Source organism: Solea senegalensis, linkage group LG16, assembly GCF_019176455.1.
Source record: "Solea senegalensis isolate Sse05_10M linkage group LG16, IFAPA_SoseM_1, whole genome shotgun sequence".
NCBI lineage: Eukaryota > Metazoa > Chordata > Actinopteri > Pleuronectiformes > Soleidae > Solea > Solea senegalensis.
The window spans coordinates 14,852,211-14,995,947 of NC_058036.1; the positions used below are offsets into that span (position 1 = coordinate 14,852,211).

The window sequence follows — 143,737 nt, forward strand, 5'->3', positions numbered from 1 at the left end:
AAGAACCTCTTTGTTTTTTTCTCCTTTGTTTTACATTTAATGAAGGATATTTTTACAAAACATGAAATTTCTTGAGAAATATAAGTGCAATTTCAACAATATCATGCCTAAATGTACTATTTACACAGCACACTGGATCTATAAAGGCACAAACATTTAGTCACGGGTATCTGGAGCATTTGTTTAGATTAGTGTGAAATTTTAACAAATTCATCCTGTGGGCCGGATTGGACCCTCTGGCGGGCCGGTTCTGGCCCCCGGGCCGTATGTTTGACACCCCTGCTATAGACTATAGTTATGAAAATGCTCTTAGGAGGAGGAGGAGGCTCATTTCTAAAACAGTGATTTCACTGGAGCTGATTCATTTTAACATCTGTTTTTTCTTTGTGTGACGTCGCTCTCAAAAAAGAAGTTCTTAATCTCAACAGGCCTTTTGTTGTTGAAATAAAGTTGGTTAAACACTACTAAAAAAAACAAAACAAAGCATGCTTAATACAGTTTAATTTCCCTTTTATGTCCACAGCATCCCATTCTTCAGCGCCACAGTCTCACATGGAGCGCCGAACAGCACTAATGGCACCAGCTGCCCTCCCTATGATGGCTGGGAGTGGCTCAGCTCCAATCAACCAGTGTATATCCTGCTCATCATGGCGCTGGGGATCGTGCTAAACGTCTTTGTCCTGATGGTTTTCCTTTTCCACAAGAAGCCGTGCACAGTGGCTGAGATCTACTTGAGCAACCTGGCCGTCTCTGACCTTGTCTTGATGTGCTGTTTGCCTTTCTGGGCTGTCAATATATACAATGATTTCGATTGGCCCTTTGGACGGTTTCTGTGCAAAGCTGTCAACCTGGGCATTAAGCTGAACGTCAACGGCAGCGTCTACTTCATCGTCCTGATCAGCATTGACCGCTACATGGCACTTGTGCATCCAATGTCTCAGGGCAGAATGCGGAGGCCAAAGTACGCCAAACTGGCCTGTGTGCTCATGTGGGGCTTCGGCTTCATCCTCAGTCTCCCCACAGTCATCTTCAGGGAGGTCAAATATCTGCCCGAATATAGCGTGACCGCGTGCTTTCTGGACTACCAGAACGACGCACTGCAGCTGATTCTCGACGGGATGTTGATCATCTCTGGCTTCGTCATCCCCATTTCTATTATCCTATTCTGCACTGTCAAAATTACCCAGTCTTTGAAAATCCAGGCGGTGGAGCGGTTCAGTGCTGAGAAAACGGAGCAGAGGGCCACCACTCTGATACTGGTCGTCCTCCTGGCCTTCCTCATCTGCTGGGTGCCATTCCACGTGGTCACCACATTGGAGGTTCTTCTAAAGGCTGAACTCCTGAAAGGATGTCGACTATGGGACATAGTTGATATCTGCAACCAGCTTTTCACCTACCTTGGCTTTTCCAACAGTGTCCTTAACCCTTTGCTGTACGTCATTGTGGGAAAGAACTTCCGGAAAAAGGCTCGGGAATTCTTCAAGCAGTGGAGCATTAGGAGAACGGGCACCTTGGAGTCCTCAAGCTCACAACTGTCTTCTCTGAAAACTCTGAAATAAATGATTGTTGTCAAACTGCATGAGTTTGCCATATTACATATGCCTGATTACTGTTGTGTTTATAATCATCTCTGTATTATTTCTTGAGAAATTAAGGAAAATATAAAAGATATCTGTAGATAACTAGAACATGTAAAAAAGATCATGTTTTCTGTCTTAGCTCAGGATCACTGTTCTCCAAATACTCCCTCAAATTCCAAGAAAAGCAATGTGTTTTTCCATATTCCTGTTGACGGATATACAGACAAACATATTCTTTGTGTCAGACGTAAAAACCTCACAGATAATGATTCAAATGATGAGCTAGATTTGTGATTATATTTGCACTGGATGTAATTGTACACTCATGGGACCAAGTCACCCTCCCTCAAGTCTCCAGGAGAGGAATCTATATCTTATCTTATCTAGAGGGACTTACATATGTATATACATATATATATATATATATATATGTACACAACATATATACAACATTACAACATCCAACATCACTATCTTGAATGTACCTGAAGTATTATTATCCTTTAAAATTATTTATATTTTGCATTTTTCATGTGTTTCTTATAAGTGATTGTACATAATTGCCTATATTTGTATTTCTCAAAACATAATCATCCAATAAAATGTGCAGATGACTTTTTTTTTGATCTCTCGTTGAATCTTTATAATACCTTTTACATTTTAAAGCTCTAGTATGTTGTAATTACCAAAGCTGATCTAGTTTTGCACCCCCAGAAAAAAACAGCGGCATTGTCTTCTGCTTCAACTGTACCTCAGTAAGTTATGTGTCGCACATCCATCGTTTAACGCGGCGGCGCAGACTGAACCAGGAAACTGGTAGCTGGAGCTGCGCGGTGAAGGAAACAGCAGCAGCTGAAGTTGGCACATAGACAGGCAGCTGTTCAGGGAGCACATGTGCAGTGAGGGAATGTTGCCAAAGACACAACAACAACAGTAACCATAAAGATAACTGATATACTGAGAAACACAGAGATTTGTGTGAAGCTAATGGGAGTTCAGTTTATTTAATGTGCAGTTGAATGTATTGTAATATAATTAACTCATTCGACAGGGTTGAACGTAACACACATTCATTTAAATTTAAAAGCTACAAACTACAGCTTTTAAGCAAAGCAAAACAATTTGAATAGAACCGAGGCCCCTCAAGTGTTTTCTTATGTGTCTGAGTCATTGTCTCCGCAGTTAAAATCAGGGTTCTGTCAAAGATTTTCCAGTGGTGACACACAAACATGTTGGCTGTTTGCTCTCATTTTACATTTCTCCCCACACCACCTTTTAATGGCCCAGTGTTGACTCAGTGTGGGCTGTGGGTGAGCTTGGGTACAACCCTAGTTGTCTCTGAAATGAATGCATGCAATGCCAAACAGGAAATCTTGGTTAAGAGTCAGGCTCTACCATTATTGTACGGGGTCGAAATTGTTGTGGAACAAGAAGAAGAAGAAAAAAAAAAAACGTGCAGGCAGATAATTTTAACTCAAATAGAGAAAACACTGAGGATGCAGTCTGTATTTTTGTCTTTTCCCTTTCATGATTTTTGAAACCATGTTTTTATGCTACCTTCTGAGTGAAAAGTATTTCTGTCCCTGGCTTCCATTCCGTTACACTGCTGTTTTTCATACATTTCATACTGTGCTTATGTGAGCTGCACTGCAAGCTGCTTCAACTCACGACACAGTTTAGATCAACAGACGGCCGGTTACTGCGAGCACAGTATCCTGGTTTTCACACACACAGACTCACTGCCAGCTTTAGTTTAAAATGCTCTCGGTTAATTAAGCCTGTCCCCCATGGCCTTTGGTCCTGGGAACAATTTCTTGGACAAAATTCAAAAACTTTGTCCTAACAAAAAAGCAGAGTACATTTTTGTTTTTATCTTGAAATTTACACGTGTAAAGACAGACATATCACCTATAGGGCATGGCGTGTTAAAAATAACATAACACAAGAAGCCAAAATCATGATACAATTTGAAGTTAATGTTTGTTTTTAGCCCTAAAATCCACTCTAAATTGAACGAAACACTGCTTGGTCTGGTTTCCAGCCGACGGTGCTGCTGCATGACACTGTTGTGCTTTACTTGCTCCGTGTGCTTCTTCCGCCTCGCCTGCTTTGTCGTGGAGCTGATGGAAAGTGTGCTCCAACTGATTAACCACCATTACTTCACACCTCAAACTAAAATCATGACGTAAAAGTAGCATCATAGATTACTCTCTCCTTTCTGGTCTCCCTCACAAATCCCTCCATTAACGTCATGGTCCAGAATTCATCACCAGAACCCCCTCCCTCAGATCCTCCTCCTCCTCCATCTACCTCACTGTGCCCTCCGCCTGCCTCAGCACCACGAAGAGCAGCCGCTCTGCTCCTCATCTCTATAATTCCCTCCCACCAGACATCCGCAACGCTGACTCTCTTCCCCTCTTCAAATCCAGACTCAGAAACCCACCTGTTCAAAACGGCCTACTCTCTGTAATTACACTCCATTATGTGTTTACTGTGTCGTCCCGCTGTCTGTTTTTATTGTCGCTTGTTTTTGTAAGGTGTAAGACGGAAAAATGCCACTGTGCACCAGTCAATCTTGAGGAGTCTTGAACGTCATCTCAGTATTTTCATATCGTACATATGGAAACGTTTGTTTCTTGAAGAAGTTCATCTCCTAGTCTTTCTCCGGTGTCCTTCTGTTTCAGAGCACGTTTCTCCAGAGCTCCTCCGCCAGTACCACGCCGTCCACAAATACAATAAAACTTGCTTTAACCAGTTTAACCAGTCTACTACACCTCTGAAAAATACCACAGATACTGTTTTTGATAGGGAAGCTCGGGAATTGTGTATTAATTTTCTTCTGCTCGATATTTTGCCGAAACCTTGACCAACAGATTACACAAAGAGATCCCCGCCCTGTGCGTCGTGTTCACTGTAAATTGAGTTTGAAGTCGGCGTTATCAGTGTGAAGAGTGGAGTAAACATCTTGATGTCAGGGCGACAAACTGTCTGCTGTGGTTTACAAGAAAATCAACATTAAATACATTTTTTTAAGAAAGAATTGCTGACGCATCGGATGACGACAAGCCAGCAACCCTCTCAAAATGTCTCCACAGTCAACGTTATTCAAATAAGTTGACCATAAAAGGGCTGTGACTCTTCAGCACTGGTCATACATAACACTTGGTTTATGTTTTTCTTTCTATCCGGTTGTTGTTATTAGCGTTTCAGAGATGTCCGTTGTTGTTGTTGTTGAGGCAACCATAAATCATGAACATTAGAATACTAGTTTTCAAAAAGTATTTCAATGATTTATCATTTTTACATCGTGCAGTAAAAGTGAAACTTTCCCGAGGCCTAGAGGTCAGAGGTCAGCGTCAGCTTGTGTGGAAAAATGAAACGTGTTATAGCATATGAATCGCAGTAAGCTTATCTTTGCTAATGATGTCTCTGCAGCAGCGTTGATGAGGTCAAACACTCCTCATGCACTTCTCCGCATATCTCTAATACATACAGCGACCAAAAACGGTGACGCTTTCGTAAACAAGTTGATTTATTGAACACCCTGGCCAAGGTTGAGGAAGAATGCAACTGTGTAAACAGAAATTCCAAAGCACGTCTCCCCCCCGCCTCTTACTTGCTGCGTACTTTCACCGCGGGTGCAGTCGACACTGGAGAGCCGTGTTGAAGACATGTCTTTCAGGGTACTTTTCGACCGCAGGAGCATTTTCATGCAGCATGTGGTAAAGAAATCTCTCATGTTTCATCAAATTATGTTAAAAATCCCAACAGGGGCGACAGAGTTTTCAGAATAATAGCGCTTAAATGATTTTACTCATGAGAATTTTGCTTCTTAGCCCGTGGAGCGAGTGGTGTTTTCTTCTATGGGAACACTATGGTCTGTAAACAGCAATACGTCGCTGCCAGTGGGTCCATCAGAGACTCCACCTGCTGCAGAATGGAATCCGGTCCACGCTGTTGTCCCTCCGTACATCTTCATCGTAAGCCTGACGGGCCTTCTCTTGAACAGTTTTGTCCTCGGGGTGTTTGTGGCTCACAAGGATCGGCTGACCGTGGCAGAGCTGTATCTCGGTAACCTGGCACTGGCTGACTTTTTCCTCCTGTGTGGCCTCCCTTTCTGGGCCATGTACGTCCTCAATGACTACAACTGGCCGTACGGGGACGCCTCGTGCAAACTGGTCAACTCCGTCATCATCGTCAACTTCTACACCAGCATCTACACCCTGGTGATGATCAGCTTCGATCGCTACCTTGCACTGGTGAAGACCATGAAGGCCAGGTGGCTGAGACGGACCCTTTACGCCAAGATTGCCTGTTTGATCCTATGGATATTAGGACTTCTACTGAGTCTGCCAACTATGCTCCACAGGAAGGTGAAGTTCATGGAGGACTACCAGACGCTGTCCTGTGTACTGGACTACGGCGATGACATGCATTGGAAGTTGGCCCACCAGATTCTGATGAATGTGGTGGGCTTTGTGATGCCTCTCCTGGTCATTGTGTTCAGCAGCGGAAGCATAATCAAAGTCTTAGCTCAGCGGAAGGACACTGTGGGATTTCACGACGCCAACGACAGGAAGGCGACAGCGCTGGTGTACGCCGTGACGCTGCTGTTCTTACTTTGCTGGGGTCCCTTTCAGATATTCACCTTCCTCGACATACTCTGTGACGTCCACGTGCTGGATGAGACGTCGTGGTTCCACGCGCTCAACGTAGGCGGTCAGGTGTCCGTGTATCTGGGCTTTCTCAACAGTGCCCTCAACCCCCTGCTGTACGTCTTCTCCGGACAGTACTTCAGGAGGAAAGTTACTGCCATCTACAGGAGGTCCAGACATCCTCACAGAGGGTCAGACATGACCACATACCAACGCTCTGTTGTGTCCACTTACCTCAACAAAACGGAGCAAATTAAGCCTGTGGTTATTTTTTAATGATTGTACTCCTGACATGCCATTGCTCCACTTCTGCTGCTGCTTGTTGCTCAAATTCGATGGAGCCTAATAATCTGGTTAAATACTTACAGAGAGTTTCATGATGTTTAATTGTTGTGGACGTAATCTGTTTGAAACATTACCCTTTTTTTTATTCATATTACACAAATCAAATGTAACATTTTGCAGAGACTTTATTATCTTATTTTCATTTTGTGTACTTGGTGTAAATTGGCATTTATAGTCCCTGTCCATCCTCATACAATACGGCTTTACCTTGGCGTTTAACAGAGACATTTATCCTGTACGTTTTTATTAAAGCAGTTTCATTACGGTGTCATGAGATAAATGTGCTAAATACAAATTGCATTACAAAATACTACATTTGGATCAGTTATGAATATATTCCACATTGGACGCAACCATATCAGCTAATAAGCTACGAAATATTGCTACATTATGTTAAAAAATGATGATGATGATGTGATTCCAGGCCTCTTTATAAACAAATTCAGAGTTGTTTTACAGCTGTCGCTTTGTATCAATATACCGGCCTGACATTTAGTCGTTAATAAAGACTCTACAGCATGTGTAACTCTGTATTGTTAGTGTTATGTTGAATGCTCCAGCCATCTGTGGTATAAATCCACTGTGTGAACTTGTCTCATCTTGGTTTTAACGTTGTTTATATCCACGTGCTCTTGAACACACCGCTTACAGCTTTACGGCACATTTCATTCCTCGGGAAATGCATAAATTAGACTCAAAGTGTATTGTATATTGTAGAGATATTGTTTACATTGGTTCCATATGCTGCTTCCACCTATTAATTGCTTTTTTACAAGCATATGGGCCTGTGCTCTCAGAAAAAGCACTATTCTAGACCGGAAACAAGCTACATTTTTCAGTTAAATAACATGTGGTCACATGTTTGTGTAAAACACAGCTGATGGAGCCATTTTTGGTCACTGGTTTCAGAACTACAGAACAAATATAAATAATTGAATAAATAAGACCAGGTGCAGATGTTTATGATACAGGACGTGACTCGTGCAGGACCCGGTTAACAATGTAGGTTTTAATAAATAATCCTCGCTGGGATGTTCGTGAACCTGTTCACCTGACTTTCAGTCAACAGATCATTTCAAGTCATATAGATTAGCTAGAAATTTAAAGTTAAAAAACATATTTAATGTACATTAATATATCTGGTGCACAATGGCATCATATAAAAATGGTGCAATCCATGTCTTATAACATTTTAAGACATAGACAGCACCGTTGTATATGTGGGTGTCTTAATCCATTTCTAACATGTTTTCCAGGCTGTTTATATTTGTAAAAATAAAAGATTTTTTTTTTAATGTCAAATGAAGTCTCTGGAACATATAAAACAGATAAATAATTGTTATCATCATTATCATATCATATCGCACAGCTTTTCCGTAACACTTTCCAGTGGCTATGGACCTGATGTTAAATCACACTCTAACTGTTATTAAAAGGGTCTTTAAAAGTCAGCAATTTAATGAGGTGAACCGTGCTGAGCCCCTGTCTCATCACTCTGGTGTGTAATAAAAGTGGAACGCCTGTCGCCACCAAACCCTCACTTATTAAAGCCTGGTACTGCTAATGTGAGCCGTTGCTCAGACAACAACGTCACCGACTTACAGCAATAACTCTCGAGTTCAAATGAATCTTTGGAGGAGTTTATAGACAATGTGGTGTAAGAAACTCTGCGTAAGACACAGAGGATGAAGCTAAAATTAGAAGCACATAGAGTAGATGGGGGGGGGGCAAATGATTTGATGTCAATTTTTCACAACTGTGTTTAGTCGGGTACAACTTTGTTTACCCATATTTAAACTAAACATTTATTTTTAAAATAGAAAAGCACCCACATGCTTCAGTCTCTGAGAGCAGATGTGTGTTGCACAACAAGACTTCATTTGGTTAGTGGAGATCCTTCAATATGAGAATGGAGCAGACAAATTAATTAATACCACACCATTATTGCTAATGAATGAATTTTAATTTTAACAAAAATATCAAAACAAGATCTATATCACTTTTAGTTCTAGTTTGGAGGCCGTGTGGTGTTCCAGAGTGTATGGTGAATATGTGATGCCTAACAACTAATTATCCCTAGTTTAAGGAACTGTTTCATTAGAATCATGCAATAAAATACAACTTTATTTTACAACACTGACAGACGAATACTGATCAAACAACATCAACTGTTGTAGTTTCTCTATTTACACACGTTACAAACAAATAAATAATATAGCGTAATAACCTATAAACAACAAGGACTGCAGATGTTTCCCATTTTGTTTTAAAACAAGTGTAATTTCAACAATATTATGCATAAGTTTACCATTTACATGTGTGTGCAGGTATCAGGAGCTGAAAAATATATGATTTCACATTGTGTTTCATCCTGTGGGCCGGATAGGACCCTCTGGTGGGCCGGTTCTGGCACCACGGGCCGTATGTTTGACACCCCTGAGTTAGATACATTAAGTGGGTGGTAATTAAGTTGTGATGTATTTACAGCACAAACCTTATGGCCTTTCACGGTGGCTTGTCATCAAGTCTCTGAACTCTCTGACGGCTCCCTGGTTTGTCATTACCGTACTTGACCACAAGGGGGAGCTGCAGGCTTTCTTCTTATAGTTTCATGACAGAAGAGTTGGCCTGCAATTGTTCCTGTCCCCATGTCTTCATCTTGGCTTCTTGCTCATGCTTTTTTAATTCATCTTTATCCATGTAAGCATCTTTATCCATGTATGGTCACAACTATAAACAATACACTGGATCTTATTATAGTTTAAGCAGTTAGTTGTTAAAGAGAGATTAGAAAAGCTATGAAAGACTGGAGGAATTATCCATAGGACCAGAGTCTTTTAATGAATTTTAATGCATGAACATGCATCTTTGAGGCTGAGACAGGAAAAATCGACAGCATATTTAATAATTCTGCAGATTTTAGGATAAATAATAGAATAAAGGATATAGAAATATAATAGAAATAGAAAAAAGAAAGTTTTTTGTAATAGGTTATTAAGAGGATTAACATTGATGTGGTCTCATATTGACTGTGTATGGATTTAATAATTCAGTTTACACAACGACAGGTCTGTGAATCAGTGCTTTAGTTACAATTGCTCTACCAAAGGAATACGTGTGTGCGTGTGTGTGCAGAGCTGAGCCATAACAAACTTCACCACCCGTAACAACCTTTAATAAGACAATAAGCAATAAGCATCCCCTTTGTCGCTATATAAAGTATTGATACAACATGCATGCATGCAGACAAGCGGCCTAATATAGATTCAGTACCCAAATTAAATCTACCATGTGCTCCTTTATCTGTTTGTTCAGTTACGGCCTGTCACCCAGTAAATGACACGCAGTAGTCAGGGACGACAAGGAGGCAGCCGAAACTCTTCCTGTTTCTTTAAAGTGGCTGATGAGGCAGAAGGAGTCAGGACAAGTGAATGTTTTTGTGAAATCTGACAAAAGTAAGTAGAATTTCTTGATTTCTATATACATATTTATTTGCATGATTATGTAGTTGCGTTATATGTGTTATATGTGGATACGTGAGCCAGCTGATTTCAGTAATGTCCTGAAATATTTACAGCTCAGTATTGCCTAGATAGAAATGCAACACAAACTAATCAGGATGTTCAAGAATATGTCTTTTCAGGGTTGCGTTGCCAGATTTCAGACGCACATTGTTAAACTGTTTTCAACGGGCTGACGAGAAAAAGCTCAACTCATTAATTGGCTGTGTAAACATGTCTCCCAATAATAGTTTATTGCTCTTATTCTGGCACAGTTGTCAGTGTCAGGTGATAAGAGCTGCCAAACTCTGTCTGAGATCATTGGGAAACAGCATCACAACATAGAATTTAACACTGAATTGTGAGATATGTATTTTTATAGCAAGTGTTTGACTTTTATGTTGAGAAAATAAATGTTTTTTACAGATTACATCAGTGTTTTTGCACACGTTTATATTCAAGTACATCACAGTGACACTTTATGTGTTTATTTGTTCGTCTACAAGGTGAGAGTGTGTGAGCTTTACATCTGCCATGGAAAACTTAACCCTGGCCGTCAACTACACAAGCTGTTACTTTTTTGACAGCGTAGCCAGGAGGAGGTCGTTTCTATTCTTCTACCTGGCGATCATAATCGTTTCCATCCCAGCCAACGGCTTCTCACTCTATGTGTCCTGGCAGCACATCAGACAGAAGAACGAGCTTGGTGTGTATCTGGTCAACTTGGCCCTGAGTGACCTGACCTTTACTGTGGGTCTGTCTCTGTGGCTGGACTTCCTGTGGCGAGGGGTTTGGACGCACGGTGGCTACGTGTGCGTGCTCTCTGTCTACTTCCTCTTCACTAACTTCTACACCAGCGAAGCTCTCCTCTGCTGCATTGCCGTTGACCGTTACCTGGCAGTGGTTCACCCACTGAAGTTCACCTCCCTGAGGAAAGTGAACACTGCAGTGGCGGTGACTGTTGCCATATGGCTGCTGGTGCTCCTTTTCAACGCCGGCACCATCAGATGGGAGGACTCGTACCAGGAATACAACGGGTTTCCTGTGTGCTTTGACACCTTTATCCCTCTGTCAGAGAGTCTGGCTCGTGCTAACATCATACGCTTCTTCCTGGGGTTCATTGTTCCCTTTCTCCTGGTGGTGGTTTCCACCTGGAGGATCTGTGTCGCGGTGAAGTCCAACCAGGCCACAGAGGAGAAGGAACGTAAACGGATTTCCAAGATGCTGACCGTTGTTCTGCTCTGCGTTGTGCTCTGCTTTGGACCTGTCCACGTCATGATGCTTCTGCGCATACAGGTGGATCACTGTAAGGATGTCACATGGTTCCTTTATCCCTACAAAATCGCCACCGCCATCTCGAGCTTCAACTGCCTCGCAGACCCGCTCCTTTACTGCTTCATCACTAGAACAGGACAGGCAAACGTCAATAAGGTTGTTCTCTTTTTCCAGGGGAAGAAAGGACGCACAAGCAATGCTATGGTGTAGACAATCTTGTATAAAGTACCTTAAAGGGAGTAAAAGTACAAGTATCTTACCAGAAAATGACTTTGGTGGAAGTTTTAGTCCCTTTTTTATAATATTACTTAGTTAAAATACTTTAAAAAAGTAAAATAAAGTATTAAAACTGTGATGAGATAGGATTGAGCCATTGTGGATCAGTGGTATAGGGCGAGTTTTCTTTCAACTGGAAGGTTGTGGGTTTAATTGCTGACCCTGCTAGTCTAGATGTGACCTTGAGCAAGGCACTTATCCACCATGTTGCAGCGTGTGAATGGGTAAAAACGGTAGTGTAAAGCTCTATAAATAAATACAGACCATAATACCAACTCTTCTTTTTGATTATTTGGTAGTCACGATTAACAAAGATAGTTAGAGGAAATTTAGTGGAGTAAAGGTAAAAGTTGCTAGAAATATCAATAAAGTAAAGTACAGATATGTGACTTTTGTACTTAATAAGTGCAGTTAAGTATTTGTACTTTGTCACATTAGTAGATTTAATACAGAGTTTACACCATGGTCGTTTCTATACCACCTTCATATTTAAACTGACCATTTACGTACATCTCTATCAAGGTGCTTTAATAACACTGACACGTGATGGAAACGTCATTAATAATGAAAGGGAGTTAATAGATTGAATCCTTTGAATAAAAACAGTGTATATATGTTTCTAGATGTCTTTGTCTTGTCATGTACTCCACAAAGACAAACACTGAGTGCTTCGTTAATGGCAAACCTAACTTCAAAATAACTCTGGTGGAAGTGGAACACGGCGTACAATAATTTAAGGTACAAATGTACGTAATAGTTTTTTAACAGTGATGTACTGTATGCAGTAAATACATGTGTGCAATAGACACGCCTCTCTCTTCTGTTGACAATGACATGCACACTTTAAAATGCAGGGAAATTTAACCTTGGGCGGATCGGCCTCATGTCACCACGTGATCGGAGGTGATTGTCCGCATTGCCATGAAAGGTGTAGTCTTCACCATCGATGACAACTTTCCGGCTCTTAAATTGCGTGACACGGTTCATTTTGCGATCATGACAAAGGACATGTGCTCCTCCATGTGACTCTACCTCTTCCATCCATGCATCCGTCCATCCATGTCAGATAATATGCATCACCTGACAGTGAATAACCTGCGTCAGCAGAATCACGGGGCTGTAAAAACACTCATCTATATACCCATTCAGTCACCTTCCACTGTCCTTGAGTGTGTTCACAGACAGACGTCTTTATTCATATGTATAAGCAGATGTGGCTAAGTGAGGATCAATAGATTTGGTCAGAGAGTCACGGAGTCTGTCTTTATGTTGGCAGAGTTTCAGCAGTGGCACGTGTTAGGGACCATATACAGTATCTGCACCGGTGATCTCACTGTTTAAGCACAATCTTGTAAAGGAGGACCACGATGGTCAAATACACACACGTGTGTGTAAAAAAGGAAACAGATGGTCAAATGTAGCAGCAACAACATGACATAAGGCAGTTGTCATTTAAACCAATAAGAGACCAGAATTATAGTGTTATTGTACTGTATTTATGTAGTCAATCTACTTTTATATAGCGTATAAACTGGATTTGAATTAACAAAATAACAAAAACATAAAGTGATGTTTCTTTTTCTTGCTTGCACTCCTTTTCACGCCACTTTGTTTAAGATATTCATTGTTCTTATATAAGAAACCCTCAATAAGTCTGTGCCCGCTATCTGTGATCACATCTTTAGTAACTGAGGAGGAGCAGAGCAGCGGTCGAACTGTTATTATTGTGGCTCAACGTTCATTCTCACTCTCTGTTGTCTGATTTTTGTCAAGTGTCACGCTGCCATGAATATTTATACTGTATATTTCAATCCGTGTGACGTCATGAAGTGTTCTTTCTTCAGCATATAACAAATGTATCATGAACTCTGAATTTAGATGACATGTCAAATATTGAGGCAAAGGTTTGTTGGCACATTGCAACTATTTAAGTCCAAAATCTTGTTTACAGTTTAGTTTACCCATATTAAATATTATTAAGTTTCCATATTAAATATCAAACCTCTCTTTACTTCAGTATCTAAGCTACTGACACGTTGTCAAGCAAATTTAACACCTCACTCCTGTTGTGTCTGATGTCAAGCCCGCTGAGCTCCTCCAGGCAACTGTCTGACACTCCCCGCTTTCTTCCTTTCCTCTTCTTCTTCTTCTTCTTCTTCATCATCATCTTCAGCATCGCTCCTGTCACTGTCAGCACTCTCACACTTCCCTCATTCCTCTCAGCAGCTTCTCGTTCTGGCGACAACACGCAGAGAGTCGGGGAAAACAACTGCTTGTGCTGAAGTTCATCAGTGTTCGATGCATTTTTGGTTTGAGTTTCATTTTTGCTCAAACTATTGTCAAAAACTGAACACTGAGCAACACATTTGAATTGAATTCAACGCACAATTCAAGTTAGTTTGATGGTGGATGAGATTTTATTTATTTAAACTGCAGTGGGAAAAACAAATTCACACTTGCATTGAGCAGATTCCCTTTGCTCTGCTGACTGTTGACGCACGACACAACATTGAAAACCCACGCAACTATAAAAAGCAAAGGGAGGAAGCAGGAAGAGGAACATGTCGTGCAGATTGTCAAGCAAGGCCAGGAGAAGCAGATGTGGCAGCGGCCTGCAAAGTGTACGCGCGCACATCGATTTCATTAGTGAGCGATGTGAAACCTCCAAGAAGAGAGTTCATTTACTGCCGCTGACTGTCACTGTGTTCTGTGTCTGTGTTCATCTACACACTGGATGTCATTGGGATCATTTTTATTTTTCGAAAACTGGTAGACTGTGAGGTTTGCACCTATAAATAACATATATATATATATATATATATATATATATATATATATATATATATATATATATATATAATATACTATAAGTAATTGTAATTATATTTCACCTTTGGTCCCTGAGCTGTTCAGAACGACCTCCTCCACAACTGCTGCGTTCATATAAATCCATCTGCCGTGCATGTGCAGACAAATGTGCAACACACTCACACGTATAGAATTCAAAAAGGTGATTTTAAAAAAACCAGAGAGAAGCGGTGATTCATGAAATGTGAGCGAGGCAGTGAGAGGCGAGAAAGGGAAAGAAAAAAGGAGGAGAGCTGAACAACGTTGAGGTCACTTCCACCTTGAAAGAAAGGCTCCACAAACACACTTTCAATTATGGACAATTTATAGCTCGCCCATTTACTGGCCTGTCTCCGTGATGAACTTCTGCTGTGGTGCTGTTGTCAGCCGGCTTGTTTTTGTGGCTGCAGCCACATAAAAACACACCTGACTGCTGCACTCTCACAGATGGAGACCCGAGGCTCTGTCTTCTTACAGCACGCGATGAGTTACTTACATAATAATGTATTGTGTCACTTAATTAGCCAAAAGCGGAGTCCGGGCAAAGTCAATGTGATAATGCAAAGAAAAAAAGAGACTTGCAGAGGTACATGTGTTCAGGAAATTGAGACTGTGTCACTCTATTTTGCACACATTTCTGAATAATATACTTAAAAGGTTTCTTTAATACGCCGCTCAGCTCGACTCGCTGTTAGCGACCGCATTCAATTTCATACATAATGTTTTCAGTGCTTTTCCACTCGAAGCAGAAATTGATTTCACTGAACTGGAGGTCATATTTTTTACAGGAGCCATCATTTCTCTTCGTCTCTTTACCAGAAGTAAGGCCGTCCATGTCAGTGTTCCACTTTAAACAATGGAACACTGAGTCTGGGCTGAATCCAGCACAAATGATTCATTCTGTCTGTCTCATGTGCTGTCAGAGTTTGCACACGACTCTCTTTAATTCTGTTATGTTTTCTTCTTTGTTAAACTACACAACAACATAGCAAAGAAAACTATTTAAATGATCATAAAAGCTGAATTTCTGCTTCAGTTTTAGGATCCTCATAGGCACAATTAGTGTTATCATCATCATCATCAGTAATTCCCCTTGAAATGGCATTAGTATAGTAATAAACACATTTTTACGCTTTCATTTTGTTTGATTTTTTTTTATTATCTGGAAAAAGGCACTCACTACATTATATGTGATCTGGTCATAAAATACACAGGACACAACAAATGATCGCTAAGCTTGTCACAGGTCATGGTCATGGAAAAGGTTAATGATCAATCAGGTGTGTGTGTGTGTGTGTGTGCGTGTGTGTGCGTAATTGTGTAGTGTCAGTACCTGTTTGTGAAATACAAAAAAGGGTCATATCTTGCCAGTCAGTGATTGGATTACTACAGGATGTGCTTCAGAATATAAAAAAGGAAAAAGATTAGATTGAATTCATACTTTGCGCTGATCGATGGAAAACACAAGTAAGGAAACGTTCTGGCTGAAAACAAATATGTAAATGTCGTGCAAATGATTGAAAAAGGAAACATAACGTCGCTGACAATCTTGTGGCCAAAAGTGATTTTTCTTATTACAACATTATTACAGTTGTCGATTAAATGCCATGCACTATCGAGACAAAGTCGTTTTTTTTTTTTTTTTATGAGTTCTCGTGTGTCGTCGTTTTGCAAAGGCTACTTTTTCAAAGTCACATACTGTATAGGAATGACAGCATGTCAGCTATAGCTAAATGCTCATATTGTCTATTGATTGAGCAGCAAAAACACAACCTCCCACTCTCGAGTCCCTTTTAAAAGCCCACTGCCCGGGCTATAAATAGCTCCCACGGTATGAGATGAAAAAGCGGAGATCGATAATGTTCCTGAAGATGTTTGACATGACCATAGCTCTCTGCGTGTCCTGCCCACACTCTTTAAAAAAAACAACAAGATTCAACAAGGTCCAGGAGCAGCCATTGCCTGAGTGTCTCGTAACTGCGACAGCTGAGAGACAAGTGAGCTGATCCTGTAGAAATATTCAAGGTCTTCATCAGCCTGTTGTACAGCAAATATGCAATGAGGTATATTAACTGCGGCCTCGGCTGTCGCTCAGCTTGATTCGTTTTTTGGCAACACGTTTTTCTTCACATGGCTATGGCACACTGGCTGAATTTCCTGGGAGCCGTTCCAATCGAAGCACGGGGAAACAGAAAAGGCACATTTCCTGACATCCTGAAATGACAGTGCATTCTTAGCCTGATTCTGAGTTTCAGTCTCTTTCTCTGTCTCTCATGCGACCCTGACTATGGCTGATGTTGTTTTCCGTTCAACACCAAATCGTTCTCTCCATCCTGGTCCTGGTCTGGGATGAATCCGTTGAGCTTGGAGCGCTCCGTGACGTACTGTGACAGGTTTGTCAGGCTGACGTTTCCCTCTTTCCTTTCCCCGTTCGCCTCGTGTGGCTCCTCATCGTCTTCCTCCTCCTCTGTTCTCTCCTCCCCCAGCATGGTGCTGCCAATGTTTATGCCTACACTCGCCCGTCGGACATCTTCGGGGATGTTCCTCCGAACCTCGCGGTTCTTGTTGCGTCTGCCCAGTTTGGTGAGTGAGCCGAAGCGAAGGTTGAAGAGGTTCTCCTCTGAGGAAGACGCTGTCTGTTGGGTTTGATCGCTCCTCTGGTGGTCGTAGTGCTCGCAGGCGCCCTTCAGCCTCAGGTTGTTCAGCTTGGTGTCAATGCTCTCCTGGGATGAAGTCTTAAAGCGGCCGGCGTCCAGGCTGGCGAACATGGCCCGCTTCTCTGGAGACAGCATGTCGAGGGAGTGAGCTCGCTGCTCCAGGCCGAGCTGACGGCGCTCCATGCTGCGGATGGTGGCGGCCCGCTGGAGCTTGTCGTGGATCTCGACGCTCACGCGCCGCCGCGTTTCGCGGAACTCTGCTCGCACGTTTGCCTTCCATTCAGCTGCATGAGCTTTAAACTCCCCGACCTGTGAGAACAATGACACGAGGAAAGGATGAGGACAGGATTAGTAAGGGATAATGGCGGAGACAGATTGGCGGATGTGGCAGATTTGGGATTTAAAAGAATCTATGGGGAGCATATTTTGGTACTTCCACAATAGTTGAAATAAAGAAAAGAGTACAGTATATAACCAGCATTAGGGTCATCCTTACATCCTTCTCTACACTAAAGGATCAATAGGTCACCGTCTGACCTCTGTGGACAAAGTAAAACTGCAACGACTTCAGCCCCTCGAAACAATGGCTGTCCATTAATTGCAGCAATTAATGTGGAAAACATGAGAGCGAACACAGGCAGCATTATGGAGGCAGTAGCGGAGTGACCTTTTATGTTCTGCCTCTCTAATGTAATCGCGGGGAAGTGTAATTGAATGAGGCCCACCTCCTCTTTGGTCTTTTTAGACAGCACTCGGAGCCAGTCTCCGATCATGCTGAGGACGGCCGCGAAGTATGCCAGACCCACCAAGATCCAGAACCACACCAGCGGCTTGTACCACTGCATGTAGTCAATCCTACGGTCCCCACCTGGAGATGAAATAATGAGTCATAAATGTCACGTTTTTTTTATTATAAGAGTTAATATTATGTATATTATGTATATGTGAGACGACCGCTACCTGCGACATAGTCTCCTATTCCCACTGTGGTGAGAGTGATCACTACAAAGTAGATGGCCTCCAGCGTGGTCCAGCCCTCGATATGTTTGAAGATGACAGCTGGGATGGTGACGAAGACAATGCAGCCGGCCAGGATGAACAGGATGGTGGACGTCACCCTGATCTTAGTCTGACTAATCTGCTTGTGCTTTTGCTGAAAAACAAAAAACAGGAACACGCTAGATCGTTCTATTTTCATATAGCAATGACTTAAACCTTTGGAATGAAAGCTCAAATACTTCAATAATCAAGTAGAAAGAAATGACTCGAAACTCACCCTGAATATCTTCTCCACTTTCAAGATACTTTTCACAAAGATGGTCCCGAGCTGGTCTCCGATCCCCGCTAACAAGAACCCAAAGAGAGGAATGCCAAATATGGCATAAAGAATGCAGAAGATCTTCCCGCCTTGCGTGCTTGGAGCTATGTTTCCATAACCTGTTGAATTAATGAAAGCAGAGGGAGAGAGAAAGAAGTAAAGACGTAAAGAGAGAAAGAAAGAAAGGAGTAAAGAGAGAAATTAATGGAGAAATTGTGGCATTGAGGAAATACAACCCACAAAAAAACCTAACTGAGTGGACACAAAAAAGTTCGTTTAGAGTAAAAAGAGAAGCAGAAGAAGACGCGTCACAATTGACTGAGGCACTTATGTAATGTAAGTTCTTGGAGAATGACACTGAGGTAAATAAGCTCCCAGAGAGGCAATAATTAGGTTCCCCATATAATTGCGTTAATTATGGCCTTACAGTGACAGAGATACAATGAAGACGCCCAGGAGACAGGAAGCAACGCATATACTGTTTTACCCAATCCCACCCATTTCAACAGGACAACAACGACTATTACCTACCTAGGTTAGCTTAGGTTAGGTTTTTCATAGTGTCTTTCATATTTTAGGTTATATTTGACCACTTTTGTCATCAACAAAAGAAACTGAGGGTAGTGAGGCTAAAGTGTGAAGATACAACGGCAGATTTAAAGGTACAGTGCGTCAAAAAATTTAATTTAGCTGATGTTAATGGAAGGCTATCTCCAACACAGGCGCGGTGGAGGGATTTAAATGTCACACAGTGACAAGTGGTAACTGCTGTTGCATTATTTTTCACTTACCTATGGTTGTGATGACAGTTCCAGCGAAGAAGAAGGCGCTGCCCATATCCCAGTAACTGGAGTTGTAGGACGTGTCTCCAATAGGACTCACTCCGGCGCTCACCGCATCTATGGCGTGCTGGAAAAAGACAGCGGCAATTGCATTATTATGAGGCTGATAGACATCTGATATTTGAGCCTATATGAAAACGATTTATGGCGAATGTGAAGAGAGTGAGCACATGAATCCTCCTCCTGTCATTTTTGCCAGGACAAGGTCACACGACCTGACGTAAGAAAAAATGAGAAGCTCCTAAAACGCGCCATGGGGGAAGGGGAATGAAAGACGGACCGCAAACTGAATAATCCCCATACCCATGTCATAACACTGATAACACAGGAAATAGAACAAAGTGGATGGAGTTACAATTAAATCAATCGATCCAATACTATTGTACCACAGAGTGGAAACTCATTATAATATCACATGTCCAGATTCATTATCAAAGAGCCTGTAAATTGATTTGGACATAATGTGCACTGCTTTGTACAGGAATGTTAATATCATCTTATTGAAATACAGCATTTAATGCATTTATGATGATACACAAACACTGTCGTTTCATATTGATGTTACCTAACTCTATAGCCACATAGCAGTGATCCCAAACCTTATATAATTCAATTTAATAACGTACATCATGTAATAGTTTGTGATCATTTTAACAAAGGGAATATTGAGTGCTTCATACGAGTCCTAAAAATGGAAACCTACCCGGAAAATGAAAATATTATATTAAGAATAAGAGGAAAGGAAAAATGGGTGTAGCAATTGTATAATTTATTTCTTTGCAACCTCTCTTGGTATGTATATTCAAAATGTATGAAGACACTCCATCATGCTGTCCCTGTGGAAATATACTGTACATTAAATATGTGCACAAACATCTGCTCAAAATATTCTGTTTCCAGCTCTTCACGTGAAGCTGTTTCCTCGCCGAAACAATTTCCATGCGTGTCTGGCTTTTTCTTGAGTCCCTCAGCTCTTCTTTATCCTGAACTTGTCTCATATTGGGAAAAACAACGTCACAATTATTCTAATTCATCTCACTCTGTACTGCTGTTGGAAATGCTAATCTTCTATCAGGCTTCCTGTTGTGCAGTCACTTTATGAGGAAAGCATTTTGCTCTTATGTCTCCGAGTTTGAATTTGGCTCCTGGCCTCATATCATAAAAATCATTCCTTTTTCCATGGGTTTTCCTTTTGGGACAGCATCTTCAGCCACCCCCAGACCTTCCATGGATGTTCTTAGCAAGATGCACGCCCATGAAATAAAATATGTATAAGCTCTCCTGACATACATTTCAAAGCAGACAGTGTATTGGACCACTTTCACACACACACACATTTCATGTTGTGATTACCACAGCTGCATGGACACATTACTCCTACTAAGACTGACTACCGTACCTAAAGTGCAGGGTTATTATAAAGTAAAAATTAAAAACTAGAGTTTAAAAAGAACCCACAACTCACTGAAACTGAATTGTGTGTTTATAAGACTAAAAAAACACACATGTTGCACTTCAGCTAACTTTCTTGTAGACTGTTTGATTTGATTCAGGGATGGTTGTTCATCTGTGACCTAATAAACTTTTAAAATGTCAGTTTTGTGACACAGTACTTCTACAAAACACTCAAACCAATTAAAAATAACATATCATTTAAAAAAAGTTAAATAAAAGCCAATTGTACTCATGCAATTTCAAAGGTTTAAGCTACTCATTTATTGTACAATAAACCACAAATAACCTAATTCTGGTGCTATAAATAGCCTCACAATGTATCTGAATACTTTATGGGGAGGTCTATTTTTGTCTCGTGGTTTTCACAGCCAAGTTCACGCTGAATTAGAGATGAGGGAAAATCTTGGCACGTGCACTTCTGCGACGGATAGAGGATATTGACAAATGGTGTGAGGGTTGTGTGTGTGTGTGTGTGTGTGCATTATGCTCTCTTGTACTTGAGTTGTGCTGAAAAATCACCCCACACACATACACTCATGATGGACTCTTAGCTAATGTGTTTTCATATTCTCCACTGCAGGATCATTAGGGAGCAAGTATGAGCCCAACTGCAGCTCTTTATCCTCTCAGCGTGTCTTTCTACACCACAGCAGGTTGACGGCGGTGATCCAGTCCGAGTGGTGCCTCAGTCTTTCCTTCACTCCGGCTGCGTTACAGTGCCGCACGCTCCCCGCTACAGCAGCACTTCACCACTAACTTACGTTTGTTTTTCTTTTTAATTTGTTTCCATGTCTTCCATGTCTTCCATGTCTTGTCACTAATTCTCCTGTCATTTCACATTCCGCCTTTCCTCCATGCCATGCAATCAACTCATTACCCTCACCTGGTTTTCCCCGCCCATCTCCACACCTGCAGTCCATTTGCTCATTAGTCCCTCAGTGTATATATACCAGCCTATTTTCATTCGGTCGCTGCCAGATTGTCTGCCCCTTGTTGGCCTTTTTTTATTACTGAGCTCCTGGTTTTGAATCTGCCTGTTGAACTTCGTAATCTTTTTCCTCTACAAACTTGCCTCTCTCCTTGTTGTGATTTTGGGATCTCCCTTGCCAAGTACCAGCGAACGTGACAACACTCTCTGAACAATCAGTGGCAGATTATAATCTTCTCTCATTGGCCTATTACCATTGTTTTTTTTTAGATTTCATGGTGCTTTTATTTTTGTTTTTTATTCTTTGTGTTTTACAGTAGAAATGTCACCGGTCATGACGTCACCCATAAGAATCTGAATTCCCGTTGTGAAGCCTCCAGAGTCACAGTTGGCTGGCGTTGTTGAGGTTGATAGTTGAGGTTTTTCAACTGGAAATACACACACACACACATTGGGTGATACTGGCTGTCAGTCGTCTATTTCCTTAATTGACAACATGTGTGACTAGAGAGGACCTGACCGTTACTTCCTTAGGAAAATGTTTACTAATAATGTTGTAAATCAAATAGGGAGTGGACCAGTTTTCCCATAGACTTCCACTCAAACAAAGTTATTTTTGCAACCAGAAAAGCTGCCATCGAGGAGAACTGGAAGGTGACGTTCACATTTTTATATATGGTCTATGGGATAAGTATAGAATATCCTAATGTATAAATCAAGCATTAAGTGCAAAAGAAATTCAGCCATAGCAAATTGCTTGCAGTGAGCAGGACATTTTCGTAGGTGCATTATACACCTGGGAATTATAATAAAGCAGCGCAACCATAAACACATCTTTAAAAAGACATGATGTAACGTGTGCTAAAAGAGTCCTATTGACGTTGGTTGCGTGTTGCCTGATGTGGTTTTACTGCAGGTAGCTCAGTGTGAAGACAACTTTATTCCCAGATAAATGACTCATGAATAAATGAGGCTTGACTGGTGTCAATAATAGAGAGGCTTCACATTGTGTCACAGCGTGAGTCATCCCCGACACACCAATTAGCTCCGCTGTGTTCGTGGGTGCACTGTGGGTGGACAGCGCAGACACAGAGGCAAACACGGGGAGGTCGACAGAAACGTGCACAGACATCCGCGCGCACACATCAAGTCGACGCACGCTGTGGAGGAAGTCTGTGTTTTCTGTCGTCACCGCCTTTCATCGCTCTCTCTCTCTCTCGCACACGCACACACACATGTTTTTCAAGGTTACCATTTATTTTGGTTTTTTTCAAACACTTTGAAAGGGGTGAGTCACCGCTTCCGTGTCCCCACAGAGGACGGTCATCTGAGTGACAGGCAGAGTCGGCCCAGAGCATAAGCAAACTAAGCAGCTGCTTGGACATTTGCACACAAAAAAATCATTAAACAGGTTTACTTGTTTAATTACAGTGCAGTATCACCACACTTTTCCACTACATAGTCCCGCCTCGCCTCAGCTCGACTCGACGCAGTTGAGCTCGTTTTCCAATACTTTAGCACCTCCTCAACGTGGGCGGAGTCATGACTGCACGGCTGCATGAAACTGCCGTGACTTTGTTTTACACGCGACGCACACAAACTACTGGCTGGTAAAGCAGTTGTTTTCAGTGTAACTGAATCATTAGAATCAGTTTGTTAAAAAGATACAGTCACTTAACTGAAATACAGCGGCACGGGACCGCTGTCACTAAATACACCAGACTCCCTCTGTAAAATATTGAGATTTTTTAGACATTTAAGGGGTAAATGTCAGAGATTGACGCAAGTTTTCAGCACCTGATGCTGAAACATGTTTTCTTTGTCAAATGTCATAAAAAAAAAAAATTATGTAATGTATGACGATAATGGGGGCGGGACTAGATAAGCCTTTTGCTTCTCCCGTTTTTCTCGGTTATGTGTATTGTGTGAACTGCACTGTTGTGTGATGAGTGATCTAAATGTCATGACCGAAATAAACATAAAAATAAATAAATAAATAAATTGTTAAGTCTTTTTTTAACTGATCTACAGTTTGGCATTGTTTGGTTTGATCCTTGTGTCTGACGTCGTGCTCATGCCTCTTCCGGTGACGGCGCTCTCTGACCAATCAGTGGCCGGCAGTCTGACGACATAGTATAAAAAGTACCAGGTACTATCACTAATGGAAAAAGTGGCATTAGTGCTTCATTGTAATGTTAAAAAAACACTTGTGACACTTAATTAATAAATAATCGATTTATAGTGTTATACTTGTATCAATAATAGCCACCTCAGAGGAGCCGGTGCCCCATAAAGGTTTGGGCAGGCCGTGGTGACAGACATGACACAGCACGACAGACCGATAACTGACCTTGTTAGAGGAGCAGACAGACTCTGATGAAGCACTGTCCCAAAGGCCTTTCTTTGGCGCCAGCAGAAGAAATTGTCAGTGTGAGCTTCACACATGACTTGTCATAAACTCTCTGTTAATATCACTTCTGATGAAGAAAACTTGTTTGAGAATATTTTGTGGATAAACTAACTCACCCTATTGTTAGCGGTGAGGTGAGGAGCTTTCTTGGATAGTCAATAAGAATCTGGAAGCAGAAAGATAGAGCCAGCTGTAAATGATTTACTGGCCATGGCTTTAGTTTGAATTTACTGCATTTGTGGAGGATTCGGTTAAGAATTGAATGGATGTAAGTGCACTTTACCAGCATATAAAAGTCAGTCAGTGTGTGTCTGTGAGTTGATGATGGATGTGCATCTCTGAGCACGGTGCAAGGCCACACCATAGAAACACATCTATCCTTTCACAGATGAAAACCAAACATATTAAGAATTATTTCTGATACATTTTTTTTACTTCTTGCTGTCAGATATGATGTCATGTAGCTGAATCTAAGTATTTGTCCAATCAACAGTGTTGTCTGTGATTCCACTTGTGTTTCTATGGTGCTGCTGCTGCTGCTGCTGCTGCTTTGGGCAGGAGGAGTCCTGCCACTGTTGGTCTGTGCAATGAATAATTAATCCCCTCAGGACCCACAATTCTAAAGGTTTTTATTTCCACACATCTCCTTAGGAATTGCTGTCATTGATTTTCTCCTCTTTTCTTTTTTTTCTTTTACAAACTCATGATAGTGCTTTTGTGCCTCGGAGGTTTTGCATCGGAAGAGAGCAACAGAAGAGAAAAAAAAACAAAAAGATTCTTCTTGAGATCAGAATAAATGAACAGAGGTGGGTGTGGAGGAGTGAGCACAGACAGAAGGGCAGCCCTGTATTCACCGGAGGAGTGTTTAAGTGGTTAACATCAACCGGAGCCATTCTTGCGGAAAATGGAGCAAACCAACTCACAACATGTCGTTGGTTCTCTGTTTGAGTAAAAAAACTTACTTTTATTCTCAGGCATATCCTGTAAAATATAAGAAACTGTTTGCAGTGTTAAATGCTCTGTTAAAATTGATCTTAGGTTTGTTTATTTGGATCTTTATTTGGATCACATTTTTGGGGCCATAGCAATATCCAAATCAGTCTATGCACTTTGTTGGGGTCAAGCGCAATCGCCACTTCCAGTATTCCTATACTGTTTGTCAAAGGAGATCTTGGTTCCATGTTTTTCTATCCACCTCACCCCTTCACAAATCCACCTCACCACTCTGAAACACTTCAAAGCATTTTCCCAATCTCACTCCCACTTGCTCATGTGAGCTGAACGCAGTGACCTTAAACCCTGATCCATAATTCAGGGCGAGATACCAGAGATACAGCAGTGCGGAGCGTCATCATGCAGTCGACACCATAAAAACAGAAAAGACACTGTAAAATGCACAGTTGAGTCGCAATGTGATTCCATTTTTCATTTATCTCAAACTTAAACTCTTATGTCATACTTCATCCTGGCATTAATGTATATGATATATGAGATTGAGGAGCTGGAAGTCACAGTTCAGTTTCAACTATATGAGAAATCTGTTTCCAGGAGTAAAAATAACTGTGCTGTTGCAGCCGCGAGCCAGATTCCTCATCCGACGTGTGTGGGTGTCGCTAAAGCCTCACTCTGGTATTTTATACACTTAATGTTGAACATGCAGGGCAATATTCCATTTTTAACAAAAAAAAAAAAGGGTCTTGTTTACAACTATTTGCCCACATTGAAGTTACAAACAAAAAAAAGAATTCACAGATTTCCATTCAACGACTTTTTTCTGTCATTATTTTCCTGTGCTGTTGATATAAACCTGCACACACCGGCATTTCTACCATTATGTCCCTGAGAATTATGAGCATCTCTGCGGTAACCCCCGTAGATTTAGCTGCACTTCCTGCTGAAAGATGGAGCTGCCCTCTGTTTTCTGCTTATGACATTTATTCATCATCTGTCAGCCAACCAGGGGGCAGAGAGCAGGGGGTGGAACCTCTGTCGGTGCTTTAGAGCATAATGTGATCCATTTGTTGGCTCGACAATGCGTGAAGAAACCTCTTAAAAAAAAAAGTGTTATTGAAAATGCATATAAATGAGAATTATAAGGGGACATTTTTAACAATTGCTGCTTCTTCTTTGAACCAAGTAGTCATTTTATGGACATTTACTCCCCAAACCTGGCTGTCTCCATGACAACAACAGTGTTTAGTTTAGGTTAACTGTCAATCCTAGCAACAGAATCTATTTGAGTCAGTTCATATTTTTTTCAGAATAAAAGCTCTGAACTCTGAGCTCTGAATTTTTTTTTTTTTTGTGAAGATAAGCAAATAATTTAAGATTCGATTTGTTAAATCATCTGCCGGACTAGATACTGATGCTGGCGGGCCAGTTTTGGCTCACGGGCCACCAATTGCTGACCACTGCCCTAGGATAAGTTCAGTGAGGAGGATCATCCCTTTAACAAATGTCAAGGTGGTTGAAACTTGAAAATAAGTTAGCGCAACTTGAAGATGGATAGTTTCAGCACAGAAGTTTAAGTTGTTTAACTTGTGATAATATGTTCTATATGTGTTCTAATGTTCTATATCTATATCATCTATATCATCAAGCACTAGTTACATCATTTTAAGTCAAGTTGACTTGTAAAATTCTGGTTTTATATTAGATTCCACTTAAATAACTGTTCCTGTCTGCAGTAACTGCACGTTTGCCAGTTGCCTAACATCACATTGAATCAACATAAAACTTATTTGTTCAAAAATATGAAAATAAATTTGAATAAAAACAATGTTGCTCTTCAGGTTCTCTGTTCCTCAGTCCTTTGTGGATTAACTAGTAAAGTTCCGCGTGAAAATACCAACTTTACTGATGGTTATCCACTGTTTTGGCTTCAAAATGAGTTAAATTAATGTTGACCGCACATTTTATTTAGCCGAGAAATTGGAAATTTCATTTTATTCTCTCTTATCTCTTAAGCATGTTCACCCTGAGTTCCTCACTGTCATTTTCGGGGGTTTGCTCGGCTTTTCATCAGATGGTTTGTCGTATCTGTCCCGACAACTTGCCGTCTTTTTACATACAATCTAACATTCTTCATCCTTTATCGGTCTCACCAGGTCACCAAACCCCAGTGTCTGGACTTCAGGATATGTCCTTGATCTCAATATCTCCTATATCCCATGTGCATGTGCCTCTGCAGCATCTGCTTCAGCGAAAGCATTCACACAACCTGTAACTATGGTGCCTGAAGACAATTAACACAAATGTGTGAGGAGGAAGTTACTGATCTGTTATTTTCACGGGCATTTTCTGAGTTTCTCACTTGCACCTGATTCTCCACTTTAACAAATGGAGACGACTGGGGGCTGTTGAAGGTCAAAACTCTCTCGTTACATGAGAAAACAGCTGCACAGGAAAATGTGCACCTCAGCATCAATATAGACTGCTTTTCACTCGTGGAAAAACCCACGTGTGATGTTAGAGCAAAACGTTCAATATGAATCATAATATGTTGTGGGGGGGAAAAAAAACAGCAGTGAATTTAAAGGATGAGATAAAAAAGCTCCATTTACTGAAGGGCAGTCTGACAGCCTCGTCCAATCGTTTCAAGATCATTAGTTAACAAAACCAGAATTAATTACCCTGACATCCCTAAATTACCCTTGACAGCAATCGACAGTGAAGCTGTTCTTTTTCTTATCTGCAGATCGAATGAAACGACACAAAGTATTTATCTGACAGGTTTCATTTATCTCCATGTCGCTTCGCTGTTCATTGGTGATGAACAGATGCAACGTTATGCAACGGACTATTCTAAGGCTGTCTGGGCAGACAGGTGGTGAAAACAAGAATACAAAAAAAACCAAACCTTCAAATTCATCACCACGTACAGTTGTGTTACTACGGTAACGCGTGCTAAAATTGGAACGATACAGAGGCGATCAGCGTGTGCAAGGATGACACGCTAATTTGAGGTTGTTGGGTCGCTCAGTGGTGGAGTTAGTCTAGATGTTGATGTGTCCTTGGACACTTAACCCACGTTGCTCCTGACATGGCATGGAAATGAGTATGAACGTGTGAGTGAATGGGGGAACGGCAAAACCTTACCTTGATGATCGCCTCGAGCTCATTAGGCGTAACGCAGCGGTGTCTCTCCAGGAACGAAGCCTTCTCGAGGGTGATGCTCGTCTTCTGGTGTCTCTCGAACGGCATCTCCAGCGCCCTGAAGGCCAGAGCGCCGCAAAACAGGTAGAGAATGACCACGACGAACACAGCCATCACCGTCTTCCACTTCATCACCGAGTGGAGGGCAGCGGCCGGGCCCTCGCAGCTGGCATCCATGCTGGCGACCACGCTGGCAGAGCGAGAGGAGATGGACAGGCGCGGCAGTAGACAGTGACCGTTGGATTTTGGGTCGCAGCCCATCGGGTTCTGCATGGTGGCAACGCTGGCCTGGACTAGACTCGACTTCGCCATGCCAGGCTGGGCCTTTTTGGGGGGGACCAAGTTGGTCTGGACCACCACTAAGGCACAGGGAGGGGAGAGACAATACTGGGTTATATAGAGTGTAAGGATATGAGGGATATGATGATCTAGATAAATAGATTAATCTATTTAGATGAAATAGTTTGAAGTTAGTCCTTTCTTCTCATTTGTGATCACCGATCTATAACTATATGAAAATTCTAAATAATACAGGGAACTATAGAACTGATAGCACTGTTTCAACGCTTGATTGTGTCAAGGAACAAGGGGGATAACTTCGATAAAAACATAAAATCCTATAACCACAAGCCCACAAGCAAGATGCATTAAAATGTAATCTTCTTGTCTTACTATGGGCTAATTAAGGCTCTGATGCTAAAAGCCATCAGCACAAATGATGGCTATCTGGCCTGCAGCTGTGCCAAAACTAGGCCATATTGTGTGTGACTCTCTCTCTCTCTCTGTTGCCTCAACATTTTGATTTTAGATTTTGACGCATAGAATCATTTTTTCCAGTCTATTGAAGCCTCACACATGAGATAAACCACTTGCTCTAAACCCTCACAGTGTTATTAGGTGAAAACTGAAGCAAGATTCCATTTTTCCAATAAGCCTTAAGAGGAGGAACCGCGTCTCTTTACATCATTGGCTTCTGGGTGGGTGTTCAACTAAATGCATGGGTGTTGGGGCAGGTCAACCACGAAGCAAGCAGCAGCCAAAATTAGATCGGCTTAATGTATAGAAGGCATTTTATAATCTATTCAGAGCTGTGGACCTTCACCTCCAACGACCCCACCCCTCTCAGATCAAATGAGGATGATGTGCTTCACAGCCTGTTGTCTATACCATGATACTGTATGACTCAAAGCAGGAATATGAAAACGATTTATTCAGTATAGGCATTTTTATGTTTAATGGGATAGTGTCATTCATGAGGTATTCTAAGAGGAACACACACACACACACGTCCAGAAGCAGTCACACCCCCTCTGTAATGAGTCAAGGACGTCCTGGAAGTGTCTCACTCTCTGGGTCCAGGAGCTATGAATCTTGTTAGTTAATCCCTGCATCTCGATGAGAGAATCAATAACAGCAAAGTGATGTCACAAGCTTCAGAGGGTGCAAATCTGCCACTTTCAATTTACAGTATAATGTCCTTTAAGGGCGGTGGCCAGGCTATTTTTAGAACACGCTGTGACTTACAAAATTAAGACTAAGTGATGAAATGGCAAAAAAGGCGAAGACCCCAAACTGAGCAGAATATCTAACTAATCCACAACTAGTTTTACTAAATTAGATGATTAAATCATCTCTAACAAGTCACTCAAATTGAAAAATCTGATATAATGGGCCAAGAGGGCAATAAGTGATCTTACGCAAATGATGAAATACAATGATAAGAAAATAATATGAGTCTAAAACATATCATTTAAACTACCCAGGTAAAAAATGGTGATGAGCATGACTTGGTTTGCATTTAGAATATATGCGTCTGCGTGGCATTAATCTAAAATCCTTTCTCAAACCACTGCAGCTGCATCATATTGATTTTTTTGGCAAATTTCCCTGAGTGGGAAGCAGTGATTTTTATCTAATGCTCGTCTACTTTCCGTAACTCTCTACTACTCCCAGCATGTCTGGCCAATTTAAAGCACACGCGATATCAACCAAAAACTCAAGTCGGGGTCGATAAATGAGAACATTTATAGACGATGACAAGCTTTTAAACAGCAGTAGCGATGAATCTACCATCACACTTCAGTAGTGCTGATTTGTGGGTGGTGGGACACTAAATATCCAGCCTGTCAGCTCCATATCACAGGGTTGTGTGTGGGTTATACCACAAAAGAAGGGTTTACTCACTGATGAGCTAAATTCAAAACTAACACAACTCTGCATGGCTCTATAGTGCAGTTATTGGACAGGTTGCAGGCGTTTCACCAGCAGAGCCTCATGATCAAGCACGGACACAGGGAGGCAACGAACTTCCGGTAAAAACAAACAGCCTTCAAAATAAAAGCTCACGCGAGGAAATGTCATGCCCTGAAGGTTATATTTCAAAACCACACTCATAAGATTTCAGTTTATCAAAACCCACATATTCTTTCTGAAAAGCAGTGAACGTATTCTTTAACTTTTTCTCGAGGAGGTGTCGCATAGGCTACTATTCCCTGTCACATATCATTCATTTGAGTGACCATATTTTTGATTATATTTCCGGTCTAACTTGTGCAGCTTTGACAGTCGCCGATGCGCCGCTCCTGCCACAGCTGAGCCCATGAATTACAGAGAATAAAGAAAACTCCCATTAGCTTTGTCTCGTGCATTTGGAGGAAATATTACAAATCAATTAAAGCCTAAATCAAAACGATGTTCAATTTAAAAATAAAATAAAATAAAATCTGCTTCAAATGTGTCAGATGTAGCCTGGTGTGATTTACTGTAAATATACATCTCTGTCGTTGAGCATTAAGCGCTATTCATTTAAAATATACAGACAGAAAGAAAGCAGTATTTACCAACCTTGTTCCGGGTCCCAGTTAACTTGTTTTCTTGGGTTTTCTATTGGAAATTTCATCTTGGAATTTGGTTTCAATCAAAGCGCAAATAAATGTTGACGATCAGTGCGATGGGATTTTTTTTTTAAGGTTGGGGAATTAAGCAAATTAGTAGAAAATCGTATCATACATCATATCATCTATCATCGTTGGCTGTAAAATGCACAGAGGGGGGAAAAGGCACCGCACACCCGCATTGTCTGCTTCTACTGCCCCCCTCCTTTTTCTTCCTCTCCCTCTCTCCACCTCGTTTGGACGCGCGGTGATCGTCTGACAGACTGAGGGACTTGTGAGACCTTTGAGCGGTCGCGAGGCTCGGAGGACCAAACCACCTCCCAACTCACTGCCATACACTCAATAACCAGTGGTTCGGTCCAGTCACACAGGCGGTGTGTGTCCAAACCGGCAACTTTACGCACACGTTTACGCCTCTGTCGCCAGAACAACGGGAGCGGATGCTCTCGCTCTCGCTCTCCTCCCTTTCACTCCCAACGAGATTCTACTCCACCTGCTTTTCTTCTAATAAGCGTGAATAGAATGTTGCATCGAGTGCTTTCCATTTTCTGCATATCCTTCTAATTCGTGTATACTCACTCTTATTCTTCTCCTTCACAGCAGGGTGATCCTCCCGTCGTTTGCCGACCGGCGTCTCGAGCACATGGTGCGGGGAGGGAATTCAGTCGTGTGTAGCTCCCCAAATCAGTGGCAGACCTCAACCATTACATCATTCACATATGGGAATCCGTGCATTATTTATGAATTTCGAGAAATAAATGCAATAGTTACCCCCAGCAGCTACTAAAGCTTTAGGAGCCATGTCAGAGGATGAGACTGGATGCAGGTTTTTTTTTTATTTGCAATTATGTGCAAATGTGCAGTGCAAAACGTTATGTAACAGGCTACTATATTTACTGTGTAATAATTATTGTAAACAAAACACAGCAGCAGCAATAATAATAATAATTAAAAATAATAATAACAGACATGTATCAAGTGTACATGTTGCAATAATTGACCGAGGTCATTACAAATTAGCCTAATATCTGCGTTAAAAAGTAAAGAGCTCCGAGCTGAAATTACAAACCAAGACTCAGTTACTGAGACGTGTCTTATCAAAACTTGTTTTATCCTTGAACTGACAAGTGTCTTTTGAAATAATAAAAAAAACTACAGGAGCAAGCTCTTCACTGTTTGCCGTCACACTACTATTAAGCCATTCTTTTGTTGGAAAATGACGCGAGGGGTTAAAAGGTCTATCAAGCAAAACATGGCAGAGCAGCTACAATGAACAATATGCTGCTGACAGAACGGTCTCATGAGTAACATATACTCAAGATTAATCAGATTTTCTATTTTGTTCTTTTTATCACTCTGTGTTCTGGTTTATTTTCACACTGCAGTGTTACGGTAAATGAGGTCTTGAAATCGGATTTGTGCCAAATGACACACTATAGTCAATTCATACAGAAGTAAATAAGATCTCATGGTTATTTAGGAAGTTGGTACGTTTTCCACTACAAATGGAATACACGGAAAGAACGGGTCAGGCAATGAAGTCATAAGATCATATCGACGACCAGCAGCATAATGCAGATTAGCTGTGTCAGTTTCATGGTGCCCATATTGCTTTGCTGCCCCACTTATATGAAACTTGATTTTTTTATTAAGTTTAAACTGGGAAATGGATCTATTCCTTTGTGAGTATTAAGTGCTGAAGTCACAGTCCTAGTTCTAATATCTCTCATCAGACAAATCAGATGGTCCTGTCATGCATGACTGATAGTTATTACTGCACGGACCTAGAGGAGCTGTATTGAATTGTAACTCATGTACCCTCATGCTTTGAATATTGAAAGACATTTGAATATAATTCAGAGCACAGAGTGTGGAAGCAATGCTATAAAACCCTGCTCTTAATTGTCAGGCACATGCAGGAGTTTAAGACTGTGCAGGACAATATAATCTGGCTTCTCCTGCACATTATGGGCTTCACACTGGCTCCACCCACTTGTATAATGAACAAAAATACCACAACCACACCCAGAGATCTTACAATGTTTAGACACAGTTTATTCATGTAGCATTTTTAGTCTCTTTGTTCACTTTTTTGGCTGTTTTTGTACTGTATCCCCATGCTTCCCAAAGTGAAAACTCAAATTTACTATCAAAGGCAGCATTCATTTCTATCACCAAGATGGGCATTTTCAATACCGAACTGAATATCATTACCTCTAAGCATACTTTCATGTCGGGCAGTATGGGGAACTTCATAACAGCAGCCTTTTTCATTGTAAGGGCATCTTCCAGGACAGGGATAAGCAAGAAAATGTGGTCGAGGGACAATTTTTTTTGGTAAGCAATTGAATATTTAGGCCAAAACATCGTATTTTCATCAGACAGAGTGCCTTAAAACGTCATGTTTGCTGCCTTAAATTAACAATAATGTGGATGTTGTCTTTAATCACCAGCTTGTTGTGAAGACAAATGTGTGTGAGATGAGTTAATATTTACTGTGCAGAACACATGAAAGTAGTTGTTTACTCCCTAAACCTGGCTGTCTCTATGACAACAGCAGTGTTTTCATTTTTATTTTTCCAAACCAAACATTTAGTTTAGGTTAACTGTCAAGTCTAGCAACAGAATCTATTTGAATAAGTTAATATTTTTTTTAGAATAAAAGCTCCCAACTCGATATGAAATTTGGCAAATAATTTAATTTTTTAAATCATCTGATGATACTGATGCTGGTGGGCAAGTTTCCTCGTGCTTTTACCACTCGAGAGGGAACTTTAGCTAGCTGTGTTTTTGTCCATTAGGGCACCAGGGTGTCCATTAGGGCACCCCCTGTGCACACCACTGGTCCCTTGTCATCTTTGTTGTGACCAGGGGGGCGTGGCGTGCTTTACGTACGCTTGTGCGTGATGACGAAAGCAGCCGTAGCAACCATCATGGCGACGGGAAGCTTTGCCGAGCGGCTCATCTGCTTATGACCTCGCATTAGGTTGTTGACATCGCGTTACTTCACCACATTACAGCGTCAAAAATGTTTACAGTCGTGTGCACTGTCGTGTTGGGATGTCTCCGAGCTCCACAGTCTCTGCCCCGGGATATTTACGAGGAAAATGGGATACGCTGAGTGTGACTGTATCATGGAATCGAGAACGGGTATGGAATTACGCTATTAGCATTATTAGCTCCCTGTGTTGCTAGTAATCGCCGCGAACTGAGGATGAACTCATGCTGCTCATGTGTCCAAATACTGTCTCTACTCAAACAACTGTTCATGAATCTAAATGCTGCTAACAGTTTCAGGTAATAAAGGATTTCAATAATGTCACTATTTTAGAGTTTTACAGTACCTTATTATGATTATTTATGACTGTAATCCTGGTCTACACCAATAACCAAATAAAAAGAATCAAGTCAAGTTAATACTGACCATTACCTCATTGAATTTCTATTACAATAAAAATATGTACGAAGCAGGAATGTACAATCACCAAATAATGTACGAAAGGAATTGGAAATTATTATAATCACATTAATACAATAATTTAAGCATCCATCCATCTTGGCAAATCAAAGCCTAATGGAAAACTGTATATGTATCAACATGACTCAATATCTATCTATCTATCTATCTATCTATCTATCTATCTTTTCTTAAAATAGAAAATTATCACATTTGAGAATGTATATACATGTGGTATTTCTTATTCTAGCACGTCTGATAAATCCTTAATGCTCTAACCATTCATTAACTGTCAATCCTCAAATCCTAATCCACAATGTTGTTTGTAGGGAGTGTGTCATCAGGACTGGGGTCCAGTACTGGCAGGAGAGGACAGACAGTGAAAAGTAGCCGTAAGTATTCACATGTGCTAATATTAGTGACTGGAGTGTTGGGCAAAAATACGAAGCAAGACCCTTGTTTCACAGTGTATTAAATGTTGTCTCATGTCCTGTGTTTTCAGCTTTCTGTCCTCGCTCATCCAGTAAATTGACACAGTCCATCGTTAGAGATCACATGGTGTCTCATTACAAAAAGGTTTACTCGGCTAAAGGTGAGCCATGTGGCTGAGATTCATTATGACCCTTACAATAAGATTTTGAATGTCATTTCAGCTTTTACAGGCAAATTTCTTTAGAAAACTTGGTAAAATTATGTATTTCAATTGCGCAGCAAATGTAATTAATGTATGTCGTGATAATCACAAATTGTGTGCCTTCTTCCGTAGCTGCCATCGATACTTCAGTTCCTAAAAGCATGATACACAGTGTAAAATGTAAGTATGAAATATTAAATGACTAAGTTGTTTGGATATGTGTTAATTTATTTTAAAATGAAGAGGCTTGGTAAAGTTTGAGTCTGTTTGGTCGAGGCATAACTTCGCAAAGGTGATCTGTGCCTTCACAGCTCGTTTCTGGAACATTGCAATGCTCTTTATTCTATAACTGTGAGCACATTTCCCCCTTTCTGTCCCACCTCCATTGATGCCCTGTGAATTACAGAGTCAATTTAGAAATAATTTTATTCGGTTTTAAATCCTGTGCTGATCTAACTCTACCTCTTTGACCTCCTTCAACCGATGTTCCTCCGTGGTCGCTCAGGTCTGCTGATCCGCTGCTCCTTGTCCCAGGGGCCTTTGCGGATGCGGTTCCCAAACTATGGAACTAAGTTTTCTGTGTAGATTCTCATTCATACATGGTATAAGTGAGGGAGGGCTTTTCACTGCCTGTTTCTAAATCTCCTCTTAAAACACACCTCTTTTTCTTGGTTTTTAACACAATGTGTTGCTTCATACTTTGAAATGTTGTATTGTCTCTTTTACATCGTTGTGTTCATTAACTCTTATGGATTTTAATGCGTCCATGCTTTGTAAATCATATTGGATTTAGCACAACAGCCGTGTGAAATTGCCCAGTATTTAGTTAAAATGCTTATCAAGTGAAAAGTCCTCTGCCAGTTTGCGGAAGTGTTCATTAGTTCACGAAGACGCTCCTGGGAAAGGCATAGAGCAGCTGCGGCACTGAAAACAGCTTTGATAAGAAATCATATACCGTAATGCTGCTAGTCATCACATTTGAGTACAGGAAGCAGCTCCTCTCTAATGGTTCCAGTAATGCTTTCTTCCTATTATCACGCTATCGTGCTTGCTTTCCTGACCCTTGCATACCTCCGTGCAGTAAAGTCTTGTTCTCCTGGGATAACGCAAAGTCATTTCAGGGTATGAATCTTCAAGAGTGTAGATATAGACAACTGGAGTTTTAAATAATAACCCTCAGGATGCAGTGGATTAAAGGTGTCTGAACTTTTTGAAAACCCATGAAAGTAAACTGCTTTGCTGCCAGTTTTGACAGTAGTCCCTGTATTCATTCAGTATTTCATATGCTTACAGACAATGACCACATCAGGCAGGATCGCTTCAGGAAAGGAGGTCGTCCTCAGTCAGCTCATTCTCTTTCACAGAACGATAGCAGAGCCTCCTGCTTCTTAGCCCAGGTGAGACATCAAGGCAAAGTCACTGATGTGTTGTGTTGTATCCATATCACATGGAGTTAAACTTTTTCATGATGTGCAATGTCTAATTTAATAAAATGTTTTGTTTTTTTAGAGTAGATTATCCCTGCAGTATGAAGACAACTCATATCTCTGCTCGAGGGCATCCATGGCCTCCAGCTCAAAGTTCAGAACTTCATTCCACGCTAAGGACGTTGTTAAAGTGGAGCATTCCCATCACTCTCGCCCAGCATCACAATCAAAGTCCCGGAGCCCAGAGTCAGCTTTGCGCAGAAAGCAGTCAGTGTGTTCACTGTCGGCTTCAGGAGCTCAGAGTTTCTGTAAGACCTTCCGGGACCCTGTCCAGAAGACTTATAGTGGAGACTTGCTCCAGAAACACTCACAGCACTTTACACACCCCAAACCTTTTACCCCCAAGACCCTAAAGACGGATAAGAGTTCATATTTGGAAAAATATCGCTACTACAGAGCACCACTAAGGAAGCCCACTCAGGACTGCAACGATTACACACTGATGCAACAGGAGACCAGTGACAGAGGGTATTTAGCCATTTAGCAGTAGATTCAGCATGTGCGTGTGTGTGTGCCAGTGTCTTCAAATGTGTTGTCTTCTGTTTTTTCTATGCAGCACGAAAACCACAGAATGTACACAGGAATTTGATCAACCGTCTCAGGTAAATTTGAGAAATTTAAATATGCAATTATTCATACATTTTTTAATGTAAAGTTCCCAACTGTTGGCTCAAGTTCAGTAATGCTGATATTATCATAAATTATAAAGTGAAAGTGAAATGTTTATTGGCACGTTTCACACAAGTTAAAATAAGTATTTGATCATGAGAAATGTCAGTCAGTCATCATCTACCGCTTTATCCTCCACCGGAGGGTTGCGGGGGGTGCTGTGCCAATCTCAGCTACATGGGGCGATAGGCGGGGTACACCCTGGACAGTTCGCCAATCCATCGCAGGGGCCATGAGAAATGTATGATATAATATTGAATTCCCTTTGTTGTATCACAGGGATCCGTAACGGAGCACGAGTGGTCGGAGGACGAGTCGAATGGCACATATTTGTTAGCGTCCAGACAAAAGAGTCGAATAAACAAGAGCAGAGACTACTCTTTCTTTGACTCCTCATCCAGGTTAAAATTGTAAATGGAATTTTTTGTTTTTTCAATGTCATATTGTGCCATATGTTATTTCTTTAAGTGTGAAGTTCTGCAATATATGACGTCTCATCTTTTAGGACCTCACCAGAAAATAAGAAATCTCTCAGTAGGAAGAAAGCATCTGCAGAGTAAGTTCTCTTTTATCATGTGTCGCATGTGCATAGAAGGATTTAACAGTATGAACAGTTTAAAATAATGCATTCTTGATCCTGAAATATGTTTTTCTCGTTTATTCCTCAACAGGGAAGAAGAATTAAAGTACCTCGAATTTATTTCTGCTGTAACGGAGGATATATTATCCAGGAGGCACATCTCTGACAGGTTTGTGGAAACGTTTGGATGCGATATGTGAACACATGTGTACACATATCTGAGTATCTCCTGAGTCATGACTGGTTTAACTGTCCACGTCCTCTGAAAGGGTCCTGGGTCGGGTGATAAAGCACCATATTGACATGAATCGGCATCGACTCGATGAGGTATGTAAGTTTAAAGCAGGAGGACGAATGCATTTAGCCGGTTGTTGGGATTTCACCAAGCAATCAATGGCACCTGGAACTCCTCATGCATCTGATTTCATCGTCTGTTTTAGGGTAAAATGCTCCACCTTCTGGCAGTGCTGCGTAAAGACTTTGAAGAGCCAACCAACACGACCACCTCCAATACAGAGCTTGAAAAAAGGGAGAGTGATCTGCTTGACTCTCTCCAGCCTTTTCTGGAATCAGGGGGGGAGCAAGTTAGGACCAAAGAAGACGACGACGTTTTCTCCTACGCGTCACTGATTAAACAGTGCGATTCGCCTAATTTCACTGATGCCTTATTAGTGTCTACACCCGTATGTTCTCCTGACAGGACTGCGTCACCAATAACAACAAATGAAAAGGACCAGGAGAGCGACAATCAGGAAAAGTTAATTAGCTCTCCTTGTCTCAGTGAGCATCTCCCTGAGAATACAGGTGTCAGTGAGGAGGTCGTCCATCAAAATGAAATCGGTAACAGTAACACTGCAACTGATGAAGAAGTCAGCCATGAAAACCGCGAACACACGTCTGTAACCAGTGATGAAATATTGAATCAAGACCAAGCCGAGGTCAGTCACGATGGACGATCTCAAGAGCTCGAAGATCTGGGAAGACATCTGTCAGAGTCTCTTCATGTGTCCAGCAATAACTCGGTTAATGTGGAGACCACTAATGAGCAACATGTAAGCACAGTTGCTTCTGTCAGTGATGATGAGTTCTGAGTTTTGTGACCAGGTGAGAGGGAAGAAATGTAATATTTTGAATTTTCTGAAGGTATAGTCACGTAAATGTGACTCAACACTGGTTGTGTTTTTAAAAGCCTTGTTCACGTTTTATTCAAATCTTTACCAAAAGCTTTAGATTTGTCAACATGCAGATGAATCCATGAGTAATAGGTGAGCTACAATTGTTAAAAAAGTGTTATTCGATTTGTAACATTAGGATAGTCCACTGCACTGTGTGTTAAATTAGTGGCATCCTTAGTTTGGAGTGGTTTGCCGTGTCCCCAGTTATTAACTAGCTTTGTTTTCCGGTTTCTAGAAAAGCAATTTGTTTGGACCGATATCTCTCACATGTAGCTACTATAAGATGACTCCAGATGTCACCAGAAAGTGTCTTTTACAATTGCAATAAATTTTCTATTCTTCTGATTCTGATATGCAGCCATTATTACAACACGTCTGCTGCTTTATCCACAACAGCAAAAGGGGGCGTACACTCTGGACAGGTTGCCTGTCTATTGCAGGGCCTACATACAGAGACATACAATGTTCATACCTATGGTCAATGAGTTTCCAATTAACCTCTACATGTTTTGACTGTGGAAACTAGAGAACCTGGAGAAAATCAACACACACATGCAGAAAGGTCACAAACCTGGGTCTTTTTGCTGCAAGGCAACACTGCTAGCCACTACACCACCATCTAGCCCCCTTTACTTTTTAATAATAATATTCTGTGCTGTATAAATGGCAAAACTGTAGTGTGAAGCACTTTGAGTGTCATCTAGTAAAGTAGAACCGCTGCTTGGCTTATTTGATAAGTTTCTTTAGCATGCGTTATTTCAACAAGCAAAACCAAGAGAGGTGGTTTGACCTGCAGGATGATCTCACCTGTTGCGGCATCACCATACAATGTCCTGTCCAAGTCCATCCGTCCATCTTCTACCGCTTAATCCTCCACATGAGGGACGCGAAGGCTCTAAACATCTTCTAGGTTAGAAGAACGTGTAACACAAGCAGATAATCTGAGACATTAAGGTTTCCATTTGAATTATAAGCTCATAGATAAAATTAATTTGCATAGTTTGGCTGATCGGAAATGCTGAGTACATTTATGTTACATTACAGTGTATTGTAATCATACAGTATATTTTGAATTATTAAACTGTTTCTGGTAGTAATGGGAAAAAGCTGCCATCTGATCAAAGGCATGGAAGCATGGAAGCCAGTGTGATTGCTGATAGTTCTCTTGTTCTTTTGCCTTTGATCTGTACAGATCACTTGTCAGCGTCAGACAAATGTGTTATATTATTACCATAGCGGTGACGTAACTACTTCAAAATGTTATTGGGAACTTTGACCTGTGGAGCGCATCATTGCACATTTTAGTGTACAGCCTCCCAGAAGTAACTGGGAGAAGAAGAAGCTCAAAGTCAGCATTTATTCTGCATTTTCAGCTGTAAATCTGACATTTTGTGGTTCAGTTCAATGTTTGGTTTTCAGACTGGATCAGCCATGCAGTTGAACAAACCTCCCCTGTCCAGCAAGTTGACACAGTCCACAATCAAAGACATGCTGTATCACCACAGAAAGGTTTACTCAGCCAAAGGTATCAGAATCAGACATGGATGGAATACATCATGATCATTTATTGATGAAGCCCTTGCATGCAGTATATGCTTAATATGATGAGTATGTAGCTGTTTCCATAACATCTGTTGTGATAGTCTCACATTTCTGCCTCCTACAGCTGTCATTGATACATCAGCACCCAAAAGCCTGATACAAAGTGTAAAATGTAAGTATTTAAATGAAATGAAATATTAAAGAACTAAGTAAGTTAAATCATTTTCCCATGAGTGAGCAGATACAACTACTGACTGTTTACGACTGTATATCTATGCAATGAAGCTTCAACATCAACACATTCTTTCTAGAATCATTACTTTTGCGCCAATGTTGAATAGTTTTGGAAGTATTGGCAAACACAATCTGCTTTTAGCTACTTGGCAAGTGACTGTACAGACAACAGTACGCTCAATACAGTACGACAATTCATACAAAGCTCATTAAAGAGCAGCGGCAGTAACTGTCATGTTGTAAATCTAAACTGTCGGTCTGAAGTAAATGATCTAAAGAGCCTGCTTTTGTCTATCTGTGGTTGCAGTTGTGGTTTGGTTTAAGCCATTGTTCGAAGTTATATTGATTCTATTGTTTTGAGCACAGTGAGGTTTTTCAAGCAGGACAAATATCATGGTATGCAATATTTTTTCTGGCTGCTTTTACTGTCAGCGACGACCTGTTCTGTTGGTTACTCTCTTGGCCCGTGATCAAAGGATGCTGCAACCTTAAAAAAAAACCACATCAAATATGGAAATATACTGCTTTGTAGTTAGAAAGTGCAGAAGATATTAGGTTGGGTATTCATGTAGTTTTACATACCTGCTTACAGACAATGACCAGAACAAGAAGGATCGCTTCAGGGAAGGGAGTCGTCCTCAGTCAGCTCAGTATGTCTCATACAGCAGCAGAGCCTCCTCAGCTCAGGTGAGACATCATCCACAGTCACTGATGTTTACGCTCATCATTTAATGCATCAGCAGAAAATGTGTTGTACGTGTGAAACATTCGATTAAAGAGAGGTTTACTCAAAAGTACTCAAAACTTTTTTAGTATGTAGGTCTATTGTTTTCAGAGGACATTTGTTACAATTATCAAACATAAAACATACGTAGGGGGAATAACACATACAATAAATTAATGAAAATAAAAAATTACTCACATCCACATCCATCATTTTGAATATCCTTATGTTCCAGTAAGTCATGGGGAAAAAAAACATTGTAATTTGTGAATAAACTAATTTAAATTTCATGCTTTTACCCATTTGGAAATTCCATCAACATCTTGGTTCCTCCATGAGCAGGTGATAGATTTTTCAAATCAAATGTTCAATATTTTATTGAGTAAAATGTTGTCAGAGTTGCCACAGGACCTCCCAGCGCACTGTCCAGAAGCCGTCCAGCGTAGACCTGGTCCAGAAACACTCTGAGCTCTTTACCCAGGACAGGCCGTTCACCCCAAAGATCCTGAAGTCAGACACGAGTTCAATCATGGAAAAATATCGCTGCTACAGAGCGCCACAAAGGAAGCCCACTCAGGACTGCACCAACTCCAAACAGGAGACCAGTGACAGGAGGTATTTAAACATTTAGCACCAGTTTATTCAGCATATGCAGCACGTGTGTCCCATGTCTTGAAATATGTTGTCTTCTATATTTTCTGTGCAGCAAAAAAAACACAGAAGGCGCACAGGATGTTGATGAGCCATCTCAGGTAATTTCATTTTGCATGTATTGATTGTCAGTAAGTTTCCTACTTCTGACTCTAAAAGGGATTTTCAGTTTACAGCCATATTTCACACAAGCCATTATTTTTATTATTGTTTTGTTTTATAGGGGATCATTACAGAGTGTTCTGAGGAGGAGTTGAATGGCACATATTTATCAGCATCCAGACAAAAGAGTCATCCTTTCTGTGACTCCTCATCCAGGTAAATTTGTAGTTAAAATAGTATGTTGAACTTTAATGTAAAGTTGTAAATCTCTACGATTGTTGTTTTCCAGGGCATCACTCGAAGGCGCAAAATCTCCCATTGTGATTAACGTTTTTGCAGAGTAAGTTGTCTGTGTAGGTCTTTTATTGAGATAAAAAGCACTTCTATACGTGCAAAGATTTGACTGTGTGATGTTTCGGTTAATCTTGATACAGTTGTTTTTTTGTTTTTTTTTCCTCTACAGGGAGGAATTTGAGTACCTCAATTTTATTTTTGCTGTAACAGAGGATATCTTATCCAGGAAGCATATGTCTGACAGGTTTGTTGACATGTTTGGGTACCAGGTATCGGAGTAAGTAAGACAGTTGCCTTTTACAGTCTCCTAAAATCATCCCTGTCCATGTTCTCTGGAAGGGTCCTAGATCGGATGATAAAGAACCACATTGACATGAATCGGCTTCAACTCGATGAGGTGAGTATGTCATTTTTAAGGCAGAATCAGGATAGTAGCCTGTAACTTCTCATGCATCTAATTGCATTGCTTGTTTTAGGGTAAAATGCGCCATCTAGTGGAAAAGCTGCGTGAATTTCTTAAAGAGCCAACCAACATATCCACCTCCAGTACACCAGAGCTTACAAATGATCTGCTTAACTCACTCGTATCATGTCTGGAATCTGGGGGAAACCAGTGAAGACCAGTGAAGACCACCAAAAACAAGTGTGGTTTCCCTCAGTGAAGCAAAGTAATTCTAGGGACTTCATACCATTACTTAATTAAGTGCAGGTTTACAAGATAAAGACTCTCAATATATTGATTTCATGAGATTGTGGGATATTTTCAAAGGTTGGTAATTACATCAACGTAACATTCTCTGTCTCAATTCATTTGAGTTCATTGTTTACGAAATAAAAATCAAAGTTGTCATAATTTGATCACGTTGGATTTTTGTTCTCCACCTCAAATTGAAAAGATTTAAGTCCATTCCCCTGTTTTCTTCTCGTGCCTGGACAATTTCACATGGTTTGAAAATCCTGTAATTGTTTTTTTAGCAGACAAGCGTAGGTTCAGATGAAAGAAATTAAATATTTTTCTATAAGTAAAGCTTTGTAAACAATGCTGTAATGTGACAAAGTATACGGTACTTTGTCACATTACAGCATTGTTTACAAAGCTTTACTACTCAAGTACAAAATTCATGTATCAGTACTTTAATTTTTTATAACCACCATGGCTCAATTCTAACTCATCACTTTTTTAAATACTTTTACTAATAAAACTCAATTACATTTTATATCAGAAAATGAATTTTGATACTTAATTACAGTAAATGTAATTTACTTTAAGACTTTTACTGAGTATTATAAAAAGTGACTTTCCTCAAGTATCTCTTGGTATTGTAAAATGCAGATGCATACTTATAGATTAATAGTATATTGAACGTTATTCAGGTGTTTTGTTAGCAGAAATGTAAATTCAGTCAAAGGAACATTCTTAAATGCTTGCATCTTGTAATTTAAAACATTATTTAAAATGGTCAGTGCTTATCCAGCAAGGAAATATGCACAGCCATTATTTTGGGACCGGACCTTAAACTTGGGCTATTTTGCAAACATTTGCAGAGAAAACTCTAATGATGTTCTGTGTGTGTGCAGATTACAGCTGTCAGAGGACGTTAAAGGTAAAGTGACAGGTCAGCGGTGGAGAGCTGCTCCAGGCAGCTGCGTCCCATTTGTGGCATTTTCACCACCCGGCATTCCAGCTGTCTGATGTCATGGCTCGCAAAACCTCCATGTATTCCTCCGCCGCGGAGGAACTATAGTGCACTTTAAAGCGGCAGGTCAAGCAAATACGGCTAAGTCTACTTCCCTTACGAATATATAGGGGTTTTCAAATACGCCCGTTTGTATTTGTGGAGTTTATTAACTCGTGGCCAAACTATAGAGCCGCCGCGGATGTATACGGAATACACTTGTTGCTCTTCCAATCCCAGGAAGCGAAACACGCTTGGAACTTGAGTGAACTGTCGGACCAAGAGGCATGGGGTGCAATCCAGAAACTAACTTCAGACAAATTAGCCACCTATAGCTCCGAGAAGTGTCTCGAAAGTAGCCTATCTGTTGACCAGGATAGTGAAACCTCAAAAGACTGAATCCTGACTGGGCTACGAGGTTGCACCTGTTGGAAACGGTGAAGGTTTCTGCCCCAAATATTTACCGGCGACGTCAGCTTCCCAAGGGTGTCGTCTATTTGCTGGGATGTAAGTTAGCATGCTAGCGTCAAAGCTACACGAATTTTTAGACATTGGTCATTACTCTTTACTTATAATACTGGTGTAATTGGTAAAGTGCCACGCATTTTGTACACATATATTTGAAGGTTGAGAATTACTGAGGTAAGCGACCTCGATAGTTTGTAATGTGGTGCAGAAAAACTGGGATTTTGCATTTATTTTGCTGCGTATTGATTCAGGTAATTCTTGAGTGTTTGGGTCTGACTAATCAGCGGAAGGGGATTAATGTAACCACAACCTTTCGGAAAATGGCAAACAAATGTCAGACTTGCGTTTATTTGTCAAGCAGGGCAGTCCACTAGAAATAATAGAAACGTTTAATTATGACATCTTAAGGTAAATGTTAATACAACCAATTTGGTAACTTTGGGATTACTTTACGACAGATATTGTTTTGGTTACCCAGCTGTGAGTACTACATTCAATCTCGTAGGTATGTCGTTGGCATACAATGATTAAACGGGATGGAAAGAATCCCTCATGTCATATGTTTACAATAAAACCAATCATACACGCTCTTAAGTAATAGGTTAATGTCAGTTATGACTTTTATTCCATGCATGCCGTCTGTCGTTTAGTGCTTTGGTTTTGGTATGCCATACACTTTTCCATCTTGCTTTCCAGATCTGTTCGCTGATGATGAACCTTGCAACATTCACAAAACCTTTAAGAGGACAGCGAGGAGGATAATCTCTCAGGGCCAAGTGAAGACCTTCCCCCTCAGAGGAAGCGTGAAACATGCCCTTGCCATTTGGCTTTAAACTCAAAAGGACTAGAAGGTATACTGTTTCAAGCAAGAGCTGTCTTGTCACTCGGATTCAGCAGCTCAATGGAGAGTTTGTTGAGTTTACACTTTCAGTGGAGAGCACTGGACAGGAATGTTTGGAGGCAGTTGCCCAGAGACTGGAGTTAAGAGAGGTATGTGTGTTCTTTCTGCAAATACAAGTGCTGATTGTTGTCTCTTGTTTTAGAGTCACTATCTCGGCAAAAAAAGATAAGTTGTTTTTGTGGTGTGCTTCTTGACTCGTGCTAACTTAATACTGAAAAGCATTATGGTCATATAATTAAATCTTTAAATAAAGGATGTAAAATCACATTCACTATATATATATATATATATATATATATATATATATATATATATATATATATATATATATGTATATGTATGTCATTAACCATAATGACATAAACAGTTGTAACCTTAAGTATTGACAGTCATATCCCTTGCAAAATCAATAGTAGAAATCAATAGAAGAAAATGGTAATACAGCCAATGTGATGTGGAATCAATTAACATGCCATTTATGACACAGATTAACAATGCCAAAGATTTTAATTTACTTGCAACCTCAAACCTAATTCATTATTTCACAATAATGTAAGAAAAAGTTCACAGGGGTAACTTCTCTTGCCAGTGGGATGTACGACAGTCACAAGACTCGCCATTGAGTAAATCTAGAAAGCTTTTTCTGTGTTTTTTTTCTTGGTCAACATAATGATATTTATTATATGTGACTAAATAAAAAAAAATCTCACGCAGTGTAATAATATTGTCCTTGTCTTTAATACAGTGCTGCAACTCAGTTATTTTCATCAGTGGTTAATAATATTTTCTTGATAAAGTTGTTTGCTGTTCTGTCACTAAATGATCAGCAAAATATGTGTAAAAATGTGGATCAAATAACAGCATCCCTTAAGTAGTTTCTGTCCTTAAACCAGAGATTTTCAGTTTACTGTCATAGAGGAGCAAGGAAATCAGAGCATATATGTTACTTTATTTATACTTTACAAACTCACTCAAACTTGTTAAAATATAATCAAAGCAGTTTGTTAATTATTTAATATTTTAATAGCTATTAAGTGCTTAAATATATACGTTTTAGTGAGTGTACTTTGTCTCTAGTGTAATTACAATGCTTCAATGTTAATTGTTGTCCTTTTTGGTGAAGTGTAACATGTCTGCTTGCGTCCTTTGCTTGTTAGATAACGTACTTCAGTCTGTGGTACTTCAATAAGCAAAACCAGCAGAGGTGGATTGACTTGGAGAAGCCACTGAAAAAGCAATTGGACAAGTATGGGCTGGAGCCCACCGTGTACTTTGGAGTTGTGTTTTATATACCCAGTGTTGCCCAGCTGCAACAGGAGATTACAAGGTAATGTTCCATTAGAGGTATGATGAGTTGTCTTCTCTAAGCTACTAACAGTACTCTTGACATCAATCCAAAGCCATACATTTTAGTTGTGAACTGGATGCCAAGCAAATTGTAGGCAACCACATCAGATATGTTTTTGTTTGTCTAAATAAGCTCTGCTCAGGCAAAGGTGGCGTTCAAGGCTCGAAATAGACAAAGCTGCGTAGAACCAATTACCAGTGTGTCTGCATTAGTGATGCCATCTATAGTGCCAACTGCCAAGCAGACATAGTGGACACCAGTATGATGGTCTAAATATTGTATCTTAGGTGTTTTGTTACTATTGCATTTGTTACAGCTGTTTGTGCATACCTAAGTGAAGTAATCATGTTTGGTTGTTGGCTGCTTGTCTATTACCTCTACTCCCCACAGATATCAGTATTATCTGCAGCTGAAAAAGGATGTTCTGGAGGGCAGGATCTCATGCTCACGAGAACAAGCTATACGTTTAGCAAGCCTGGCAGTGCAAGGTAATATCAATATTTAATACGAGCCAAATAACATGAATGTTAAATGGGAAAAAGTGTTAAATTCACTTTAATTCTCAGACAAGGTAATTGCTAGGGCTAAGCACTTCAATAAATTGCATCTCTATATATAATTAGGAGTCGCATGTTTAAATGATCTACATCCAGAATTACTTGCTTATTTACTTATTTTCAGAAATAAGGTGGTTGGTGCCAGTTTATTAAGTGTTCTCCCAAATTAAATCACAGGTTTGTTACATATTGGGTGTTGGCAAACCCCTTTGCAGTTACCCTTTTAATCATTGTAGTCAGTGTGTAATTCTATGGTTATAGGGTTACATTTTGGCTAAAAACCACCACTATCGCCCAACTTTTAAAGTTTTTTTGAGTGTAAATATTTTGTCTTTTTGGTTAATGTTAGATTAGGTTTAGATTAATGCTTAGGGTTGGCATTTAGGTGAAATGGTAAGGGGCTAGGGGATGCACTATATCTATCAGTGTGTTGTGTGTGTGTGTGAGAGAGAGACACACACACATCCTTCCTCTTTTGCCCATGCAGAAGAATCTCAAACCCCACTGACAAAGTTATAAAAGGCACTGCAGCTTACTGACCTGGCTGTTAGCATAGCAGAGCTGCTGAGATCACTTACTGTTACAGCCGTGTTCAAATAACTGACCGACCTGCTATATGTGTCTCATAGAAAAGCCTCATGAAATGTCTCGCAAGTACTCCCAATTTTTTTTATTATAGATGAAGCTTGGAATTGGTTGTGCTGTAAATAAACTGGTGTAGTTCACAGAGTGTGGTATTTTGGAGTGAAGGGCAGTTGTAGCTTTTGAACATGGGTGATGCCTGGGATGCTCCAGATAGTTGTGAATGCAGCCAGCAGGCAGCCTGAAGCTGTGACAGTTTTGGACCTCCACGTTGTCAGACACTGAAGCAATCGCTCTTAAAATTAGTCTGTCTTGTCATCATGATCATACACTCTGCCTACAGCTTTCTGTAATTCTGTAAATGTCTAATTTGCTCTGTACTTGACGTAGGAATAGACATGTAATTGAATTTAAGTGGGTATCAGTGTCATGTGTCATGTATCATGTCCAATTATGTTTATTCACTTGCTATGTTATATCTTTAAATTCACAGCTGCGTTTGGAGACTATCGATATGACAATCGATACGATTCACAGGAGTTCCTCCAGAAGTTTGTGCTGTTCCCTATTGTAAGTGTTTTATTTTGCTTGCTTAACATGTTACATGAAGGAAAGTCTTAGATATTGTAGACTTCATTTGTGTTTTATACCAACAATAAGGCAATCCTGACTTTGTTTTTGAAGGACTGGATTCAGGATGAGCGAGTACTGGAGGAGGCCACTCAGAAAGTGGCTCTGCTATATCAGTCTTTCAGGTGAGCAGGATTTCAAACATCTGTTTACATATTAATCATGAAAACATGGTTCTTTTGCATCTTTCCAGACCCAAGTAGATTGTCTGTCAATGTTGGGATAGGATATACACTATGTAATACAGTATACACAATCCCTGTTATTTAAATGGAATGATTTACAATGGCTTGTAAAGCACAGATGAGGCTAGTCTTGTTTCCTCTAACCCAATTTTACAGTGTTTGTTTTATTCAACACGTTAAATGTAACTTCTGTAAAGAACTGTGTTATTGGTCTCGATCTGTTAGGTACCTTCATTGCTTGTTTCCTCTGATACATTTTCAGGGGTTTGTCTGCACCAGAGGCAGAGATGTTGTACATGCAGGAGGTGGAGAAAATGGAGGGCTATGGTCAGGAAAGTTATCAAGCCAAGGTTGGTCTAGATTTAGAGCCAGATCCATCCTGTAATCTCCCACAGCCCAGACCTCAAGGAAGTGTAAAACTGTGTGTTATAGTGACTTCTGCACAGCTTTAAGAACTATTGGGTTGAAAAGCAATCTAAATAGTTTATTCTTACATTAACAAATGCCCTCTTATCTTAACAGGACAGTACAGGCGCAGATGTCACCATTGGATCTTGCCTCGAAGGCATCTTTGTCAAGCACAAAAACGGAAGGCCACTCCTTTTATTTAGGTAACCCTGGAAACAAATTTGAGAATGCTTTGTTTGACTTTTGTGTCGGTCAGGAAATATGGCTAACCTCTCAATATGAAGCATTGAATACAGGCTTTGTCTGCTAACTTGTGACTCTCAGCAGTAATAGCACTGAATCAGGTGATTCCGTCTGTATGGTCTTTTTGTGGTTTAGCTCATGGCCATTCATGGGTGAGGTTGTCTTGTGTAATGCATTTCTTAATGCATTCTAGACCAGAACCTGGCCTGAGTGATGAGTCAGGTAGACAGTAATAGCTGGTAAGGATGGTGGGAACATGATGTCAGTCTCGTGAGTGAGCAAACAGTCGTGACCCTAGCTAAATTGTATGTACATACCATAATGAACGCCACATAACATTAAGTTGACTCCCACATGTTTATGGGTTTTTATTATGCATTGTTAAAAGCAGTCAGTCTCTGTTAAAATGCTGTGAGGTTTTGAGACTGCACTGACATCATGTGTTTGGTTTTCTCCCCCCCCTTCTGTCTCTTTGCCACTGTGCTTTAATTGGCTGTGTAGGTGGAATGAAATTAACAACATGAGTCACAACAGGTCCTTCTTTGCCCTGGAGCTTGCCAACAGAGAGGAGAGTGTTCAGTTCCAGACCGTAAGTCTATGCTTCCACTACAATCTTCTCTGCTCACCCCATCCCAAGGGACATTGTGATCTCTTATTAGATTTAGCAACGTTGGAAATGGCCTTTGTGGTGGAGACTACCATCAGCTGTTTCCAACAATGCACCTGTATATTTGTGTGCCTAAGTAACTTGGATCATTTCAGTATGAATGATAAATAATGATAATGACAAAGATAAATTCAGTATAGAATTACTGGCAGGTTTACACAGGGATGCTTTTATTTGTACATTAGGGAATAAACAATTACACGACTTGAATGGAAAACTCTTTTCAGACTTTTGGACGCCACTATAGGCAACCATACAAACACCACATCTGCACAAGTTTTCTCACCATCTAATTACTTTCTTTTTCTTTTACTTTTTTTCTTAGGAAGACATGGAAACCTCCAAATATGTGTGCCGGATGTGTCTGGCCAGACTCAAGTTTTATAAGATTAACAAGAGTAGTCTGTAAGTGTTTTTGTTTTTCCCCCCTTTTTAAGACGTCTCGCCTAGTTCCTGTCTCTTTGTTCCTTGTCGTCGTATGTCTTCTCTCTGGTGTTGCCTCACTACTGTCCTCCTCTCTTCAGAGAGGAGTGTGACCCCCTGCCTTCTGAGGGCTCCCAGAAGTCCCTTCTCACTCTATCCTTTCCTCGCTTTCCAATGCTCTCTCGTCCCTTTCTGCCTTCTGATAAGGGGTGAGCAACACAATCAGCCACCGCCTACAGTAGCCTATCAAGCAGGTGCCAACACCTTTCCCTTATACGATTGCTCTAGCTAACAGAAACTGTAGCGAATACACTCTCTGTATCTAATATGGTTGCGGGCTCAGAAGCAAGTAGTTTTTATGCGATAAATAAAGTTCATTGGGTATCGTCCTTTAACAGGGCACATTATTCAAACCTCATGAGCTGTTGAACGCCAAGTTAGAACTGTGTTACCCCAACATTTTACAAGTTGTGTTTAAATGAAAGCACATTAAAAGCATTTGCTGAACTCCTCTGATGCACTAAGGTAACGTGCAGTAAGTAAATGGTGAACTAGATGAGTCTTTAAATTTGAAACTTTGGTGTGTGCTCCAAAGTTTGACACCAAAAATGTGTAGAAACCCCTTATGTTATCATATATTCCTTATAAAAGGAAAAGTATAATCAACAGTACTATGATTTGGTTATGTCACTTTCTTTTGACCCATATTTCTTTTCCAACCAGACAAACCCAGCCCACAGTTGTAAACCCGGTCAGACGGAGATCATCGACTAGAATATCTCTGGTAATGTTCATACTTGTTCCTACACACTTTTCAACATCTGTGGTGAATGGTGCATAATTAAAAGACGTATAGATGTGTCAACAGTATGTGGATTTTATGAGAAGTAACTGAATTCTTCTCTTGTTGAATTACAGCCAAAGCCTCAAGCCTACATGATGTCCCCTCCACAAATGCACTACAACGGCCATTACACAGAGCCTTACACATCATCTCAAGGTAACTGCTGTGTAGAAAGAAACTTCGATCATCACATAGTGCTATTTTGTTTTTTTAGACTGCGAAGCTTGCTCCATGATCACCTAAATACAACTATGTAATTCTCTGCTCTTTTCTCTACTCTTACAGACAACCTGTACATGAACAGTCAGAATGGTTATTACTACCACTCTCAGACCAGCTTGGATTGCCCTCCTCTTGAATACAGTAGTGGAGGACGTTTACGTAACGGCAGTGTCTACAGTGCCCACAGCACCAGCTCGCTAACCAATCCTCAACATTACCTTCAGCCCTCACCCATGTCCTCCAATCCCTCCATCACTAGTGACATCACCAGGCCGGACTACGTCCCCTCACATCGCCACAGTGCTCTCATCCCACCTTCCTACCGTAATACTCCTGATTATGAGACAGTAATGCGTCAGAAGAACAGAGGAGTAGGAGGGGGGATGATGTTGTCTCAAGAGCACCGGCAGAGTCACTCATTGAGGAACCTAAACATTGGAAATTCATACGCCTACAGTAGACCAGACCCTCTAGTTTACAGCCAACCAGAGATAAGAGGGGAACATGGTGGAGCAGCCCACCACCACCATTATCCTTTCCATCTGGGCTCCAGTTTTAACAGCCCCTCTCCATATCCTTACCCCACAGAGAGGCGGCCTGTTTTCGGAGCAGTCAGTGTCCCTGAGCTCACTAACGTCCAGTTGCAACAAGCTCAGGAGTATCCTGCCCCCAATATCATGAGAACACAAGTGTACCGACCACCTCCCCCCTACCCATATGCCCATCCTCGGCCTGCAAACAGCACACCTGACCTGTCCCGTCACCTGTATGTCAGCAGTAGCAACCCGGACCTGATCACGAGGCGTGTGCACCACTCTGTCCAGACTTTCCAAGAGGACAGTCTCCCTGTTGCTCATTCTTTGCAAGAAGTGTCAGAGCCTCTTTACTGCGGACCCCCACATAGACAACCATACCACACTCAAAAGCGTAATTCCATTGAAATTGCTGGACTGACTCAAAGTCTGGAGGGAATGAGAATCAAAGAGCGGACTGTGTCTTGTTCCGCAGCTGAAATTGCAACTCCCCCTCCTCCTCCTCCAGTGATGCTTGGTGGTCAAGGCTCGGAGCTCAGTGTGTTCTTAGAACACACAAAGACGGAAGACAGGGCTGACATAAAAGAGGATGTACATTACGGACACAAAAAGTCTCTCTCAGATGCTACCATGCTGGTTCACAGCAGTGGTGAAGAAGAGGAGTTTGAGGATGACAGTGGACGGCACACTCCACTTTCTCAAGATGCAGTTGCGGCCACTCTTCCTGAGCAGACACCCCAGCAGCGTCACAGCTTGACCTCTCTTTCCTCTCTGCCACCTCAGCAGCAGACTCCCATTGAGCCCCCTCCTGCATATCCTATAGGCTCCTCCCTTAGCCCCTCTCTAGCCAGCTCCCTGACATACAAGATTCACCCTCTGATCCAGGAGACTGAACCTCTGTACCTGCTGTCAGACTTAAGACAACCAAGGATTATGCCCTCAGTCTCAGAGGGAGACCTGAGTGGTCAGGCCAGGCTGAAGCCTAAACTGGACTTCAAGAAGAGACCGGTGTCTGATGTGCCTCCTGGGAAGAAAACAGTGGAAGGTTTGCCTCCTCCGGTGCGTCTTCTTCTCAATCTCCTCCCATTAATTGAGTGTTATTTATCCTAGGTCAGTTCATTATGTAATTAGCATGATGCAGTGGTAGTTTTAAGCGCACACTATTCATCATTCAAATATTATGCACCAGTCCACGATCTATAAAGATATTTAATTTATTTTCACTTCACATGTCGCGTAGAAAATCATAAAAATATTTGCAGACTAGCGGATAATTAATCATTCATACAGATCTGTGAAGATTGTCTTCTTTTTTTTTATTCTTTATTTTCGGACTGCATCAATTGCAACACACAGACATTTCTTTTCAAACCATATAAAACAGTCACATTTTATGAACTTTTACAGTTTGGGAGACAAAGTGTACGAATAAAAAAAAAATACAAATAAAATAAACAAACAAAAGAAATAATACTAAGGGAAGAAAATAGAAGGAAAACTGGTCATTACACCATCAATTGTTTGACATCTTGACAAAATCTGGACACAAAGGCCTTACATACTGAACCCACTTGGACCATAACTTAATGCTTAAACACTGTTTTCTTAAGACAGAGTGAAAACGTTATAGCCCCTCAAAATCATAAATATCATTTACTATATTTATCCATTGCGGAATTGTGGGAGGTTCAGGAATGTCGTGTGAATGCACTCAAAAGTATCAAAATGCAAAACCTGTATCGATCCACTTGTCTTGTCTGAAAATCAGAATGTGTTTCTGTCTTCTTAAGATTTCCAGACATCTGTGAGATTGATAAGATAGCAGCTAATCAGTTTGTTTTAAACATGTCTGGAAAGTATTACTGTAACTTATTGCAGACACACATTAATACTCCGTGTAATACTTTGGTCCGTGAACAATGTTTAATTTTACATGCGACACTGTTGCATGCGTTATTATTTTTTTATAGTAACATGATGTCTGTGACTCGTGTCATGATAACAATAGAATGCATACACAATGCATTTCAGGCACTGAATGATGCAAACAGGCTCATTCTGACACAGATTGAAAGAATGAAGTTGGACTAACTCGGTAAACCAGATCAGTAACATTCTGGTTGAAAACACCTCAGCGAGGCCGTGCCTTCCCTCCCCTCTTCATACTAATCCTACTCAGTCAGGTTCACACATTCATCCTCACTTTTTCTCTCGACTCCACTCGGTTGTCAAACCAGGGCATGAAGAAAGGATCAAGGTCAGAGGTGAAGAAGATGGGCCCACTGAAGGTGGCGAAGCTCAACGGGCTGTCGGTGTCCAGGCAGCCAATATACGACGAGCTCAAGGATGATCCTGAGCAAGCCTCTAATGACGAGAGGGTAGGGCACCGGTTTTGATTTGCTTGTCAAACAACAGGTTTTTAAAGCAGTAACAAATGTTATGTTTAGGCATTTATAGCCTATAATATAATGTGACTCATTTCATATACTGTATTACCAATCTTTTGGGCATGAACAGTGTTTTTTTTTGCTTATGTTGCTTGTTTGTCGTGTAGTAGCCAGATCTTACGAGTAGGAGCTACTTGTTTTGTTTGTTGGTATGAGTGACCTGCTGCTGGATAATTACTTGTTTTGAACGATGCATGAAAGAGAGCACTTTGTCATTACTGGTCAGTGTTCAGAATCCTGATGCGTTTTGCTTTCAGTGTTGAGTGTTACATTTAAATATAAATATAAACCCTTTTAGCTAATTCAATCGTTAAATATGCACACTGTAAATCTCAAACTTATGTAGTTTTTACAAATTGTAGATTTCTAAGAAACAGGCACATGTTTGTTTTTGTTTTTAAAGGGACAGATCAATTTTCATTCAAATTTCATTTCACCTTTCAACCACACCTTGCACTACAGTGTACTGTAAACTGCATTATTTCCAGTAATAGAAAGTAAAACTGCAGTAATAGAAATTCAAGTATGATGTCTTAGTTTCTGTGCCGCTGTTAATTCACACAATATGGAATCGTACGTTTTTGTAACACATTATTTGTGTAAAATAAACCGAGGAACTCGAAGAACTAAAGTCGAATGGAGGTCAAGTAAATCAGTGCTGCATTGTGCATGACAGTGATGTACTGACTGCCACCTTTCTTGTGTACAGTGTAAATTGCTGGAGCAGCACATGGACAGAGGTGAGCTGTTGAAAGAGTACGAGACAATCCCAAAGCGTCCTGGAGGGGAATACACCATCGCCCTGCTGCAGGAGAGCGGCGACAAAAACCGCTTCCAAGACGTGCTGCCTTATGACAGCACCCGAGTGGAGCTGGTTCCCACGAAGGAGAACAACACGGGATACATCAATGCGTCACACATCAGAGTGAGTTGTGTAGAGATGAAGTAGAGTGCTCATGCCTTTGAAAAACACTCATGTACAGGATTATGTACACATCCTGTATTTGTGATTGTTCTTTCAGTATTCACCGTGCTGGTCAGCTGTTCTACACACAATTACAGTGTAGAAGGCTGGAATTCTCCACAAATTCTAAATAATGAGACATTATGATGGAGGTTTTAACAGATACTTGTTCCTCATTAGATCACAGTAGCAGGACTGGAGTGGAACTACATCGCGTCACAAGGTCCCATGTCAAACACGTGTCAGGACTTCTGGCAGATGGTGTGGGAGCAGGGGGTTTCCATCATTGCAATGGTTACTGCTGAAGAGGTGAGTTAACTTTTCATATTTACACTTTCATCACTGCCCCCCCCATTTCTTTTATGACTGACCTTTCTACTGCCCTCCTGCAGGAGAACGGCAGAGAAAAGAGCTTCCGGTACTGGCCACGACTTGGCTCGCGACACAACACGGTGACGTACGGACGCTTCAAAATCACCACCCGATTCCGCACAGAGTCCGGCTGCTACGCCACCACGGGACTGAAGATCAAACACCTCATGACGGGTCAGGAGAGGACTGTCTGGCACCTGCAGTACACAGACTGGCCTGATCACGGTTGTCCAGAAGACTTTAAAGGCTTCCTCAGTGAGTGCAATCAGTGACTGTTTTGTTTTGTTTTTGGCACAAATTTGCTACCGTTTTAAAAAAAAAAAAAGGGACCATTGGCCCCTGGAAATCTTCACATTATCAAATATGGCCCTTGTTATAAAAACATTTGCACACCCCTGGTTTAGTATAGTATGTTGTCTAAAAGCACACCAAAACGTCATACTATATAGTATATCGTCCAAAATGACTGAAAAATGTCATACTATAGTATCTTGTCCAAATGGTAAGGAGTTTAAAACCAGAGTCCTGGGTTTGAAACCCACCTGTGACCAACAGCCATATGCATTCATCTCTTATTATGTTATTTGACTTTAGTTGTGGTAAGAAAGGTAAAATTTTTCTTTTCATTTTTCCACTCCTGCATCGCTTAGACTTGGTTACATTTTCATATAAAAATGATCATTGTGACAATGAAAATAACCTTTTTATGCAAGATTAATTATGTCCAGATTTAGTTTAGGGAACTTATTGTTACAGAGCTACAGTATTTGTTCACCTATATCAGGGTTTCTCACTCCTGGTCCTGTTTTAGGCGTTTCCCTGCTCCAACACACCTGATTTAAATAAATGGGTCGTTATCAGGCTTCTGCAGAGCTTACTGACGAGCATTTGAATCAGGTGTGTTGGAGCAGGGACACCTCTAAAACGTGCAGGACAGTGGCTCCCCAGGTCCAGAAGTGAGAAACCCAGACCTGAATAAATCTCACGAGAGCATGCTCATCTGTTCCCAGCATACCTTGAGGAGGTCCAGTCTGTGAGGAGACACACAAACAGCATCAGCGACCCAAAGAACACAACGCCACCCGTACTGGTCCACTGCAGTGCTGGAGTGGGACGCACTGGAGTGGTCATCTTATCAGAGATCATGATAGCCTGTCTAGAGCACAATGAGGTAACACACACACACACACACACACTTCTCATCTGTGTTTCAAGATAAAACGCTGCGTCTCCCTTTTGTCCCACTCATACTCGGCGTCTCGTCTGTTTCAGCCTCTGAATGTGCCAGAAGTGCTGTGGAAGTTGCGCACTCAGAGGATGATGATGGTTCAGACGTTGTCTCAGTACAACTTTGTCTACAAAGTCCTCATCCAGTACCTCCGCAACTCCAGGCTGATCTGAGCCTCAGGGGCGCAGGTGATTTCAGGGTGGAACTTGTTCCAGGTTAAAGCCAAACTGCACTGTGATGGTGTTTCTGCAGGATCCTCTTTTAATGTAGCAGTCGGTGCACGGTGGACCCTGTTCAGGCCAAGTATTAAAATCAAGCAGGGCAGAAGGAACAATGAGTGGATTTATATATAAATATATATATATAAAAAAAAAAAAAAGACGCAATGCCACATGAAGGAGCATGAAGACTTAAATCCTGCCTTTTGACAGTATTATATTATTTTTACCTACATTACTGCTTAATAAAGCTCCGCACTTTTGTAGTACTCTGCTGTATATATTGAACCAATATTAAGCTGCATTTATACGGGCGCATGTTTTGAGTTGAAGTTGATTTAATGAAGGAATTTTCTGTAGCGATTTAAAGAAAAACACTGAGTTGGTTTGACATGAAGGTTTGATTACGTTTAAAAGAAGTGTTGGGCGCCCAAAAGAGCCAAACGTCTGTTCCTGTGTTACAAACCGCCTGCTGAAATTTGACACAAGGTTTTTAATGGAAGTACAAACGCAGGTTTGACAATAAATCTGTAGTGGAAGGAATGGAAGAGAAAAGTCAGGGGTTTTTTTGGAGGGGGGACTGGGAAATTAATTTTATACTTCTCTTACTGTTTTTATGAGTGCCGATTTTGAGCAATTTTATAATCAGTCTGGGTTTTTTTTTTAAGACGGTGCCTAAATATCTGCATTTCATATTGGAAATGCTTTGTTTTGTGTCATATGAAGAATATTTAGATGTTCGTCTGTCTCTTCAATGATAATTGGCCCCCATTTTAAAGAGCATGAAGGAGGTCACGCGTCTACGTTGGGTTTTAACATTGCCTCTCGTTGCCGTGACGCTCATTTATCTGTGTCTTCTGTCACACTAACGTGCTCATTTTCACTCCAGCGAGAAATCCTCTTAACAAACCGCCTCCGCACTATTAACACGGACATGCGGCGTGTTTACGTCCTGTAAATTATATTAAAGATCACAACAAAGTGAACCTCTGTAAGAACAATTATTCTAAACAGTAAAATGCAGTAAAAAGTGATTTTTTTTTTTTGTTTTCCCTGATATTTTTGCTGACCTGGTGAATTTTCTTTACTGAAACTGGAGAAAAATGATACATTTTAAATGAGTATTTTTCTGACACACGCCTTTTTTTATATATATATATATATATTTAGTGTTTGTGGTTTTAAGATGATGATTGAGTCTTAGTGTGGAGACTGAAAGGAATGAGGTGTAACTTCTGTCCATGTACAGGTCTGTTCATAATGTAAACAATGTAAAATTCAGCTTTAATGAATATTGGTTATTGTACAAAACTGTAAAAACTGTATCTACTGAAGAAAAAAACAACCCTGTATTAAATAGGAAAACCTTTAAGTGTAGAAAATCTTTACAACCAAGAATAAATATTTGTCAACAACCATCAACCTCTGATTTTCTCAACTGTAATTTGTCGATGATGCCACCGTGTGGTAGGAATTAGCCACTACATCCAGTCTACTGTAGCTGACAATAAAACAAAAACTGAGTTTACGGGTTTATTTATGGGTTTTAATTAAATAAATTCAGACTTTAAAAATGATCATCTTTACATACATGATATGTGAGAAAGGAAGGCAAGAATGAATACTTTCTAACTTGACAGGAAAAATAAAAACTGTTTTCCTTAACAGAGATTCAGAGGACAAAGTCAGAAGATTAACTTTTTGCTATTTTTCTCTAATCCTTTTACATTGACTTCAGATTATCTCACTGACAGCAGTGTTGCCAAAAAATGTGGTCTTTCTAGAACTGACAACTGTTCTACAAATGTTCACCCCAAACACAAGCATCTGTAAATTGTTTGTTAACTTCCTATGAACAAAGAAAAGTACTTGTAAATGTTATGACTGGTATTTTCAAACAAAAACAGTATTTAAAAAAAAAAAAGTAAACAAACACTAATACAGTAGAAAAGAGAGAATTGAAAAATTGTCCAAATGCGGTTTTCCTCCGTAGAATCACGGATAACTGAGTCCATGTGATTGAATCACTTCACGCGCTACAAGGTAGGAAATAATACTAGTACCGTCCTCTCTTCCCTCCATGGTTCCATCGATTTCCTCTCCAATCACCTCCACCACCTCTGCCTCCATATCCCCTGCCGCCGCCTCCTCCCCTTCCTCCTCCTCCTCTCCAGCCTCCTCCACCATCTTGTCTCTTCTGCCATGGTGGCATTTCAGGAGGTGGGGCATCGATCTCCGAGGGACGTCCTCCTCGGTCTGGCACTCTCCCCATCCGCACCTGTACATGAGAGGGGAAACGAAAACGCTTGCTTCAATCTGACGACGGCTTCAAACAAACGTTCAGAAAGAGGGGGAAGTTGTGCTGAACCTTGTTGACGGCACAAGTGGTTTTCTCTCTGCTGGAGCCGCTGCTGGTCTTCATCACGTTGCAGAGGTCTTCTCTGGCAGCGAGAAGCATGGCCATGTCCACTTTGGACTGTGGCCTCAGGGAGTGTCTCTTGGGCTGGTACGCCCTCGCCATGCTGTCCACCTTTACCTAACAAACCACACAAACGCAGCTTTAGCACAACATTTGGATCGAAATAAGGAAGAAAACTATTTTCAAGTGCCAAGCCCTGGACGCAGTCTTCTCGTTGAAACCTCATTGTCTATTTTGCTGCGTTAATGAGGTTTAGTGAGGTCACAGATTTGACAGTGGGACCGTCACATGAACACACCTTGGCTCTGTCCGACCATCCGAATGACTGGACTGTGACATCCAGCCGCTTGATCAGCATCCTGCGCCGACACTCGTACTCCGAGGACAGGACACTGTTGATGTCCTGCAACCTTGCCTGCAGAGATAAAGAAAGTGCCTTACAATAAACCAGCACTGCAGCGTGACACTAACATTGACACACCTCTGATATACAGCAGATATAAGAGCGAATATTAAAAGGAGCTCGTTTCAGACGTTAATCTACTTACCCACTGCTCTGTGCTGAGAGATTTTGTCAGCACTGGGCTTCCGATGGAGGCACCTGGAAGATCTTTGAGTAGGTTATCAACCTATGACAACACACACACAATGTACATAGTCTTCAGGACAAACACAAAAGGCAGATTAACCAATTTATATGACCATGACTATTTGTTTCTTAGAACAAAGCTGATCTGTTGGTTAGTAGCCATGGATTCCATATAAGGAACCTAAGAACTGTGGCGTGACAGGGACACATTCTTACTAGTGTAAAGTTAGTTAAGTTATGCATTAACCCTCCAGCAGTAAGAAAAGTGAAGACGTTTTTCTCCACTGGTCAAACCTAGCAGACGAAATGGAAGCTCAACCCTGGCGGTTTATGATGGTGTTGATGAACTGAAAGCCTGTAGTGCCGCAGAATCACACGGTCTCACCTTGTTTTTTATTTGGGAGAGGAGTGCTGCTGCGTCCGATCCCGCCGGGTCTGGCACGTTCAGCGTCTCACAGATCGTTCGTAGCTCGCGTAACGCTGGATTCTCTTTGTGACGTTGATCGGAGAGTTGTTTGCTCTTCACAACCTGAGCTGCCTGGAGCTCTGAGCTGAGAAACACTTTAAAAAAAAAACACAATCTTTAAGTATTGCAGAAGTGAAAATATGCAGCACGGGGAATTACAAAAAAAAACAAAGCGAGAAAGGAAAGATAACATACACACAAGCTTGAGATGTTCTTTAGTGTTCTTCACGTCTCCCTTGAGGATCCCTGACACTACTTTGTCGTAAGGACAGTGTAACTCCTTCAGCAGACCGCTCATCTCAACCTGGAGCCCGTCCATGTCAACTGGAAACAAGGGAAGGATTTTCAAGTGACAAGAGCATCCACAATAATAATGTAATGCCTTTCAAGATACTGCAGCTGCTTTACAGAGGTGGGGACAAAAAGACAGAACAAACTAGGGACAGAAAAGAAAGTATAGTTGTTGTTACACCACGTAAAAAAATCTTTTTAAAAGTGTAACAGATTTATTAAACAAAGGAAAAACAATGCACAAAAGCTGAATTACAGATATCTGTAAGTACAGTATTGATTAGTAAGAATGATGTTGCAGATGTAGGTAGTGAATACTGAAATAATTATACTATTTTGATAATCGATTCATTGGTTTGAGTGTTTTTTTTCTTAAAAGAATTTAAGCAGGTTATTATTTCCATCCAAACGATTGCTCGATTAATCGTGAAAATAATCGACAGATTCATCGATGTTGAAAATAATCGTTCACTGCAGCTCTACAGAGGATTCCCTGTGATTCAGTGCAAACTGGTCAAAAACAGACTCTTTTGATGTTCCTTGCAGATTTTGACATCAGTATTCTTATTTGAAAAAGTGTGATATTTATTAACAAATATTTAGGTTTTTAACAAAATCGCGCCTCCTGAGATTGTGATTTGGATAAAGTATCTATTAATTGATCAGCCCTAATAATTGACAGACATTATGGTTAAGTACAGCCCTAGTAGTGAATATCCGGTCTACCCAGATTAAAAGTTAAAACCGCTTGTCACCTGTATCTGTGCACCGTGGGTGGATGAGGGTGCAGGGCACTGAGGAGGATGATTTCGTATGTAATGAGGAAGGTTAGCTGCTCTGCTCCTCTTCATAGAAAAGGCATTGATTGAGAAGTGTGTCTCACCTTGGCCGGATGTGATACTTTCCTCCAGGTGACACAGCGGCTTCAATCTGGACACCAGCCACACACACAGGTCCAGATACTCCTGCGAGGACAGGCCTTCCTCTGCGGCTCCGAGCAGCGCCTTCTCCTCCAGCAGAGGCCCGTCATAACTGAGGAGTCATGTGAATAAACAGACAGACAGACAGGCAGACAGACAGGCAGGGGTCACACTGCAGCTCTGTCCACAACTCGTCCCTTCAGTCGCAACTCTTGTATTTGCAAACACGCGACAGAAAGCATGAGGCTAACGTCAAACAGCTAACGTTAGCATGCTAACGGCGAAGCGGCTTACCCCAGCTGCTCTAACGAGTCCAAAATGTCGCACTCCATCGATGAGTCCGCGGTGTTTTTTACGCGTCCACATCAAACATCACCACGGAAAGGTTTGAAAATGTGTCAAAACACACACACACATTTCGCATCCATCCATTCATTGAGAAGGGTTTTCTTCTTCTTCTTTATTTAGGCAGGCTAGACGCAGCTATGGCGTATTGCTGCCCCTACTGTTTGTTATTAAGACCTACATCAAATCCATTTGTATAATCCTGGTTTGTGAAGATAGTCCACCACAATGTTGTTGTTTTAACCCAAGAATTCAGATTTAGAAGGCAGGGTACTAAAGTATAATCCGTATTTCTGACAAAGCCAAAATACGGAAACAGCGCCCCCTTTTCCTTTTTTGTATTGAACCAAATACGGAAAAACTGATTTTGCTCTCAGCATCAAAAAACGAAAAAACCTAAACCAAATAACGGCCCAAATTTGGTTTTTGCAAATTCCTTTTTTCGTTTTTTGTTTCTCATTTATTAATATGACGGCGGACAGACCGGAAGCGGAAGTGGCATGTAACAACCTCAATATAAAAGTAGCGTGCTATCTTATTATCATGCATAATAATAAAAACTTAACATACACTATTATAGGCTACCGGTTTCCTTTTACAGCCGTGTATGGTTCACATTTATTTATAGTGAAACTATAACAGCTGTTTGTTTTGGGAGAACGTGATACATAATTATTATTATTTTAGCTGAGCGTGTGAATGCACATTGTGGAAAACTTTTACCCGAATTACATTCCCTGCCTAAATAAAGAGCATCTATAAAGTCCCCAACAGAGGTCCCCATCACGCACAGTGAAGACTGACACGGCTTCAAATCACAATAATAGTGTTAATAATCATTGAAAATGAGAACTTGTGAAGTTATGACTTCAGCGCTGATGTTTAGCCACAGGGTGGCGCAGTTAATACATGAAGAGTAGACTTATTTCAGCCAAGAGGAGCAGGTTGTTTTAATGGAGAGCTGTAAGGAATACAAAAAAGTGATCACAGCCAAATATGACAAGAGATGAGGCCAGAGCCGGCCCCAGGCATAAGCGAACTAAGCGGCTGATTAGGGTCTCGTGGCCACCAGGGGGCCCCAAGAGCAATTAATAAAAAAAAATAATTGAGAAGTTGGAGGGTGAGCATTGGGAGGGTATGGGGGTTATTGTTCGGGTTTTCTTTTCCTTTCTTTCTGGATAAGCTTCAGTTTACCGTGCATATGTCATGTGAATACTGCCTTGTATATATGAGTATATATTGTTTTGTCTGGAGAAGAAAAAACTAATAAAAAGATTGGTATAAAATATAATATCAGTCAGTCCAGCAGGTGGCAGCATTTCCTACAGGTGGTGGGGTTTTTTTCCTTCTATTTAGCAAAAATGTTTTGAAATAACAACAATTTCAGCTGTCACTTTTCTTTTATTTGTCCAGCGAGGATCTGAACGTTGATTAATTACAGATGGAGCTGCTCCACTTCCTTTGTCGGAGGCGGAGAAACGGGAGGACGAGGCGCAGCGGGAACAAACATGTGGACAAACGTGTGGTAACTGCTGCTTAAAAATGACCCACACATTTGTTAGATTCTGTTGACGCTCTGTTCACACCTGACCACAGGTGTTCAGATAACACCTCCTAATGCTAACGTGACGTCACTGCTCCACAGCAAACACACGATCAAATATGAACTTTCCTATGACATCAAAAAACGTTATAATAAAAAAAAACTGTTGAGGAGCAGTGGTTTAGTAGAATTTCAAAATAAAAGTGTCCGTGTTGATATGGACCAATATATAGTTGACAATAAAAATGTTTTCATGTATTTTCCTCACATTTCTTCAGTCATTTACTGCAGTGAGCACATTTGAACACTTTAAAGTGGACACTGCTTTTGCTCATCATGTTCTCTGACTGAACATCTGCAAACAGCTGCAGTTAAAGGCACAGTTTGTGTGTTTTCAAGCATGGTTGAATGAGGTCATTATCATCAGAATTTAGGGCAATAAGAGGAAAAAAAAACAAGCCATGACTTTACCATGAAGAGTATAAAGGCTTAAATACATCAGAATCCTCTGTTAAATAATGAGATTTTACAAATGTTTACAGGATGTTTAAAGTCTTTGTAACTGGTCTACAGCTTTGTTTGGACCAGGACCAGGAGCCAGGACCAGGAGGAACTGGAGGAGGACGAGGAGCAGCGGGGACAGGTGTGTGGTAACTGCGGCTTAAAAATGATCTGCACATTTCTTAGATGTTCTGTTGACGAGAAATGCTGAAGAGAGATGAAAATGAAAGGTATGTGGAGCAGTGAGGTCGAATGTTAACAGCAGGTGTGACCAGAGCGTCAACAGAACATCTAAGAAATGTGTGGATCATTTAGGCAGCAGTGACCACAGGTTTGTCTCCGCTGTCCTCGTCCTGCGTCTGTCTCAGTGTGGAAGAAGAAGCTCCGACTGATAAACAGAAAGTGGAAAATTCCAAATATATTAACACAGAGGGGAATAGTGGAATGTTCCAAGTCACGGAAAGTATAACATGGCCTTCACGTCAGTGTCGCTTTGTGCAGGTGCAGCTCCGCCTGAAATGAATCAATGTTCATGTTCTCCTTGAAATGCTGCCACCTGCTGGACGAACGTTTCCCCTTCATCAAGCTGCTGAAAGAATCCACTTGTAGTTCTTATAAACATAGATGGTTCATTTCAAAGGTCGTGTGTAAAATGACACAGTTGTTTACTGTCATGAGACTGTTACTGTAGAGAATGGAGTGCATTTCACAGTTGGACATAAAAGTGAATTGGTTGAACACCAACTTTTGTTTCTTAATATCATTTCACCAAAGATGGACAATCACAGTATAAGCACTTAGTGAGTTGAGTTGAATTTGTTTAAAATAGATATACAATTTGGAGAATTATTTACATAGCAGCACATGATTATGTTTGTGTCAAAAATGTCCAAATATAAACTGTCAAAAAAAGTCATACTATAATATGTCATCCAAAATCACCTAAAAAAAGTCATATGTCACCTGATCATGTGTCTGAGACTGAGACATCTTGCAGGTTCTAACAACTGCCATAATTTAAATAATAATGGCTGAGAAACTTAAGAAACACCAAGAAATTCACCTTAAGCTCATCAGCACCAATAGCTCCGTCCATCAGAAGATGACTTGTCTCTCTGAGGTTGAGAGTTCAATGCTTAGTGTCAACTGAACTTCTTCACTACTTTCAAACTTTAGACCAAAATAAGAAGTTAAAAATACCAGCAATATATTGTTCTGCAGCTCAGTAAGAATAGCTCCTGCTGGAAGAACAAGACTGAGAACAGAAAGATCTTGTATGTCTGAGGTTGTTAGTTCAAGTCTTATGAAGAACTCAAGTGTTTGAGTTCAGTGTTCAAAGTAAACAGTCAAAAGCTATAAGAAAACCTGAAGAACTGCGAAGAGCAGGTAGCTCAGTGGACAAGAATGCTGCGCTGAAGTAACCCAAGTCATAGGTTCAGTTCTTGTGAGGAGCAGGTGCTTTTAAAGCTCATCATCCAAACTCAAGATTAAAAGCAAACAGCAATCCTAGACGAAGGCGGCCTTAGTGGCGTGGTGGCTTTGTTCCAAACCATAAGGTTGTGTCTCAACAGTGAGGTGGCAGGTTCAGTTCCGATTCCCAACACTACAGTCATTCACTGGAACAGAACCAAACCTAACCTCTTGCTGACTGACACAACCAACGAGTGAGTCGTACCCCCCGGTGGCCGGCAGGGCGCGAGTGAGTCGTACCCCCCGGTGGCCAGCATGTGTCAGGTTGAGCTGCGCAGGGTGTCGGTGTCCGAAGTCAACTGAAATCCTTGGGGGTGGTGGGGCCCCCCCACCCCCAGTGTGTTACCTTTTGCTGCCCAGTGTAATATAAAGTATTTGACCTTTGACCCCTTCCCAGCCCTCCTCTCACTACCTGACCTGCCCCTCCTCTCCTCTCACTACCTGCCCTCCCTCCTCTCCCTCCCCCTCCTCTCTCTCTCACCTGCCCCCTGCCCTCCTTACCTCACACTATCTGCCCTGCCCCTCCTCTCCTCTACTCTCACTACCTGCCCCTGCTCCAACCTCACCTCTTGCAACCTGGAATGGAACCTGCAATGCTGGGGAACTGAACCAGTCACCTTGTAACTCACACATTCCTATGGTTGTGAACAAAACCACTGCACCACCAATTCCTGCTGTAATTAGGACTTTCGGTCTCCTTTCAATCTTCACTTTAGATGTTGACATTTAAAATATCCTGGTCCTCACAAGAACTGAACCTATGAGCTCAGGACTTCACAGCAGCATTCTTATCCACTGAGCTACCTGCAACTTCTCTTCATCAGGTTCTCTTAGAGCTTTTGACTGTTTATTTTGAACATCGCAATCAAACAGTTCACCATAAGACTTGAACTCATAACCTTTGACATACAAGTCTTATTCTTCCAGCACTAGCTATTCTGCAGAACCTGCAGAACAACACGTTGCTGGTATTTTTAAATTCTTATGTTGGTCTGAAGTTCTAAAGTTGGAGGAAGTTCAGTTGATTGCAAGAGTTGAACTCACAACCTCAGAGATCCAAGACTCCTTCTGATGGTGTGAGCCATTCATGGTGATGACAACTCCCTGACTTACTTGGTGTACTTAACTTTCTCATCCAGGTCAGAATTTTGAGAATTCTTTGTCTAATGGCTCCACAGTGATGATCAAAGGACTTACTAGTCATTTTGGGAAATTCACTTGCCCGCTAAAGCTCACTAGTTAACATATTACGTCTTTCACTCACACAAAACAATGCATTGTAAGCATAATAATTGCTACTGTACTGGGTCTCGAACCCGGGTCCTCTCGCTGTAAAGGCAAGAGTGATAACCATTACACCAGCTGTGTAGCCCAGCATCCTGCACAGACATTCTTAAATACTTCATCAGTGTGACCTTTTTTGGTATTTTTGGGTCATCTGTTATTGAAAGATATCCAACGTTTAAGCGCTTCTATGTAAGGACAAATAGCTCATGTGGTTTAGTTAAAGACTAGAGTTCCTCAGGTCAGGGGTTCATATCTCAAATGAAGCAACTTTTTAAGCACAATATTCAACACAGAGAGTAGATTGGTCTAAGAAAACATGAGGAAGAGCGTGGACAGTTAGCTCAGTTGGTTAGAGAGCTGGTGTAGCAGTGTAGTAAGAAGTGCACCTCTGTCTCCACCTCCCCCTGGGAGCAGAGTGAGCACTCTGTCCTTGCTTGGTTGCCAGGTCTGTGTCAGCCTGTTTCTATTGCTAGCCTGTGGTCACTTATAGTTTTTGTTGAGTTCTCCCAGTAGGTGATATCATTTTCCTTTTGTTCATTTTCATCATTTGGTTGGGCCAGATAGTTTGTGATTTGAAGCTGTGTCAGTCTTCACTGTGCGTGATGGGGACCTCTGTTGGGGACTTTACTTAGGCAGGGAATGTAATTCGGGTAAAAGTTTTCCACAATGTGCATTCACACACTCAGCTAAAATAATAATAATTATGTATCACGTTCTCCCAAAACAACCAGCTGTTATAGTTTCACTATAAACAAATGTGAACCATACATGGCATTTGAAAGAAAACGGTAGCCTATAATAGTGTATGATTGATAACTTTTTATTATTATGCACGATAATTAGATAGCACGCTACTTTTATTTTGAGGTTGTTACATGCCACTTCCGCTTCCGGTCTGTCCGCCAATAAAAAAATGAAAAAAGGAATTTTTTCATTTTCCAAAAAACTCATTTGGAAAAGGGGGCGCTGTTTCCGTATGTTCGTATTTTGGTTTTGTCAGAAATACGGATTATACTTATATACCTTGACCATAGTAAATAAGATACATTTTACGTTTTATTTCCGTCATTATACTATTCAGCTTCCTGTATTCACTATCGGTTGGTTTTGCCATTTATTTACAAATCCATGGTTTAAAGCCCGAAGCATGAAATCCGCTAGCGCACGTCATTAGCGTACGCTTTCGCTGTTCATGGACGCGCCATGGGACGCGCCAAGCAAGTCGAGAACGCGGACGGCTCGTTCACATAGCCGAGAGGCATTATGGGAGTAACACTACTGCGCATGCTCTATGGGCCACCCGAAAGTCAAACGTTTTTTGGCATATGCGCTGGATGAGAAAAACGGAGCCAAAAGGGGCGGTGCTCTATCCAGTTCTTATAATATATCCATGAGTTAGACCGACTTATCATCTTTATTGCAAAAAAGGGTTTTACTTGCATTCATTAGTCGTGCCTCCATGATGTTCCGGTGACATGCTCGGGCCGGAGTAAAACACGCGACTGTTGACACTATGGTTCCGCAACATTGGTTCCGCCAGTGCAACGTAAAATAGACAAATTAGATATAACATAAAAAGTGATATAACTACATTGAAAATATTTGAATAGGCGACAACTTCATTGTTTTCTTTGTTTTCCATGTCATGCGACCCATTGAATGCTGATTTGTTTAGGTGTTTGCTCAAGTTTTTTGTTGCTATACAAATAAATTGGTATCACAACATTGTCTGGTGATGATTTTTTTTTTTCATTTTAGAACACAGAGCATATTGGCACAAAAAAACATTTTTACCAAATATATAAACACACTTGAGAAAAAAGTGCTAAAAATATTTAAAATTGTATTGAATTTGTGAAATCTGGAAATACGTCACAGTTCAAAGTTCACTTGACTCGTTTTTATGAACAAAAGAACAAACTTAAATTTTGTGACTTCTGCACAATTATTGGTACTTTATATCACTAGTAAAAATGCGATTTTAAATTAATCATAACTTCGACACGTAAGATGAAAAAACATATTTTTTAAAGCCTGAATGTGACCTTTAAACCACACATCCCCAGGATGACCATATAAGAAAGGTAATATTATTGTAATACTGCTATATTTACTACATAGTTTCCGCCTTAATATGGAAATAAAAAGTTAATATTACAGTATTATCATCAGTGTAATACCTTTACAGGAAAATCACATTATCAAAAATGACTGTTGAAATGCATCCACCTTTAAGTCTTTAACACATATTCCAAACTAATAATTGGTTATTACTATATAAATGAGATAGAATTACCATAATATTATCTCCCTACTATTACCATACCATTACTATATTGTTACTGTACTGTAAAATAAAATCTGACATGCAAAATTCCTCCTTATTTTATGTAGATTTTGTCCTGGTGACGCCAGCGTTTGTTTGAGTGGGAATTAAATTGAAAAACCCAAAGAAAGAAACACAACAACACCTGCACAGCAAAAGATTAAAACTCACCATTTTATTATGATAATGTTATTTGATATGTCAAATTACAAGTGTATGATGTAACATAAAAACAGTTACAAACATATGTATGCATATTTACATTATATATTTATGAAAAGTAATGAGCTACATCTGTATGAAGAAAATACAACTATGACATGTTATTGGGACTATAAATTTTACATCATATACTTGGTATTCTCGAACCAGAGGAAATACCTAGACGTGTAGAAACCAAGAGAACCAGAACGAGAGATGTTAAATAGTAAGATGGAAACTAGGATGGACGTGAGGCACTTTTTTGAGGTTGTCAGGATGTGAAAGCTGATGGCACTAAGGGGGGGGGGATGCACGGGAAAGAAATATGCACAAAGAGAGTGAAAAAAAAAAGGAAAAAGAAAGAAAACAGGCAGTGTTTACAGAATAGTTAAGAGTAGTACCATTTATACTGCAAGTTTCAAAACACAAATGTTTTCCACTATTTAGAACTAATCACATAAATGTTACACCAAGCACTGTAAGATGAAAAAAAAGCGTACATAGAGTATCATCAGTGCACCAAAGCATCAGAGAATTGAAACATAACCACTCGACTGCTGTGTAAAGGAACCTTTTTAAAACAATACACTGAAGAGAAACAGATTTATATAGCTTTTTTTTTCTTCTTTTTTTTTGTTTTGTTTTTTTAAATCTACACGATGTCAAGAATGTACACTTGTATGCATTCCCAAAGATATGCACAATTTCCAAGACTGAAAGAGGATAAAAGACTAGCAGCAAAGTGGTTAAAACTGAAGTCTTATATAATGCAGGTCAAAAAAATATATATATTAAAGCGGACAGACACATGTTGCATATATAATACAGTACATGACTGTGCTGGTTAATGCAGAATGAGAAAGTGTTATTTCAGCATTCTCTACACTTTGTATAAATGCACATCCTACATTTTGCGTCTCAGCCAGCAAGTTTTAATTAGGTTCATCAAACCTTGGTTCAGCTTGCAAATAATGCAGGGAAATCCAATTTTCAATGGGAGAATATGGCGACCAACCAAACCTTTGGTTACACACCAACCCCACATGCACGCACACACACACACAGTACAAACACACACGCACGCGCGCGCACACTCGTGGACACACAAGAACACGTATATAGTCACACTCGTGCATCGAACACGACGGAAATTTGCCGCCAACGGTGACGCGGCGCCGTCCAGACGTCGGGACACCAGCGAGCGTGGTCTTGGACGTCTGGACGTTACCGCACGTCGTTAAGAGATTTAGGGTTTAACAGTCATTCATAGCTGATTTTTCTCTGTCAACACAATAAAATTAGTGATTGTATCTAGCAGCTTTATATGTACGTTTGTAAATATACATATATATATTTATATATATCAAACTTTTGAAACAAGTGGACTGACACAACCGTACCGTGTTAGCACTATCCTTCTGTCTACCGTACAAAACTAGAGAGAAACTCTATTAGAAGCTCAATAGTCATTTCCATCGCGACCGCCCTCTACTTTTCAATGTGAAATAATACTAAAAGGTGACCTATGTACATAGCGCTGTCAATTGAAGCTACAGTATATGCTGACAGCGGCGATAAATATAGTTCTATCTTTAAAATTTCCAAAAAAAAAACAACAAAAAGGAAAAGCTGGGATTATTATCAGTACTTAAATATAGTGTTAAGTATTTACAGGTGTTTGGAGTTTGGTACCAGGAGTCGATCGTCTACCTCTACAGTGTGTCCTGTCCTGTCCTGTCACTGACTCAGCCTGCAGAGAGGTCAATGTGTTTCCCACATTAGAAAGTTTGCATAGAAAGTAAAGGGAGCGTTGGTCAGGGTGGAATTAAGAAAATAAAGGTCTCTCCTGCCACAATAGATTCTTCTTTTTTTTTTCTTAACTAGGAGGAATAGGAGGTGGGAAGAGGTGCATATCAGTTAGCAACAGCGCGGGGGATGTTGTGCCACATCTGCTGTTCAGTAGCGAGGCGTGTCACTGTTGACACTCAGTCTGAAACGTGCTAATGCTCCGCTGTGTGGAATTTAGTTTGTTATTGCAGCCAGATATTGGACTGAACTGTTACTTCTGGGGGGGGGATCTATAAACTAAGTTCAGAGAAGCTTGGTAAACAATCATTATGTACTACATGATTTTGGTTTGAAGCCTATCTGATGCCAAAGGAGCAGAATGTGGCTCGTTTCTCGTCTTTCCTTGAGTTATGTTTGAAAATAAATGCCAACGTCATAGCTTAGCTTCATATTAAGACAGTTAACAGCCAGCCTGACTATCTTCAGAGCCGACGAAAGACACCTCCACCCCCGAAGCTCAATAATTAATATGTTATCATTGCGTTTGTTTACGTAAGACACGTGTCAAAACCACACGCTGTAGTTTAACGGAGTACAGTAGCAATTACTATGCTTACAATGCATTGTTTTGTGTGAGTTAGACGTAATATGTTAACCAGTGAGCTTTAGCGGGCAAGTGAATTTCCCAAAATGACTAGTAATTCCTTTGATCATCACTGTGGAGCCATTAGACAAAGACACCAGGACGTTAGCCAGTCAGTACTTTTAAGAGCCAAAGCCTCGATCGCACAGTGGTGACGTTGTTACGTAACATCAGATCACCAGAGCATATGAAGACCTACACGCACGCACACACACGCACCGTCACACACAGTATACATACACAACGTGATGGTTTTTCTTTTTTTCTTTTACACATATGGCTAAGATACAGAGTATTCCTTAAACCACGCATCCATTTATCCACTCGGGGCCCGTTAAGTGACGACACGGGGGAGGGAGCGGACTGACGTACAATACTACATGTACACTACGTAAAAAGAAAACGCTTAAGAGAATCACTATTCATGGGGACAAACGTGGAAATTTGAAGAGGGTGCTGCAACCAAAGCTTGGAGAGCAGTGCTTTTGAGGAGATGCCAAATTGGATGTTATAGATTTATACACAGACTTATTCCTTTAATTAAAGAACAGCCTAATTTAAGTGCCTCGTCATTTAACCAAGGAGCACCATAACCCCCTGTACTCACCAAAACAAAACTTGCTGGTTGAGCAACATTTCAGCCTTTGTTTCAAAAAATAATAATTATAAAATGAGCAGGAAAAAAAAAATGTGGAAACAAAACAACAATTTCACTACAATAGTAAATAAATGGACTAAAAGCAAGATTTTACTGGAGTGAATGAAATTGTCCATTGTAATTTGAATGGTTCAAGATGATCTAATATTGTTTTGGGTTTTTTTCTTGTGGAAAAAAACATTTCGGGGAACTAAGCATGTCTTAGTCTTAACCATTCTCCGTTGTAATGGTGGAATCGACCCCTTCATTTTGGAATGCAATCAGATGTTTGAAATCACCTCTGGAAGGCAAGGTAACCGTCGTAACACCTTGTTATGAATGTCAAAAGCTGTGCCAGCTGAACGTCTAGAAACAAGCTTTTTTTTTTTTTTTTACAACATGTCATGGAAAAGAAAACAAGGAAATCATATTTGCCATACACCCACCACAGCAGCATCCCTCTAATGTTAAAATTACACTAAATATGGTGGCTAAAGTACCCCCCTAACCCCCCCCAACAAATTGAGAGGGTAACTTTGAGGGGGAAAATACCATTTCTGTTGCACTTTTCTCCATCTAGTAATTATACTGTCAGAAAATGCTTAAGCTGTGAAGGAAAGGCCACTGTTACCCAACTGTAAATTCACACAAAAAGCAAGAACGTATCCCTTTTAGCATACTCAGACAGCAAGTATTTTTGTGAATGCAGAATAGCTTTTGTTTTCTTTTTCTTTTCTTTTTTTGTCAATATGTTGCTGCTCTCTGTACAAAAGACATTTTTCCTTCATAAAGTTACACTTTACTTGAAGTAGAGTTCTGACGTTTGTGGCCTGGCTCTGTCAATGAATGTGTGTATGTGTACAGGTGTGTTAAGTAACATCTCCAAGTCTATTAATCTTGACGATTCCCCCCTTCTCCTCAGGTGAAGCTCCTGAACGTAGCTTGATGCTCAGAGCCCCCCACAAAGCATATGGTTTGTCCTCCACCGCTGCTTGTCGTACGACAAACACAAACTGAAATCTCCAAAAGCCCTCAGAGCTGGGGATCAACAACACATCACCCCGTCTGAGAGGGGAATGAAAAAAGGATGTCGGCTTTTAATTTTCCGCTTTTATCCACTTCCTGTGTTAGCTATAGCTTTGAGGGTGTCCCAGAGCCTGGTGACGGGTCACCCCGCGGCTTTGTGCTTGCCCCCGCAGCAGCGGCAGGCCTCGCCACAATGGTGGCAGGCGCGCAGGGGCAGGTAGCAGCACATGCAGGGCGCGATGAAGGAGAGCGCCACCAGGGCCAGCCAGCGTAGACAGAACTGCTCGTCAGACGTGTCACATGAGCAAGGGTCTGAAAAGTCGCCCTCGGAGTCAGACATGCAGTGGTACAGCATGCTCTCTGCGCACAGCATGCAGCTGACTTTGTAGATACACTGCTTGATTGGGTCGGGGGCGTCCTGGCACTGCCCCCGCCAGTTGTCTTCGTGGTTGAACATCTCCCGACAGTAAATGCAGCGCGAGCGCTCGCCGTCCTCTCGTCGCCGCCGCCCCTTCTTGGACTTGAGCAGGGGTGAGGGCTGAGTCTTGATGGCTGTGTCCTTGCCCAAACCCAGCCCCATACCTGTTCCTATTCCCATACCGGGGCCGGAGTGGGAGTCCCCACCGGGGCCGTCCGGGAAGAGGTACTCGCACTTCTTACTGTCCAGTTTGTGGAAGGTGGTGGGGAAGTCCAGATCCTCGCGGTCCGCCTCCTGTTTCCACATGACAGGATGGCGGTAGTCCTCATAGCCGCGGATGAGCACGTCCTTGCGAGGGTTGATGCGAACAATCTCCTCCTCGTCCATGTGAAAGCTGACATGACGGGTTGACTTAAAGGAGACCTTCAAAAGAAGAGAAATTAATCAGCTGGATACCAAAAAAAGCGTTGTGACACACTATAGATTATTTGAAACGCATGAATATTGACATATTATTTTCTGACAGTGGTTTTGAGTCAAAGCCTCCGAATGCTATTCATCAGTAGCCGTTCAGCCATTTGTTTCTGGCGCTCCTCTCATTACACAAAGAAAACTGCTGATTGTAAATATAACATGAATGTATTTGATCTATTCTAAGGTTTATTGCCTTGCTCAACATATCCCAGTTTTTCAGTGTCCAACACACAGCCACAGATAACATGGTTCAAATTATGGAAATGCGACTAGTTATTTGGAGGATGGGCAGACCTGTGGAGGCAGATAGCGGCGGTTGCTGGAGGGGAACTCATCGAAGGGCTGTGCGCGGACGTAGCAGCCCCGGAATGGCTCGGTGGAGACGACGTTGTTCAGGGGGGAGAACGGTTCTTTCATCGGTGTACAGATGGAGGGAGGTTCGTCACACACCTGGAGCAACACAGAAGAGGAAGAAAGAAATCAGTTTGTGGGAGCACATGTGTACAGCAAATATGTGTTGTCGTCATACGTCCTGACCACAGGAAAGCAACAAAAGGCCTTTTATATACATTTAAAAGGAATATTTTCTCTGTTAAACTGTGGCTTTTTGTTATGTATATCTTATGACTTTATAAAATTAAAACTTTGTGGAAGACCTTAACTTCTGTGACAGGCAAGGTCAGCATTGCCATAAAAGTCTGCTACTATTGCCAGCACTATTGGTCAAACTGTTCAGTTTGGACTAAAGGTGTGTAGGCAGCGTGTGTTCCACTCTCCACCACCAGGGGGCATCCCACATCCACACTTGGACAACGACTGCTGTGTGGCGATGACTCAAGGCCCTTCTGTTAAGAACTCAGAGTTCCCATCAGCCTTGCATGTGTTCCTTCAAACATTTTAACTGACGAAAAACCTACAAACACAGGCCCCCAAAAAATAGTGCTGGAAAGTATGTGCTGGGAAATAAAAAAAATGTGAGAAATGTAGACGCACATGTGAGCTCAAATTCCTCCCATGTCACACCAAACTATCTCATAATTACAGGAGGGAAGATCATAGTTGATGAGAATGATATGTCTCTAAAAAAAAATCTTGTGAACGCTATAGCGAAAAACGTCTATGTATCCAAAAGATGTGAAACAATACAATAGTTCCAATAATCCAATACTGCAGTGCTCCTGGCAACCAAATAAAAACAGCTACTGCATGATTCATGTGTGTAGAGGTGATGAGAGATGGGAGAGGATAGTCAGTTATGACATCAAAAGCCTTGCGATGATATTTATTGTCCGGCGTTATTCCGGCATATCAATCTCCTCGACCTCCATCCGCCTGCTCATGCGCCAAACATTACACCACTGACGAGAACGACGTGAAAGTAGGAAGATTTAGGACCATCTGAAAATGTGTTTGGCCAAATATATTACAAAACACTAATCTTCAAGGTTAAGTCCAAAAAAAAAACAGAAAAACACAATCACGGACGGACATCTTCACATGTGTGATCACAGGATTCAGATGCTTCATAAACACTGGCTAGCTGTCCCTCGTTTTCCCACACTCACCCCAACCTCATGGAGGCAGGGTTAGTCGTCCTCTCCTCTCCTTCTCCCACCCTCTCTCTGCTCTGCATGTGGAGGAGGCTGCTGGCTCTGGCTAGTCAGTGCCGTGTGTAAAGTAGCCCACGCCAGTGCTTTAACGCACAGCGGAAATCTGGTTTGCTCCCAGCTGCTGCTACAGTAATTACTGTCCTGTGGTTGCTAAGAGATGCTTCCTTTGACTTCTTTTTTTTCCCCCTCTCCCTCCTTCTCTCTTTTCTTTTTTTCCCTCTCTCTCTCTCCTCCACTTGCCCCCTCCTCTCTAGACTGCTAACACATGGTGTGTGTGTGTGTGTGTGTGTGTCTTTGCTCCCTCTTTGCCTCCAAACATACCAAGTGGTGTAACACACATCGACAGCATCTGCAGGGGAATGTGAGGAACAGGAGACAGTGGAGGGAGAGAAGAGAAAGAACAGAACAGGAAAAAATGACTGTGTTGTGTGTGTGCGTGTGTGTGAGAGGGAGAGAGAGAAAGAGAGAGAGTGAGAGGCCAAAGAGTCTGCAGAGGGAATGTCATAAACCAGCTCCAGCTGGAGAAATGCAGCACAGAACTTAAAAAGCCAGATGACAGCTGTGTGTGTATGTGAGAGAAAGAGAGAAAGGAGCTAGGGGTGGAGAGGTGGGGAGGGGGTGGGGGGTGAAATGGGAAACAGACTTGGGCTTCCTTTTAAAGCGCTTGCCTAAGCCCCAGCATTCAAAGGCATGCGTGGGGGCCAATCTGGAGCTGATCTGACCCTGGAGATGTGGCTGGGTGAGGGAGGAGAGGAGACGAGGGGATGGAAGGGATGGAGGGGGGGGAGGCGGGGTGGAGGTGTTGTGGAGCCAGGGGCAACCTGGCTCCACACCAATACCAGGGGATCCATGCACTTCCAGTCTCAAAAGGGACAGGGGCGCGGGCCAGGGAAGGCTGAGGTCAGCCCACATACTGGAAAAAAACTAAGTTTGCATCTGTGGAAATGTGCATTTCTCACACTCAAACAAGTCAAATTAAAAGGAGGTGCTTATCTCTGGGTCTTGGTGACATAAACACAAATTAGTTTAGCCAATTTACAGGCCGTTTCCTACATTAAGCATCCTTGAGAGTAATGGAATCATTCTGCATCTCGCTGAGTGATATGGAGGTCTGAGCATTTCCTCACTTCCTCATATTCCTCACTTCTGTTTTCTGTTTTAATGTGTTTCAGGAAAACAACTCATTCTCTTTAAACTTGGGCATTCAAAATAATTTACCCCCTTTAACTTATAACTGAGCTACAGTGTAGAAACAAGGTGAATCGCAGGGGCCTGTGTCTCCATGCTTTCTCCTTATAAGCGTAATCACAGGCGCGGCTAACCTGTTTAGCAGTGAGGGTTTTTTTCCGCAAGGTCATTTAAATACTATTTGCATATCTTTAAAACAACAATCATGATATTATCTTAGGCGATTTATATCTTGCCCACTTCTAGTTCTTCTTTGTTGTGTTTTTATCCTGTGAAGCACTTGTAGGCTTTGACGCAAGTTAATACAGAGGATAAATTATAGAAGCAGGTCGTGGCAGCACCACAATGTGACATGGTTAGCCACAAAATCCACCTACTAGCAAAGCTAACAGTCACCCATGAATGCATGTTTGTTTATTCAGTTCAAAACGTAACTGTAATTACTACAGTTGGTGGTTTTGCAGGAGACTGAATGCAAAACTGGTTCCAGGTTGTAGCTTTATTCAGTGTGAAACTACTCACAACAAAGCTATTGGGAGGAATTCCCATAACACAAACCTATTCCTTCCTCTTTAGCTGGTAGAAGATGCTTCATGAAGACCAGTATTTGGTAAAAGGTCTTTCTTTGTATGGTGTTTTTCTAAATCATGAGTCAAAATGCACTACAATACATCGAGGTTCAGAGTGTTGCCCTCGGGACACTTTGGCACATGGACTGACCCTGACCCTTCTGAGTCACAACCGCACTACACCAAACCAGTGTCGGTCTTCTGTTCTAGGAATGACGCTGTAAAAGTCGAGTGGCCAACAAAACGTCTGTCCTAAACTGATAAGACAAAACTTCCTGCCAGAGCTAAATTAGAAACGGATGTTTTCCTGTGGCATTAAAATGGAGAAAAAAAACAAACAAAAAAGGCATTCGTCTTTGTACTAGCGGAAGGACTGTGGTGGTACGGCATAATTACTGGCAGTGGGTCATCACAGCTGAGTAGGATGTTGTGCAACCATCTTTTCTTTTTTTTAATGGGTAAAAATGGCATATGCATACAGTGTGTTGTGGGGTCTGTTTCTGAATGAGGAGAGGAATGTGGTTCGTTTGTCAAGAGCATCCAAAAACTGGTGCTGGACACTGCCAATGCAAGGCTATCATACATAATGTATACAAGTTAGTGTGTATTTGTTACCTCTTTAGGGCCTTTTCTGGCATTATACACTGACCTTGTCAGGGCCAGTAATCCTCATGGAGAGGAAAACCTGGTCCTAATAAAGCAGAACCTCCTTTCTGAGAAACTGGTTACGTTTAGAGCTACAATTTGAAACGTGGTTAAGTTAAGGTTAGGGATAAAGCTTTGGTTAGGCTGTCCAAACTAATGGAAGCAGAGTCCTCAAAAGGAAGCTGTGTGAACCTGTGTGTGTGTGTGTCTACCACACACACACACACATTGAATTTATTTTGGAACATGAAGCCGCACAGCAAACGTCACAACTTGTGTGGTGGCATTCGCTAGTTCTCTGGCTGCAGCACTTGCCACTGGTTAACTTCTCGTTCTCTGTAGCCCAAGTCTCAGACCGCAGCATTCGGATGCCAAATCACCATCACCATGGTGACACCCCTGGTGGCTCACTCGGTGAACCTTATGAACACCCCAACCCCCCCCACCCCTAAACACACACACCTTCACCCCACCCCCGCTGCCTAGCAACAGTGGTGCAATTGGATTTCCTGTATGTTGAGGCTGATTCCTTAAAGAGGAACTTTGCCAGAGGAAGAGGGCGTCTCGAGGCAGGAATACAGGCTGTAGACACCTGCTCTTCCCTCCTTCGCCACATTTGTACTCCACATCGCACCACGTCAGACACCAGACAAGTCATAGGGGGATAATGACAAGTCTCTGGCAAATGCAGTGAACTCATAGCTCAAAACTAAGCCACAAGAGGTGCACTGTGATGTCAAAAATGAGATCATGAGAGCAGCTCGTCAAACTGGTGAGGCATTTTTCATGAGTGTTTAGTGAAACAAGATATACAACAGAGGGAGTTCTTGACGTTTTGTGTGAATAATGACCAGAGTTGAACAAATGTGTCTCTGATGTTGTAAAAGTTATTAATTAGAATAGAAAGTTGCACATTCCGATTTACTGAATTACAACACAAACATTCCCGAGTTCCTTGTCGCTCACTTTATGTGTGTATTGACAAGAACGGCCCTCCCTCCCGTGAACATGTCTTTTCACCTACTTAGCAATCAGAAGTAGAACAGAGGACGTTCCTGTGACTGGCCTGATATCTAAAACAAATGAACATGGGAGTGTAGACTTGGACTATATACCTGCAGGCTCACCACACATTACAAAGTGTCACGCCACCGAGCATATATCAGGCTTAACCGTTCTAAAGCAGTCGACAAAAGAAGACTCAACTCCTGAGGAAAGAACATTTAAATTCATGAGCATTTTCACAAGCTGCATTTGAACAACCAGCTCCTTGGGCAAAAAGCTATTACATCACAATCCATTGTTACAAGAGTGACAACCACCAAGTTAGATTAATAGAAAGACAGCTAAGCTTGCTCGAGCACATCCGCTGGCCAACACCCAACTTCACCTCTGGGTCTGGCTAGCTCGAGTTTAACGTCTGCAAAGCTCTAAAAACAACCTTTAAAAAAAAACAAAAAAAACAAAGGCCTGGCTAAGGACAGACCAGGTTCTAGCAAGGACTTGTCTCCTATTTCATAGTGAGGGAGAGCTGATGTATTAATATAACGTTACTGTACATACAATGTAAACATGTACTTGGACACAACACATATATTTGCCATTCTAAAACCTCTCTACTTTGATCTCACTCACCGGTAGTCCGTCCTCTGGAGTATCGCCTTCACCAAACGGTCGACATCCTGGAAGAGAGAGGAAGCCACAGGCAAAAAGAGTTTAATGCATGACCTTAAAACAATATACGTATTGTTAGAATTGAATACGCGACTAAAAGCTTGGAAAAGTACAATACGAACACCACACAACATATGTATCGCCCTCACAGTTCACCAATGATATTACTAACATGGAGATTTTTTGTATGATACAAAACCACTGATTAACTACATGTATTTGATGAATAAAACATTTTTTTGGGTCACCAGAATCTAAATTATGGTCACTTTCTCGTGCAAAAACACGACACAACCAATAAGACGTTGCCATTTGTGAGCCTCTAAGCTACATTTAATGCATGTATACCATAATTATCACAACTATTCCACTGTTAATTAAGATGTCTCCTATGCAACGCATGTTTTAGCCAAAACATTTACAACACTGCTCATCAGGCCACAAAAGTCAAAGCCTGCCTTCCTCTTACGAAGTATATTGGGGAAATGAAAGTGGCCTTGTGTCAGTGGGACACACAGTTAATAAAATATGCATACCAGAAATGCAACATGACTTTTTTTTTTTTTGCATCCAAAACATCTGATCTGCTGACACAGTAGACAGGGACTTATGTTTCAGGTATCAGACTGACCGTGTTACAGCTTTTCATTGTCACAGGGAATTAAACTGGTGTAACCCGAGGAGAGACACTAATGTTACTGGTATTATTATTTGTTTGAATCAAAAAAATGCCGTTTTGTTGAACCCTCTTTTAAATGTCGTACATGTCGTTTTTTCTAAGCCGAGCAACATGCCGTCTTACTTTTCTTGCCGGACCAAAATACCAGTTGAGCATTAGATGCTATGCTGAGAGCTGATTTGTACAAATTAGCACCTGTGGGTCCAAGGACTCAATACATTGAAAACCTCAACATCAATGCATTGTTACTTCACCCCACAGAGTGGGAGTGAAATATTGTTTTTGGCGGCTCTGTCTGTGCTTCCGCATTTGCTTGCAATATGAGCAACAACAGAAGCCGACGTGTTAGAATTTGTGATAGACACACACACACCAGGCACATGTTTATGTAGGTTGCCCAAGAATTTTGAACCTTTTGGCCGACAGAGGCTTGTTGCGTGAACGGGGTGAAGCCTGCCATCTCTGACTGCCTTGTTCATATTGTTTTTAGCCCTGTTGTACTGCACATGATCTGCAGTCATTCATTAATGTACATTTTTATTAAGGAAGGCCATCCATTGACATTAAAATATTGTGTCTCGTCATCCTTTGCCATCAATGTTGCCTTCAAAGTCCTTTCATCTAGAAAAAACCCTGCGCTGGTAAGGAAACATAACAGTTGGGGCTAAGGCTCTGGCCATGTTGAACAAAAAAGGGTCCAAGCCATTTCCACTTAGATGAAAGGAAAATGGGAAAGTGTTTGTACCTTGGGCACAAAGAGGTTCTTAATAAGTAACATCACTGAGGGTCGGTTTAAAGCAATGAGACATCAGTGAGCTTGTCTGCAGTCAGGGAGGAGCATTACAGCAACACATGGCAATGCCGTCTCTGCCACAGAGAAGATGGAAGACTTCGCTGGACTTGTGTTTTGACAGTCTGTCCATCAGTATGGTTGTCTATCTCGGATTCACATGGATGAGTGTGAGCGTATGCATGTGTCTGTGTGAGTGTGTTTTGTGTCTGCATTGCTCCACTACAGAGAGAAAGGAGCTTCTTGCAGCACGACTCTGGCAGTGCTGGGGCCCGCGAAGCTGCCTGAGCCATGTGCCCGACGTTGCCATGGCAACAGAGGACTGCAAGAGTGATACACACACGTGCGCACACATACACATAGGCAAAGCATATTCGCTCTCCCTCTCTCTCTCTCGCCGCCTCTCCCCTCCCCACGCACATTCACGCAGCAGTCCAGCAGCAGCAGCGCGATGCAACAGGAATACAGAAGAACCTGCCTGTGCTGAAGAGAGTGGCATTACACAACACAGAATACAGAGGATGCCAGGAGAGAGGACAACAGAGGGAGGAGAGGAGAGGACAGCAGGTTTAAAGGACAGGGAGGGATAGATCAGTGCAGGCACTAAGGAGACAAAACTCATCATCATCATCAGCATCATCATCATCATCTGCTGCAACTGGCATTCACAGGAAAGAGCTGAAGCCTTACTTCCAGAAAAAGAGAAAAACAGCCTGTGGGTGTAGGTGAAGGGTGTTTTCTTTTCACACTGATCAGCTATGTGAATGAGGGCTGCAACAACATTTCATTTGTATTACTGATTAGTTTGTCAGTCGTTTACATCTTCAGATATCTTATATTGTCTAACAAATCTAAATAAATCCATGATCTACATTTGGAAACAGAGCATTTTTATGGTCACCGTTTCCGTCATCTGATATATAAATCAAGTATTAAATGAATAGTAATCCATTATGTTTCAAGTAGCTCTCCATGTTAATGTGACACAACCAGCCCAGCAACTATCCAGCTCGCTTCACAAATAGCCACCTTTTACCTAGACTAAGTGTGGACCTGCGCCCAGGAAGTTCAAACCTCAGATAATATGTTGCAGCCAAGGAGCAACTAACACCCAGCAGTGATAAGCCTTTATGATATGTTCTGCTGCACCTTCTTTATGCTCCCCAGGGTTTCTAGGTCTGGAGAGTAACAGAGATTATAGCTCCCCGCGCAGATTGCTGAACTGGCAATTCTCCTGCTAATTGGATGACTTTGCAACCTTCTCTGGCACTGTACTGAAAAAAATGCTTATCAGGACCAAACTTAAATCAGAGACTCAACTTCGGCTAAGTGTAACCTCTAGTTTGGCTTAAACATTTAGTATAAAGATGCCACATAATACATAGCTGGACCAACCAGTTTGAGAGCAGACAAGCCTGTCCTCAAGTTTACTTCTGAGTCTAAGCTACACAAAAGCCCAACCTGGTCAAGTTTCTTCCGTCTAAAGCTTTACCCTCATCTCAAGTTGCCATCCATTCTATGTTCTCAACTTCTGCCCTTGCTTTCTTAAAAGCCACCCCTTTCTGTCCTAGATCAGCCACTACCTGTGCAAAGCCCTGCCCTGCCAGTCTCTACAGGAAATGGAGGTTTTATCAGAGCAGCTGGCACTGATAAGATAAAGCAGGAGGGGTCATGCTTGGGCTACTGAGCAGGTAACAGTGGTGGTGGTGGTGGGGTGGGGAGTCATCAACTCTAATCAACACTATACATCTCACCAAGAACAGATGCTAGGTCAGCCATTACAAGCGAGAAACAGACAGGGAGAGAAAACAGGCTGTAGACAACCAGCAGTAGAATGCATACAACATTCGTACACTTACACCCGTATTATTTTACACGCGCTGGACGGCTGCCAGCATGCATAGTAAAGTGCAACCTCTTCTCACCAAACAAAGCCGGTGTCTTGTTGACAGATGAGGGTGAAAATGGGTGAGGGTAGTGAAACAAAAATCTGTGGGCTCCTCTGATTTTTTTTTGATATGGAAACAGCAGCAGATGCTGGTTGCCTGATATTTGATTAAGAGGAGTTCCGCCGAGTTCCTGATGACTTTGTTATCTGCTTTTGCCCGGCTTTATACTGAACAAATTCACAACAACAACAACACAAACCTTGGTTGATGTCCTCAATGGCTCGGCGAATGCCCCGGTCAAAAGCACGGGCGTCGGCGGGGCTCTGGAAGGTCAGTCCAAACTTTTTATCGTTGATTCTCCAGTGATGAAAGATGGGATTGACCTTGTTGTATACGATGCCTTTTTGTAGCACACACTCCAGGACCACCTGAAAAACACACACAGGGCACACATTAGTGCTGGATGAAATTGAAGACGGGATAGCAGAAAAAAAACTACATTATTTATACTTTCTTTCCAAATCCAGACAGTGCTCGAGAATGAAAGCTGCAGTTTCAAGTGGTCGAGCTATACTTGCACATGCAGAAATGGAAACTGTACATTTTAAAGGCTGGACGAACACAGATGTAAATCCATCACCTTATTCTTCACCCTGAGTTGTTTAAATGTGTCACATTCTATCATTCCGCCACAACATCAGTACGAGAAAAAAGGGGAGAGAAAGAGAATCAGGAGAGGCCTGCATCTGGAACAAAACGAGGAAAAATCCTATAAGCCCAGTAATTTCACATACTTTTTGGATAATTTGTAAAACACATTCTAAATGGTGGGGTTTTCATTACAGTTAATGATAAAGTTGGAGAGCAGTGGTGGCAGCAAAAGGGAGACTGAGTATGTTTTGGAGCCAGGCAGCCCGAGTGTGTGGCGGAGAGACTGTGTTTCCAAAGCCTATTATTAATCAGGGCTACTGGGCCACCTCACGGCCTTCCTCTAGGCAGATTAAATGAAATGAGAGACAGCCATTACAGTCTTTGAGGTTTTTTACTGAGGTAGACGAGAGGTGGCTTAATGGGGTGTGAATGTGTGAGCGAGCGTGTACATGTTGATCTGTGCAAGGTCGGTGCGACGACAAGCTCAATGATCCAAGCGCTACACCACGCGTCGTCGGAGGAGAGCGGTCGCAAACCAATACTCGGTGGCTGAAAGCAGATGGCAAGGCTCCCCCCTGGATGTGGACAATGTGTCTGGAAGCACACGTTAAAGACGCTGATACGTGGCAGCTGTACCAGAGGTGGAGGATATGTGATACACGTGTGTCAGAGCAGGAGTGCACTGGTATATATTTCATTCTAGATGATGATGAGTGAACGCTGTCTTCTGCAATCTTTGATATGATTGTACACTTTTCTGTATGTGGAGAGGATGAGCCTCACCCTCGTCTTTTCTCATGTCACCGTGAGATTCATGCTTCCCTGTGAACGAAGGGTGAGGGTTAAGCTTGCGTGCTTACCCAGAGGAAGTGGATGATGTGAGGAATATGGTGTGGCATGGAGTTTGGGGGGGTGGGATGGGGTGATGAAGAGGAGGGGGGGGTGTTTGGTGCCTCTGGACTGATTGTCGAGGCGAGACTGAATGGAGCCGGAGCAGGTAAGGTGAGCATGCAGTGAGGCCGACAGAGGAGGAAGTATCACAGTTGCATGGAAGGACGATACTTAACACCACATTCCACACTGCGCTCAGAGAAAAGAGAGGGAGGAGCCACGCTGACAGAAACAGAGAGGCAGAAACAACAGAGGCAGGAGATGTTAGAGGAGGAGAGGGACAGACACAGACAGAGGTGAGACGTGCAGGGAGTAGTGAAGAGCTAGCGTGAGAGCGACATTGTGGGGGATAAACGAGTATGCAAGACACAAGGTGGAAGAAACTAAACACTATCTTATAATGTGTGTGTGTGTGTGTATATATGTATATATATATATACATATATATATACACACACACACATTGTATGCTCTATATTTCATCTGAATGTCCTTTGATGTCTATTGTAAAATTGCAGCATAACATTTTCCCTCACTCAAGACTTCAAGCCAATGAAGCCTGTTTTGCAAGGTGACTTAGAACAGTAGAAATATACAACTGTAACCAGTGGGCCTTGTTAAGACTGAGCACAGTCTACACATCACACTCACAGCTGTATCAATCAGAATGAGCCAGCGACTATAAATGACATGAATGACTGGCGGAGGAGTGGCAAAGAGTTTAGCCAGAGATTTGTCATAATCCAAGAGCCGGTACAGTAAGTAATCATTAACTAATTAGATCCGTAGTTTTTAAGAGTCAAAGGAACAGAGAGAGTGAAATTGAAAGAGAGAAATGAGACAAGGGAGGGGGCTAGGAGGAGAGTGATTGGTAGCTATAAGGAGAGCCAGCTGAGTCATCACCAGTACACTCTGTGCCGCATCACTGCGCATATAGACAGATCCCCTCCACTTCTCTTCTTCCATCTCCCGTCTATCTCCCGCCACCTCTTTTCCCTGCTCCGTTTATTACCCCCCAACCACCACTACCACTACCCCAGTCTCCTTTTCGGTTTCAAAACAGCTGCATCTCTAATCTGTATTTCACCAGTACGGGTTTTCCCTCAGGTGTAGGACATGTCTTTTCTGGCTGAATTACAACACTGAAACTATATCCTTTCAAAATAACAGAAAATATGTTTTACACATTAATGTCTCAAACCAAACCAAAAGCCTTTCTCACATTTAGGAGTTGTTCCCTTATTAGAATTTTAACACAATTAGGGAAAAGAAGAGATACTGCCGTGTGTTGTGTGGCTACACTGTTCTTATGTAATTGTTGTCTGTTGCTGTTGTTTCCTTAGCCTCATCATTTGGCCTCTCCTGATGCACTCAGACTCCTGGTAGCGCCGTGGTTGACGCCAACACCCTGGCACTGGGTGGCATCCTAACAGACCTACAGATGGCTGGGTGTTTGTTGTGGTGGCTGGGGGTAGACTGCAGCAATGATAGGGGTGTTTTACCACAACCCAGAACAGTTGCCGGGGTCTCTGAGCCATGTCTATACCCTGTCTGAACAAGAGCATTCCCGTCACACCCCTTTCCTGTGCCACACACATGGCGACGCAAAAAACACAAGCACACTATAAAAACAAAATACACATAAAATGTGTTCAGTCAAAGAAGATGAAAACTGATTTAGACTCCCTACTGTAAAACAAGCATGCGCATGTACGCGCGCGCGCGCACGCACACATTTATACTCTGATTACCGAAGACCAGGATTATCCCGGTGCATCTTCTGGATCGTTTTACATCAACAACACAGAGTGTGCGATAAGTAGGTCACAAGTTTTACAGAATCATATATCAGCATAAGCCATACGGGTGAGAACCAAAACAAAATACTTGACATATCGAAACTTCACCTTGATTGTAAAGAAACGGAGTGACCATGCAGTTTATGCTTGAAGTTATCCAGGTTGCCAAAACGTTGATTAAACATGGTATCGCGTATTTTAAGTCAGTAGTGCTCCAAATCTTTCTCTGCTTGTCATCTTTACAGATTTACAAGCCATTTAAAAATCATTTTGATATCTACAGTTTAAGATTTAATTTTATTTGTACAGCACTAAATCAAAACATGCAGTACACGTGAATTATAGTTTTTAGAGTGACAGCCTTTTCTGGCCTAATTTACACATCAAGAGAAATTTATTATTAAAAAGATACAAATATTTGTGTAATTGTGGAAAATTTGAGTTATTTTACCAGCCTCAATTCCATTCTTAAGGTCCCTTTCAGACTCTTTGTGTGTTTCCCACATCCCTCATCCCACATTCTCCTCTCCTGAGTAATCTGCCCTTCTCCCTGATGATGTCATCATGCATCACAGAATCACGCAGTTTGCTCCTATTTTCAGACACCTGCGCCATGGAGGAAAGCCAAACAACCACTTCCTGTGTGCGTGTAAATGTGTGAGTGAGATTGAGAAAGAGGGGAGTCTGGGACATTTCGGGGGGCTCTTGATGATTTCATCCTAGAGAATGCAACCCTGTCTGCTTTGTGCATAACAACAAAATAAGATAATTAAAAACACATACAGTCATTTAGTTACATATACTGAACAGTATATTACAATATAAATGTACAATGTATGAATTAGCAGTCCCCTTACCAATTTGTCTTTGAGCCTCTCGCCCTTGATGTGGAACTCCACAGTGGTGGGACTGGGACTAGGACTGGGGCTACAGGGGCTAAGATTGTTGTTGCTTCCTCCGCTGCCTCCACTGTGGGTGCTGTTGCTGTCCTCCGCACGGCTCACCTTATAGACGGTGACACAGCTAAGGCCTCCGCCCCCCAGGGGAAGCCACCCACCACTGGAGTCGTCCCGAGTCATGACCACTGCTCTCACACGTGCATAATTGTCACTGTGAAGAAGGAAGGGAAGAGGAGTAAGACGACAAAGTAAAAAGTAACATGCAGCTATTACTGATAATCAGTCTGCATCTAATATGTTTCCTTCTCACAACACATCACCTGTATCACAAAAGTGTCCTTAGAACTACATCTACTTCAAATATCAACCAACAAAATTCAGTTGCACTGCAGCTGAAACAACTTGGACTCTAGTATGCAGTATGTAGCCTGTGCAAAATAACATTGATTCCTAAAAATGTGGGGCCCTGCTTGCAATTTAAATTGTCATGGAGTTTGTTTATTTCAAACCAAGATTCTTTTTTCCTCCCATCAAGTGATAAATGATACACAGTGTTTTCTGCCATTGTTTCATTGTAGAGTTGTGTAAAGTGCATTGTTTCGCTCAGCACCTTCAGCCTCTCTAACACAAACATGTGCTGCATCTGCAGCACTGGGAGTAATCCCAGCCTAAGGGCCGGGTCATACTTTCCACGCCCACCTGTCCGGAGAGTTGGTCCACTCCCTGTAGCACAACACTTTCCAGTTCAGTTGGCAGAATGCTCTTGTTGAGGTCAAAAGAGACAATGAAGAAGACAGTAACCATGGACTCTGGCTTGAGAATATGCAAGGAGGTCCGCTGGTACCCATACATGTGCAAGTTAGGACTCTTAGAATACAAGGAAATACACATTTCTGGTGAAAAATTGCTATTGAGATTGAGCATGCATGAAACACCAGACTGACACGGACGCTGGTTTAGTACGAACAGAACCGTGGGCATATAAGCACATGTGGAAATGAAAAGGAGACATGAAATTTGGAAAGTATGACCCAAACCTACAGGTGGGCCAGTGGACCCACAACTGTCCCTCTACTATCCTTAGTATGTAGACCAACAAAGTACCAAAACAACAGCAGTTTATGCTCTAGCTGTGCTCATGCATGCACCTTCAGCCATCTCCACCTTAAACAAAACAAAGCCATAATATATGTAATGTATATGCTTTTCCTTTTTGTCTGATCTTCTGATGTTCTATATGTTTTTCTGCTGTGACTTTTTGCAAAGTGGGACATGCAAATGTACAGAATCAACTAACTACCAGTCTATCATGTGTACAGAACAGCTTTAGTGTGACCTCCCCTTACACTTGTGGAAACCTAATTAAGGTCAGTGATAACACATGTCCTACAATTTCATGTCAAATATGGCTGCTGTGAAAACAGTCCATTACGCCAGGTTTATTTAAGACATGCTTCAGCATTACCTCACATGTATGAGTTTATCTCTGTGAACATTTGTGGCCTAAGAAGCCACATACCTAAGTCTTTTGTGCAGAAATGTACATAAGAGGGATTAAACACAAACATATTCAATGGAAAAAAATCTGTGCGACATGCAAAGCTAAAATCTGCAACAAAATTGTGAGTCTAAAGTGAATTAAATGTAACTTCCAGTGTTTTTAGTGGATTTTTGATACAGTTTTAAAAGTCTCAAGCCATAGTGTATGTTTAGCCTCAACCAGAGGGTGACTGACCATGTGGCCAAGTTCAGGCTCTGGTGACAGCTGATTTTCAAACTTTACCCTAAAGCAGGTAGTTTCAAACTAAACATAACATGACACGGGCTCCAGTACACATTACTCTTTCCACTCCAGTCTACATCATTTCACTATTTCCAAACATACTTAATTGGCTTGTCTGTGAATAGTAGCACAGCTAGTTTCTACCAATACCATGCATTTGTGTCTTCGAATGAAAATTGGTTAGCTGCTGTGTTTACAGACAGTGTTTATGAAGGTATATACATTGTAGCTATGGAAATTTACCTAAGTTACCCTTAAAACAACATTCTTTTTCTGCCTGCACATTGGCCACATGCTGTGCTCCCCACGACAACCAGTACATTCACAACCTGTGTGAAAACATGGATACATGCATTTGGATTGGGTGTGTCATAATCCAGATGTAAAACATTTAAAAAGGTGGAAAATGTCAAAACATTGAACACACTATTGTGTAGAATTTGCTTCCGTGAAATGGTTGCAACTTGTATGGATACCCAATTATAGCGTAAAATAGTTCAACTTCAACTGTTCCTTGTTACTTTTCTCTCCCATTACATCTCCTCCTCTTCTCTCTGTCCCTTCAAAGAGTCAGATGTTTCCCTGATTAGATAACACAGACTGCAATGGGCCACCGGAAATGACAAAGGTCAGGGTATGCTGAGGGCAGCATTTTGCACAAACTCCTGGTAACATATTAAACGCCAAGTAAGATCCGAGAGCTGAAATAAACAGGCACAGTAAGTGAAGAAGGTGACTGCCAGATGTCTTGCTGTGGCCAAACTGTGCGTTGACCCATGAAGATGACATCACAGTGTCTGAAATTCTTTGTACAATTCAAGAATTACATATCTGGCAGTGTACTCATTTGACACAGTGATTTGGGGGAGAGGAATGTCAACAACATGTAATATTAGTACATAGCTATCAAGTGCTCCAATGGAAAAAATAGTGACTTCCTCCTCCTTGATGGCTCTCCTCACTAAATATTGGCCTACTCGATGAGGCTAACCTTTGCTCTACTGCCATCCACGCCCTTAACCAACCTCAGTGTCCAAGTTATCAGTTAGTAATTAATCTAAGAGTCAGTGAGCATAAAATCTTGAGCAATTTTTTTCGTGTGAAAGCCCTGATATCCTGCCCAGTTGCACTGCTCTTTACTGCTCTTCTGTAGTGCTCTTTTTCATCTTTAAAAAACAAAAAAAAAAAACATTTATATACTGTGTATATATACGATACGTTACTGTTTCACTTAACTTTCTACTGTTTTACTGTTTCACATAACTTTTACTGTTTTACTGTTTCACTTAACTTCTTACTCTTTCACTTTTTTTTTAATTTTGTATGCTTGTATGCACCTATGTCACCAGAACAAATTCCTTGTATGTGCAAATCATACTTGGCAATAAAGCTCTTCTGATTCTGATTCTGATTCTGAGTTCAGTTACACTTCAGCCTTGTCATCCGTATGCGCGCACGCCTTTGAACAAGATGCAGCAGTTGGTAATTAAAGTGTTTGCTCATTAATTGGTAGAGAGTAAAACAGATTCATCATCATCATCATCATCATCATCCTCCGCTTATCCGGGGCCGGGTCACAAACAGATTAAAATTAAGTTAAAACAAGTGGTATAAGTTCATATATGTACATATATGCACAAAAAAATATCATTGTAGATTTAAACCCTGAACATTTTCATTCTTTCTGAACCTTCCATTAGTTCTCAATAATAAATATACCCCATCCATGTTTCCAGTCAAACTTAAACTTGGTGGCATCTTGCTCAATACCACCTGTAAAAAGTGCACACCCTGCCAATCCGACCATCATTTCAGTAAGTATTGTTAGACAGGTTGGAAAGCCACATACTCTCTGATCTCTATCAGCTCTTTTCTTGTGGAAATATCATCATAATCAACATTTTATGATTCTTATGCAACAAAACAAGTATACTCATCTCAAGTCATATAAGTATAAAATAAGAAGGCTGGACAATATCAGATGCAGAATCTATCTTTAGTTTGTACAGCTTCTCTAATCAGCCAAAATGTATTCATATCAGATGCGTCAGTTCTCTTTTCACACACTGCCCTGAGCTTCGACAACAGCAACCAATTGTGGGAAACCGACAGAAAAACATAACCACGACTTACTTCCCCCTTGCAACCTCCAAGCAACAGTCTTTCTTGTTACAACTTATAACAGTTCCACAGAAGTAGTGCTTGGATTTATAAGAAAGCTCCTACCAGAGCAGGAAAATTCATTTTTTGGTAGGATAACAGACAATAAAAGAGGAAAATGCTGTTGCTGTTGCACCCCTATATGGCCCCCAATAAAGGATGCGGGTGATGACTGCAGGAGGGGCTGTCAGTCATGCAGGGGTCCCTGGGGTGAACAGAAGGCAGGCGGTGGTGTCGCTCAGCCATGACCAGGGCACAATGACCAGGGCCTGACCCTTCAGACCCACCATCACACACATGCCAGCAACCATGACACTCTCAGAGAGGGGGGCGGGGTGCAGAAAGGAAGTGGACTGTGTATACGTGCATTTTTTTTTATCTAGTTTAAAATAACCATGCCAACCTAGTTTCAGGAGTAGGGGATACTCCTGCAAAAAAAAATTATATTTTCTTGTAAGTAATTCAAATCTACAACTAACTAAATCCCAACCAACAACAAACAAGTGTGATTAAGAAACAAAACCTTTACAAGGGAGACAAAAAGATTCCTCTTCTTTTCTTCTTTATCGTATAAAGAAATTCTCATTGGTCCACAAAGATATTTGAGTACAACCTTCAGCAAACCACAAGCGCCCGCACACACACGAAATCAGTTCAGAGTGGGATGGTGGAGACAAAGGCTGGACTCCACGCCCCTTGCTGGGAGCACACAGTCGACTGGACACACAATTGAGAGCGGAAGCAGATCAGCTGGCCTGGGCCTGTGAACAGTGGAGTGAAGAGGGACAGAGGGGGGACACATAGAGAGAACGGAGCCCCCTATTCCAAATTATTCAAAGTTATTCTGCTGGATGACTGGCTTCATTTCCGACTAAAAGCAGAAGAGAAAAATGGGGAGGGTTGCAAGTCTGGGGGAGCTGTGGGGGAGTTGTGGTGGATGGGAACAGAGGAACAGAGTAGAGACCAAGGTGACAGTCAACATTTTAATATTGCCTTAATGTTTATGTCTATGGGCTTTTGAGGCATTAAAACAAAAATAATCAAGACAATAACAGTAATCTTATGATTTCAAATCCTACTTATTTCAAACCCTATATACAGTGAAAGCAAAGACCAACCAAGAAAACATTCTATGAATTTGAATTCAGCTTCACTCTTGAAATAATTTGTATGAAGCCCTGATGAGGGAGCACACACACACACCAGGCAGGCCAGAGCCTGGAGGCTGGCTGCTCCAGTGTGAGGTGGAGAAGGGGGATCCTAGGACAACCATTTCCTAAGTGGACAAAGTGGCCATTTGTCTGCTGCTGCGGCCCATGGCTCATTGGGCTACAGCATGCCATCATGCTTTGCTCCTGCCTCAGCCTTGGGCTTCCAACCCCAAAGAAGAGTGGAGTGGAGGAATATTGGGAGGGGGGTTTGAAAGAAAGACGGGGGGGGGGGCAAAGAAGGGAAGGAGGACAAGGAAGAGGAGGAGTACATGAGAAGAGTACAGGGAGAAAGGATGTGGCCTGAGCCCTGGGTGCTAGCCAAGTCACCCTCCCTCTCCTCCACTCCGTCTCCCGCTCTACCCAACCCCTCCTTGGCTGCCTCTCGCTACACAATGGCCGCTTCTCTGCTGAAATTTCACGTTATTGGATCCCGGGCCTGGAGTTTTGTCCTCCCACAATGTCCAGGCAGCGGAGCATGCTGCAGGGGAGACACACTCTGCAAGCTAAAAGCTAGAAAACCATTCCTTCTTTCATTAGCATTAGAAAAGGGGAGAAAGTTCCCCCTACCCTTTTCCTCCCCATCTCTCCCCTGTATCAAAACCGGAGGAAGGCTGTCAAGTTCGGTCAAGCTCCACTAGACCACTTTGGCTTGCAGGACTTTTGAGGGAGGAATCATTAAAATATCATTGGGAAAATAAACACAAGCTACTTATCCCAATCCGATTCTATAGATTATCCTTGCAAAGGAAAGCAATCACAGGGAAAGCAGAGGGGGGAATGGAGGACGGTGTGAAAAGCTACTCTGAGTGTGGCACATTCGCTTTGCTTACATAAATGGGTGGTTATATTCAACACCTGTTCTCGTGGATAAAATATGATACTTTTACAATTCCTTATCAGCTTTAGCCTGACCAAAAACATGATAACTCTTGGTGTATTTGATCACTAGATCAACTTGGCTGAGGACTGACATGAGTCCAGGGCGTGCAGATGCAATGAAGTAGAAATATAATCATAGTATAATATTCATAAAATTGCAAACCACCAAAAATATTCCACTCTTTAAAAGCCTTACACTCACAAACGGTAACTTGAAGTTAAGAGGATAAAGTGGTGCAGTTTCCTCTACTGTGATCACGCCTCATTGAGGGAATAAATAACATGCAATCTGGGACTCGATCATCAATTCCAACAGTGCATCTAATCTGAACGGTGCAAACTAGCGGGCCAATTAGCCACGGTTCAAATCCCCTAAATAACCAGTGGCAAACTCAAGAGCACAGACTTGCCCAAAACAAACTCCAATGTGACCTAACATGGATGCAGTGCAATTATGACATGGCTCCAGAACAAGATGCTTTTAAGAGGGCTGTCTGTTTGCAGCCATTAATAAAAAACAGGACCACTAATAGGACAATGCCTAAAGAAACACCAAGCCAGCTTCACAAGTCTGGTACATTAGATGCAGTGAAAACTATTATGCTGGCTATAGAAAGAAGTGAAAGAGAAATTTGCCCTATCTCCTCTCAACACCTCAGGCTGCTGGTGAGTCATCACTCCCCACAATAACATTCAGCTTAACTACCAAATGACTCAGGGACAAAAAAAAAAAAAGAAAAAAGATTACTGTACTGCCGCGCCACGCAACAAATCTACACTTCAAAATTGACCACCATCCTTTCGCAGAAATACAACCTACTACGTTGGCAAATTAACTGATCAGAGTCAAATCTGGTGGCATCTAGGGCTGAAACGTACAATTATTTTCATAGTCGATTCATCTGTCCATTATTTAATTGATTAATCGCTTATTTGTTTGGTCCATACAATGTCAGAAAATGTTGAAACATGTTAATTGTTATTTCCCAGACTTCAAAATGAAGATGCTTTCAAATGTCTTGTTTTGACAACAAATCAAAATTATTCAGTTGGAATGATTTCTGAAAATAAACCAAAAAAACTTTGATCATTAAACATTGTTGCAGATTAATTTAGTTGTCGATTAATAATCTATACATGGATTAGTTTTTGCAGCCCTAGGAGCAACCGTCACAGATAACATTTAGTGTGTCAAATTAGCCTGTCGTGCAATTCAAAGATGGACCTAAATCAGTAAATGGATGTCAAAACTCCTCATTCAGACACGGTTTCTAACATTGATTTTCTAACCAACCCCTCCATTACTGGATTGGGCCTGCAACCCTAACAACAATGTTCTAGGTGCCGCTGCACTGTGGTACTATAAATCAAAAGAATCCCATATGGCTATCAAATGCCAGAAAACTATTCTCAAGCATCAATCAAAGCAACATATTGAGATGATCTTAATTTAAACCACAAGCATTTGGAAAATTAAAACCCTTTGCTTGCCATTACCAAAAAAAAAAAAAGAAACCACAAATTTAAACTGCTGCGGTGTGTTTGGTTTGCTTTGATGTCAAAGTAGTCCCCAGGGACCCGAGCCTCTACTTGTAAAAGTTACTCTGAAACCAAGGGAGAAACAGGAAACTGAGGGGACATGGCAGCCGTCTAGCTGTGAGTGAAACTATCAATTCACCTCAGGAGAAACTTGGAAGGACAAACCACCAGACCATGATGAAGGCCCATAGATGTTCAGAGAAACTGCTATGAGAAGTTATTAACCATCACAGCATGTACTCTTGTTCAGAAAAAAATTATTATAATCACTACTACCATAAATGTTAAAAACCAACCCATTAGACCATTTTGAAAATCAATTTGATTCATATTCAAGTAGCTCTCTACTGAACCTCCCAGAATTAGAGGAATAAAGAAACACTTATCAAATAATAAAAGCAAAGTCTGTGTTCTAAATATAACTGATAATAAATAGGACACAATCTGACTACATGTTCTCACCTCCAATTTAAAATCATTTGAAAATGTGACTATTTTGATTATATACAGTTATGTTAGCTTAGATTTTGTCATGTAGGACACAGGCCCATCCATCCCAGAAACACATACACACACCAAATGTTCTCAGTGAAATAAACACACAAGTGTGTGTGTGTGTGCACAAGATGCGCACACAGAAACCCCTTCCTGTTTTCAAAGCCTTTGGAAACTCAATCAAAGACACAAGGTTTAGGATTTACATCTGTGCCCTTTTATGTCTGTTGCCTCGCAGGAAAGAACCATCTCAGCCCAGCTGCAGCAAAAGAGCTCACAATATGGCCCAACGTTCATGCTCCTGCATGCAGCACAACTGAAAACAATATCCATAATTCAGACACTTGGTGCTAAAAGCACTTCTGAAAGACATTGAGATATGGTCTGTGAACATCAGAGACCCCCCTCCTTGACAAAGATTGCTATCTAGATGTGGAGACGCATGGGGGAAAAAAAAAGGTGTTTTAGGTGTAGACTCAACAGCTTACATGCACACTTTACATCCAAGTTTTGTTTTGTCTTGAAAATAAGAGAATTAGTCTGAAAATACACTGCTGACATTTATACCAATTTATGCATGCCCCAAAAATACTTGAAGAGGAAATGAAAATTATAAGAGGGAAGTGGCTCAGATTTAAAATACACAGAATCCAGACCCAAAACTGGGCATGGGAAAGGAACATTTCACCACTATATAGGGCCTGTTCTGTTTGTTGTTGTCTCAGTAGCAGACAGTCCAAACCCATTGGATATACATAGGATCACTGTCGTTAATCAGACAACCAAAATGACAACTTCTAACTGTAGATGCTGCAGCACAAATATTCTATATACAAAATAACTTTCAGGATTATAACTTCACCCCAAGTAAAAGAAAAATATGAAGGAGCTTTAACATGGAGACACATTAATTTCTTCAATCTACTACATTTTTATTTTAAATCTCCACCAAGTGTAATTTAATGTGTGTTGAGCAACCAGTAAAGTAACACGCAGTTCCATGTGCTCTCAAGTATATTGTCAAATAACATTTTACTAGCCTCTGTAAACCACTGTAGTCACAAGCAACACTTCCCCAAAATAATACAGAAGCAAAACCAAAGACATGTTCAGTTCAGCAGACTTGATCAAAGTTTAAATGTGTGTAGGGCTTAGACTTGGCAAGCTAGTATAGCTTAGTGTTCGCAGAGGTCATGGTAAACGACTGGCAGTAACACCAAATAATACAATCTATAAAAAGGTCCAGGAAATTATTTAGCTTAACATAAGGGCCACAGGATATAGGCAATTAACCAGGCCATAAAGCACTCGCCCTAACAGCTGAAGTAGCCGTCTCTCTTTGTCGTTTCAGGACGTGATGGGGGCTGTTTAGGAGGAATGTGTTTGGAAAGCTCTCCAACAGGAATGAATGTGCGAAACAGCCCTCCCTCAGGTGATAAGATCATGACACCCGCATTGGCAGATAAAACGCTGAGCTGTCAAATCAATCACACAGATAGGAAGAGGACACAGAGAGTGGGATCACTAGGGTCACCTGACTGGCAACTGAAAATACCACAGAACTGCAGGAATCTAAAACAATGAGGTCGAACCCTGTGCATATTCAGTGGAGTAGAGAGGCAACTGGCTAATTCAGAAAGTAGCCACATACAAACAAAACATGAAGACAAAAGAAGCAAAAACAAAACAAAAACTGGGTTTTTTTGTGTGTGTGTATGTGACTATAAAAGGAGTACCAAAAACATTACATTGGTTTTGATAGACATATTAGATAGACATGACACAAATAGGGTGCTTTCACATACTTTCATAAATCTCCCACTTCTCCCAGCATGACCATAGTCTTTGTCAGCAGAATTGCCACCAACTGCAGATGCAAACCAAAATCTGACAAGGCTTTATGTGCCTTCTTGTCATTTCAGCCTTGTGAACATAACGCACCAAGCCCAAGTAACATGTTCTCAGCAAAGGGTGTGCTGTGTGCGCACCAGCTTGGTTTACCACCCATCATTCAGACAAAACCACGTAAGGACCATGTCAAGATTTTTAATTAAAATGATGTTTACAGTGCAGGCTACAAGAGAGCGAGCACAAAATATCCTTAAATAGGATAAGAGTTTACACAGACCTTTTTTTCGAAATAAAATGAATTACTAGACGTAACAAGCCACTCAACTATGTACTACCTCCACCTATCAATGGAAGACAGAGTAGCATTTTTGCTGCTTAAAACATTAAACAAGACTTTTGTGTATGTTCTTTTCAGCACACGGTTCAGACAATGCTTAGTATTCTGCTCATTTCATTATTATGAATAATATAAATAGAGGAAGCATTCAAAGAGCACAAACAAGGCCGCTCAGTCTTACAGCATCAATATTCTCCCCTATATCTTGCAAGGTTAATTAAAAGCATTCAGACTTGTATACGACCCTACATCCCAGAAAATTTACTTTTTTGAGTTTTGCTTCTCACAGAGAGACAGAGTAACAAATGTTTAGATGACTTTATATAATCTTAACCATAACCATGATGCGTGTGACACAGTAGCTTGTTAGATAAGTTGTAGCCAGTTGCCTGGTTTCCACTAAATGCATCACAAATTTTGACCAATTTTTAAACATTTCAAAAGAGAATAGAGGGAATATTGGGAGTTAGTCTTTGACACCACCAAAGGACAACAACACGCAACTTGATGACATAAATAAAGAGTGCCAATCGCTGTTGATATTTGTTGCAACTACAATTCATTACCGTAGTAATATTTGCTTTGGAAAGTTGACAAGGTCGAGGAGTTTTGTGGTTTCCTCATCAGTCCACACATACCTTCTCTTGCCTGCTGTATCCTGCGCAGCAAAATGCGGAAGCTGGACGGACATTTCAGTTACAAGATTTCTAAATATTTTCTTTTATTCACTGCATCGGTTTCCATCTCACACATTTGCATGTACCTTTTAGCAATATGCCAATTTTTCCACCAGCCTGAAGTATAAAAACTAGAACAGTATTTTCAATCTCCGCGTTTCTGCTAATCATAAATGCGTATATAGACGGCCAGATGGAAAGCCACCTAGTGGCTGTACTTCATAAAGTAGGGCCTAAGGGCCTGGAGGAATCTATGAGGTTATTGTAGGGAGTCCCATGCAATTTAGAATGATTTGATTTCACTGCGCTTCATCTCACTGGTGGTTAACACATGAAAAATGTGCTCGGATGATAACACAAAACAGAGGTGTCATGTCACACTTCCTAATAGCATGAAATGTGCAAAGTTGATACAGAACTCAAGGTGAATCATGATTGATGACACAGTCAGATCACATGATTTTCACTAAATACAATACATCACCAACATATGCCCAATCGCTTAATTCTCATCAGTTTGGTGGGAAACACATGCAACATGTTACATAGAAAAACAGAAGTGTAGTTCAAGGACAAACCCTCCATCTATAATATCAATCTACCTTCAAAAGGCCACATGAGATAGTGACTAGGGGAAAAACATGGGTGTGTTAAAAACATTAGACCATGACACAGTAAATGGCCGAACAGGCCATATGACTTCCTCTGTGACAAATACATTAACAAAGAGTATCCTCTGCATAGTGAAGAAGCGTCGTTAAAATGAAACATGTACGGCGCTGACGTCAAATAAAACGACTGAATGACAGACGAGGGCTGGTGTTTACATGTGACGCTTTTTTGTGCAGGAAATGCAGGAAATACATTGTGTGCTCGGCGGTGCAATGCGAAACAGTGTACAGTGCTGTGAATGGGCAGGCAGGTACTTTATGAATGGAGGAGGATCATGTGACCGCAGCACCTCCCGAAGCAGATATTTCTCACTGACTGTCAACAAGCGCTCACAAGGGATCGGCCCATTGAAACAATACCAAAATGCGACTTAAAAATGGGCGCGACGTGCACAAACACACCTCACACGCAGATTAAACACGACATCCGCGGATTGTGGGGATTTGGGTGTGAACGCGACGCCTTTTTAGCGCTTTTTATGAATGGAGATTGTGATATGTAAATGAGTGTGATTGAGAAAAAAAAATGGCATCTTCAGCTTTTCAACGCTGACATTGCAGCAATCGGCTCGAACGTTTGAATACATGGAGAAATGAAAGGCTCGGACTGAGACACAGACGAAAGCTGCACGATTTTTAATCGATGATTATGCTCGGGAAATCATGGCGGACAGTTACACATAAATCTAGGTGTTCAATGTAACGCTATATGATCATGATGTGCTTCAGTTAAAAGCACAGTGAATTATATAAAGACTGTCGTATTGTTGATATGTATATGTCTACTTATAGTAACACCACTTGTTAACTACCAATTAGCTACACGGCAATAATAACCCATTTACATACACATGTGTTCCCAATTAATATAATCACACAAAGGCTATCATCAAAACAACAAAAGACACCACACACGCTATACATAGATAAATTGTGAGTTTAGAATTATTAAGGATGGGACTTAATTTTTACTATGGGCCTTATGTCATTGCTTGTCAGAGACAGTGGTCCTCTTTAACTTAAACTGCAATAATCCATACAGACCCTTTGTTTTAGCCCACAAAAGGTGGCCAAATAAAGCGATTGTAAGCTTACAGTTGATATAAGCTAATGTGAGTAAATCTGCGGTTATAGAAATGTCATTGGGAGCCGTGGTAATAGTACATTACCCCCGAGTAAAGCGTGTGCTAGTACCCAAAATTATTTAAGAAGCTATTATTGTACAGGAGTGTTGTACATGTATATGGCGGAACGAAGATATATGAATTTAAAGAACAAAACATAATACTCACTCGTTGTTTGGATTTGTTGAATCTTCACTCATTTTTTTCCTCACGGGGATCCAAATCCTAGCAATAGCATCGACAACGCAGTGACGGCGGGATAAAATACCACAAATATCACCATTTTCCTTCACATGTAGAAATAAACCTCTGTCCGGGATGGTAAGCAGACGACGTACAACGGGGTATAAACCTGACTCAATAAGCGTCCATGTGAAAACCAAGTGGGGAGCTAGCTTAACGTTAGCTTTGCTGGCGACTGGAACTAACGTTAAATCGCGAGGAGGAGGAGGAATGACAACCGTTGATTCATTTTATCCTCCCTGGAAGTAAAATCCGACCACAACAAATGGGCCATCATCCGCATCGTCCTCTCCCTCGACAAACACAGATCCTCGCTTTGCGAGTAAAAATGCGTTTAGATCCTCAAAACACGCAGGGACGGCTGCAGACTGTGTGGTTTGGCAGGTTATTTATGGCTGGCTGTCGAGCATCCATTCGCCAACTTCAGGTCCAGTACAACACTTGAAAAAGCGCTGTGTGCGGCGTTGCTCCGTCAACGTGTCCGAGGACTCTGCAGTAAAGGCATCCAAAGCCCCCCGAAAAGGTCCAACTGCTTTCAACACGAACACTGGCGGTTAAAGTAAAAACAGGCAGGCTGGAAATTTCCTTGAGAAGTTGTGGGGCATCTGCTTTAATCGAACTCCATTTTCAATTCGGGGGGGAATGAAACATCGGAAAACTGGGCGGATGTGTCGACCCTCGCTTGAGAAAATTAGATCCTTCCGCGACGTAGTAAAAACCAAAAACATAACACTCTTGGAATAAAATATGACCAGGCCGCACACTGTTTATGGCATGTCGTAGAAGACTGACAGACACATTATGTTAAATAACGTTTCCATGAAGCCGTGTGCGAGAAGATATGAGCGTTTTCGCTCCAAAGTCGACCAAAAGTAGTTCCACGCACTTCCCAAAAGAAGTTTCCCTTCAATCACGCATTGATACAAGAGGGAAGCGTCTGTGTGATAGCACGCAAAGTAGAAAATAATCTGGAGGAAGGACTAGGAGCTGATACATACACACACACACACACACACACACAGATACTCGGCCATTAACAAATTCTCTTGTTTTCATCACGTACTTTAACTGCGATCGCCCGCCCACGAAACACTTTTTAAGATCTTTGACGTGAGACTGTGTAAACTGCTGTAACTGTGGACACAGGCATGAACGCTGCAGCACGTGGAATTACATCAGATCCCCTTCATGATTTATGTAGCTCCGGCAAAGTAGTATTTCTGTCAGAAATCTTTCCATTATTATTATCATTATTATTGAAATAATTAATCTTGTCCTCATAGTTTTGATCTTAAAATTCAGCAATGTATATCATGTATGCTGTATTTTTATGTTATATATAAATATAAAATCCATATTTTATTATTGATGTGTATTTATTTAGTCTATCTGATATTTAATGAGGTATTGCTATTATTAAACACATACACATTTATAATTATATATGCAGAAAGTCAAGGAGGGAGAAAGAGGGCCAATACAGAAAATTATATTTTATGAAACACAGCTGTAACCTATTTTAGGGCTAGTTTGAAATGGCAGAGTGTGGTATTGTTTCAGTAATCTAATAGCCTATAATGGTAAATAAAAAATGAGACATGTGATTAACCCTCATCACCACCGAGCCACAAATAGGGGTTTCCATCTAACAGTAGCAAATCTGGTTGAAGAGGGGACTAAAATAAAACACAAGTAGCAGGAGTCAGACTGTTAGAGTGACCCCACCTTGCACCCCAGACTCTCTCTGGGCAGCTGGAGTACCCTCCAAAATAAAGTCCAAGAAGTTGTCAGCAGAACCAACATATGCTGCTATGAATCTTATTTGCAAATGTGCTAAAAGCCCCCGAATCGGTAGCGCGGTTGTGTAAGACTTAAATGCTATTGGATTTCTGTTCTGTGTGGAATGGCAAGAGATCAGGCTAAATGATTCTGCCTGGTTGTCATAGTGACAGCATGTTGTGTGAGAAGTTTCTTTGTGTTTCCCTGGCTTTCTTACAGCTTGTACCACAGCCTTATGCTGCAGCCATATAAAATATCCCTCTGTGTCACTTTATACAGTATAAATAGCCCATGAATGCAGGACCCTCACATGTGCAGCCCTGACATATATATTGCAGACTTCCTTTGGTATTTGAATAGGTTTTTTGTCTGAAGTATCTTGCCGAATAGGAAGGACGAATTGTTTCTTGGTATTGTTCTCACCGCTGATACTGACGTCACTCTGATATGAGCGTTATGTGCGCTTATTTGCATTTCTGAAAGGCCCGATGCTATCGTAATCATGTTAATCTAAAAATAAATGTCCCCCTTTTCAAGTAGAGCAGGAAAGGCAGTGACCGTGGAGTTCCCCACTAGCATGTTTGTATCCTTCAGAGTATTCAGAGTTCAGGAAGTCAGCCTGCTTTCTCATCTCACAAATGTGGATGGCCCGAGTGCATTTCCTGTGTTTTTCACACTGCACAGAACACTAGTGTACTTAAACACGGCCACCGGATGTTTAGCTAACAGAGGCATCCCTCGCTAAGTGCAATCAGGGTCACTGCAATTCTTTTTGAGAGCAAAAACAAGGCATCATTCCTGTGTTGCCATCGGGCAACTGCAGAATAAAGAATGTGTCATTTAGTCAAGTCCAACACCAATGTATAGCCTTGCTTAATGGTCATAAGGATGAGTGAAGATTGATACCGAAGCTCATTTTACAAACATATTCAGTATTCTTGTTGGATTTGACTTGTCAATCCACTTGAGTTTGTTCATTTTTGACTTGGAATATGAGTTAAGATTTGCAATACACAAGTTGTTACTCAGTGAACCCTTAATTAGTTCATGTTTATCTGTCTAGGTTCCATTCATCCATCTATCACTCATTGTTCATACCCATTCATACACTCAAGGCACAGCCGTCAGGAGCAATGTGGGGTTAAGTGTCTTGCTCAAGGACACACCGGCATCTAGGCTAGTGTAGCCGAGAATCTAACCAACTGCTACCATAACCAAGTTTAAGTGTTGGGAGTCGAATGTGATTCTTTGCAGGTCAACAACATGGCGTGGGACAAAACTACTTATTCAAGATAGCGTGGGGGATATATTCTTTGTGCTAGATTACGATCACTATCAGATGATGACTTCAAAACACAGGTGACGTGATCACCAGCTCCCAGCAGCACAGACGGCCTCTGGTCACAAGAGTGAAGTGAAGGCCTTCCTTTATACAGCAACTGTGGAGAGGAAGTTCAGTGCCATATGATCTGCAGAGACCTCATCAAAGGAGAAAGATCCCAGGTTGCTCATCCCCGCTCTTGGTAAATAATCCGATCTAAGGAACCTCTGCCTTGTATTTTCCTTACCTCCTTTCCTTATCTTGATTTGCTATAAGTTTAGGTTCTGAGGGCATTTGTGTTTTTTCCAAAATTTGACATCTCTCATTCTTAAAAACACACACGTAAAGCTTCCACAGAGACTCCTCTCCACTTAAACCGTGTGACCCACCAGACAACACGTGGACTCTTGGCAAAAGGGACCAAGAGGTGTGTCCTAAAAAAAAAGAGGTGCTGATTTTTAAAGTCCTGGCAGCTGAACACAACAATGCATACCTATGATTAGTGTGGGCCTTGCCTCGGAAGCCTGCAACATTTAGGCACGCTAATTGTAGGGTGGTGAGTAGAAAAGGTGTAGTGGCTTGAGGGGAAGGAAGTGTGAGGGCCTTCAGGCATGTTTGACTACGTTCCGTGAACTGGTTCTCTCTTTCTCTTTCTTACTTACCGTGTAGGACCAGTAAGGAATTAAAGGTGTAAAACTTTTGTGCGAATCCTCACGAGAAACACGGAGACGTTTTCTTCCAAGAATGTCTTAGATTAGAGGTGGATGTGGTAACTGGCCGAGTAAAGCGTGTCAACGTTAAAGAGGGAGTCTTGTGACCATGCACAAGGATGTTGGTTTCAATGGAAAGGCTGCAAAAGCCTTGAGAGAGGCACATCTCTGGAATTGTCTAAGTTCTGTAAATGGCTAGAATGTGAACTATGCAAGCATCAAAAAAACACACTGGAGGTCGTCGTACGTGCTAATCTTATGCTGAGAGTTAACACAAACCAAATGTGTGGCTATTTACTAAACCTTTACGAGAGATTGAGTTTCATAACGTACTGTATGTTGAACAGCTTTTATGACATAGCGTGGTTCCATGTTTTGGGGCTAAGACGGTCTTTCCCTCCACTCTAGTTTTGCTGTTCGGTTTAGATTACAGCCAGTTTTCAAGATCTGCTTTACAGTAAAGTTTGCACCAGTCACTGACGTCTTAACTACAAAAATGGGAAACTAAATTGGTTTCAGTCACAGTTAGCTTTTTTAATGCTTGGGGCTCTGTTACTTCATATTGTTTATGTATTGTGCGTGGGCTTAATTGAAACCTGATCATGCTGGGGAAGCTGTGTTTAGGGTGAGGTGGACAGGCCTTTGTTGCTGCCTGAGGGGTGTTTATTTGGGCGGCTTCAGTTGGCTTCCCTGTAATCATCATCCAGCCCCACAGGATAGAGGGGATTAATGAATATGTTGGAGGGGAAGTTACAGATGACTATTTACCATTCTCTTGGGGATGAGAAGGAGCAGCATGGGGGATGCAGGAGAAGGAAAAGTTTGCGAGTGCATACGTATGTGTGCATGTGCGGGCATGTGCAGGTGTTTTGTGTGCATTTCCGTAAAGATCACAGGAGAGGAAACGCATTCTTTCTATGACCGTCGTCCTATTTTAGTATTGCTTTTGACATATTTGTTTGAGCAAAGCAAATAAAAAAAATATGCTTTTCTTTCTTGCTGAGAATACCATTATCATGACTTCTGCAAGCGCAACCAGTTAGTGTAGTTTTGCAGAAATACTAGAAACAAATGGAAACTGCTGCGAGGCCAGCCAAAAAAAACCCACACACAACAGCACATAAGTCAATATAAACCCATGTCATGATGTTGTACACTAAATAATGTGTGCAGATGACACTCAAGTTCTGATAGATGACTTAATATAATAATAATGTTTTTATTTGACACCCAGGAAGAAAGCAAACGTGTGTAATATCCAGAACGCCTAATGCTGTGACACATATTTAGTGGTAATAAACAGGCTTTAACGCTTGTTTTTTTTTTTTCCCTATGACAACGATTTATTTTCACTGTGTTGTTTTATGTCTTCATTCCACATCCAGGATGGAGTCATGGAGTGAAGAACTCTGACTAAGACATGAGTCCGCATATTACTCGTTGGGAGAATATTCACATATCTCCCTTGTTCCAAAACATCCTGTCACCCACACATACACACATTTTGTGATGGAAATCAAATAAATAAGTTGCTGCCCCCCCCACCCCCCCACACAACCCTCAGCTGTGTAGACCCCATTCCCATCCCTCTCTGTCTCTCCCCCTATGGCCCCCTCCACTTAATCCTCCCGCTCATCTGGGAACCACCAGCACCCCTCCATGAAGAGACGCATTGTGCCCAGATTATTTGATTGTTTTCAGATGTTGAAGCTTTCCTACACAAAAGGGGACGCACATAATTTGTCCAAAAGCCCAAGGCTACTTGGCCAATAGATGGACACACAGGAGGAGGGGGTGGGGGGTTGAGATCTGCGATGGGGCTCAGGAACGGACACGCGATTCAGGAAGTGACCCCTACAATACCAGATTAGAAACAATGTGTTCTCTCAACTTCTGCAGTCCTCGCTCTGGAACGTACCACTTCTGCGACTGCCAAGGGGGTGGCGCCTGTAGGAGGAAGGAAGGACAGTTCTATCCCTCTTGCTCTCGCCTTCATGCTGCATCCATTCAGTGAGTGGTGGAGGGAGTAGGTGGGATGGGGGTAGTCAGGCCAGGAAGGCACTTCACTGATGAAAAGTCACCACATGGAAATGGATGAGAAGTGGGCTGAGGGGTGGGGGGTAGGTGAAGGCTGGGAATTGGCTTGTGCTACCAGCAGACATGAGCAGGGGATGTAAAGGGGAAGAAAGGGAGGGAGTTAAGGAATAGCATTTGGTATGATGAGAATAGGGGAAGCACAACAGTGAGGAAGGAATACCAAAGACTAATGGTCTGATTCAGAGCTTGTCAAGCATGGAGTCTTGTGCCTGTGACATAGCTTGTAACCAACAACCTTTTCCTCTGTCTGATGTTGGAATAGTGAGGAAGGGAAGCGACGCGTTAACACTGAATGGGGCTTTTGTTCTCGGGGCTGATGTGCCTTTACATTTCATCAAGCCTGCAAGTGAAACTGACTTTGCATAAGGAGAACATTGACACAAGGTCCTGTTCTCAGTCTCACCAGTTCAGCCCTCTAGCCTCCTCATTTCCCTACATTTGTCTCCCAGCAACTCCTTTTATCCAATTAATTTGCCCACATCACCCCACGAGGAGAGGTGGGTTCTGTCACGTTCTCAAACTACCTGGGATTTTTCTGATTTATCCCTGTCAAGTCAAGAGAGAAAAGAACCAAAGCGAATGTCCTGATAAATGAAAGATACGAATGGACACACACACACACACACACACACACTCCACCCACGTCTCTGCTGTCATGTGTGACTCACAGTGCATCGCAGCACCGTATGAACTTCAAAAAGAGGCTGGTTGTACATTCACAGTGTATTCAACCCCTGCTCTTTAAATAGATCAGCCTCCTCCAAAGAGAAAAATCCATGCATTAAAAATGACTGAATCATACAAGAACTAAAGAGGAAGAGAGCATCTTTTCATACGGCTGCAGCACACAGCAGCACAACACACAGCAGACAATGCCAGTTTGTCTCGGCGTGAGTCCTACGTGTGCGTGTACTCTATGTATGTGAGTGAGGTAACACATGTACAGTATGTACTGTGCTGTGTGTGCAGGGAACGCGTACAGTGTGTGCTTTGTGTGCATTGGCCACTGATGTTTATGTTGATCATGTTTTAACAGACAGAATTAAGTAAGATGACGTCATCCTATTATCAACATGTACACATGAAGAAAATTAAAGCCAGTGAATGTTTGTAATATGGCTGCGTACACACGCACACACACAACTATCCTATGATTACCCTTTAATGCTAGCATGTGTGGTCCTACGTGTGCCGCATTTGTGATTGTGCGTTATGTGTTGTCAAGCTGTGTGATATCTGTCAAAAGATGTCCATCACTCTGTGTGTGTGTGTGTGTGTGTGTGTGTGTGTGTGTGTGTGTGTGTGTGTACTGGAATGCACCTGGCCTGATAGGCAGGCAGAGGAATGCTGAATACTGTCTCTCACCCAGGGAGGCAGGGCTGGAATGTGGCCCAGGCCCTATTCTTCTCTCCACTGCACAAAACGGGAGAACCAGCACACACACACACATGCATACACACACCTGGTTCTGCTCACAACCAAGGTTCCACATGCACGGTTACGTCTGTATGTGTGTCGGTGGGTTTAAAAGTGCTTTCCTGCCCACACACGAGTGTCTCTGTGTGTGTGTGTGTGTGCGTGTGTGCACACATGTGCTTGAATGTACTAACTTCTCAAGAGAGCAACCTGAGAGCAATTAATTTTTCCTTTCGAGCAGGAGCGGTGTAATTTTCATTGCTTCACGCATTGTTATTAAGTCGTTCCATGGCGCTACAAATTCCAACCAACAAAGCGAGCTTGCTGCTCCTTTTAAAACTTGCCAGATCTGCTGCCCCTTCCCCTCAAGACCCTTGAATCCCAAAAACCCTCAACTCCTTTAAACATCTGAGAACGGTCTATGTTGTGTGACTGTATGATACAGCAAACAAACTCAGTCAGTGTTGCAGTAAACAAAGCATTGAACTTTAATGTTGTTCACTCAAGAACAAAAGGGTGAATAAGGTTATAACCATGTGCATGTCAGCATATTCTCTCTCCTCCTGCTGCATATGAAATGCTATCCATTCTCTCCTTGGCCCTCCATGCTGCCTCTGGCCTGCGCTCACTACATAGCACTCAGATCAAAGAGTTAATTAAAGAGTCTAGGAAGTATGGGGGGAAGTTGGCCACTATGGTTTATACGTCTGTCACCCGCCAGCACACATGCAGACTGGAAAACTAGGGCCCTTATTTGATCAGGAGTAATTAGTCTGTTTCCTGCAGCGGGTATGGCTTTTCAGAGTCCAGACAAATTTCACTATCTTGATGAAGTTCAAATTATTGAGAACACCTCCCCCCCACCCACCCACCCCAAAATAAGAGTTTTGCATGGATTTGGCCAGAAAAAGGAGTCAATTTAAGAATCTGTATTCCCGTGGGCACTATCAAAAAACCACAGATGCTTGGTGTCTGTAAATTTTGCCACTCGGGCATGACAGCACCACAAAACCAATCACATGCTTTCCGTCAAAATTCCCTTAAAATTAAATGTTTTAAGAGAGAGGGGACTGCAGTTGTGCCCTGCAGATTCATCATCAAAAAAGGGAAACTTCTTAGGGGAAACTATTTAAAAAAAAAAAGAAGAAAAGAAATTCTACATAGTGCTGTCATTCAGTGTCAATTAACTGCATGGCAGTCTTGAGACTTACAGAGCCAATTGATTTTTGCATAGCTTTTTTTGATCTCTTACTCTGTTCTCAAGTGGGACAAATAAACAAGGTCTGTGTGTTTATTTCGAACAGGGAGAGGGAAGGAGGAGGGGAGAATACATGAAGGATGTGAGTAAGGGTGAGCCGAAGAAAGCCGGAGATGACTGGTCAACGTGGTGGGAGAAATCTTACTATTTGAGCCTGTTGCACTGACTCTGACTGTGGCCTGCAAACTAAATCAAAGCATTTCCTTTCACAATAAAAGTGATTTTACGTGGGCTGATAGTAGCATTGGGCTGCATGACCGAGTCCTGGTGTCACACGGACACAGTTTCCTCTTAACACTGTTACTGCTCTGCTAACCTCTGATGACTTTCGTTGGTTTAAATCCCATTGTTTATTGTTTGTACTTACAGAGAAAGGCCTACTCTGTTAGTGTGTGCATGTGTGAGTGAGACTGAATATTGTAACCGTCGGCCTATACCGCTGTATGTAATTGTACCTGAGCGCAGTGTGTGCCTGCATGCACTTGTGATGGATTGTTTGCACATGGGAAAGTGGAGGGGCATCACGTGTAACCATGTAGGTGTGTGAATGAACAAGCAACAGCCTTGTTGCTAGGTGAAGTTTGAACTGGTTCATTGTCAGTGCTACTTCTGGTCTGTGTTGCCACCACGTGGGCGATTTTGGTATTGCAAGCCGTGTTCCTCCAAATGCAGTGAGTCAAGATCATTTCAAGTCGCGGGTGCGGTTTTGCAATACACCTATTGATTTGGGTTAAAGGACATAAAGGAAAAGACAAAAATATTCATAGTCTCTTGCTTTGTCCTCCACTTGGGGGTCCAACGCAGGCGAAAGGCCTGGTACACCCTGGACAGGTTGCCAGTCCATCACAGAGCAAACACACAAAGATGTATTACATGGTTGGTGTAGTGGTTAGCACTTTTGCCTTTGCAGGTTCACGACCAGGTCAGAACAAGGGCCTTTCTGCACGGAGTTTGCATGTTCTCCCCATGTGTGTGCGTGGATTTTCTCCGGGGATCTCCGGCTTCCTCCCATAGTCCAAAAACATGCAGATTTAGGGATTAGGTCATTTGGATACACTAAATAGACCGTATATATGTGTGAGTTGTTTGTCTCCATGTGCGGCCCTGTGATGGACTAGTGAACTGTTGGTACTTAACACAAGTTGAGTGATTCAAAACTTCACTATCACTATTTTAAGTTACATTTTAGAGCATTTGATCCCATGTATGATTAGATCAAAGAGGTAAAAAAAAAGAAAGATGAAATGTGGAAATTTGTACATCTTTGACTGATCAGACGCCGCATGAAGTCCACCTCTAGGGACGACTTCCAAGAAAAAAACAAAACAAATTGCATCCAAAAGGCAAAATTGAACTTTGCCAAAGAATACAAAGAGAAGCCTGGTGGATGTTGGCAGCACATTCTTTGGTCAGATGAAACCAAAATAAATTTGTTTCGGTCAGATGGGATCCAACGTGTTGGGTGTGGACCTGGCCAGGACGTCCACAGTGACTGTCGTGTGCCAACTGTGAAACATGGAGGCGGGAGAGTGTGCTGATACGGGACTACACAGGGAATAGCAGAGATTTTGTTTATAGATTGTGATATGGACATGAAAGTGTGTATATTCTGATACTGGGTGATAGATGCAGTCTCAAGAGTCTTGGCAAAACAATGATCTTTAACGCATTGGAATAAACACATAATGAGTATTATGTTAAAGTGGGAGGAAAAGCATCAAAGCCATTCAAGGTCAGATAAAGGTCTGTAAACACACCTTACCTGTATATATTATATATTATTTTATTATTTACTTACTTTTATATCAACTATCACTTTTTAAACAAGTCTCAGGTCATAGTGTTGAATACAAGTGCACATTTAAATTGTTATTGATTGTTTTTATTCAATATTTCTATCTTAGAGTTCCTAAGGGAAATGCTCTCTCCTGTGTGACTAAATGACTATATAAAACAAGAGAGAAAAAATACTCAAAAGAGAAATTATTTGAAAGTAACAAAATCTGACTGATTTTTACTGACTTGTGGTTCTACTCTCTGCTCTTTTTGAGCTTTGGCTTCAAAGCATTTTCCATTTTTGTAAAGGATGTACGTGTTTTTAGCACCCCCTTGTGGATATTGATAATATGTTCTGGTGTCTGCTGAAAGTAGGAGCTTGTATTTGTCTGATCCATGGCAACACAACATGGTTGTTTATACGTATAGTTTGCTGGATTGTTTGTAATATAATTCTTTAAATCTAATGTCAACAAATGTGATGACAATATCAACCTGAAAAAATATACATCTTTAAAAATAGGTCATAAATACAAAATATGTCGTTTATTTTATATCAAATGGGTGAAACCAGAGAGCAAATGTTACAGTGAGAGAAGTATAAAGTGTGTTTAACACACACATATAATAATGCAGTGTTTTTGCAAGAAATTGAAAAGGAAGGTCAAATGAAATTCCAAGTCTGTCCACTAGTCGGCAGTGTTCGCATACCATCCATCCATTATCTAATTCGCACAGTGTGTTTACAGTTAAAATTCTGAGTAATGTACACGAGGATTGCACATTTTTCTGATACATACATTGTCATAGGTTACAAAACATTCACACCTGCTGTGTTGTAGTTTGGGGAAATGTTTGTAAAACATGCACTCAGTCAATTTTCATTCTACAAAAATACAAATAATCAGTGGACAAATCCACGATTTCTGCAATTACAACTGCTAAAATGGTATGAATTAGTAGATTACAGTATTTACCAAATGATGTTCAAAGCCCATAAAAACCCCTGACCAATCAGCATCCAGAAAAGATATGAAAAAAGAGAAAGCAAGTATAACTTATTAAAAGGGAGATACAGGACAAAACTGTTGAATTTCAGTGAAAGGACTCAGTCTATGGAACAACCTGAAGAAATAAACCATTATTTTCTCGTTTAATGTTGTGTATGTCATTGTCATTTCGTTTTATACACTATGTAAATTGATTCATTGGGATAAAGGGGCAGAGTAAATAAGATTATTGGACAAGTTTGTGTTTGTATTAAATTGTCTTTTGTTTTTAAATAAATAAATTAACCTAACTAAACTTTATAAATAAGTGCACCGCCTCGCGCGCACGCGCAAGTATTCAAATCGAACACCCACCTGGGAAGCGCGCGACGCGTTGCACAAGGCCGTAAAACTTTTTACAAACCGATGGACATTTTACGACAAAATACTGGAACTTTAACGGAAAGACAACCTTAAAATGGAGGATTTTAAAGCAGGATAAAGCGGTAGAAGATGGATGGAATTACTGTTTACACCTGTGTCATCATCAGGAAGGTAAGAAGAACGATGCTAACACCGGGTCATATAAGTTTTCTTTCCATGTTTCACCTGTTGTTGCCTTCAATTCTTCTTCTTTTCATGTGTAGCTTCTTTTCGGCACAATCCTGGTAATGTTTACTAAAGTCAGACTTGTCCTAATAATATGAGCTTTGTTGAAACTAGTTTTTGTTTGTTCGCTAACATGTTTACCTGGCAGGAATACTCTAGTATGTTGTGCGACGGCGCCATATTTGACCCACATTTGACCCATATTTGACTAAAGTAATCATTTATTTCCTGAACTGACATATGGTGGTATGGATGTAAAGATATGAAGAAGAAAATGGGTTACAGTTCCCCCCCACTACTTTTCCATGGTTAAGACATGGTTTTAGGGTTAGAACTGGGTTTAGGTTAGTGCAGAGGTCTCAAACTTGTGGCCCCCCAATCAATTTCATGTGGTCCTGCACTGTCTGTTTCTTTTATTTAGAGTTATTTTACAGCATATATAATTTTTTTCAATGTAAACCAGGGTTTCTCATTCCTGGCACTGGGGAGCCACTGTTCTGCATGTTTTAGGTGTTTCCCTGCTCCAACACACCTGATTCAAATAAATGGCTCATTATCAGGCTTCATTTGAATCAGGTGTGTTTGAGCAGGGAAACCCCTAAAACATGCAGGGAAGTGGCTCCCCAGGGACCGGAGTCTAAAACTAACACTTTTATATTATATTGGGGTTTTTTCACATAACACATTTGACTGTGGGTTAAGGTAAGGATAAGGGGCGAGGGAATGCAATATGTCAATGAGTGTCCTCACTAAGATATATGCGAGTGTGCTAGTGGAGTATTAAAAGTAAGAAAGAGAAAAGAAAGGGAGAGAAAAATACAAATAATCAAACATTCTTCATCCTGTTCCATTCTTCTTCCCCTTCCTCTCCTTTTTTTACAGTTTTATTTATGTGTGTATTTCTATATTGATGTGAAGCAGGAGAGGAGGTCAGCTGATGGAGGCCAACACCTGCAGACCCGTCACTCATTTATAAAGCAACTCCCAGATCCATAGTGAGTCTATTCTTTTTTGGTGGGTGTTCCAATCATGTATAGTATTTATTTATTATTCCTTTTTTGGACATTTTCACAGGAATACATTCACATGTCGCGTATTGTTGCGCAAATGTCCTTCCACGTTCAATTGATCAATACACACAAATACTTAGAAAGTGTTAGAAAGCACATTTATGATGTGCTCCTCACAGTGCCTCTTTAGAAAAAAGAAAGAAATATTGAAATACTTACACATACAATGTTACAAATAATGTACTTAAATGACATGTGAGGACACGATTGAACTGGGTAGCCGAGCACTCAACACTGCAATATCTTTAAATTGTTTAAAATTACATTGTGTAGATTCAACACGCTTTCACATTTGTAATCAACCTTTCTCGACTAGCTTAGCTAGAGGAGATATGATGGATAGATCGATAGATAGATCGATAGATCGATAGATAGATGGTTAATCCCAGGGGACAGCTGCTTATTGCACCTATTGACCTCACACAACACCAAGTTTTGTCCTTGTCTTGCTCCATCTTTGATTTTCTGCTTTTGTGTGTTAAACTGCCCTTTATATGAAATTTAAAAAAATGTTTCTTTCTTATCAGAATATGTTGGAAAAACTTGTTTTGTACTTTGAAATGTGTATATATATATGTTTATTGTGTTTTCTGGGATGCCACTTCCCTGCTTTTTATGCTTTTATTCAGATTACTGGGTTCCTCTCTGAGATGCAAACCCTTCAACATGCAGTAGCAGCAACACACAGATAGAAATAAGGGAGAAGAGATGACACTATCAGAGACAAGCACATGTTTGCACATGGTGAGTGAAAACTTTTTTTTTTTAATTGTTCCATGGATACCAACCCCACCCCACCCCCCCAACCCAAACATGTAAAGTATATGTCTGTCTCCTTAAGGCGTGTCACCAGTGCTTTGATCACCCTGATGTGTTCATCCTGTTGCCATGAAGGGATGAATGTCACTGTCATTTAACACACCCCCCTTGAAAGAAAGAAAAAAAGCCATACATTTAAATTAAATGTGCAAGGACACACACACACACACACACACACAGACGCACATTCAGGAATTCATAATTCCATCATCAATACTGACAGTTTGTGGCATCTTGGCAAAACATTTGTCCGCGGCATCAACATCTGGCGTCAGCAGTGAGCCAAACATCTCCCAACTTCCCGTCCAGAGTCAAGTGCACTTTGTCAGCCTGATGAGTGAGTCTCATGTTGAGTTTCGTTTGAACGTCGTCATAACCTCGGAGCTAAGCGGGGCGCGCGACGCGACATGCCAGCTGAGTAACCAGTCATTAACGTTCAGTGAGGCTGTTGAGGTAAACCTATCCAGGTGAGTTATTTATAGACGAGGTGCAGACAGGATTGTTAAACGCAGCCTCTTATCTGCGAGCCCTCTTTGAAGTTTGAGCCACGGACACAATTCTGCCTTAATTCTCAGGTTTCTTTTTATTTTTGTTTTAGAGGCTACATGGTGTTATTACTCTGCAGAATATAACGTGAGCACTCTTGTTTACCTTTTCCTGTAATTCCTTGTAGAAAAGCATTTGTCAGTAATGCAACAGCAGTGATGATTCTTCTTCTTCCTCATTGTTTACCATTTCTAATCCTGATCCTGATCCAGAATCCATAAATATTGATTCAATGTGCATTCTCCTAAAATGATTTGACATGAATTTAAAGTGAAGTTTTGATTCCAGTAACTGAGTAACGGAATAATACACAACTCCTTATACGGACATCCTGGCGGGGGGGGGGTAAAAACTGCGTTTTCTTATGTGTTGTTGAGATTGATTTTATATCGCATTTTTAGTAGCAGTTATAATGTAGCAATAATTGTGCAAAATTGCAATGTACTTTTTGCTCAGGTGTGTTTATAGAGTTGGTGAAAATATTTTTTTTTATCAGATTGCCAGGTTGTGCTGAAAAAAAGGATATAAGACACTCTATATTGTACATTCTTATAGCCTCTGTATATACTGTACATTTAAACATGGTAATGGTGTGTGTTCTAAGGGTTAATGACAGCTTGCATCCATGATTATTACATTACTGCTAGAAAAATCCTTAACTACCCAACCCATCATATTCTTCCTTTTGTGGTTTCATTCTAGAACTAACCATTACCCAGGTAATTGTTATGGCCATGTTCATATTCAATCTAGAATTTTCAGACAGAGCATCACAGTATTGCTCATAGTAGGAATTTCACTGGTGTAAATAATCAAATGAATAGTTTCTGAGTTCCATTTTGTGTGCTCAGTGTTCAGAGTTCACTGTAACACTGTCCTATTTTACGGCGATCAGTTATACCTGTGCTTTTTCTAATAAAAACCAGATCCATAAGCAACATCAGAAAGAGAATTGTTATGGTTTTAAGTCTTAATGATGCTGTAATTCATGGACGGTGAAATTAACTGAAAGGGAAAGTAAGAAAAAAGGATCTTTCTTACAGTCTGATTGTGGATAGATAGATGTAGATAGTGATGTCATGATGGGTGACATCACTCTGGTTTAGTTTTGCTCTAGCGCTCTGAAAAATCCACTGTATTTAGCCATTCATGCGTGAGAGCAAGCAACACTATTATGACTGACACAAGAAGCAAAAAGCAGGAAAGCTTCTGCTTCTGCAGCAAAGTAATTGTGAAGAAACTGGTTAACTTGGCAATAATTTGCCTTTATTGTTAAGACAGCGTTCTTGGTGTGTACCGGTATTTGTTTACTTAAAGAGATTTGAATTCTTCCGAGGCTTACAGTTGATTTTGTTTACCCCTGGGGCATCAGACTCAAAAGCTGACATGTGTCAATAGATCTGAACGATCAATCTGTTTTTTTAATGCTTATTAAATAAGGCTGATTATGTTTTACAAGTTTTTTTTCCTCTTTTTTTTTTTTAAGATTTCTGGTGCCAGCTCCGTGTTTTGTCTCGGCTGGCTGGAGTTCTCTTCCTCTTCGGAGTCACGTTCACTCTCCGTGTTTGTTTGTGTTGCCTTCATGCGAGTGTCCTGCCTGCGTCCGTTACCATAGTTTTTATTTTTGAAGAATGACCGAAAATACGGGCACAGCGTGTGATGTGCAGCACTATAAAAGGAATGCAGTGTCTCATCGTACCATGCGGTCCTATCACTTTTGCCATCTTTTAATTGACAAGCCTGTTTGACTTATCATGAAGGTTCAGAAGAGTTTGAAATCATGAAATGTCCGGATGTCATTAGAACTTGTTTGTCTTTTTAAAAGTAGCGTAGGAACTAGGGCTGAAGAACTGATTTTCAAATTGCAGGAGGCGCAATATTTGTTAAATATTTGTGTGAAAAAAATCTCTGTCTATGCACATCTTATTCTATAGACTAAAGACAACGTATTTGTTTCTCACAGATCTGCACAAATATCACACAGTACTCACTTAAATATGTTTTTCGAATGAAAATGAGAATAATGATGTAAAGATTACCATCAAAATAATAGCAATTCGATGTTTATTCAAAATCGTTCTGACCTAATAGGAACTGTTGATGTCACAGTGAAGGTGTGATTCATTTGGGACGGATAATGGCGGCATCATAACCGCACACTTGTTGTATCATAATCAGCCCTAGATCTGCAACTTATGATTATTTTCATTTATCAATTGTTTTCTCGATTCATTGAGTAATCATTTGTCAAACTTGGAAATGATGATGTTCTGGAACGCCTTGTTTTTGTCCACAAACCAAAAAGATTCACTTTAAACGATTGTTTTGTTTTATGGAGCAAAGAACCCAGAAAATACTCACTTTGATTAATCGATCGTCAAAATAGTTGACGATTAATTTAGTAATCGAGTAATAATCGAGTCATAGTTTCAGCCCACAGTTACACAGTCTGAAACCACAAACTCTGTGTAGTTACATCCAGGTACCATTTGTGGCAGTGGCACAACATGTCCACTAGAGTGCACCATTGAAATGGGATTGAATAGCACTTCTTAGCTCAATATTCTTGAGATCACATTGTAGCTCAGCATTGCATTATATTGTATGTTCATTTCTCGTAATATTCAGTGATTAAACGTTTTGTTTGTTGATATAGAGTCGAGATGTTTTACTCGCCGGGTGATCAAGTAAGAGAGGCAGAAAGGCAATGACTTATATTGCATGAAATTATAACTGTTAATGAGCCGTGCCTTAAAGATAACGTTTTATACCGGCGTGCCAAATAACACTGTGCTCCTTTATTACTTACACCAACTTCCATTAATGTAGAGAATGTGCTGCTCACAGTAGTTAAAATCACTCCGGTACAGATGAGGAAAGTGTATACACACAGATGTGGCGTTGTTATGCACAGGGGGAAGCCTGCAGTCAGACTCAAAAGAAATTCAAGGGAGCATTTTGAAGAACGCAATGGGGAGGGCGCAATTTCAGAGGCCAGTTAATGTTAGAACCTCGCAATTTATGCATGCATTTCCACAAAGGTGATACAAGCCAATATACTGTAAGTGGATTATACTGTGTGTAAAATTAAATGTATTACACTGTGTCTGGAACACGTGCAGTAAAGACATCTTTATACTCACGTTAGTGGCCCTGAAAAGTCACATCAGTAACTTTAGTTTTATTTCTCTGAAATTAACCAAGGTGCCTGAAGGCATCCAAAATGATATTTAGAAGACGAGTTGTCAATACATATATTAGTCAATTTATTAGGAACACTATTAGGAGGTTTTTGGGACTTGCTCCTGAATAAAAGCTCAATACAAAATGAAGTGTGTTTTTAAACCTCTCTATGAACAGAAAAAGATTTCACATAATGTTCTGTCTTGGCATAATGTTTGCACATGTACATAAACATTATATTGATGTACGTCAAACTATGGTTATATTGATAATTCACAGTTTATTTTGAATTATTGTCCAGCCCAAACTGAACGTATGTAGGCCATGATCTTATAAAAATCAGTCTTCAGACGTCCCACATTCTCACTACTCTGAATATGCTACAGTGTCTACGCTGTCACAAAACCCTGAGCTCCCAAAGAGCAAAGCTTGTGTGTGGTGACGGCTGATCTTTTTGCTCTGTGAACTCTGGGGCTGTCTGGAGGAGAGGGAGGGAGAGGAAGGAAAGGATAGGATAGGAAAGGAAGGAGGAGACGACGGCGACGACAACGGGGGAAAAGGCGCCACATTAAAAGAGGAAGTTCATCCTCTGATAAACACATAGCTACACATCCCACTGGACCCACTGTCTGAGACGGCAGCCAGTGCTAAATGTGAGCTTGTCTGAGCTGCACCACTACAAGGGGGGAAACTGCATGGAATTCGTGTTTTGTCCCTAGGTTGTTCGTTTGAGAGCGTTAGAGGATTTTAATGCGCCTCTCTGTACCTCACAGTTTCCATTCAAGGGGCTCTCTCCAGACGCAGTGCAGGGCTTCACAGAAGACATGCATAATCACTGTAGAAGGGAGGGGATGAAACAAAGAGATGTGTAAAGCATCATATACATATGGCACTTTATATTGTACCCCTTTCAGGTATTCTTATGGGTGTTTCGGATTTAGGTTTGATTTTGAACATTGTTACACACAAAGGAAACAGCTGCAGCTCAGGTACTTCAAAGGGGGCCCCGGCAATCCCACATAGACAGACCACATTTCAGGGGAGCACGCTGTGCCGTGCTGCACTGTGCTACAGACAGACGAGAGCTGTTTAGGAGAAGGAGAGACTATGACTTCTCATTAAAACCCACCACTGTTTTCCACCACAGATTACACTGCTAGGGGAAAACTACACACATCTGCAGCTGAAAGATGCAGGGTTACATGATTGGAACTGTCAAATAAAGCATACACTCTCAAAGCAAGTGTTCACAAAAAAATGACAAAACATTCTTAATGGAAATGATTGACAGGTTGTTTACCGAGGGATTCCAGTCGTCTTGATGTTTGGCGGTGTCTAGCTTTTCGCAGACGGCGGCTTGCTTTCAACCTGTTTTTTGTGCCGTACACCTAGTCTACGCCCCGGATTCACAACGGAACAGTTTAAAGGCCAGAAAACTCCACAGGCTTGTATAGAGCGGGGTACTGCACACGCAGCTGACCCCAAAGCTACACGTGCAGTTTGGGAATACTTTGCAATTCCAGGGTGGCACGAAATATGTTGCCGTCCTGACTCATGAGGTTTGATTAGTGATGCACAGGCAGCAAAAACCAATATTTAAATTAAAAAAATAATACAGCCCTGAATACGGATTTGACTCACCGGCGTCACTATCCTAAGTATATCCTAGCTGAGCTGACAGTGGGATAATGGTGGACACAGCGTTGAACAAAATGGAACTCCTCCAAATCCTGCACTTCACATTATCAGGGACATTCCGTATCCTTAAGTTAGACAGATTGTGTAATTCTTGTTATATGATTGATTGTGTGGTTTTCTTTGTGATTCCCACTCCCAGTCAATACTGTGCACCTAAATGTGATCAAAGCGATGTCCTGTGCGTGCGTTTTGCTGCAGTATCGGACACGTAGCTGAAGGTCGTAATAACTACATCCTCGAACATGTTAAAACCAGCATGCTTTATGCTGTTTCTGGTTCACCTTCAAACTGTTTTAAGGCCATTACCCCTCCCTGTTACCTTTTGACCAAATCACAATTCAGGACAAATGTAATCTTAACATTTGTCCCATAAGATGCAGTGAGAGATGTAAACCCATCCTTGATGTACATACTATCTGTACATAAGTGCTCTCAGTTCCATTTTTTTCCCCCTTGCACATGCAACATGAAACAGTTTTGGGGTGAATATGTGTATTGTGCCACCAGCAAGGGGTTATTTGGAGAGCGCAGAGACATTTATTGGTGAAGCCAGGGGTGGTGCACTTTCATTTCCTGGTTTTAATGGAGATAGTCCGCATGGGTCAAAGCGAAACTTAATGTAAGGCTTTTATTTTCCAGATATGAAAAACATGCAAAGTAGAAAGGAAACCAATATCCCAGTTTTTTTATCCCCATTTGTTGCCATGGCCACATAATTGGTCATTTTTTTGCTGCCAGCCAGAATCAATGTCACTAATTGTTATTGCCCCTTTCTTTGATAACGGGAGGGAGCAAGAGTTGTCTCCTGCAATTTCAGGGCCGAGTCACACGCTTAAATAAAGTATTATTCCATACTGTGACATTATCTAGGGCAGCTTCACTTCACAGCCAATGTCCTTTCACAGTCGGCATGGTGCCTGCAAAATCACTGCTACACAGTGACCTGATTTGGAAGGACTGCGTGTTACAGTGGCACACGACACAGCCATGGAATCTCAGCTGCAATTATGGCACATCACACTTGTAAACACCTGAGATCCATACAGATGCGGTGTAACCGGAATGTCACTGGCCCTTTGTGTGCGTGATATCAGCAGTAAATTGTTTACTTATTATATTTTTCTTTTTAAGCTCGGGTTAAATGTGTGTGTTTTTTCCCTCTCCTCTGGCATTGCAATTTAGTACACTGTCAAAGAGTCACCTAAGTGGAAAAAGTGTAAACATGATAATTGACCACAATGTTTAGAGCTGCATTGTCCAGTGTGGCCTCTGGATGGCAGTGTCAGGCTGTGCCACGTGCCGTCAGCCCGGGCTCTCTCATTAGTGAGGTCTAGCAGGCCCCCTCAGACATGTCTCATAAATGTCAACACCAATACAGCGGGGGACAGTGGGCCTGGATGTAACAAACACAGACGCCATGAAAGTCCACTCTGACTGTCAAATCAATCACCCAGGCTGGCCGCATGTTCACACCTCACATGGAAACTACCTGCAAGTTGGCATTCGGTTGGTTTAAAGATGCAAGAAAAATGAATCCCTGTGGGGTTGTTAGAAATTATTTTGGTCTTGAGTGGAAGATGAAATTTCTACCGCACAGTGTGCAGACCTTAGCAGTGGTGTCTGTGTGCATATGCCTGTATACAGTATACAGGAAGTTATTCTCACCTTGCTGTGGTCAGTGTGTCGCTACTAAGCCCCCCCCCATATCCAGCCTGCCCTCTCCTCCGCCCTCCTTCCCTTTGCCTTTCCATTCTCTTTCTTCTTCTCTTTCCCATTATCAAGCAATGTGCTGCTTGCACTTCTCTCCATTCTCTTCCAATCGGGCCACAGGAGCAGGTGTATTGGAGATAAGTTGCGCTGTGCTTTGTTTTCGCCCCGACACTGTCATTAATCATTGCCCAAGCCACACTTCAGCATATAATAATAAGGACTGGCTGCTGTGTGGGGGCTGCCGCCCAATTGCCTTTCATTGCGCGGATGCCAAATTGGAGGTGAACGGCCATAGCCAGACACTACTCCCCTGTCCCCAGACTGTCTCATCATTTAGGTATTTATCCATCTCAGCCTTGTCTGTGGAGCTTCTCTCTTCCCTCCCAAGAGGCCCAAGATTGTTAGGGGGAGGATCAGATTTGTTGCTCCGGCTTTTTGGCTTTGATTCTGTGCCTATAAGTTAGGGATTAGAAGCAAATTTCCCACAGGGCAGTGTTGGATTTGCTGCTGTTTAACTGTTTAACCTGTCTTAGTCTTGTATGGCAAAGGGGCGTTGGAAAGAGGGAGCGAGAGGAAGCAGGGTTTGCAGAGAGACTGGTCAAGAGGCCCAGAGAGACCCATGTGGGTTAAGCCAGAGCCAGGTCAGCATTGATAAGAGGGGACTGCCTTATCCATCACCTCTCCAGTGCAGATGTTAGAGTACTACTCTGTGTGTGTGTGTGTGTGTGTGTGTGTGTGTGTGTGTGTATTTGAATAGCTTCCTCAGAGTACCACAGGCCAATAAATCTGGATCATATTGGTCCTCCTTCAGTTACAACCTTTACGTCTTGCCTGTAACACACATGTAAAATTTATGTAGCTACAGTATGTTTTTCACTGATAGGGCGGTGGGTTTTCATTCATGTGGAGGCGACAGAAACTTGATCTTTGAATCAACTTTCAGTGACTCTTATATGTGAAATCTTAAAAAAAACATGCATATGTGTTTCACAGCTTTAAACTGAAAGAATCGTGTTTGTTCAATGCCAGATATAATGTGACAGAATAAAAAACCAAACTAAACCGTCAAAGTAGGAGCACTCAAAGGTAAATACAGTAGAGTTTATTGAAACCAAGAATTGATAGTGCTGCAGGTTATACCACCAGTTTAAAAGTCCATGTTCTGGTGCTTGGTGTGAGTCTCGGGACAGACAGTGGTACAGAACCAGCAGGAGGATCCCTGTCCTGTCAAACATAATCCAGGTGGATTAAAGTGATCTGAGGGGATCTTTGGAGTCTTGACTATGACGGTGGGCTCTTTGCTTTTTACAAACAAGAGCTAAATCCTAAGGACTGAGTGGTCTGGATTTTGATCTCAGCCGTCACCACTCTACTCCTGCGCACAGGTGTGTTATGAACCTGTGCAACAAACGACAACAATGTCAACAAAAACCAAATGGGCGGCTGGATGCTGTTGCTGTGCTCATTGGCGTGATCTCAACTAGGGATGGGCATTTCAAGAAAAAATGCAATTTGAATATTTGAATAACCTATTCCACGCACTCACTGTTTGCTTTCTTTGAAGTCACACAGAGTTTTCCTTTTTTCAAACAATAATGCATGAGAGCTAGTGGAAATAATGCAGGCTGCACAGTGTGTTGAGCAGCTAATGAGATGTATTCAAAGACGCTGGTAAATTTTTGTTTTAAATCTAATTACAAATAGTTGCAGATTTTTTTACTAATGAAATGAATAATCAAATATTCAGACAACAGGCTTGAGTGTCTGGGGTCAAGCTCAAATCTGCAGAACTCTCATTACTCCGACAAACAATACCTTTCATAATTCCAGCAGTTTGACACGTGTCGGCTGCTCTACCCTTGCAGACGGTCCCATTCTGCACCTTTGAATCTCTGTTTATGCATATCTTGTGAACTTCTATATCATTCTGGCATGTAGACAGTAAAGAGCTCCATGTCTCCTTTGGTGCTGTGGAAATATACTGCAAAACCGTATTGATCTTTAATTAAAGAAGCTCTTAACCTTGGCTGGGCACGGGACCCCCAGGCCAGTGAGTTAATTAATGTACTAATAGTCATAATATTTGTGCTGTGCACGGGAGGTACATAAAAGATTATCTATTGTATGAGCAGTTTATCAGCCCAATGATGCTGGAGCCCCGTGCTGTGCGTATATCAATATTATGGGCAAAAATCTGCAATACAGACAGAAGGAGAGGAATTGTTGGTCTTTTAATATCTCCTTCAGTTCATCAGCACTTTAGCAAGGCCCCCGTTTTTTTTTTTTTGTTTTTTTTCTTCCCGCCTCCTGGGATTCTCCTCTGATCATAACCAGGCAGCAATGGTGGGCCTTTACGGGCACTAATGCTTTGCTACCTTGACAACACACGGCAGCCATAAGCCCTGTGAAAAGACCCACTCCTTCTCCAGATGAGTCAGGGGTCCCTCTCCACCGTTTACCCCACACTCCCAAGGAGTGTGTCTCATCCCTGGATCAAAACCTCATACTACTGACCTTTCATTTGCCCCCACCAACCAGCAGACCCCCTCATAAACAGCTCCTGCTGAGGGAGGGAGGGAGGGAGAGAGAGAGGAGGGAGGGAGGGGAGGTGTGCATGGAGGCCCAGACACCCTGTGATATCACCCTTTATAGCTGTATTGATTTCCTCTCAGGATGCAACTATTAACATTGAGCGCTGCTATGGTGCTGCTGTGTTGTGCAGGTAAGAGCGAGCTCACACCCCCGGCCTTGTGGATTGTATATATGGTAGTTGGGGGTTGGATGGGAGGCTGGGGGACGCACAGGGGAGGCACATGCTTTTATAATTAAGGTCAGCTGGGATGCATTACAGCATTTGGAGGTGTTAAAACGGGCCCTCCTCAGAGAGTATGTTGGCATTGCCCACGCTCGTAAATTAGCCAAGCTCCCTGCTGATGTTAGGAACAGTAGATGTGAGGAGGAGGGAGGGAAAGGGAGAACATTAGGTACTTGATTGGATGTAGACATGGAGCCGCATTTGATTGTATTGGATTTTTATTCAATATCGTTTTCCCAAATCATTGATTTTTATGTATGCGTTAAAAGGAACCATAACCAACACGTCGCAGTTAAAATTGAAATCCAATAAGGTCTTGTACGCCGCTCGCAGTTTAATAATTTTAATTAACCACGCATGCCGATTCCTCGCGGTTTACTTGTAAAAACACTGAGCCGACATGACAAATTATACTATATCGTGCATTTAAAAATGGAGTACCACATGCTCAAAAACAAAAAAGAAACATTATTGGGTTTGTAAAAAGATTAATTTGGACAGATGTGGAGCTGTCAAATGGAAGAGAAAAAAGAAGCTTTTATAGTATGTGCTCGTATAATAGCACGTAAAAATATACTGTGTGTTCTATAATCAGTGGTTTGGTCTTATTTGCCTCATAATTACACAGAATGTTTTTGCTTTGAGCACAAAGTACATGTTAATGCTAACCTTCCAGGTAACTAATGGTCATACAATGTTAAATAATGGGCAGGTGAGTCAACAGATGCTCTCAGTTGTGAGTGTGAGCTCTCTTTGGACCAGCTCTGGCTCCACCGAGGCGGGTAAAACAAAGCAGGGTCCTTCACAGTCACAATGGGGATACTGTCAGCGAGGATGCGGAAGAGGGAGAGGGAACAAACAGAACACAAGAGTTTCACAAACAACCTGTCAGAAGGCATTCAGCAGGACAGGTCTGACTGGGACACCAGGCTTACACCCTGCACCAGGGGTGAGGCAGGGGTCACCTCTCTGATGCTCAGTGGGGAGGAATATGACAAGCAGAAAGAGAGAGCGTGTGAGAGACGACGAGTAGGAGGCTACATGGCGTTTTCATACTGCTGATTTTTCGACATGCGGATTTTATCGTCTGAAGTCGGGTTATGCAACATGTTGTGTCGTTGTTTTGAGACAAATTCACTTCACGTTTTTGAATTCCAAGGCATAGGATACTTATCTTTTTATTAGGTTATGTGTATCATTCACGAGCATTAAATGCTCCTTTTCCACTACTTAAGTTTAAAACGCCAACTCAACATTTAATGTTTAATCATTGATCATTCTGGCAGTTATTTTCTTTTGATAAATAAATTATTAGTTTGCACCAAAATAATGTCAAGCTGTGAAAAGAGTCGGCGCAAATCTCCAAAACTCAAGTTAATGTGTTCAGGTGTGATTTGACTAATTCAGTGTAAATGTCAAATATGAATCATAATGCTAAACATCGAGGATGAAACCAAAATATTCGACTTAAATGATAGTGCACAGTCACTGCACTGCACTTGGACGGCTTATCACTATTCTATGAAGCATTAGATGATTACATTGAAAACAGTGCCTTTTTTTTGATGTAGCTACTGTTAAAGTTACAACAAGGACAAAGCAGAATTCAAAATACTGCGTGTGTTCTTCTTTTAATGAGTCATTATTGTCATTTTGATTTCCTGTCATTGATTCCAGTTTATTGGTAGGTATATTTGGCCCCCTGTGACATATTACCCAGTCATCACCCTTTACCCTCCTGAGACCATGAGTTACAGCCTGGGTCACAGACTACAATTGTCTGTTTGCTAACCAGCACTGACCTCGCCTTAAAGTGCCTTTTTGTTTTTGTTAAAGTTTAGTTTTTTCTTGTGACTTCTTTATATTTGTTCAACTTTCCCTTGTATAAGAAGTACAATTTTTAACAGCTAAATACACACTGACTCACATTTTATGTCCTCTGGTGTTTTTTACCTTGAATTTCCTCGACTAAGCTCATGACTAAACCTTCGTGTGACTTAAACTATTGAACCGATACGCTGACGCAATGGCGGCACGGTTTGATAGTGATTTCCCGTCGCTAAAATTCATGTTTCACAAAGCATTGTTGTTCGTCCTCCGTTGATTTAAGCAGACTTTAATGAGACTAATGAGTATTAGAATGATTAGAGAGCGTGTGCACAATGAGGAACTAAGTGTAGTGTAGACGAGTTTAATTATTTCCCCGCATCATGGGGGTTGCTTCCTGCATTATGATGATGCCAGATTCTGCATTACGAGTTCGACATATCAATCTTTTAATGCACACCTTTGCTTTTGCAGGATGGGATTAAATCTCTTGTACAGCGCTGGACTGTCACACAAAAACACAGTAACAGGCCTCAACCTGCCACTGCTGTTCACAGGTGTTTTTTTACACCAGTATTTATTTGACGTTATGTTAAATTGTCCCCATAAAGCTGCTCTTGGCAGCACCATTCTCTTAATCTCTTTGTGAGCCACTTAAGTATACCGCTGGGGGTTAGTGTGTTCCATGGACCCAATATGGTTGCTTGAAACTGAATAAATAAGGCCAGTTTAGTTGGGCTGTGTCCCTTTTATCCAGAGAGAGAGAGAGAAATGCATGTTGTTAGCGGTGCTATAAAAGTCATAAATGTATATGGTAATATTTGCCTCGGTCCTTACCTCTAATATAAGTTTTTATCTTTTACATTTTTGGCATTTGAAAGAAAATGTGTTTTTACCTTTTCATATATATTAGGGATGTTAGAAAATCTAGATGCACTAAAATATCGATATTTAAATGGTATTATATTGTACAGATTCCTTGAATCGCTGTATCATTATAGAATTAAGTTCTTCACAGTGGTTTGTGTTGTATTTAAGCCTCCAACCACTAGTTGGCAGCAGACTATTAGGCTATTTGACTCTATTCTATATTATTATACGCGTTAATATCGAGTATAGGTTTTGGAACCTTGGTGGTTCTGTTGTGATCCTGAGGTCTGTTGTCCACATGCAGGCGGCCATAAAAATGAGGAGGGCCTAACTCTGTCGAGACCACCTCTATTCACGGCCCCGGAGCCACTGGGCGCTAAGTGGCAGCCGGAAAATCACAGTGTAGGGATCAAGCACCGGGGGAAAGAGAAGGTCTGGCCCCATATAAGGGTACAGTACAGCATAATGTGTTCCTTTTTTAAGAAAGCTGCAGTATTATTATACACTGAAAAAATTCAAAATCGATATCTGTCTGCTTTATCGTGCCAAATAGTTTCTCAAGTCTTACTTTTTTTGCTTATACAAAGAGACACTTCATTATATCGGGCAAAGCCTCACCATGCATTTCTGCTGAATTTCAGGGGCAGCGCCGTTTTCCTGCAGCAATTTACACTCACACAATTATAGCGTCCTGGTGCAGATATGGTGTCGGCACCTCCTCCTTGACCTCTGCCCTTTTGCGAAGCAGTGAAAAGTGTGTTTCTTGATTAATGGCCAGCCGAGGTACGCGGTTTCAGCTCCCAAACTGAGGTGACAGTCTCCGAGGCTCTTTATGGAAATTAACTGCAAAACATAGCCAATTAGACCTGTGTTATTTAGAACGACTCAGCTTTTCACCCCGAAATAAAAGCAGCCCGGGATAAGACCTGTACATTCACGCTGCAGCAAATTAATGTGAAGTTGGTGGCCTGCCAGTAAGACGGTCCATCTAAAATGGGGACATTAAAAGCATGAAGGCAAGTTTTGTTTCAGCTGTAAATTACTGCACAACAGAACACAGCATGATTAAAGACTGGGGGGGTTTGAAAAACACTATATATTTAATATAAAGTTGGTTGCGATCAATGTTTATAGGACTTTTTTCTCTCTGTGTACTTTGGAACATTTTTCCCAGGTTCTGCAGCTTTTATTCTAAATGTGTAACTTGGAATTAAGCATCTGTATGAAGTCTTTTCTCTCCACCAAACTAAAGATCCCTGAGCCTGATGCGCTGTCTTAATTTCCCCCTTTCTCAGGTCACTGCTAGAGCGACAGCATTAGAGTAAGGAGGAGGGCCCTCACTCTATGTGCAAGAATACACTGTGGAAGTTGCAAAGGGCAGAGTCTCTAGGAAATCTACTCTTTCTTTGAAAAAATGTCACGGGAGAGATAGGAGATTGGCACCACAAAGAGCCCAAAATAGCACGGGTTGCTACGCGTTGTCAGACAAGATTTGGGCTGAGACATTGACTTTTGTTCTGCAAAGTATTGGCCCCTGAAAGGGAGATGGGAGGTGTAAAAATTGTGATTTCTCCTCTTCCCCTGGTTATGTGCGATACATTACCCCGCTGATAATGCATGCGGCTGGGACTGAGGTTTGTAACGTCACAATTATTCCTTGTCTGCAACAAATGAGGTGCACTTAGGATTGGGATAGATGTGGGAAATGGGTAAATATAGAGAGTAGTTTTTTTTTTAGGTGAGTGGATTCAGTGGTTACAGTGGTAGTTTTTCATCAACGGTATAAAAGCTGTCAGAACCCCACTGCTTTCCCATAACTCCAGCGCGCCCAGATTCAGCAACGCTTCCTTCTGCCATCCCCATGATAACAAAGGCCCCATATATTTTATGCGGCTTTGCTCCTTGTCCACATAATAGGATTATGTATAATAATTTCTACTAATTTACAAAAACAAATCACATGGCACAGCTTAAGAGTTTGCCAATCATTTCTCCATAGCTGATAGATCAAAGCGAAGAGCAGGGACTGCAGAGCCTGGCAGTAGGTTGACCCTGGTCAGGCATTTTTAATGAAAGGGTTAATCTCTTCAGAGGTGACCATTCAGGAGCAAGCAGTGTGACCAAATGAAGAATTCAGGTCTGGGATAAGAGGGAGAATAGTGGTTTTGAGGGTGCTGTTGGGTGACAGCAAGGGAGGCCCTGAGGAAAGACTGTGTGTTGCTTCCCTATAGCACCCTGTAAAAAAGAAAGAGAAAAAAGTCAGGCAGTTTGCAGAACCTATATGGCTTACAGGCCCAAGGCTGTTTCATACATGACTACATACATGTAGATTAAGAAATTCTTTGCCCATAATTTGCCCAAAAACGCGGTTAGGAGTAATCTGATACACGTTCCCAGTTAGTCCAACTGTTGTTCTCCTCCAAAAGTACCTGCATGCACTTAAGAATCCTGGCAGTTTAAGGATAAACTTTGTTGTGAAGCACCTCTTGTGCTACTGTAAGCACACTTGCCCTCTTCTGAGTAATTAGACTTGAATACCGTCCAAAAGGAAAGAGGGAGAGAGAGAGAGAGAGATGGAGAATAAAAAAAAAAGATGCTTTTATAAATGTATAAGCCTTGGCTGGTTAAGGAGGTTTAGAAATCTCATCATGACAGTGGTAAAATGGGCCTCTTAGTAATTAGGAACAAATGAAATTGCTTATCACTTACCGAGTTACTGTGCCAGCCATTTGGCTGTGTTCGGAGGGATTAATCAGAGGGCTATTGACATTACATTGTTCCACAATTATCATTCATACGCTTTATGGTAATTGGGCACTTTTTTTTTCTTCTCTTCCACAGAGGAATTAAGGTGCCTGCGTAATTCCAGACAAAATGAACATAGGCAAACACAAACATTAATCAAATTCCTGAAATAACGCAGCAACATTCCAGTTGCTGATAATCACACAGTGACATTACTGTGAGTGAAATGTTAAAAAGGAAACCTATCAGTTTTCTCTGAAATGCCACGTTAATAATTCATTCACAACAGTGAGTTGATGACATATCTGTGTCTAAATTAACCAGCGGGTGCTCCGCGCACCATTATCTAAATGTTTGTTGGCTGGAAACGTGAAAAGAACGGATTCATTATCAACACGCTTATTGTGCGAAATTAACAATTCATGTGCGATTTCTCCATAAGATCGGCTGCCCCGTTGCATTACGCGGCCTTTAATGAGAATAAGAGCAAACCGCAGGGCGACGTCGGCGCAATAAAGCCCGGCGAAACACACTATGTTTTCCGAAATGCAATCAAAAGTAAGATGCGTTAACTCCTCCCCTGTGCTCTTTTTTTCCAATACCTTTACTGCAACATGTGAAAATTACATGTCATTGTTCTAATGGCCCTGGGGGGGTGGGTTGATAAAGGGAGACTTTGCCTAATGCTTCCATAAACGTGTTAGGCAAAGTCCAACAGGATGTAATTGCATCTAATATATTTACAGAGGATTGATTTCCCTCCCACGATCCACCCACCAGGCAGCAACAAGCTGCGGTCACTTCACCCGGGTCACAAAGGACGAGCTCTCTTTCCACTCTGTCCTCTTTACGCCAAGTAACAAGGCCGAGCCACAGGGACTATGGAAAGTATTAAGGTGCAGCTTAATTAGGTAATTAGTCAAAGGCCATGACGATCCCTAGGAGGCGAATACCTGTGACCTCTTGATCCTGGAGTTCTTAACACATGTCTGGTGACTGTACAGGAAAGAGCGTCACCTTAGTCAAGCAGCCAATGTTTTTTTATTTATTCATTACTCTTCTTCTTTTTTGGATTTAATTACTCCCTTACTGCAGTAATTGGCCTGCCCCCGTCTTCCCTGAAGAAAAATAAACCTTTGGCAAACTCGAAGCACTTAACTTCGAGAACGAAGTTCCTGAGAATTGACACAGGCAGTGAGAAAGCACGAGAATGGGGAAAGGGATGGAGGAAACTAACCAGGTTGATATTTTTTCACTCTCCCATCCCTTTCTTTTCTTTTTATCAGGTTACGTGACTGGAGGCTTCATTAATCACCAGCTCGACAGCCTCTGCCAGGGGGAACTAACTGCATTTGGCCCAATTAGGCGCTGTAGAGACAATAGGAACAGCACAAGTTGTGCCTCTATGCCAGGAGCCAAGCGTTGCCTCCCTGTCATTACCTAGAGAAAGGGAAGAATTAACCCCTACCAGCTTCCCTGCTTTCCTCCATTGATCCGAGGCTTTTGTGGTGTCCCTGGAGCACGCCAGACAATTACAGATATTATTACATCTGCATTGATTTTTTTAAAGAGAGCAGAGTGTCTCCAAGCAATTAAAAAAATTACAGTTCGGAAGTGGGCCAATTAAAATGCCCCCAGCCCTGGAGAATGGCAGCAGTGTTGGTAGGAATGGAGAGGGATGGACATGACTGTCAGAATGTTGCCTTTTCTTTTCTTTTCTTTTTCAATAGACAATAGTGTGCAATTTCACACGTGCTTATGCAACAGGACACATGCACAGGCGCATGTCCTTTGTTACGGCAAAACAAGAGCTTGAATGTTGCTTTACTGTCAAGGAAAATTACATTTTTTTCATTTAAATACATTGGGGGGCAAAAAGGCTTAACGTTTTTAAGTTGATTGATTAGTAAAAACTGTAAAAAGAGATGCTGAAAATCTGACCATTCCTCTTTTGAAATTTAGCATCAGTTGACCACTGATAACTGTAATTAATATGTTCATTCAAGTTTCGGTACATAATATCTTCCCTAATCTCACTTTTAACTGAAACTAGTTTGCCAAACACACATTGTCATTTGAATATCGGACACGTTAGGGTAAATGACTTAGCTGTAATTTAGGATTTCTGTCCTGGCGTCATCGTGTGTCATCACACCGCCTGTCTCATAAATAATGTGGTATCATACCTTTTCCATTTGTCCGACTAAAACCCTGAAACGTGCGCGGGCGTTCTCGCCCTCTTTTCGTCGATCTTTCGTCGTCTATCTCTTGACCCTTTTCCCCCCACGCTGTCACGGACGCGTCCTCCCGTCCATGTTTCACTTGGACCTTGGTGTCGCTTTTACCCTTGGAGCAAAGTTGGCCTTTAACCATGGCCATCTGACCAGACTTCCTGAAACCACAAAGAAAGAGAGAGAGCGCTAATTGGAGCTTTGAGTAGATGGAAGACTGGCTGTGTAGAGATAAGGGCTCAATGTGATGCAAATGAAGCCTGCATCCAGAGGCTGCACGGTCTCCTTAAGGCCTATTGTTTTCATGCTCTGTAATTAGAGTTCGGGTAGGAATTCCCGCGTATTATTGCTGTGTTTGGTTGTTGACTAAAAACGCACACACTTGGACTCACCTTGGAGTGCTTTGACTTGAGCAGGTGTGCTTTGGGATTATTCAAACCAGTTTATGACTTAGGAAGTAAACAGTGCATCCAAATAAGAACGATGAAAGACACCGCGGCACCTGGAAACCAAAACAGAGAGAGAGTGCATTTTAAATTAAAACCACTTTTGGCAAACCGAGAAGGGACAATCCAAGTGTGGTTCTGAGCTGCACTCGTTTTATCACCTGACACTCTGCATGCGTTTGAAGTGGAAAAATCGCTGTGTCTTTAATCCATGGAACATTCAAATAAGTTTATTTCTCTCAGATTAAAAGCAGTAACAATAGCAGGCTGCTGAAAACAAACAAATGGCGACGAGGCTGAGGTTTCGGCTTACGAGTAATCTCCCCCATACATTGTGGTCTGTTTCATTAACTGAAATGTATTATTATTGTTTATCTTTTGAGGTCCCTGATAAAAAAAAACAAAACAGCCATGCTTCCTCCTTGGATTACAGAGTTAGAAAGGGTTCAGGGGTGGCTTGCCAGTGTAATCCACTAAATTCTTTTCCAACAACAACATACGCTGGAACATGGGAGAAAAAAAAAGAGGGACTTTTCAACAACCTGAACACCACAGTGCATTTCATTAGCACTAATTTCAGAAAATAATCATCAAAAGGGAAAGGAGTTTGGGACTGGGGTGTGTTTATAGAACATCCCTGGAAGCTGTGATGATGCGTCGTCTCACGTGACCCTAAAATCCTTTAGCCGACCTTTAGCCACCTGATTTTACACGTAGTAACTGGTTTGTTGTGACAGCTCCACTTCAGCAGATGCTTTTGTGCATTTTATCGTATAAATGGTGCTTATACTTCACCGATCATGTTTGGCTGGGTTGTGCATGGGTGTGTGACCTTTTCCCCGTTTGACACTTTTCCTGTGTGACATAAAATGTTAAGTAGTGTTTTCTTTAGCTCTCACACTTACACATCATCAGTTGAAGTAAATATGAAGTCAACTTCCGAAAGAAAAATATTGGCTGATAACCAGTTGAGCTTGTCTGTGTCCATACAGATTAGCCAATCCTCACATTCCACCAGTGGATTAGGAGGGCCGGGAGAAGCTGCGTTATTTTGGCTGAATATACTGTGACATAAAAGGGACATTTGGATCAGCTTGAAATAAAATATCCCAAAAAATCCACCTGGAATTGTCGCATTGGGTCCTTTTCAGGTAGCCGACTATAAAATCTATTGGTTACAATTCAGCTGTTGTGGATTTATGATGAAGGAATGGAGCCAAACCAAAGCTATGCAGAGAATATTCCTTTGGGATTTATTCAGACTATAAGCAGTGATCAGACAGCTATGACTCACGTTTACACTTTTAGCCCACAATCATTCATAACAGTCACCTCTGAGAAAGCACCCCCCCCCACTGAAGTGAAACACCCCCAAAATCATTAAAATTTAAATAAAATGATGTGACCTGCCTTTCTCGACAGTCAGTGTGATGACACGCTCTCAGATCCCGTGTGCAGGGGTTTGAATGTGGTGAAATGTAAATGACTGGATGCACGGAGGCCCAAATGGGAAGCTAGATTCTACATGGGTCAAAGACAGGATGACTATAGAAGCGAGATAACCGTAGAGAGGGAGGAGGGAGAGACTCTCACTTGAACTTTAACAGCGGACACACCGTGCCACTTGCATTATGGTGACTGTTGCATCAAGGGGCCCTTTTTTCAATGTGCACCCCAGGATTTTTGGTCTTCCCGAAAAGCAGAATCACCCTCAGATTTAAGACTGAGCTGCTAACGTGTGTCGCAGAATCCGATATCAGATGAGTCGAGGGACAAAAAATATACGACGAGTTTTAAAACGTCATCCGATTCTATTTATGAAAAATGTGAAAACGCACTCGTTGGGTATTGTGCAAGGTATCCAGTTCATGCCCGAAGCTTGTGTTTATGTCATGCACTTCACCCTTTTACTGCCTGTCAGTGCCATTATACACACGCATTTCATTCATGGTGTCTGACACGTCTTGCTCTATCAGTCTGCTGAAACGCATACTCTGTGCTCCCTCCAAGCTCAAAGCTGCCTTTTAATAGCAACGATGCCTCCTTGTTAGCCAAGAAAAAAGGTCATGCGATTGGATTTCCGAGCTCTGGAAATCCCTAGGTATTTACCTCAAACATGGAGTGTGCCTCACCCCTCCCAGCTCACCTTTCATTTTCTCTAACTGCACCCATGCTGGTTTGTCAACCATAGACAGGATCAATTAATCTGCTCCGAACAGCATGGAAGATTTAAATTGTCCACACACACAGGCATGTGGCCGAAAAGTCCATTTTGTCTATTTATAGTCCGTGTCACTTAGTGCTGCGAGGACTGTAGACAAAAGCTTGTCAATTAAAAATAGACGGACCTAATCATCTTTTTCATAGCTATATATTACAATCAGTTTTTTTCCTCACAAAGTCTTGTGCACTTCAGTCTCCCAAAGATAGACATTTAACTCGGCACGTCCAATTTATTCATGTCAGAAATGAACAGGATGCACGCGGTAACTGCTGTGAACATTCCGCGCCGTTGTCTTATGTATAAAGGAGAGAGCGAGACCACGTTGTTTTCCTTCAATCTCGGCAGCGCAGAGGAAGATGAAAAAGAACTCGGTGATTTGTGACTCATTCCTTTCTTCCGCCTAGAAACGGGGCAGGTACTGCAGCGTGAGATCCGCGCAGAAGCCCCCGAAGCCAGCAAGTGCCAAGCCGTGTCAAAAATGACATGCATCTCCTGTTTCCATGTCATGCCATGCATGTGATGTGATGGGCGAATGAAGGCAGTTCCTGCAGAGAATCGTAGGGGGTCATTATTAAGCCTCTTAAATTAGCGCCCCCTCCTCACACAGCCCTTGCAATTTTCCAGGATCCACACACACACACACGCTGAACTCAACACATCAGAATTGACAAAGAAAATCTCCTCTAAAGTTTACTTGCAGCAAACTCATTTCAGATGTGATTGAATTGCACCTGTATGGCGCGACCCGTTTAAACTGAGAGTCACTGCGCGGACGCCGCGAGAACCCATTTAAGCAGAACCATGTTGTTAGCTGGCTATAGACTGTGCCGATTGCATGTCCTGTGCGGTGCAATTTACATGTCTCTCCATCACACTCACTTATATGGTTCAACTCACAAGAGCGCTACTGGTTAGATCACTCGTGGGGGAGGGGAGATGAAGAACATCACCGGTGTAATACCATATGTATGTGCACTGCAGAGGTATAGAGTGGGTGGCAACAGCAGCACAAAGCTTAACCTCCATTACCCCTGGACACAATCCTCAATGAAACACAAATGACACCATGAGAAACCTGGTTCTGGTTCTTCTCCTCCCCTTTTTGATAGGCAGGATCCACCACTTTAGCATCCTCCTGGTCCATCTATAGACTCCTAATTTTCCCCCCAGATTAAAAAGACCTCGGCCCCAAGGTCATCCTCCAAAGGAGTGGCTGCTTTCCCTCGGGAGAGAACAACTTTCTTTTCCTAATCACACCTTTTGTCTCACTTTTACTCCACTCCCTCCCAGTCTTCTGTGTTTGGATCTATGCATCACAGTGTTTTCCCCCGCTCTCTGCTCCACTATCGTGTATATGTATATTTACAAGAGTGCACATAACTGGTGTCTGGGGAAGGGTAAGGAGCAGTGGGGAAGGGAAGCCATTAGGGGAATAAAGAGAGGTGCTGCCTCACAGGCGAGCTTCACAGACCAGTGGAGCAAATCAAATTGGGTCTTGTTCTGCGGTAGGAGACACACACTCACACACACACACTGGCACACACACGGCGTGTGCGCACACATACACACACACACACTCTCTATGACAGTGGTGGAGGCGCACAGCTGACAGCAGGGCCTCTGGGACGTAGCAGGGCTGGGCATGTCTACGGCTGGCCCACTAAGGGATCGAGCCATGACCCACAACTCTCCTGAGCCACAGGTGAGCTCATTTTGGAGGAGTAATGTGCAAAGACGCTTAGCAGTTGGATTCGAAATGAAGTTTATGATCAATTTATGTAGCATGGCGGAGCGTGTTTTTTTTTTCCTCTGTATAATTTCTGTTTCAGTCATTTTCAAATTTCTATGAAAATGAACGCTGTGTTCCGATTAAATTTGTGATTTGACCATCGCCGTGACAGTTTTTGTTCACACCTGCAATCACTTTACAAGGTGTCCACTATCATCAGTTTTCCTCTGAATTGGAACATTATTTACAAACTGACATACACCTCAAGGAAATGTTTACTGACATTATGAATCGGGTGAGAAATAAGCTAAACTTTCCATAATCTTCCATTCAGTTCAAGTTCTTTCAGCAGCCTTTAAAGTTGCCCCCTGGTGGCCAAATCCTCCTCCTCTCCTACCTTTGTAGGCTTCAATTTTCAAACCTCAAGCATACGTCTGACTTGTATTTATCTTCCCAGCAATACCCACTTGTTTAATCTTGTCTTCTTACTGTTTGCCCACGTTTTTGTTGTTACCTCAGAAATGACGTTCGGAACCAAAGTCAACAAAAAAAGCTGCCAGGAAATGTACAGTGGACTATCATAAAAAACACATGCCATATATTGCTGATGACATCCCCCGTGACAGTTTTTATCGCAAGTAGCAATATCCATCCACCCTCTCTGCACTAATACCTCATTTATAACTGCTCAAATCCTCCTTTCCTGTAATGCTCTGAATGAGATTTAAGTTATTAGCTGGCTCATAGCAAAGCAGAAGAATTGGCAGAGGACTCCAGGTAAAGGGCACTAAAGTTAATGAAAAATGAGATGGAGAGTCATTCTCAGGGCTTTAGTTTTATTAGAAATACATGGTAATGGCACCAAAACCTTAGTCAACATAATGTTCACTACCATCCATATGATACCAATGCCTATGGGGCACAATTCATCCACAGAGAAATAAAGGGAGAGGAGTGTAAAAAAAAAAAATACATGCAATGCTTACACTTCATTCACTTTCTCGAAAAGGATTACATCCACAAATCACTTTTGCGCAATTCATTACACGTCTGCAAAGAGGGGGCAGATGTGTGATGGATGGTTGTCTGCAAATGGACTTGTCGGTAATAGAAAAATGCACACACTTTAATTAAAGAGCGCTGGACAAGTGGATCCAGAATGGATTTGGGGGTTGGGGGGGGTCTCCTCTCCACATCTGCATGGCCAGCCACTGTTATACACTACATCACATGGATCAGTGAGAGAAAGCAGTATATGCAGTGTATTTAGGGTACAGTTCAGTGACCGAGAATACAAAACTGATTTAACTAAAGTGAGCGGTGAATGACATTAGGTATTATTTATGTTGAAATAATTTCTCTCTCTCTACATATATATAATAACTTTAGAATTATTGCTTATTAGTCGTAAGTAAGGAAGTTGTTGTATATGAATTACGATCTCAATATGCTTTGCTTAGTATGGACTTTATAAGGCGTTAGTATCACAAGAATAGTTATTCTCCCTTAATAACACCTAATGTCTGTCTCTTACATAACAAAACACAACAATACAAGTGTTAATAGTGTCCTAATAACTCTAAATTGAGTCTTTGTTACTTAGAATATGTTCCCCATACTAATGTGACATCTTGATCACTACTAATTCACTAGTAGTTGAATACTTATTAACCAATACATGTTCTCTAATCTAAAGTTGCCTCCTTTTTCCTATTCTTGTGATGCTACCATGTTATAAAGTCCATACTAAGCAAAGCATATTGAGATTGTAATTCATGTACAGTAACTTCCTTATTTACTACTAATAAGCAATAATTCTGAGGTTATTGAGGGAAAACTCTTAGTTGATGGATTACTGGTTGTGTAATAAGTAACTAATTAAGAGCCAATATGTTACTAATTTGCATGCTAATAAGCAACAAATTAATGGTGAATATGTGTTCCCTAATCTAAAGTGTTACCAACATGTGTATAGAATTGCTCAGATTTGGACTGACTAAGGGCTGAGCTTTTATATTATGTTTTGTATTTGTACATTGTGCAATTTGTTCTAACACATCTTGAATTGAGTTTTTAACCAAATAAATAAAAGTTAGGGAGTATTTTTTGGGGTGCCACCTTTAGCAAAGGTCCACATTTATGGATTTATATGTTTTTTTGCGTTAAATCCTCACAGAACATACAATAGCAGTGTTTACTGATTTGTTTTTTGTGTCCAGAACCCAAAATATTCACTTCATTTCTGCTTAATTATTGAGGGGTTGCTTTCATTTCAGACTTTGCGAAGGTTCCGAGATGCTGGTTCTCTTAAATCATATAATATATGTGAAACCACAAGGACAAAACAAAGCATTTAGGAATCAAACAACTTTGTTTCAGCTGAACTCTACGGGGGCACTTAATCTCACTTAATCTGAGGTGTGAAATCACTAATATAATATAAACACATTATCGCTCTAACTGGTGCCGCTTTGAACATTTCAGAATGATGCAAACAAGAAAACAAATCTTCTATTTACTTTTCCCCTCTTCTTCTTCTTCTCCTTCCAGCCATCACTTAGTCTCTAGCGTTTCACGCCAATGACACAAATCCCATGCAGGCACTTTTGTTTAAAGACAGACCATCAATGAGGAGCTCTTCAGCTAAATACATCTTTATTCTGCGATTAATGACGGTGCTTGAAGTAAGCACTGGTGTGCGAGGACGCTGAGGCCCCTCTGGGTTCAAGCCTTTACAGCCAGTCTGCCATCAATCAGGCCTCGAGTCCAGTAAGTGCTGCTAACATTTATGAAATATTCATCAGCCATTCACATGTGCTTTCCACCCACCCTAATCATTACATTTAGGCAGCATTGTGTCAGCTCTCCTCCGCTACAATCATCTTGTGGAAGGGAGGTGAATTAGGGAATGCTTTCTTGCTTTTGCACCAGGCGTCGCATGGGTGGACATTTTTGTTCTGGCACTTAAGTGTCACTTAAAGGTTCTCTGAGGGTAATTTGTGCTTTATATGACCTGCCTCGCCAAAGGTTTCCCTTATTTCAAATGTACTACTGTAGTAAACACATCTGTGTACAAATTAGAGCTTTGTATTTAAAAAAAAAAAAAAAGTTGCACTTAAAGGAAACTAACTGAAATGTTATCCACTAATGCGACCCTCTAACAACTGCTAATCTGGGATGTGGCTGTTAACCCGTCTCGCCTTCTGTCCGTCTCTCTGTGACTCACTCAACCTAAGACTGTGATTAATGCCGTTATAACACCACGAAACATGATGTTCTCATCACTCACGTTCCAACCGACGCGAGACCCGGTCGATATTCTTCACCAGCCTCTGTCTGCAGTCAAACATACGCCTCAATCAACAATAGCAAAGAGATAATTCCACTCTACTCTTTACACGCGTGTGCAATTCCTATTGCCGAGAAAGTTAATCTATCCCCGGCAATAACTCATTGGCTGTTACAGCTTAAGCAAAGATGTCCTCGGCTGCCCGTCTTGCATTTTAAACAGGGGGCAAAGAGCCTTGGTACAATTTTTTTGCAAACACAACTGAGCTAACACTGATTTACTGCTCCAGTTTATATAACTCATATTAGGAATTCATGGACCTGGCAAAAGGGATTAGAGCGTTTATTTCAGGCAAGGAGATGATCCTGTCATTAATGGTCGATACTTTCATCATCGTTTAAACCAGAGGAATTTGCCCGGTGACGAATCGCGGCGGACACAGCTATCAGGGTTGTGCAGCTGTACTCGTTATCTGCCGACGACCCGCTCTGCACAGGCGAACGTGGACCCGCGCCCATCAAACTTGGATTAGGCTGTCAATCACGCGCCAGCCGCGCATATTGTGTTACAATTTCTCCCAAATGTCACCAAGATCAGAGTCATTTCTTGGCTAATTGCATCTCGTCTCCCTTTAATGCTGCGCGTTTAATGGTTTTGTTACATTGCGTGACAAGATGGTGTTTCTCCCATATTGGCACAGTGATGAGCGGGAAAGAGGGCCCCGCTTTTGTTTAGAGAATTAAAATGAAAGAATAAATGACTGTTAAAGTTCAGAGGGCGTATTTCTGAAATGGCAGCAAACAAAAGAGAAGAAACGGAGAAATGATCCCAATCTCGCCAACACCGTGACATCAATTACACAGAATTCTCATTAGACAGGGTTTGCCGTGGAAGTGCTTTAGCTTTGCCGCGGTTTGTTTTTTTATTCTGGAGGTGGCAGCATGTTATGCTGGAGATCTGTGTCAACGCCGGCTCAAAGCAATGCTGGGGATTTTTCTCCCCTTTGACACCTACTTTTTAGCATGCCGCCTGACTTAGTTTAAACATGACAAATACAATTTCAAGCGCTTTGCCACGTCCGTGTGCTTTGCTACGGCTAACAATAGTGGCCACGAGTCGTCCATTAATTACTTCCCTATGAGAAATATCTGCGCGCGCGCGCGGGGGGGGGGTGCTATTAACCGTGTTAAATAAAACACTGAAATGTGAATTCCACTGCACATCATCAGTGGGATTACGTTGGCAGTACATGTCAAATTATATACAGTTACACTCTTTTAGATTCCTCAAAGGCTGAACAAGCACAAAGGAAGGGAAGTGTGCGTGTGTGTGTCTCGTCTGGACCGGTGGTCTTATGGCGACCAAAACCTGGTCCTAATGAAGCAGAGCTTGATTTCTGAGGAAACTTTGTGTATTTAATAACTTCTGTACAGCGTCACTTTTACCTGTGCCATCGTAACATGATAATTCAAGTGATTGTCCAGTGGATTAATTACACAAAATCAAACCACTTGCAAAGACTTAAGTGGCTGACGAGACAATATAATGCACTCCAGCACCGTCTTATTTATTGGATGGCCAAACTGAAGGACTGCCATTAAACCCCCCAAAAAAAAAAAGAAAGGAAAAAATTACATCTTTGCGAATACAAACTATAAATATCGGAGAGAAAAGAAATAACAAAGCAACAATAACAAACACTTAACTGCTTTCCATTAGTGCACTTAACCTCCTCTTCATGGTGAGCAGTCCCACTTTACATTTCCTGTGGCTAAATGCGTGTCTCTAATTCACAAATGAGGGGACGTTTTGAGTGGCCCTCTGTCTCTCCGATGAGCAAATGCTGCAATTAACTTTTCCTCCTTTTCTGGGGAGAAGGTGTTTTAAAGACATTTGCCTACAGTCAACAGCATCTTCTGGCTAAATTTAAGCACACATTCTTTCTTTTTTATTTTTTGTGTCCTGTGAACTTAATATTACATTTGTAGATAATAGCCCCTTTTGTGTTGTATTATTCATGCATGATTTAATGGAAAGATCTAGCGGAAGATGGTTATTAGACTCATTACTGTCGTCAGTTTAAATGCACGTATAACTTTCAACAAGTTCCTCGATTTTCCATGCTTTTACGTTCGAAATACTTTCTTCCCCTTTTCAACTCGCGCGGATTCTAAATGCAACGACAACGTGCGAGGAGCTCGAGATAATGACTGTGTGAGTGAAAGTGCTGAAGGTGGACAGGTTGAGACCCCGATAGGGATTTATGGTCAAACTAGCAATAATAAGCAACATCGTGTGTTCTGTGTTACTGCTGACATGACACTCTGGTAAATAATAAGAATATGTCAGGATTAAACCTGATTTGGTCCTGTAATGATCTCATTGTATCCACATGTGCATCATTTCTCCCCCTCACTCTCACTCTGTGTGTATGTGTGTGTGTTTGTGTGTGTCATTACAACAAGAGCTGGTTGCATCCCATGAGCAAAATGGCTGCATAATTGGCAATGTCCATGACACTGTGCTCTCTGTAGGTGTTTTTTTTTCTTTCTGCATGTTGCCCAGACTCTAATTACTGGGGTTTCAGCAGGGAGGTAAGGCAGGCGATGAGGAACAGGCGCCTCTGCTGCCTGATTCTGTCAAGTGACGGGTTGTTCTGTCTGCAGCACAGTCAGGAAACCCAGAATCCCTGGAGTGAGTTTGGGAGAGACCCAGGGACCGGTCATATCAACAAATCTTAATCAAAAGCCTGAAATTGTCAGCTGTCACACACTTTTTGTGATCTTTGATACCTGGCCCCTCCTCTGACCCAGGCTGCCGAATAATACCCATGCTACACGCAGCACTCACATTCACAAATAGGCACCAAAGCGCCGTGTGTACCTATATACTCTCACAGCCTACACATGCACGCGCTTCCTCTCACTCGTATATTCACTCACATTCAGCTTGTACACACACACACATACAGGTTTGTGTAGCCATTATTCTTGGCACACTGCATTGATTTCCATTATTTGGACAGCCTAAACAAAGGTTCATTCCTAAACTTAACCCGAACCACAATTCAAATCTTAGCCCTAAACAAACCCAGTTCCTCAAAAGTCAGTTTAAGCTTCTTAAATGTGTATATTTTCTTCATTTCTTTGCTCTGGATAACAAAGAAATCATTAAAAGTGAATCATTTTGGTTTGTGGACAAAACAAGACATTTGAGAACATCATTTCCAGGTTTGACGAACATCAATCAACATTTATGAACGATTAATCGAGAAAATAATTGACAGATTAATTGGTTATAAAAATAATCGTTAGTTGCAGCTCTAATAATGTTCTACATATTAACAAATTGCCCATTTTGCTACCGTTCACATGGCACAG

At 41.5% G+C, this 143,737-nt stretch overlaps 9 protein-coding genes and 1 pseudogene across 13 annotated transcripts in view; 7 read left to right on the top strand and 3 right to left on the bottom strand.

Annotated features, from left to right (window-relative positions):
• Positions 1-2,184, top strand: part of bdkrb2 (bradykinin receptor B2) — a 3,429-nt gene extending 1,245 nt beyond the window's left edge. The window contains exon 2 of the mRNA XM_044047903.1: positions 524-2,184. Coding sequence (XP_043903838.1) covers positions 524-1,559 — 1,036 coding nt within the window. The 3' untranslated portion in view covers positions 1,560-2,184. The remainder of the gene's footprint in view (positions 1-523) is intronic.
• A 3,020-nt stretch (positions 2,185-5,204) lies between these two features.
• On the top strand, positions 5,205-7,106 carry bdkrb1 (bradykinin receptor B1). Its single transcript, XM_044047852.1, has 2 exons — positions 5,205-5,302; positions 5,417-7,106. Exons 1-2 carry the CDS (start codon positions 5,252-5,254, stop codon positions 6,509-6,511), a joined length of 1,146 nt encoding a protein of 381 aa, XP_043903787.1. The 5' UTR covers positions 5,205-5,251; the 3' UTR covers positions 6,512-7,106.
• Positions 7,107-10,614: 3,508 nt separating this feature from the next.
• On the top strand, positions 10,615-11,608 carry LOC122783356 (psychosine receptor-like). The gene has a single exon (XM_044048105.1). The coding sequence runs from the start codon at positions 10,615-10,617 to the stop codon at positions 11,563-11,565; it is 951 nt and encodes a 316-aa protein (XP_043904040.1). The 3' UTR covers positions 11,566-11,608.
• Positions 11,609-15,622: 4,014 nt separating this feature from the next.
• Positions 15,623-31,774, bottom strand: kcnk10b (potassium channel, subfamily K, member 10b). 2 transcript variants are annotated; one of them, XM_044046820.1, is made up of 7 exons: positions 31,717-31,774; positions 28,187-28,602; positions 19,245-19,362; positions 18,412-18,572; positions 18,096-18,288; positions 17,861-18,003; positions 15,623-17,444 (listed from the first exon to the last, which is right to left on the bottom strand). In XM_044046820.1, coding segments are annotated over exons 1-7 (1,713 nt in total). In that variant the 5' UTR covers positions 31,718-31,774; the 3' UTR covers positions 15,623-16,763. The 2 variants fall into 2 exon arrangements, with proteins under 2 accessions (XP_043902755.1, XP_043902754.1); XM_044046819.1 differs by lacking the exon at positions 31,717-31,774 and adding an exon at positions 31,088-31,265.
• On the top strand, positions 27,976-28,059 carry LOC122783507 (annotated as a pseudogene).
• Positions 31,775-34,053: 2,279 nt separating the features above from the next.
• On the top strand, positions 34,054-39,484 carry spata7 (spermatogenesis associated 7). 3 transcript variants are annotated; one of them, XM_044046767.1, is made up of 12 exons: positions 34,054-34,287; positions 34,924-34,986; positions 35,097-35,186; positions 35,361-35,408; positions 36,522-36,625; positions 36,738-37,183; positions 37,272-37,317; positions 37,664-37,794; positions 37,890-37,940; positions 38,056-38,133; positions 38,234-38,291; positions 38,405-39,484. In XM_044046767.1, the coding sequence occupies exons 1-12, from the start codon at positions 34,245-34,247 to the stop codon at positions 39,053-39,055; spliced, it is 1,809 nt and encodes a 602-aa protein (XP_043902702.1). In that variant the 5' UTR covers positions 34,054-34,244; the 3' UTR covers positions 39,056-39,484. The 3 variants fall into 3 exon arrangements, with proteins under 3 accessions (XP_043902702.1, XP_043902703.1, XP_043902704.1); XM_044046768.1 differs by having other exon boundaries at positions 37,664-37,785; XM_044046769.1 differs by lacking the exon at positions 34,054-34,287 and adding an exon at positions 34,294-34,434.
• Positions 39,485-39,811: 327 nt separating this feature from the next.
• LOC122783237 (spermatogenesis-associated protein 7-like) lies at positions 39,812-43,519 on the top strand. The gene is made up of 10 exons (XM_044047939.1): positions 39,812-40,664; positions 40,806-40,853; positions 41,508-41,602; positions 42,037-42,254; positions 42,346-42,391; positions 42,514-42,608; positions 42,682-42,732; positions 42,856-42,930; positions 43,026-43,083; positions 43,163-43,519. The coding sequence occupies exons 1-10, from the start codon at positions 40,544-40,546 to the stop codon at positions 43,301-43,303; spliced, it is 948 nt and encodes a 315-aa protein (XP_043903874.1). The 5' UTR covers positions 39,812-40,543; the 3' UTR covers positions 43,304-43,519.
• A 940-nt stretch (positions 43,520-44,459) lies between these two features.
• Positions 44,460-59,024, top strand: ptpn21 (protein tyrosine phosphatase non-receptor type 21). 2 transcript variants are annotated; one of them, XM_044047394.1, is made up of 20 exons: positions 44,460-44,869; positions 45,527-45,820; positions 46,889-47,058; positions 47,470-47,567; positions 48,712-48,788; positions 48,903-48,973; positions 49,296-49,383; positions 49,556-49,644; positions 50,186-50,273; positions 50,677-50,756; positions 50,876-50,983; positions 51,498-51,558; positions 51,693-51,774; positions 51,904-53,432; positions 54,611-54,751; positions 55,530-55,745; positions 55,965-56,093; positions 56,177-56,411; positions 57,167-57,327; positions 57,429-59,024. In XM_044047394.1, exons 2-20 carry the CDS (start codon positions 45,641-45,643, stop codon positions 57,555-57,557), a joined length of 3,732 nt encoding a protein of 1,243 aa, XP_043903329.1. In that variant the 5' UTR covers positions 44,460-44,869; positions 45,527-45,640; the 3' UTR covers positions 57,558-59,024. The 2 variants fall into 2 exon arrangements, with proteins under 2 accessions (XP_043903329.1, XP_043903330.1); XM_044047395.1 differs by lacking the exon at positions 50,876-50,983 and having other exon boundaries at positions 44,461-44,869.
• A 98-nt stretch (positions 59,025-59,122) lies between these two features.
• Positions 59,123-62,907, bottom strand: fam98b (family with sequence similarity 98 member B). The gene is made up of 8 exons (XM_044047396.1): positions 62,582-62,907; positions 62,251-62,399; positions 61,272-61,400; positions 60,996-61,171; positions 60,570-60,650; positions 60,320-60,436; positions 59,971-60,138; positions 59,123-59,880 (listed from the first exon to the last, which is right to left on the bottom strand). The coding sequence occupies exons 1-8, from the start codon at positions 62,617-62,619 to the stop codon at positions 59,659-59,661; spliced, it is 1,080 nt and encodes a 359-aa protein (XP_043903331.1). The 5' UTR covers positions 62,620-62,907; the 3' UTR covers positions 59,123-59,658.
• A 7,012-nt stretch (positions 62,908-69,919) lies between these two features.
• Positions 69,920-102,179, bottom strand: spred1 (sprouty related EVH1 domain containing 1). The gene is made up of 6 exons (XM_044047542.1): positions 101,126-102,179; positions 88,189-88,441; positions 84,250-84,418; positions 80,594-80,640; positions 75,241-75,396; positions 69,920-74,895 (listed from the first exon to the last, which is right to left on the bottom strand). The coding sequence occupies exons 1-6, from the start codon at positions 101,155-101,157 to the stop codon at positions 74,197-74,199; spliced, it is 1,356 nt and encodes a 451-aa protein (XP_043903477.1). The 5' UTR covers positions 101,158-102,179; the 3' UTR covers positions 69,920-74,196.
• Between the last annotated feature and the right edge of the window lie 41,558 nt (positions 102,180-143,737).

Bases quoted from the DNA above. Each gene is read 5' to 3' on its own strand.
- bdkrb1 (XM_044047852.1), top strand. From the start codon at position 5,252: ATGTCTTTCAGGGTACTTTTCGACCGCAGGAGCATTTTCATGCAGCAT. The intron at 5,303-5,416 runs GTAAAGAAATCT...TTTGCTTCTTAG, and splicing joins GCATTTTCATGCAGCATGTG to CCCGTGGAGCGAGTGGTGTT.
- LOC122783356 (XM_044048105.1), top strand. From the start codon at position 10,615: ATGGAAAACTTAACCCTGGCCGTCAACTACACAAGCTGTTACTTTTTT.
- kcnk10b (XM_044046819.1), bottom strand. From the start codon at position 31,142: ATGAAATTTCCAATAGAAAACCCAAGAAAACAAGTTAACTGGGACCCG. The intron at 28,603-31,087 runs GTTGGTAAATAC...CCTGTGCCTTAG, and splicing joins TAACTGGGACCCGGAACAAG to TGGTGGTCCAGACCAACTTG. The intron at 18,004-18,095 runs GTAGCGGTCGTC...TTTCATCTCCAG, and splicing joins AATAGGAGACTATGTCGCAG to GTGGGGACCGTAGGATTGAC.
- spata7 (XM_044046767.1), top strand. From the start codon at position 34,245: ATGGGATACGCTGAGTGTGACTGTATCATGGAATCGAGAACGG. The intron at 36,626-36,737 runs GTGAGACATCAA...TTGTTTTTTTAG, and splicing joins CCTCCTGCTTCTTAGCCCAG to AGTAGATTATCCCTGCAGTA. The intron at 37,184-37,271 runs GTATTTAGCCAT...TTTTCTATGCAG, and splicing joins CAGGAGACCAGTGACAGAGG to CACGAAAACCACAGAATGTA.
- LOC122783237 (XM_044047939.1), top strand. From the start codon at position 40,544: ATGTTTGGTTTTCAGACTGGATCAGCCATGCAGTTGAACAAACCTCCC. The intron at 42,733-42,855 runs GTAAGTTGTCTG...TTTCCTCTACAG, and splicing joins GTGATTAACGTTTTTGCAGA to GGAGGAATTTGAGTACCTCA. The intron at 42,931-43,025 runs GTTTGTTGACAT...GTTCTCTGGAAG, and splicing joins AGGAAGCATATGTCTGACAG to GGTCCTAGATCGGATGATAA.
- ptpn21 (XM_044047394.1), top strand. From the start codon at position 45,641: ATGCCCTTGCCATTTGGCTTTAAACTCAAAAGGACTAGAAGGTATACT. The intron at 48,974-49,295 runs GTGAGCAGGATT...ATACATTTTCAG, and splicing joins CTGCTATATCAGTCTTTCAG to GGGTTTGTCTGCACCAGAGG. The intron at 49,384-49,555 runs GTTGGTCTAGAT...TTATCTTAACAG, and splicing joins AGGAAAGTTATCAAGCCAAG to GACAGTACAGGCGCAGATGT.
- fam98b (XM_044047396.1), bottom strand. From the start codon at position 62,619: ATGGAGTGCGACATTTTGGACTCGTTAGAGCAGCTGGG. The intron at 60,651-60,995 runs GTGAGACCGTGT...GTGTTGTCATAG, and splicing joins TCTCCCAAATAAAAAACAAG to GTTGATAACCTACTCAAAGA. The intron at 60,437-60,569 runs GTAAGTAGATTA...TTATCTCTGCAG, and splicing joins CTCTCAGCACAGAGCAGTGG to GCAAGGTTGCAGGACATCAA.
- spred1 (XM_044047542.1), bottom strand. From the start codon at position 101,157: ATGAGTGAAGATTCAACAAATCCAAACAACGA. The intron at 80,641-84,249 runs GTTTGTGTTGTT...TCTCTCTTCCAG, and splicing joins CATTGAGGACATCAACCAAG to GATGTCGACCGTTTGGTGAA. The intron at 74,896-75,240 runs GTCTGCCCATCC...CTTCTTTTGAAG, and splicing joins GCCGCTATCTGCCTCCACAG to GTCTCCTTTAAGTCAACCCG.